This window comes from Cydia pomonella, chromosome 12, assembly GCF_033807575.1.
Source record: "Cydia pomonella isolate Wapato2018A chromosome 12, ilCydPomo1, whole genome shotgun sequence".
NCBI classification, from domain to species: Eukaryota; Metazoa; Arthropoda; class Insecta; order Lepidoptera; family Tortricidae; genus Cydia; species Cydia pomonella.
This window is the reverse complement of record NC_084714.1, coordinates 21,192,213-21,336,391: the sequence shown is the minus strand read 5'-3', so window position 1 is coordinate 21,336,391 and position 144,179 is coordinate 21,192,213. Positions and strand designations below refer to the sequence as shown.

General features: G+C 37.0%; 4 protein-coding genes and 1 long non-coding RNA gene across 5 annotated transcripts; 1 reads left to right on the top strand and 4 right to left on the bottom strand.

Annotated features, from left to right (window-relative positions):
- Positions 1-25,421: 25,421 nt before the first annotated feature.
- On the bottom strand, positions 25,422-26,230 carry LOC133523841 (uncharacterized). Its single transcript, XM_061859589.1, has 2 exons — positions 25,678-26,230; positions 25,422-25,539 (listed from the first exon to the last, which is right to left on the bottom strand). Exon 1 carries the CDS (start codon positions 26,211-26,213, stop codon positions 25,821-25,823), a length of 393 nt encoding a protein of 130 aa, XP_061715573.1. The 5' UTR covers positions 26,214-26,230; the 3' UTR covers positions 25,422-25,539; positions 25,678-25,820.
- Positions 26,231-63,669: 37,439 nt separating this feature from the next.
- LOC133523840 (uncharacterized) lies at positions 63,670-129,078 on the bottom strand. Its single transcript, XR_009800288.1, has 2 exons — positions 128,542-129,078; positions 63,670-64,770 (listed from the first exon to the last, which is right to left on the bottom strand). It is a non-coding gene; the product is annotated as an uncharacterized LOC133523840 (long non-coding RNA).
- LOC133523839 (keratin, type II cytoskeletal 1-like) lies at positions 67,099-70,086 on the bottom strand. The gene is made up of 2 exons (XM_061859588.1): positions 68,348-70,086; positions 67,099-68,115 (listed from the first exon to the last, which is right to left on the bottom strand). The coding sequence occupies exons 1-2, from the start codon at positions 69,302-69,304 to the stop codon at positions 68,110-68,112; spliced, it is 963 nt and encodes a 320-aa protein (XP_061715572.1). The 5' UTR covers positions 69,305-70,086; the 3' UTR covers positions 67,099-68,109.
- On the top strand, positions 87,155-106,760 carry LOC133523838 (prolactin-releasing peptide receptor-like). The gene is made up of 2 exons (XM_061859587.1): positions 87,155-89,214; positions 101,991-106,760. The coding sequence occupies exon 1, from the start codon at positions 87,827-87,829 to the stop codon at positions 89,210-89,212; it is 1,386 nt and encodes a 461-aa protein (XP_061715571.1). The 5' UTR covers positions 87,155-87,826; the 3' UTR covers positions 89,213-89,214; positions 101,991-106,760.
- Positions 129,079-137,167: 8,089 nt separating the features above from the next.
- Positions 137,168-140,433, bottom strand: LOC133523837 (piggyBac transposable element-derived protein 4-like). Its single transcript, XM_061859586.1, has 2 exons — positions 138,036-140,433; positions 137,168-137,456 (listed from the first exon to the last, which is right to left on the bottom strand). Exons 1-2 carry the CDS (start codon positions 140,407-140,409, stop codon positions 137,251-137,253), a joined length of 2,580 nt encoding a protein of 859 aa, XP_061715570.1. The 5' UTR covers positions 140,410-140,433; the 3' UTR covers positions 137,168-137,250.
- Positions 140,434-144,179: the final 3,746 nt, after the last annotated feature.

Below are 144,179 nucleotides of genomic sequence, written 5' to 3'. Positions count from 1 at the left end.
AGTTTGTAGATTTTCACGACACATTTTGGACCAAATCCACAATCGGGTTCCCCAACCATTGCCTATCAAAGCCTTCTGGCTTTGTTACATTTTCGTATAACAATATTTATATTCAATTTACATAAACTATTCCAACCCGTAACCCAGAGCACGATTCTAATTTTCTAATTTGTTACGGTTTTGGTCTAAATTTGATACGACCCTAAGGTATAATAATACGATACGAAGTCAACGTCGTGCGTCAGATGTGCGCCAATCATAAAAACGATCGTCAAAGTCGTGTCGAAACTAGATTGTTAAATTTAGAATCAGCGCTCCCAATCTTGTATATTTCGAATACTATATCAATGATATTGTTAAATTACAATTTGGTATGTAATAACATACACAAGACTTGATTGTATCAATTTGAGACCGATTGCTCTATTTACGCAGGGATATAATGTTTGGATTCGTTAAGGCATATTGTTCCTTTATAATCCATGGTTAGCCCAGTAAAATACGGTTTCGTATAACATAAAATTATAATAGACTATATTTATTTATTTCGTTGTAACTACAATATTTTTAGATAATGAATGCAATAATCATACAAACTTTCTATCCGGAAGTCGGTTTATAGACCATTAAACAAATAAATATTACAGGGACATTCTTACACAAATTGACTAAGTCCCACGGTAAGCCAAGAAGGCTTGTGTTGTGGGTACTCAGACAACGATATATATAAATACAAATAATTAAAAACATAGAAAACATCCATGACTTAGGAACAACATCTGTGCTCATCACACAAATAAATGCCCTTAGCGGAATTCGAACCCAGGACCATCGGCTTCATAAGCCGGGTCACTACCCACTAGGCCAGACCGGTCGTCAACTATTGCTTGCACAAAAAGAGCCGATTTTTGTTTATTCAAACAATAGTAAATGTTTTTAGACCATATTAACGACATCTTAATCCGTAAGTAAAATTGAGAACAATATGGTTAGTAAATATTATTTTCCCAGTATTATAAAATAAACAAAGTTTATGGAGGGGATGGTGGATGTCCTATGTTGCTAGAAACAAATAACAATAAGTAGATATATGATAATATATGTGTAATAAACTTAGAATACTGTTAGGGAAATTTGACCACCTTCAAAATGTAATCAGAAAAAAAAACGTTGTTGTTTATCACGCGCTAGTAAAATCATCAATAACCTACGGTCTAAATGTGTACGGGAGGACGTTTCTTACATATTATATTAGCAAGGTTAAATCGCTACAAATAAGGTTTTTAAAAACCTTGTATGTAAAAAATAAAAGAATGTATAAAAAGGACTACGGTCAGATATATAGAAAGTGTGGGGTCCTCTCTGTACAAGAAAAGTTTAGCTATCTTATGGCCGTGGTACAATATGGGTGCAACGACCATAAAATACCTAGACGGCTAAACAATAGGTCATTGAGAGCTGACAGGCGACCACAGTATCTCGAACTAGAAAGCTGTAATTACTACGGGGAAAGAACACAACACTATATAATTCCCCGAATTTATAATAACGTACAATTTACGTATTTACGTAAGCAGCTTTTAAAAGAAAATTCAAAATCGAGATGTTGGAAACATAGTTAATGATTAGTCCGAATCAAACTTGTAATAAGATAGCAATATTAATATAAATATATACATACTTATATAAATTTTAAAATATTTCGAACATAAATGCATGATTTCCCTTTTTTCTACTAACAATAGAACAGATAATTCATAACGTAAACATTTACCTTAATATTAAGTGATATTTGAGCGCAGCGCGCCAACAACTGGTTACTCCAGTTTGGCACATTTATTGTACGTGTAATTGTTTTCAAAAATAAATTAATACCTAGAAATAAGATGCTCATTCAAGTTTCCCTTTACTCAACAATATTTGTAATATGTGTTTAATATTTATGCCCATAACACCACGATATTTTGTTAGATTAGGTACATAATTACTGTAATATGTATTCTATAAACTGGACGAAGAGACGAAGGTAAACTGAAAGGGATAAGTTTGCTTTAGAACAAATATGTGTTTTTCCTGATTTTTGTTTTTTTTTTGTACAATTTATAATGTGTTTTACTTACTAATAGATATTTCTTCCCATTCAGCTAGTATGAGCCGACAGTAAAATGACTGGAGTACGTTTCGAAATTGTAGGGAAAGATATTGCCGGTTAATGACCAAATAGGTCTGAGATTATATAGGTAGGTTCAAATCCTGACCGATAGTTGATTGCCATTGAAGGAAAATATCGTGAGGAAGGATATGTATTACCTACTATCGTGAAGAAAATTAAAGTATTATGCGTAGACCCTAATTCGCATTAGGATAACGTGGGGATTCGTACTCGTAAAGACCCGGGAAAAATCATATATGTAATACGTATTTGGACTTATACACCGTGTTTTTGTTTAATTCCGTTAACTTCGGGGTATGGGTAAGTAACTTTAAGGAAACTAAATAGCATAGTTCATTTAAAAAGAAAAGATTTTTGTAAATACTAAATTATTGTTTCATATGGCGTTGTTGTAGCACGGGAATTATATTTAACACAACCAAACAATTGAAAACTGTGACATATCAATGTCATTTCGAACATCGATCGTCCGAGATAGGACCTAAATTTTGTAGCAAATGTATAAACTCATACTTTACACTTATCAATATATAAACAGGCCCTAAGGCAAGTGCACAAGCTCATAAAAAGCTCATTAGATAAAACAAATGAACACATTATCTCCGAAATGGAGTTACTCCTAATTAGAATAAGGTGTCTTTAAGAAATATGCTTAATTTAAGCTCAAAAATGCACCCTTGAAATTAACCGAAATAAAACAAAACACGGTGTATAATGAAAATAAGTCACGAAAGTATTATATACAAACTAATTTCGGTTTACTAATACTTTCAGTGACAAGCAACAGGAACGGCATTCAAACTATATACACCCGTCTTTGCTAAGTTATCATTCATCTATTACAGCACTTATCGCTTGCACCAAAAAACGGAAACGCAAGTTGCATGGGGAATGATTACAAGAAAGATATTTTTTTAAATCAAAACAATAAGAAATAAAAGTTGTACACTACCGGTGTACAGCGGTCAAAAATTTTACAATAACAAAATCTTATATAACCCTCCTGAATCGTACCAGGCTTAAAGGTCCCCATTATTTCCCGCTGCCTGTCCCCCCTGAATTGCAATGGAGACCTGATAACTAGATACGATCCAGAGCAGGGATCGCAGCCCAGATGAAAATTGAAATCAATTTGTATGTTCGAATCTGCCATCACAAGTGCAAATACGTTGTCTACGTAGCAAGCCGTGTTGTAAGCATCTGTAAAAATATTTATTCATCCAACTGTATACAAAAATAACTACATATTCATGCTTTTCTTAACCATTTAACATCTATTCATGCAAACCTGTGACAACTGTATTTTAATTAATTCCAAAGGCTGTTTTGAGAGGGCTTGAGCAGGCTTCGCTTCAGTCTGTATTCAGCAAGCGGGCGAAACGCACGGCTCCTTGGCTAAAGTTTTTCGAACGAATATCAAACCTGAAAAATATTTTTACGAAAAGAAAAAAAAAAACAAAGTTTGTACATGTTTGAAAAAAATATTTTATGACTTTTTAATTTGCGAATTGTATTTAAAAGTTTTTAAAAAGTGAGATTAGTTGAAAAGGTTACGAGTTTTCAAAAGTTAACTGTAAGCAAGAAAGGATTTTTAAGTGTGTTTTTTGTTGTGTATAAACTTTTCGAGTTTTTTTGTTTTAGTGTTTTTATCATCGTGAATTAATAAAGGTAAGTTTTGTTTTAGATAACGTAAGTTAATTAAATATAGTTTATTAAATTTACATTATCGTTCACTACGTGTAGTAATATTATTAAGTTGGAAAAAATACGCCAAATTTATTAAATAATTCATACTTACTTGACAATGTTACAAATAGTTATATTTAAGGTTTTTTAAGTACTCAAATTTTAATATAAACTCAATCCTTTTAAAGAATACCTTTAAATACTTAGTTTTTGTCTCAAAAAACGGCACAATTTAATTTAATATAATTTACGGAAGTGTGCCTAGTCGTAGGATAAACCGCTATCACACAGCTCGTAATCTGATATAGATCCAGGGCAGTACTTTAGCTGTCAGTGAGAGACGAGTGGTCACTATCTAATGTTTGCTATCGTAACTATATTGCTTGTTTGCATTGGCAAAAAAATTCAACGCGGGTTTGTAACAAAAAAAATTTTTTTTTTTTTTTTTTAGTATATGTAAAACCAACAGCGCTATATAATATATATCTAGAACTTCCAATAGAATTACAGAGCCAATTACAGGTTCTCAGGTTTTAATTTTGAAAACGAGTTGATAACCGTTCTTTCCACCAGGATCCCTTATCCTGCTCCCTCAGAGGTGGTGAACTCGGGAGTTATTTTATTACAGAGAACCGAGTTATTTTGTTGTACGATAGGTATTGATTTGCAAAAAGAATTTGTGTCTCGTATTAACAAGAAAATATATCCAAATAATTCAAACGATTCGAAAGCCTCTCAGGAAAATAAGCTAAAGGAAGCTATTGAGAAAAAGTGGCAAAAATTGCAAATGGCAGAAATCGCAACTTATTGCTGCAGTGATGAAGCATATTTACATATGTTTACTTAAGGGGATCCTGATGAATGCATAGGTTTTTTAATGTGCTTCTGTTTTGTTCTATCGGTGAAATATATTTTTTTTTTTAAATAAATATTTAGTATTACTAAGTAGTTTTCGACTGAGCGAGTATTTGTCCAATTTAAAACGATTTTTTACTTAAATATTTAAAATACCAATCGGTAACAGTGACGCGGATGCATTTAAAAATTGTACGACATTACATAAAGTACAGTCGTATAAGATTAAATTTTTTGGTGTCGATGTAATCAGAATAATGATACTTTTTGTCCCTTAAATTTAGAGTTTCATGAACCTCCACCAAAAACCGCTCCCATGCAATCGCAGTAACGCTCATATTAAAACGACAAGCGACAATCATGAATCTTGTAGTGAACATTAAAGTAACATATATCTATGGCTTTGTTTTTAAATTTTAATTTTATTAAGTGCAAAATATGTTAATTTTAAGTGCAAAATGTGTTAATTTTAAGTGCAAAATGTGTTAATTTTAAGTGCAAAATGTGTTAATTTTTTTTTTTCATAAATATATTAAGTATTCAGGGTTGGCAACTGTATACGGAACATAATTTCTGCTAAATGTATACCTCTAGCATCAGCTTGTGTTATTAAGAGAACGTTGTTTGCTGAGTGACAGTGATTGGAACCCTAATTCCCCAAATGTTCAGCCCCTGACTTATTTCTGTGGGACTATCTAAAATTACGTATTTATGCGCACAAGCTGATGAAATGTAAACAGTTAAAACTGACCATCCGAGTGATCCGAGTGTGGAGGTGATTAAGATTGTGTAGTTCACATGTTTCCACACTATTTATAACTACGAAGCAATATTTCAAGGTAACGCCGACAGGTACCGCGAAATGTATTGATTACTGTTAATTACGTAAACCCATCAAATTTTATGACTCATTAATTACACGAGTAAATAAGTGGGTCTGAGGGCTGTAAAGCTAGCGAACCCCCATGGATCCGACACTTAAAAACATTTCCGAACAGTGCAAGAGAAAAAAAGAAGGAATGTGAAAAAAGTCCACGTAATTATCGGTTATTATTCATCTTGTAGAAGAGGGCAGACACACGAAAGTATTATGATTGCTCATCCTGAAACAGAAATGCTTACTTAATCAATAATACTTAGTGTCCAAACTGTCTAAAAAAAGTATCTGGCAAAAATTTCATTTCTGATACCCGCTTATATCGCTGACTTTATTTTTCCTTCCGCTGGCAACTAATACTCATATATATAAAGAGGGTCACGGATAGCATGAACGTACGTACTTGACATGCACATTTTGCAAACAGGTTTATGTTCATACGTAGATACTGGAGGTACAATGGTTAAGCCGCAGCGAGACATACCTTTGATGATTGTCGTTAACTATTAATGTAATTAAACATATATCATTTACAACTATACAAATGTAAAATAAAATAAAAAACCGGCCAAGAGCATGTCGGGCCACGCTCAGTGTAGGGTTCCGTAGTTACTCTTCCGTCACAATAAGCTAAACTGGAGCTTATAGTATAGTAAATTGTTAACCAAGGGATGAAACGGTACCTTTCACGCGAGTTAAACAACTAGGCAAATTTGCATAATCAGTACTACCTAATGAAAGTCTTTTTACTATGAAGGGGAAACTTTTTGCGATAAGTCAAAAACAGCTAAACTGATCATGTCCGCTATAGTTTTCATTTAATGTCTTTTTTAAGCTCTACTTCCACAATTTTTTCATATTTTTGGACCTATGGTTCAAAAGTTAGAGGGGGGGGGGGGACACATGTTTTTTTTCTTTCGGAGCGATTATCTCCGAATATTATATTCACTTTATCAAAAAATGTTTGTTGAAGACCCCTATTAATTTTGAAAGACCTTCCAACGATACCCCACACTGTAGGGTTGAAGCAAAAAAAAAATCACCCCCATTTTACGTGTAGGGGAGGTACCCTCAAAAAAATTAAATTTTTAGATTTTATTGTACGACTTTGTCGGCTTTATTGATTTATATATCCATGCCGAATTTCAGCTTTCTAGCACTAACGACCACGGAGCAAAGCCTCGGACAGACAGACAGACAGACGGACATGGCGAAACTATAAGGGTTCCTAGTTGACTACGGAACCCTAAAAAGAGTAACTGAGTGGCTTAATAGTATTTTATGCAACCGTTGTTTAAGAGAGGTCAAAAAAGGTGAGTGGCGTGAGTAACAATTTGAGGCGAAGCCGAAAATTGTTAATAAAGACGCCACGAGTATTTTTTTACCGCTACTTTTGATGCTGACTGTACATATCAACAACTAAGTACACAGACACAGACAGTAATTAAAAATAAGCCATCAAAACAGAAACAGTACACTTGAGAATTCTATGAGCACGTTGTTAAACTACGGTGCAAACTATTTTATTATTTAATTAGGTGAAACTATTTGCTGTTCACGGCTTGCTCCTAATAACGGGTTGTCACGAATATAGGCACTAACGATAATCTAGAATTTACAAAGTGTACTGCCATCTCTTCCAACTCAGAGGGTAAACTAGGCCTTATTAGGATTAGTCCGTTTTCCTTCACCGAAAAGCGATCGGTATATATCAAACCTACCTTTAAACATAGGTATGTGCATTTCCACTCTAGATAAACGCGATTTCCAAAAACCTAGGATTAACTGATTACATATGATATTCGTATTAACAACAAGAATGTATCGAGCTATGCCAAGTTTAGGGTTCTGTAGTCGGCACTATTTAAATAAGGTGCTTTTTGGTAACTTGGAAAGCGGGGCAATTTTGGAAGAGTAATAGAGCTGCAGCTGACATTCAAACTTCACTTTAAAAGGGAAGAATAGCTTTGCGATCCTAGTGAAATAACGGTATTTTTTCTATGAAATTCTATTTCGGAAGAAATCGTTTCCCACTAACTAAATCTCATCAAATCACTTTAATTGTGATGTCGATCGCTTCAGCCTTATATATTCTAGGTCTATAAGTTTCGCTTTTTTTTTTAATAAAAGGAATATTTTTCAAATTTTGAGAAAAAATAAAACCTGGGTCAATAACATACTAAAAAATCACGGAGAATGAAAAATATTTAGAAGTGGGAAAACGTTTTCCCTTTTTTATGAACGATCACGTGGTATACTACTACCCTCTTAAGTCTTAAAATGATTTTAAGACCTGATCCAACTTTTCATTTTACATTTTTAAATTTTATTTTACATTCTTTCAGTGTGATTAATATTATAATATTCCAATTTCTTGTTGGCTACGGAACCCCAAAAATAATACAAATACACATATCGCAGGCATACCATAAAGCTTATGTCAGCCTTATCTTATCTTGAATGTCATTTAGGACAGATGATGTCAATTACCTTATAAATCCCACACAGGATCGTATAGTAAGATAAGAGCTGGTGTGAGATTTGCAATGAACAGGCAAAATTCTCAAAAATCCGAGCCAGAGCTCGCGAATAAATCTATTCTGAGTCACAACTTTACTCATGATTTCATAGTAAGTATTAATAAAATATGCATACGTATAAAAGGAATGCATCTATACGTACCTGTGACCGGCCGCCCCGCAGGACGCCCCGACTGGTTGCTCCGAGTTGCCAACTGGCTAAGTCGAGACGGTCTACGGCCTGAATCGAAGAATGATTAAGAAAGATCTTTATCGATAACTAAACGACATGTCAAAATTGACGTTTATTTCGATTCCGCTGTGATCCCAGTAAGATCTATCTACGATATTTCTAACGTCAAAGTGATATTGGTTGCCCGAATCGAGCTGTTTCTGTCAATTATACGACATACAAACGATATCTAAATGAGAACTTATCTAAACCAGAACTTATCGTTATCGTATCTCATTCTTCGAATCGAGCCGTTAGTGTAATTGGATCAAAACTCTATAATTCATTCCCGTCTACACTAAAGGGCTCGAAAACTTAATTACAAAAAAAACTTAAATGATTGCTTATTGAACACGCATGCTACTCAATTGATGTGTATAACCTTAATCAAAGAACATTGACCCAACCCTGTGTGAAACGAAATATTATTACTGTTTTCTATTATTGATTTGTTTTATTGGATCCATAGTTATTACTTGTAAAGTTGTATTTTATTTTGACTTGTACAATGTACAGTCAACCAATTTGAATCCTAGGCCACTATAGAACCTTGTCGCTTTAACTACTCTATACCTACATGACATGTATCACTCAATAAGCACTGTCGTAGAAGTCATTATCTCATTATTGACATGGTTCTATAGTGGCCTAGGAATCAAATTGGTTGACCGTACTTTCACTTTGATAATAAAAATCTGTATTCTGTAATTAACTTTTTCTACTCCAGCACTCTTATTTGTCCATTAAATGACTGCCAGTGAGGTCAAAATCAACTTCATAAGTCAGAAGCGCTGCACGCGGGGCCCCGGCGGCGGGGACCGGCGCCCCTGCTATAGGATCCTAACAGCAGTGTTCTTCAGAATATTCATACAATCTTATGAAACTCTTTTTCTTTTTCAAGGCAAACATGTACATATAAATATTTTATTTATATTTTTAGGTATTTGCCGCTGTCTTAGAAAAAAATATTGTGTGCAACGGTACAATTGGTACTTAAAATTCTAGGGCTTGTTTATTAACTCCGGCCCTTGAATTTTAAGAGCCCTGTTTATGTACCTGTTGCAAAAAATACTATTTCGAATACTGAATATGACGTTTATAGGTAATGAATATCTCCTTCACTCTATTATGTTCAAGTTGCTGCAACGTTAGCGTAGACGGACTTTAATATTGTTTTTTTGTTTAAAACTGTTTCGTCCTATCAAAGATCAAACAAACGTAGTTTCGTGCGCAGTATCTATTCTGTAAATAGGTTTTAGCATTTTATTACCTGTTAAAGTAAGTTAAGACTTGTTTACAAAATATAGCGTCGGCTAGTCACATACCTCATAACTACATTTTTTTTAAATATGTTTTGACACTTTTACTTATTGATAGCACTATTCTGAACGCATCTAATGGCAAAACTCTTAATACAAAAAAACCGTTTACATTTAAATGCAAAATAGAAAACCTTGCAACTATTGACCGCCATTTTATTAAACTAAAATTTCGTATCTCCCCCCGGACAGTCCCTAGAGTTGGCGATGGCGTTTGGACATACATACGAGGTTAGCTTCTCATTGTTATTTCACTGGCAGTATACCTAACATTTTAAACTCCCAACCGAGTGGTTTAATTACTATTACAGAAAGATTAGTATAGAAGAGGATAAGAATTTAGAAGATATTCCAAGATAAAAGAGATCAAAAATAATAAAAAACGATCGGGAAAATAATAAACAAAAAGAATTGCGGGAAAAGGCGGCAGGCCGTGACAAAGGCGAGGAGAATGATGAGTTATGAGGCAACATGTTTGCAAAAATAGGTGGAGAAAACTTGAAAAAACAGATAAAATTATAAAGAAGCATTGGTACGCTAATAGTTTTTTTATACTGCGCCGGTGGCAAACAAGCATACGGCCCGCCTACGGTAAGCAGTCTCCGTAACCTATGAACGCCTGCGACTCCAAACGTGTTACATGCGCGTTGCCGACCCTAACACTCCGCATCCTCGTTGAGCTAAGGCAACTTTACTCACCGGGAGGAACACAACACTATGAGCAGGGTCTAGTGTTATTTCGCTGCTGTTTTCTGTATAAGGTGGTGGTACTTCCCCAGTTGGGCTCTGCTCTAGATCTGGAACGACATCCGCTGTGCTGTGACTTACTCGTACCACACAAAGCGAGATGACATTCATAGTACCCATACCTATCTTTAGAAGTAGTTTAATCTAATTGTGACAGAATCGGTTGGTCATGGTTGGACATTGCATGACGTGAGTACCAAAGAGGCAGACTACAAATGAAAAAAGTCTTTGGTTTAATTGCACCTAAATATCATATTTTGTTTTGGCTCAGTGTTGGTATATCTTGTTTTTATGCGACCTTGACGATTGCTTACGCTGATTGGTGCTCGCGAAATGCAATCGGAGTCATGTCCGAGCTAAACGAAAACTTGTTTTTAATCTACATTGCCTCCCGTTCCCTTCTGATTGTTCATCTCCCAGGCCAATTGGAACGTACACTAACATCGTAATGATATTTGAATCACGTTATTTAGTTATCATACGTCTCACTCGCGCCAATACACGTACGGATAAATATAATGTAGGATTCTTTGATATCATTCTGATATCAGTGTACTTTAGGAATTGCCTGTTGATGTATATCTTATACCTTTAAACGAGCAATTCTTGTATATATATATATGTATATATATTTCCGGGATCTCGGAAACGGCTCTAACGATTTTGCTGAAATTTGGTATATGGGGGTTTTTGGGGGTAAATAATCGATCTAGATTAGTCTTATGTTTGGGAAAACGCGTGTTTCCGAGTTTTCATGCGTTTTTCTTTCGACGCAGAATATGGTCGCTAATTTCGTGTTACCGGCCACTGTCCGTCTGGTCCAACGGGTTAAGATGCGGACTGCTAAACGAGTGTTACGGGTTCGAATCTCGCCCGGTGATTAACTTTTTTTTTATATGTTCAAGTTTATATATAAGTAATTTTTTAATTTTTATTGTTTTAGACAAGTTTAATTTAGTAAAAAAATGTAGTTAAGATTATTGTACGACATACACCACCATATTACAATAAATAGTTATAACCGAGCAAAGCTCGGTCGCCCAGGTACTGAATCTAATCAGAGTAACAAAGACGAATATATACTAACCTTTACAGTTCATAGGCCCCTCACAGCTACAATGAATACCGGGCTTTATACGTACGATAGCGAATAAGCCCCTAATCTCACGATACGTTATCAGCTCGTTGGGATTTAGACGTATTTGGCACTGACGGTTTATTGGATATGCATAACCATATCAACAGGTAAGGCGACTTTTGATATGGGTGATCTTTTTTTATATAAAGAAAACAGGAAAATACATAGATACACTTTGAAAATAGAAAGTCAGATAGAAAGACAAAAGGCGAAAGCTCTAGAAGATGTTTGCAACTTGAGCGATGTAAAGCGCGTAGCTAATTCTAATAAATATAATAATGACTATGGAGGATAGAGGAATGATGATGATCATGATGATGATAATGATCGATAGAAACTATCATGTCGTCAGAGTTAGTGCAATACCGCGTAACTAGCAAATGCAGTAAGGCCTTGTACATTGTTTGAATTTCGAACTCTTTCGACTTAGTTGTTCGTTGCGTGTTTGCCCTATCCCCGACGATGTGTCCCTTCTTGGACCCCAAACTATGTCTTAAATTTCATCTAAATCATTTCAGCGTGATGAAGCAACAGACAGACAAACAGGCAGTTACTTTCTCAGTGGTATTATTGTTACAAGGGAATAAGTCTTATACGTAGTTGATGATTTGTTCTTTTTCCTTTTTCTAAGTATACAAGGATCCAAGATGTTATGGAACAAACGTAGGTAAGGCTCTTTGACTACGCCAAAACGTAGAATGATACAGATTCTTTGTAGGTTTTTATATAGGATTGGTAACTTGCTGAATAAATTGGTCAGCCGCCATTAGAAATGCTACTAACTAGGTTTGGAGGCATCGATTTTGGAGCTGATGAGCTGAGGAATTAAGGATGACTAGACCGGGCAGGGTACGGTCCGGAGCCTATCAGCGCTTCATTTTCTAAGGAAAGCATCACGTGATCACCGGTCATCTGTCATAGAAAAATAAGCGACGGAAGCTCCGGACCCTCCGGACTCCCTTCCGGATTTCCCTTGTAGGACAGCCGACCATTTAATTTCATTGTATGATAACGCCCACTGTTTCAAAGAAATCCCACCTTTCAAACTTCACAAACAGAAGGGAAGTTAAAGTTTCTAAATAAATCTTAGGCAGTTATTTAAGTTTCCGGAAACATTTTCCTGGAAAAACTTTTGACAGGTGATCTAGGTTACGCGTGCTGTGGAAACTAATCGTAGCCTTCCTTATAAGTGAAATATTGAGTGATAACTAATTTAATTTGACCTCCTTATACCTATCATTTATACGTAACCGGAGACCATAATTATTCTGGTTTTTGTACTAATTGACAACCAAAAGACTAAGTTTGTTTTCGGAAATAGGGGAACTTAGCTTGTTAATACTTTATAATTAAAATTGTCTATGAACTCATTTTAAAAGGTCATCTATTTTGGAACATTTAAGAATTTACGACTATAAACTTTTGCCCTAGACAGTTGCCGGCCGCGTAGCAAGTACTCGTAAGCCGCAAAAAAACTGATTTCCAAGTGACCGGTTTAAGGTCCAAAACACAATGACACGATGCGATATCGTGTCACGTTGTGACGTCGTGTTTTAGCACGATGTGACGTCGTGTCACCTTGTAACGTCGTCTATAACGTAAACTATTTTAATTATTTTCTGTATATCTTTCTCTCGTTTCGACTTCCTTCTTAAATAGCATCGCAAAAAGAACACGTCTGTTTCTTATCTCTTGATTAACTGCGATATTTTTGTACGATTTAACCCCATGGTAGTAACGCGCCGTAATTTATACTACGACACGATATCGTGTCGTGAATCAATCATTGCACATCCTAGATATCCACGTCACGACGTCGTAACGTGACACCTGCATCCAAACGTCACACAATTTTTCGTCACACTTTACAACATTTTTTCTAACAAACTGTTACTAAATATGTTTAACAAGCATGACATTTGTATTTTTGTATATAGAACAGGAGCCGTACATAAAACATTTTAGAACATTAAGCATTTTAGAAGCAGGTAAAGTATTATGCTCTTATTTTCTAACAAAAATACTAAAACTCTTGGTTGCTGGAGCCGAATAAGAAATTAAGAACAAGAAAAAGTTAAACAACCCATCTACTTCAGTCACACGTACGCAGGACTATCTGTCTTGCCCTTAATTAATGGATGTTAATGGAAGATAATGGAAAAGATAGCTTTTCCTTTTATACCCCGAGTGAATGAGTATACCGACTCGCCTCCGCGCTCAAATTCTTCTGCCAAGAACTCGTTAAACACTTGAATTTAAAAGAATCCTTTCATAGTTACTTCTAAATTTTATTTGAAATTTGTTGCGGATTTCAAGGTCCTTCTTAATGCTCGTATTTTATTTACAACACAGCATAACTTAAAATGTGTTCACTTATACATTATAACTTAATAAACCTCTATTTTTGTCTAAAATATCTAAGAATGTTGAAATGCAAAATATCAAAGGCATTTCAAACTTGACAGACTATTATGAGTAACGCAGTAAAGGTATTTGTACTACTATACAAAGTGAACGAATCAACTAAGACTTAAATTAATTCTCGGAAAATCTGTATATATACGTGAAACCTTCCAATAGGCAAATTCGAGGTAATGACAATAATACACTTTGGTACAAATACACTTATTTTATTCACTTCAATATCAAACAATATTTTTTTAAACTCAACTGTACAAGTCTAAAGTTAAACAAGAACTGTTCGTTCCGAGCTGGACCCTTGCCTTTTATAACGTCAAGTAGCACCCCAACTGGTTGTACCTGAGTTATATGTACCCTCAATACTAACCGGTGGTAGAATAATAATCATATTGGAATAGAGGGTAGGCGTGTTGTTACATATGTCAAAACAAAATGTATGTTCACTACGTTTATTGACATCGGGCTAAGTACGGTAGCATTTTTTCGCCTGTCACCATGCCTGTCTCACTCTAACAAAGTATGTAAGTGCAAAAGTGACCGGCATAGTGATATGTGAAAAAAATGCAACCATGCTGCTACCGCAGATATTATATAAGGGGCGGGGCGGTGCGCCGGACCATACAATTGCGCATATATGTAGTAGAGGAGTGTCCTCGGAGACGATATGCTGGAAGAGTTGAAGACCTCTATGAGCTTACAGCGGGTGGCAGGGATTGGCTATTAAACTTAGATATAGATTTATGATTTAAGAACTATAATGCAAAATGCCTATAATTCCTCGAGGAGCTGGGCTGGCAGGACTAGCCTACCCACGACTGACTGACTGACTACTACATGTCACGCAAAACAGGCGCCAGTCGTCGAGTTGCGGAAAATCACCCGTATACAATAAAATACAATACAATACAATACAATACAATACAATACAATACAATACAATACAATACAATACAATACAATACAATACAATACCATACAATACAATACAATACAATACAATACAATACAATACAATACAATACAATACAATACAATACAATACAATACAATACAATACAATTCAATACAATGCCTATAACGAAGATAAAGCTAGGATGCTTATGGCAAATGTGTCAAAAGTGACGTTTTTGGTTGAATAAATGTTCTTTATCAAGGATTGTCGCATTAAAATCAGGGTAAAACCTTAAGAGGATATATTAGGCGAGCCCAAACTCAGATTTTAGAGTTTTAGGTTAGGACGTTAGAATGGCTCCTAAAATTAGTGCGATAAGCACAACGGTACCACAGGCAAAAAATCCTGCGTAAAAATCTCAGAAATCGAGGTTTCGTTCTCGACTTTTTCCTCCGCGATAATAACTTAACCAATCGTAACGAAATTTTGGGAACGGAATAAGAGAGAAATTATCGATGTCTGACCGTTCCGATTTTTGCGTTTATTGTTGCCGATTTCGTATGCTAGGCGTCTGTTTACGGCGAATTTATTTGACCGGTTTTAGCTGTTTGAAGTATCCTAGTCCTTATAAAACCAAGAATAAAGAAAGCTAAACGTACGGACACAGATACAGGTAATAATGGACTAATATAAAAAAGAAAAAAAAACATCTTAGGCCAAAATCCAAAGCGGAAAGTGTCGAGAACGTTGGTATGGAGAAATTACCACGATTAATGTATCCTCTTAAACATTTTCAGTAACACAAATGGTCGACATTATTTTAAAGTAGTTAATAAGTTTAAGTAGATACAATCTTGTTTCATGTGAAACTTGCTTGGTTATTTAATGTACTTAATTAACAATTTAGACTCGTAAGCAGATTACACCACCTAGTGTGGGCGAAGGGTCTTACTTAAGTATTAATTAAGGGCTTATTAATTATGTTCAAAGAAAATAAGACCTGTATATTATGTAAATAAAATGAATACGAACATATTTATCAACAGATTATTTTTTGGTACATATTTCTTATGTGTCTGCAATAATAGTTGTTTATGTGACTGCTACATAATGAAAGGCATTAAAATACGAGTGTGAGTTTAAGAATCGAACGTAGTGAGGTTCTTAAAAGGACAACACGAGTGTTTTAATGTACATAGGTACTGTTTTATAGTGTTTGTAGACACGTATTATAAAATATGTTTGTTATCCGTTGGTTTGTCTGTCAAGACATGTCTCGAGAATGCGTGGAGGTATCGAGTTGAAATTAAAACCATATACCTACCGTTAAATCTACAGTCCAACATAAAAATGATACTAGTTTATTATTCAAGTAGGCATATTACAATGCGCTTATGAACGTCAAATAAAGCTACACCGGCTCTAACCCTACACCTCTGACCCGAGAAGATTTAAATCCCCCCTCAATTGGAAGAGGGTATCCCAATATGGACCGGCAAGAAACTCGGCGGGACACATCTTTTCAAAACATTACATCTTATAATTAACATGCATTAAGTAAGAAAAAAAAATACAATTTAGATTACTATAGAAATCATGCAATTACATACAGTAGCTACTTTTCTTTATAGAAATTTGTTAAAAATATATATATATGTGGTCCTTCATGCCGCAAAAACGCATATTTCGACACTCACAAGGAAATCAAAATTTTAGGCTACTTTCCCTTGACCTAAAACTATGAAATTTGGAAAGTAATAAATCGTCTTATACTTCAAGAACAGGGAAAATTGAATTTGTCACTCCCGATTTATATGAAAACGACACCAAACTTGGCTTGGTATTTCACTAATCAAGATAATTGAGAGCCCTAAAATAAACTTTCAAGTGAGGATATCTCGAAAACTATTCAAGATATTGAAAAACTTGACTGAATTAAACTTGTAGCTAATTAATAAGGTTTCGTTTTTTGTAAGTAGTCATGTGGCTAAGACTCATAGTTTCCAAGATTCATGTATAAGTGGAAAACCGAAAAATGAGACCTTGAAACCCCTTCTCCCCTCGGCTCAAGGGCTATGGCCGGGGACTTTGGATATGTTTTATTTCTTTTTTTTAATAATATTGGACATTAATACTAAAATTTACTAAGCCCCACAGTTAGCTCAAGACGGCTTGTGTTGTGGGTACTTAGACAACGATATAAGATAAGATAAGATAATCATTTATTTCATTTCAATCTTAGTTGGTAAATACACAGTGGTCGAGTCCTCCTATTAGGTATGAAGTACCTGTGTGTGTGTGTGTGTGTGTGTGTGTGTGTGTGTGTGTGTATATATAATATTTGTTTATATATTTACTTAAATAAGGTAGAAGTACTAGTGCTCGACGCTGCACTAGTCACCGACATGGGCACTTTATTTCATGGAAATATAGATTAAATTTGAACAACGAAGATTTTTCTGTATTCGATCTTAATCCTTATCACTTTGACATAAAGTGCATGTCGAGTACTAGTGCAGCGTCGAGCACTAGTACTTCTACCTTACATAGAAAGCACCCAAGACTCAGGAACAAATATCCATGCTCATCACACAAATAAATGCCCTTACCAGGATTTGAACCCGGAACCATCGGCTTCATAGGCAGGGTCAATACCCATTTATTTTCTTTCATATAGAAAATGTGGTATCGTACGAATACGTATCTGCTTCATAATTGTTATTTTGAAGAAAACACACAAAAAGGCATTTAACCATATAAATATAGTTTTACTACAATATCGACACTGTTATAAAAAAATAATACAAGCTTTTGGCAAAATATCAAGAATTTTCGTATCGGTACTAAAATTGTTTTCACTATTTCAGTAAACAAAAAATGTTATATTTCAGAGGAAACGGTTTGATTTACTTGGACATGAAAAATAAATTTCATGTCAGTACAATGTGTTTCAGTTTATTTAATCGTCTATCAGATAAGATACCTTTTATCAACAAATATTCTAATTCTAGATGCAGTTTTTCCGGTTTTCCGTCAAGTTTCACTGGCTATCCTGATATATACACCGTGGGCCCATATAACCCGACAGATTTAAATGACGTAATCTTGACCGCATTTAAATACTAAATTTAACAATGTAGGTAATCATTCAAAAACGAACGATAATCTTTTGAAACGATGAGAAAAGGACCTGTGCGCGTAGACAAGATGTCAATCGTTAACGCTCCGTAGCGAACGAAACGCAACAGTCTCTGTCGCAGTAATATAGAAGAGTGATCGGTGATCCCGTGATATTTTCTATAGAAAACTGATATATTGGACGTCCCGGCCCAAATTCGCGTAAACTTACGTTTATTATATGGCCTGACGTTTCGAACGTGGCATTACGTTCGTGGTCACAGCCAAACTGGCGAGGAATTGTATCAACATCTTTTTTTTTATACTACGTCGGTGGCAAACAAGCATACGGCCCGCCTGGTAAGCAGTCTCCGTAGCCTATGTATGCCTGCAACTCCAAAGAGTTACATGCGCATTGCCGACCCTTAACCCCCCCCCTTGAGCTCTGGCAACCTTAGTCACCGTTGGGCTCTGCTCTAGATCTGGAATGACATCCACTGGCTGTGCCACCACACAAAGCGAAATGACATTCACAATGCCCATACCTCTCATTTGGACGTAGTTTAAGGACGTACCCGGGTCCATCTTGGTCTTTGGGTCGGGTACATCTTGTTGAATTATGAATGAAAATCGTGTTGGTTTAAATCAATACCTCCATACTATACAAAAAAAAAAACTGTAGTCGGATTACAATTTATTATATACTAGTCACTTTTGTTCCTTTTGTACTTTTTGACACCGTGTTAAGTAACAATACAATACAATACAAATCCTCTTTATTTATTATTATTATTATTTATTTGATACACTAGCAGGTCTTGGAGCTGATGCGTGTATATCGCAGCACATGTGTTTATTTAGCACTTTTTAATGTTCTAAAATGTGTATTTAGTCTATTTTTGAAAGAGTTCACTGACGGTGCACTAACAACAGTTTCTGCACAACCTCTGAAAAAATGTACATGGAAACACATAAAAAACATGAAGTTAGAGGTAAACAATAGTAAAATATACAATAAAATATCTATATTTAAAATGTTTCTCTCTAGTTACAAATTGTTCATCCGACATTCAGTTGAAATTGAGGACGCGCCATAAAAATCAGCGGGACGTAAAACGCGTGCACTTAGCCGTATGGATGATACACTTGACCCATATTGACGTTCAGGGTTTTTTCCCATTACCCACGTATGATATTTATAAGAGCACAGCGAAGTTCTCTGAATTGTATCACGGACATACTTAAGCGCAACCAGGTATACTTATTTATCCCATCTCACGAATCAGATCAGATGACCGTAATAAAGCATTCAAAATGCAGAAGCGCGCCATAAGAATAATAACACGCAAACCTTATGACCACCCCGCGAAAGACTTGTTCAAGGAGTCAAAAATACTTACGCTGCCGGCAGTTTACATCTTGAATGCATGTAAGTACGCTCGAGCCAACTTACACAACTACGACACGACTCACGCACATAGCAGGAGCACTCGCAGACGTAATCTTATAATAATTCCAAGAAGTAGACTCGCTAAATCTCGTAAGTCCCTCGGCGTCATGGGGGCCAAATTATACAACTCGATACCATTAGAAATATCGGAAGTACAGAGCGATAAATTGTTTGCAAACAAACTAAAAATATTATTAACCAATTTAGCATGTTATAATATCGAGAAATTCGTCGATAACGGTTGCCGACCCAGAACAAACACTTTAAATGAAACCTAATTAAATATTAGATTATAATAATTGCAAAATATTGTAATGTAATTATCTTTATAATATGCTATAATATTGAAGTGTAATTAGTTAGTTGACGTGTAAAATGTACTATTTTATAAATAAAGAAATGAATGAATGAAAGATCTTGCCAAGCTGAATGCATTCAGATTTTTCAAAATAAATATTCAAAATACATGGAATGGAAACGCTTGTTATAGGCCCGAACAGCGTGGTATGGGAATAAAAGTACAATAAATCTTAATTTAAAAATAATTGTGACACGATGTTATTTATCCGGAAAGAGGCCATAGGGAGTGGGCGGACAGAATAAGACCTAAATTGTAATTAAGAAAATGAATAGCCAATCAGAGTAATGGCGAAGGAAAATAAATCAATTTCAAGGCAATATACAGTATTGCGCAGATATTTTAGGGTTCAGTAAAGCCGACCACTGACTAATAGTCCGCCGGACAATATCGGTCGGTCAGTTGTTCGGAATTGACAAATTTTTGTTCTGACAGGCCGATATCGTCCGGCGGCCAGTTAGTCAGTAAACAGCTTAACACTCAGGGTGAATACACCACAAACTGTACACTTAAACGATTTGCGCACTTGTACGAAAATCGTTTAAGTGTATATGTGTGCACGATATATCTGCATACGCATCAATGTGTGTATAAGAGGCCAGTTTAAACTTACAGTAGACATCAAAGTGACGTAATTTTGTTCTCATTCGGCGTGCGTCTGGCTCGTGCTAAATTATGTACGGAAAAGTCCGAGCAAAATGAACGCGCGAATAATAATTGAATTCGGTTTCGGATTCAGCATGATTCGGCATAATAATGATACCTATTTTAGCCAAAGGTTTGGCTTTGACCATAAAACTGGCCGCGCCAAAACTGTATTATCAGTAGCGTCCGGCCAAAGTCTCGCTTTCGGCAGGTTTAGGCACAAAAATCCTGTTTCGGCCGAAAGATTTCGGTTTTGCCGAAAAATTCGGTACCGATAAGGCCGCCTGTTGTTTACCTCTGTATTCATGTCTTATATGTGTTTCCATGTATATTTATTCTGAAGTTGTGTAATAAAGATGATTTGTATTGTATTGTATATTCCACTTGACTATTTATTTATTTTAGTATTTAATTATTTTGCAAACATATAGCACACAATACAGTAAGGTAAAAGACATAGAACATTAAGCCAAAACAGTTTCCACTTATAGCTTATTCATAATTCCTTTACTCCGACGAAATAATACAATTCTATGGTACCTATTTTAAATGTAAAAGTTAAATTTAACAGTAACATTCAGTGACTGAGATATTCCACTAACATAACTAGCACGATACAAGAAGCCGCTCCTCATGTCATGACATATCGATATTGTCGATATCGTAATTTAAGTAATTATCATCATAAACCGTTGTTGTTATCGCTCGTATGATCGGCTTTATCATGTATTACATGAAAACAACGCCGTGTATTGTCTGGCTTATCCTCCTAAAGCCCAGCTATAGAACCGAAAAATCCAAAATTTGCTACTGAAATTTGAATCTATCGAGTAGCAAATAGAGTTGGTTTTGTTTCGCTTGAAAACTTAACGTAACAAAACAAATGCAACTCTGTTCCAATTGAATATTTAACCTTTTGAACGCCACGCCTATCCACGCTTAATCGTGAACCTTGTCGGTACGCTGTAGCCGCGCGTCATATGACGTCTTCGGCGGTCAAAAGGTAAAATTTCATCGAAATAAATAAGTAAAGATACTTTTTCAGTTCTATAGGCAACGCACTTACAAAGCCTCTGGTGTTGCGGGTGTCCATGCTTGCACCAATGTCAGTACGAGGGCAGATGTATTGTGAGTTAGTTGCTATATATTATAGACATGTCAGACTCGTGGTAAGGGTACTGATCGGATGGAGAAGTTTGTACAATGTAGGTACATACGTAGATTCGTAGATATTATCAAGTGTAGTGCTCGTGCATTAATCTCCTAGCTTAACGATCTAGGGAGCATTACTAGGCGGAAATTCGTAATACAGGGTGGTGCCTGGGTGGATCTGACGTCAGAATTTCAATCCGTACGTAATCTTGACTCGTATATACCAATTAGTTTTTTGGAAATGATGTAAAGAATAGCATTAGATATTTATTTACCACTAGCTTTTCGGTGAAGGAAAATAACATAGTGTTTTATAAGATTTTCTAAAACTCCACTGATTCAGCTGTCCGTAAACTTAGCGGGAACTTAACTTGTTTTTTTTTTAAAGAACTAAAAAAATAGAATGAGCCTCATTTTACGTTTTAATTTGAATATCTCTAACTCTACCGCCAAATACAACGATGGTTTTAATTATCATAGAATATCTGGGACATTGTTTTTTTACTATCTATTACTTTTTAGCAGGCATTTTTAATAGGAAACTTGTATTGTATTGTATTGTAGTTCGGGCGATTTTCCGCAACTCGACGACTGGCGCCTATTTTGCGTGACAAGGGGGGGTGGAGGGTTGGCTACTCTTGCCAGCCCAACTCCTCGAGGAATCCTATCAAACCTTTGATGTTGAGTAGGACCTCAGGGAGGTCTCTCGGGGATCCGAGATGTTTTGCCCTGTATGGGGCCACTCCGCTGCATTCCAGCACCACGTGAGAGGCTGTTTCTTCTGTCTCCATGCATCCTCGGCATAAGGGACTGTCTGTGACACCTGTTATGAAAAGATGTTTGTTAAATAGTCCATGACCTGTTATGACACTGGTTACCATACTCAGTCGGACCTTCCCTAGTTGAAGGAGCGCCCTTGTGAGCTTTCCGTTGATGCCAGGCATGGCTTCTTTTGCCTGTCTGCATCCAGTCTGATTCAGCCAGTGTTCTGTGTGTAGTTTCCCTGTACGTGCCAGCAGCATTGAGCGTACCTTGCTAAACGGTATCGGAAGAATCGGTTCCGGACCAATCGCCCCCGCACCCGATCCTTGCCTGGCAAGCTCGTCCGCAGCATCGTTACCCCGGGATCCACTGTGTCCCTTGATCCATTGTAAAGTGATCTTATTATTATTATGACATACCTCCATTAGTCGTTCGTGGCATTCGTGTATAAGTTTGGATGTAATTATATGGCTATTTAGAGCCATTAAGACTGCTCTACTGTCGGAGAGTATGCGGATGGAGGATCCTACTACCTTCCTTGCAATGATGGCAGCCGCCGCGTTTAAGATGCCCATGCACTCAGCTTGGAATACCGAGTTATGGGCTCCTAGCGGTGTGGTGATTGACATGTTCAGGTCTTCTGAGAAGGTTCCGGAGCCCGACCCGCTGTCTGTTTTGGACCCATCAGTGAAGATTCTCAGCTCCCGGAGATTGAGTCCTTCGTGGTTGTCGTCCTCATATAACTGTATTTTGTACCTTTTGTCAAAGATAGCTTGTTTGTGAATCCGATCCGTGCCCGACCTAAGCACTGGAAATTCGTCATATACCTTTTCCAGGCATGTTGTGTGGAGAGCTCCTATGCTGTTAGACCATATATTAAGGGTTCGCAACCTTACCGCTGAGAGACTGGCCTCTTGCTGTATGTGTAGGTGCAGCGGTGGAAGGTTTAACATGACCTCCATGGCTGCAGTTGGAGTGGACCTCGTGCAGCCAGTGGTGGCCGCGCATGCGAGCCTTTGGAGTCTTTGTAGCTTGTCTCGTACGTTGCCTATGTTTGTTCTTGGCTACCAAACCAGGGCACCGTAACAGAGTAGGGGGCGGATTATCGTCTTATAGAGCCAAAGGGTGATTTTCGGGTTCAGTCCCCACCTCTTACCAATCATCCTTCTGCACTGCCAAAAGACAACTCCCGCCTTGTCTATACGTTTGTTGATGTGATTGTTCCAATTGAGTTTACTGTCGAGAGTTAGTCCTAAGTACTTAACTTCATCGGTCAGCTGCAGCTCGGTTTGGAAAAGTGTTGGTCTGGTAAAGTTGCCAAGCGCCCTTTTATTGGTGAACATTACCATTTCTGTTTTGGTGGGGTTAACTGATAGGTCAAATTCTCTGCACCAGCGTTCTACGATCCGGAGAGCTGACTGGGTGAGGTCGCATACTGTACTGGCAAATTTACCTGATATCAATATTGCCAGATCGTCAGCGTAGCCTATTGTGTAGAAGTGTTCCTCGTTCAGTTTGGTTATAAGGTTGTTAGCTACCAGGTTCCACAGCAGAGGCGACAGGACTCCCCCTTGAGGACATCCTCTCACCGCTGCTACGGCCTGCGGTTGACCTGCATACCTTATAATCCTCTTGTTTAACATGTTCATGATCCACTTTGTTAGTCCGGGTTCCGCGCCATGGCTTTCCAAGGCATTCCCTATACTGGTAAAGTGGGTCTTGTCAAAAGCGCCCTCGATGTCAATGAAAGTGCCGAGGCACAGTTCTTTGTCGTGGATGGCTCTCTCAATGCGGCTTACAACCATGTGTAGGGCTGACTCTGTGGATTTACCTGAGCTGTACGCGTGCTGGTTGTTGTGCATCGGTATGTTCTTTAGCGTTCGATCCCTCAGATCCCTGTCGCACAGTTTTTCCAGAGTTTTCAGCAGGAATGATGTGAGACTGATGGGCCTGAAGGATTTAGCAGCCGTGTAGTCATTCTTACCTGGTTTTGGTATGAAAATCACGTTGACATCCCTCCATCTCCTGGGCACGTACCCCCAGGCTAGGCAGGCTACCATGATATCGGTTAGAGTTTCCTGGATGAGTCCTAGACTCCACTGTAGGAGAGCAGGGAAGATCCCATCCGGACCAGCCGCCTTGAAGGGATGGAAGCTGTCTATGGCCCACCTGAGTTTCTCAGCGGTGACGATTCTATGCGCCATTTGCCAGTTGTTGTCTGTTGTGCTGTATTCCTCGTCCTGCTGATTTACATCAGCGAGGCTTACGCATCCCGGAAAGTGGGTTACCAGGAGAAGGCGTTGAGTCTCTGCAGGGGAAGATGTGTATGTGCCATCGGGCTTCCGCAGTGAGCCCAGTTGTGATGTGGGCTTGTGCGCTAGAGTTTTCCTTACCCGGTTGGCCTGGTCTAATGTTTCGATGCTGCTGCAGAAGTTCCTCCACGATAAGGATCTCCAGTACCGCAGTCTTTTTTTGTACCTGGCCTTGGCTTCATAGTAGTTGTCCCAGTCCACTTCGGCCATTGTGTTCATGGCCCTGTTGAAGAGTCTCCTGGTTTTCCGCCGGAGTCTCTCCAGTTCTGGGCCCCACCACTGGTGACCCGTTATGGCAGTCCTTGCCGGTGGGTTTAAGGGGCACGCCTTGTGGTAGCTGTCTACGAGGGCATCAGTTAAGATGTTTACCTGCTGTTCTATTTGAGTTGGTTCCCGAAGGTCATCCCTCGGAGGAAGCAGATCGAGGCTTTCGCCTAGGATCTTCCTAAAAGCGGCTCGATCAGTTTTCCTGGGATTCCTACGGGCGATTGGTGTGTCACTAGATGCTAGTAGATTGAAGCGAATCCATCTATGGTCTGAACAGGAGGCCTCCTGAGAGACGTGCCATCCCATAACTAGTTCGCTGACCTCCTCCGAAGCCAGAGTCAGGTCAATAATCGTTTTGCATCGTTTGTTTACAAATGTTGGTTCAGCGCCCACATTTAGAATGTTTAGATTTGTAGTCACAAGATATTCAACAAGTGTCTTACCTCTGTTATTACTGGTCTCCATTCCCCACAGCTGGTGGTGTGCGTTGGAGTCGGCCCCGATGATAATCGCGAGACCTGCTCTCTCGCAGTGGCTGACCAGTCGTTGTACTTCAGCAGGCGGCGGCTCGTCCTCTCCGGGCATGTACGCCGAGGCGAGGACTAGGTCGCGACATCCTGTTGGCAGTGGAACTTGTAGTTTAATCGCACACAGATCTCTGGAACAGAATTCAGTGAGCGGTTGTGCAATAATATTGTTAGTGGTTAGGATGCATGCCCTAGGGACGGCATGTACCGTGGAGTAATAGAGCTTACCTTTCGTGTCAGAGAGCCCGCGTATATGTCCGCTGCCCGTCCAAGGTTCTTGTAGGAGGGCAACGGCTGTTGGCAGACCTACCAGACAGCGTCTCAGTTGGGCCGTAGCGGCCACGCTGTGCTGGAGGTTTGCTTGTAGGACACTAATCTGTGTCCATGTTGTCGGTGGTAGGGGGGCCATCCTGCATCTCCCCTCCCTCCTTCAACATGTCGGCCAGCCCCGACTCTATCCAGGCCGACAAGTCCTCGCACTCGGATGATGTCCCGGCTGGTCCCTCACCAGTGCCAAGGAGTTCATCCTCCGAGAGTTCAGGTATCGTCGGCTTGGATAACGACGGGGGGGCAGCTTTCTCCCCAGAGGCAGACTTGCTCTGCTTGGGGGTGCCCTCGGCCTGTTGGCTAGGGACCTGTGCACCCGTTACCCTTAGGGTGGAGCCCTGCAGGGTGGGAGGCTGGTCCACGTATTTGCCTCCTGGACCCCTGAACTTCAGGTAGACGTTGCCCACCCCACAGTTCAGGGATCTTCCCCTTTCCATAAAGGCAGGGACGAGGTCTTCTGAGATTGTGAAGGCGACAAACCACCCCTGGTCTTGCCGCAGTATCTCAATGATGGACCAGGTACCGACCTTGGCCCATTCATTCTGGTACTTTAGTCCGTCAGCTGCCTGCCGGACGTCTTCCCAGGACGAGTTGTCGACGTTTGGTATAAGGAGCCCGCACCTAACTCTCCTTGCCATTTCCGACTGGCGAACAGCCGTTAGGGAGATGTTTGGCAAGGTTAGGGCCTGCGCGCACCGCTGAGACCAGGCGGCCGAGTATTCGTCTTCTGCGAAGACCCTCAGCTGCCCCTCAGCGAAGATAGGCTTGCCCTTGAATTTAGGTGGCGTGGCTCCCACGATGTGCTTCCTTGCCTCCTCCACGATTGCTTGGTGAAACCCGCGGAGGATGGCATTTGATTGGTCAGCGGTGATCTTACCCGACTTCGCGTCAGTGATAACGATCGTCAGGTCTGACGCCGCTGCTTGTGCATACGACACGCCCGGTTGACCAGGGCTCACCAGCCTCTGCTTTTTGTGTTCTCCTTGCGGGGAGAAGGACTCGTCCCGCGTCTTTTTAGCAGCGGCTCGTGCGGCCTTGCCGGGCCGTTTAGGTGGACCTGCAGCCGAACTCACAGGGGTACTGGCCGACGTTCCAGCCTTAGGGGGTAGGATGGAACCTTTCCCCTTAGGCGGAGGTTTGCCAGCAGCCACCTGCTTGTTCGGCGCCGGTTTGGGTGCTGGCTTCTGGGAAGCCTGTGCCCCCTCCCCGATTGCAGGGTTTTGTGTGGTGACCAGCTGCTGCTCTCGTGCAAGACGGCCTGCTCGCCGCTGGTTCTTATTCTTTTTCTTCTTCTTCTTAGCCTCTCCTCCTTGACGTTTAACAGGGGGGGGAGGATTAGAAGTCGAAGACTTCACGGGTCCGGCGGGGCGAGGCATCCCACTGTTAGTGGGGCGCTTCTTGGACCTTCGGTCCACTTCCTGCCAGTCCCGGAAGGTGTCTAGGCCAGTCTGCTCGCCAGATGAACTGGGTTGCGGACAAGCCAAGTTGTTGGTAAATAGGAAACTTAAAATGAAGATGTAGTTAAAATATCCGATTCTCATGGTTTCTGGATCGTTTTGAGAGCCTAAAGTCCATTTGGTAACAAAATGCTATGAATTGGCACAGGTACTAGCTTTTACGCGATTCACAATATTCATCTCACATCTGGCTAGCAAACTCAAACGGAAACTAGGTCTTATATTATTCTCTCAATATTTTCCTTTCATTTTCCTTCATAATGGGTACAGTGACTAAATATCAAATTATTGTATAAAGATGCTCAATATTTCTAATTCCGCGCAACTTTGCTTGACAGAGAAACTGCGCATTGAATAGTTGCCTTATCATTTCCATTTTTTGTATTTCCCTATATTATAAGCAAATAAGTAAGGTATGGCGGCTCTGGTATCTTGCTCTAACTGTGGGACTTAGTCTGTGTAATAATGTCCTATTTTTAGACAAATCGCCCTAGTCTCACAGTAAGCTCAATAAGTGTAAGACCTGAGTGGACACTCTAGTTGGGCGTGCAGCGGGGCAAGGCGTGCGGCGTACATGTTAAACAAATGCAAACGTATAGGAGCGGCCTTAGTGGACGCTGCTCACATCACTTGTGAGTCCGACGCCACGCTGCACGCCCCGCCAAACGCTCCGCTTCGAGCGTCCACTCAGGCCTAAGGCTTGTGTTGTACACATACACGCTTTGTTCTGTATATGTAGCTATAACACGTAAAGTACATATAATCATTTGAGAGCGCGCGATTTGCGAACAATTTATCATTAGTTTAGCGATTTTTTTATGAATTAATTTTTTCAAATTGCTAATACAGAATTGGCTTACTGTGTTGAGTGCTCAAGGGACTTAAGTCGAACTCAGAAATTTTCCGAGCTGAATATACTTAATAAGACTTGTCATCTGTCAGGCGTCAAGTGTCAAATAATACTCGGGTCTCCGGAGACGAGGCACTGCCGTATTCGTATACCCGCATAAATAAAAATCAATAAAGTTCCGTCTTCATTGGCTGACACTTTAAGGAATCGATTTTCCTTCACAACTTCGCTTTTCATCTGTTTTTAACTCTGTAGCCTAGTCGGTACTCACACTGCCAACGTAAGTAGGTATTTTTGTTTCACTTAAGAGCCTGTCTTTATGGTATCTAGGCTTTACTATCAAGATAATGGGTGACAAGATGCGTCGTAATAACGCAGAACGGATGATATTGGAAGTGGACAAGTTCCCAAAATTACATTAAAATTAAAATCGTATTTTTTTTAAACCACGTCGGTGCCAAACAACCATACTAATTAAAATGAAAAGAAAACGTGCTAGTCAACCAGTGCTAACCCGTCATACTTACTTGCGTATTTTTACATGTAATGAATGTTCCCACCCTCCCACCGCATATATAACCCACCACCAAAAGTACATAACTCGAAACGTGTTTCGCCTTGAGATGCTGGAGATGTCGACGGTCTGACGTCCGACAATTCGTCCGAGTTATCGGACGTCGTTGTCACGTTCTTTAAAGTTCGAATCGGGACGTTACGAGACAAATCTGGAAAATTAAGGGCCATTCGCCCCAAGCACACTTTAGCGTCACTCAGCATCACATGGCGATGAACGATGAAATTTCTCGTACATAGAATAATATATAGCGAACGCTTTAACGATGACAAACGCTTTAGTGCAACCGACCCTAAGTACCTAACAACATATTTTACCCCTAATACACATTTATGAAGACAGATGCAATAAATAGAGCTGTAAATGTACCTTTTTTCGCTCTTAAGGTGTCGCCGGTTAAAAAAAGCTATTTAGCTACAAAGATTGATTACATCTCGGGGATACAAATGGGTGCTTTATCCAGAATAATATAAAGTGGGGTTTTAATGGCTTAAGTACGTACCTGAGGAAAGGTTAAAATTACACTATGTGTTTTTTCTTAGCAATATTTTGTGTCTTATCTTATAAAGTCTTAAGTAATAAATAGGCTTGAAATTGGGGATAATGAATAAAAAAATACAAAGAATGAATTAATTTATAATCATTACCAAGACAACAGTCAATGTCATATCAAAACCAGTTTAAAATCATAAAAAATCGTCTCTCGTTATAAATAAGTAATTTTATTTCATTATTGTTGTTAACATCGTAAATAGCCAAGACATGTTTAAATTAACCAAATAATATGTTTCTTTTTTCAGACATAAAAGGAGTTTCAAGACAACTGAATCAATAAGGGTAAGTTGTTTTATAAAATATTCAGTTAACAAAACAAAACCTAAAGCGGCATTCTGATTTTGAAATATGCAAAGTTTAGATATATGATAAGATTCTATTGCTTGTGCATTTTGGCGCGTGACAGATTCATTGCAATATTCGCAATCAACTATAACAATAATATATCAAAAGTAAACTTTAACAAGATCAGTAGACCGCGCAAGAATATTATAATGTTAGGTTCAAAGAACTTTATTTTACATAATATATCACATATTTACTTTAATGATATTTTTATATACAATTAAAGGTCAGGTTGGATAAAAGAAAGATTAGTTTATTTTGCTCGGGTCAAGAGAAACCATACAAAGAAAATCCTTCTACGTAAATCAGGGATCGGAAACGGTTTTTTGGAAAAACTTTGAAATAAACATATATTTCGGTTTATTTTATACTCTAAATATAGGACTCAGTTGTGTTTTTAGATAACGACTTCGTATTATTAGATTGCCCAATTAGAAAGGGAATAATTAACAAAGAACGAAAAAATACCGTTTTCTTTCCCATACAAAAAATACCGGTTTCCGATCCCTGACGTGAATATTTTTAAGATCATGTTATATTTGCATTACCTAGGTTTATTTTGAATACTATCATTTAATTCAGTTTTTAATATTTTTAAGTATGTATCTCTAACTGTTAATTTTCCCTGCAAGTGTCCCTCTTGTCCCATAGTTGTTCTTACCCCACCTAACCTTGTAATGTTTTAATCGGTGCGTGGACACTTAACTAAATACGAGTACGTAACTAAATACTGTACATACATATCATAACTAAAACTAAATGTAACTATAAAAACAAAACTTATGAACCAAATTCCGCTGTCATTAAAATTATTGATCTACATGTAAAAAGAGGTGTCAAATTTATTTAACACTACCAATTAAGGAAGCAAAATATAGCCCAATTTGCATTTATATCAAGTTCTGAACTATTTGATTATGATCACAATGAAAGTCGAAGCCAATTAAGGTTGTTTCCGTTACTCACTTTGGCATAATAATTTAAATTCTTACTGGCGTTCTACACTTTTTTAGTCTATTTTACTAACGATTAAAAATATTTACACTATGTCGGTGGCAAACAAGCATACGGCGCCCCTGATGGTAAGCAGTTTCCGTAGCCTATCTGCAACTCCTTAAAAGTTAAAGAAGGAGGCATTTAGCTTCTAAACGATTTTAGGTACAAACAACAAATATGGTGAACAAATATTTTTATTTATTATATAATTATGTTAATTTGCATTTTTTAAGTAGAAAATTACACTACATTTTATAAATTATAAACTGAAATACATGTCATAGTTATACTAAAGAAGACGTGATCAAGCCCTCCAGTGCCCAGTGGTGGCCCGATAGCCTAGAAGTCTAGGATGCCTAACCAAGTCCTATCCTAACCACCGTTTAAAGATTCGCCTGTATTGAATTCACACTGTGTAGTTAACTTGCCTATGAATAGGTACTTTTTTACAATTTACAACCAACTATTTGTTACGTTTTCCATGAAACGATACTACAGTTTTACATTATGTAAACCTAAGCGAAGTAAACACTTGTACTTTAGGCAACACGCTTAAGTTACAGTAGGTGACTTAGAAGTGGATGTTGGTATGCAGGAAGTAGTCACTTGCACGCGAAGCAAGTGCATTAGGGTACTTTATTAATGTAGGTACCTTTGTAGTCTCATATACAAAAATGTTGAAAAGTGCACAAAAACATGGGGAGGAATTTATTGCATGACATTTTCTGCAAAAAGAGAAAAAAGATCGTCAGCTTTGGCACCAAACACTCATTTTGATGAGCGTCGTATCCACAAGTTACCTATATGTTTCAGAGTGTACAAACAAAAAACGAAATTGGAATGGCGTACCAAGTTACCAACAGTATGCGAACCAAGAATAGACCTAGTAGGTTGCTTTATAAGTCATGTCTTCATAGATCTGACAATACAAATGTATTCGACTTCGATAATAATTTAGCTTCGATTTATCAGCAGCAACGTTTGACAAAGTTTGCCTTATTGGAGAATGATTTAAATGCTTTTACTTTGAATGGCAGCTGTCTCAACCAAATGTGCAATTTGTGCAAAGCTCGAAAATATCTTTACAATTTATTACGAGACCATTATTATTAGAATAATATCATCTGACAGACGTTTATGAATAACGTATATTATTTAGTAAAAATTATATTTATTTTTTGTTAGGGTAAGCAAGTACCCTATAACAATGCCTCTGCTATCCTTTCGTCTATCCGTCTGTCAGCGCCAAGCGAATTGTAGTTGTATTTCATGAACCATGACGGATGGACGTTTACCCATTCAAACGTCCATCCATCCAAGTTTCATATTCTAACATACAGTTGGTTGGCTTTATTAAATTTACACGAGCTACTAAATTGCTATAAAGACATAGCAATTTTGTAAATGTCCATAAAGTACCTTCCTACCTATTTACGTACCTATTGAAGAAGGAAGAAATAAGAAGTACTGGAACTTAAAACTCAGGACGAATAAATAAATATTACCTTAATATTATGGTGAAATCTTACAAAAATAGTCCTAGTCCCACTAAGTAAGTAAGCTCAATAAGGCTTGTGTTGTGGGTACTATAAGACATACACATTATAAAATAACTTTGACATTCTTCTGCGTACTTTGACAAAACAGTGCCCGCTTTAGGCTCCTCTCCCCTGCAAGAATATTAAGATTCAATTTCGGAGATGGAAACCGACAAAAACCTCTTAATCCAAGTTTTTGTATAGGCTGAAAGCCAGAACTTGTTTCCTCTTAAGTACACGTATTATGGTGGCCGATTCTGCTTATCAATTTGATATGGTTTTTTTTTAATACGACGTTGAGTATTTTCACCAGAACGCGTATTGTGATTGTAATTTCTTCAAACAGGAACATCATTTTTGACTCTGATTGATTGTAATAATTATTTTATATCATAATTGTATTTCTTTATAAAAAAATAATTTAGTAAAATAAAATAAAAAATGAATGTCAGATTGCAGAGCATTGACCTTGTGATCTAATAGTCGTGAATTATTCTAAACTCAGCCTTTCGTATGCCTTTTCCCGTATACGTCCCAAACAATTTGGACTGTAATTTACAATTTCAAGGTTATTAATACAGTAACAATATTTGACTGTAAAGGTAGAGTCTTGGTGAGTCCATATAAAATTGTTACTATATTAATTACCCATTTCTCACAAACAAAGCAATAAAGATTATGATTATGACAATCGCATATGAAGGGTTAATAGTATCGTTCGCAGTCCGTTTCTGCTTGATGCAAAAAATAACAATCGTTGATAAAAAAAACTCCAATCGAAAGTTTACCGATGTGCACGATTGTCACCTCGGCTACACCCGCAAAAATATTATAATAATTCGTCCTTAATGAACAGCTATCATATCTATCTTGTGTTGTGAAATGGCACGTCAAATCTCACTAGATTAAGGTTGTTACTATGCTCATAATGCTACTTAACGTATTACTCAATTTTTAGTGTACCTATTTAGTTTAAGATTATTTTAGAGCGCACTGCCAACGAACTGTTTCACAGTTTGGCGAAAACTTAGATTAAGGTACTTAAAATATTGTATTATTTTTGTTAAATAAAAAAAAAGTCGTATCAAAATCTCTTTCGCACTAATTGGTCTCAAGAATCAGAATTGGCCTCAAGGGCAAGTTATTCTTCGCAAGTACCTTGCGTGTTTTGAAAACTTGAAATCGTTGTTAAAACTTTCACGTAGCTCTTAAGTATAACCGGTAATTATGGCTGTTTTCTACGCATAATTTATGGAACTTATTCTTGATTAAATTTTCTCTTTTTTATACCACGTCGGTGGCAAACAAGCATGCGGCCCGCCTGATGCTAAGCAGTGACCATAGCCTATAGACGACTGCAATCACAGAGGTGTTACATGCGCGTTGCTCACCCACTTTAAGCAAAGATTCTATATGAGTTAATTTTATTTTATAAGATATTTCATGTCAGTTTTGTCAGTATATTATTTATGTCATTTTGTAGATTTTGGTCATTCTGACAGGACGTCAAAATCGAAATATCGTCCGCGAAAAGTACACATAGGTCATCCAGATTCCTAGGAAGATTGTTTATATATATTAAAAATAATAAGCATCCGATGCAGGATCCTTGGGGAATGCTGGACTGATTGAGTGGCCGATTTAATATTATCGATCATTCCAGTTTGGTAGTCTAGGTGTTGTATCTCGACGTATTGTTTACGATTCTCTAAATACGAAGTGAACCATTTATGCGCTGTACCTCTTGTACCTATTTCGTGTAGCTTGTCTAGGAGAATTTGGTAGTTAACAATTTAGTTGCAGTTACCACAAAGTATATCGCACCATATAGCCACCTAGTTTAGGTGACAAACTTGGGTGCATGATTTCCTAAGTATATACACCTCTTCTATTATTTACGAGTATAACACTTCTACTGAATAATATTTTAAACAGTGTACACAATTTAATATGAAGACAAGAAAAGGCACATGTTATTTATTGACAATAACAATATACATAATGGATATATACAGATGATTACTATAACTAGCTTATATCTAAAATAGGCCCTTGAGGCATTGTACCAAGGATGCTCGCGGCATTTCCTCGTTGTATCGCAATATTGATACGTTGTGCGAGGAAGCCGCCAGCTCTTCGGTCACCAGAAAAGGCTAGTTTTATTTCTAGAGCACAAAGAGAAAAGGTTTTTGTTTCTTGTCTGGTATATTTTTTTAATAAATATTATAGGGACATTCTTACAAAAAATTACTAAGTCCCACGGTAAACTCAAGAACACAAACCGTGTTCTGGGTACTCAGACAACGATATACGAGTATATAATATATACAAATACTTAAATACATAGAAAACATCCATGACTCAGGGACAAATATCTGTGCTCATCACACTTAAATCAAGCACGAAATCAATCAAAAAAATCACACGGGAACTAGACTGCATTTTCGAGGGCAAACTTGAACCAAAGACTTAAAAATGTATTGTGGGCTTAATATAAGTAAATCACGAAAACATGTCTAATTTTTATTTATTTGTATATCGTTATCCTGCGGCTGTAGCGCGGTCGCATTTTTATCACTTGTCACTATGCCTGTCACGTTCTAACAAGTATGTACGTGCGAAAGTGATAGGCATAGTGACAAGTGATAAAAATGCAAGCGTGCTACAGCCGCTGCAAACCATAATGACGAGCAAAATTTTAAAATAAGTGTTTTTTCAGAGTACTTGCGATATAAGGAAAAAACTCGCGATGGCTATATCTTCCGTCGCTATTTTCGCGCGGCTATTATTTTATTGTTTCATTTTAATTTCTTGGCTTTATGCCCTATATACTTATTAGAAAGTGACAGGTGATGTACACGTGTAGCTAAACGGCCTTCTGAGCCCCTAGTGTAAATTTATTCGACTTCGACACGTGACGTACGCGTTTGCGTTAAGTCTCATTTAGTATGGGATTTAGACACAGCGCGCCAAGCGGAACGTTTTGGAAACTCAAAACCCCATACTAAATGACACGCAAACGCGTACGTCACGTTTCGTTATCGAAAAAATTTACACTAGGGGTACTGGTTTCGTAATAACTATTATTATATACAAAATTGTCATAACTGCATGGTTTCTAAAGTAATCTAAATTGTATTTTTTCTTATTTAATGCATGTTAATTATAAGATGAAATGTGTTGAAAAGATTTGTCCCCCCGGGTTTCTTGCCGGTCCACATTGGGATACCCTCCTTCAGTTGAGGGGGCATTTAAATCTTCTCGGGTCAGCGGTGTAGGGTTAGAGCCGATGTAGCTTTATTTAACGTTTATATACGCATTGTAATATGCCTACTTGAATAATAAAATATCTTTATCTTCATAACATTTTGAAGATATTCGCTTATTATTCCGCCTATTCACACAGCGATAAAAATCATTCTCACATTTTTTATTCGCAGTGAAAATAAAATGTATTATTCACCGTGATAGGTAAATAAATCAAAGGAATCTCGCAGATCGGTGAAAAATACGGAGAAAGTTTTTAATACAAATGTTTTATTTTTATTTCACACGACCTATTGTGGTGTGCGCGGCCTACTGTGGTGTGTGGGTTACGATTTCCCACGAGTATACTTCACACGTCGATGATTCCTATGACAATACCTACAAGTCGTTTTCGGATAGGCTTAATTTATAAAATAATTGCAGAAATATGTTTTACCGTATTTTATTACTTCAATGTTACATTTTCAAATAAATTAATGTGCTATGAACATTTTACACGACAAGTTTTTTTATACTACGTCGTTGGCAAACAAGCATACAGCCTGCGTGATGGTATGCAGTTACCGTAGCCTATGGACGTCTGGATAAAACCAAATACACAACATTCAATTTATTGCCCGATGTCACATGCGGAAATTAAGTGAAAGTCGTCTGTGAGATGCGCGCCAATAACAAAGACATAAATCGTAACATTTTTTTTATTCTACATCGGTGACAAACAAACGTACGGACCGCCTGATGGTAAGCGGTCACCGTATGGACGCAACTCCAGAGGTGTTACATGCCCGTTGCCGACCCTAACACCCCGCACCCTCGTTGAGCTCTGGCAAATTTACTCACCGGCAGGAACACAACACTATGAGTAGGGTCTAGTGTTATTTGGCTGCGGTTTTCTGTAAGGTGGAGGTACTTCCCCAGCTGGGCTCTACTCTACTCGTAGATGTGGAAATTGTGGAATGACATCCGCTGTGCTGTCCCTACCCTACTAAGCGAGATGACATTCACAGTGGCCATACCTCTCATTTGGAGTAGTCTCTTGGACATACCCGGGTCCAATACTCATAAATAAATAAATAAATATTATAGGACATTATTACACAAATTGACTAAGTCCCACAGTAAGCTCAATAAGGCTTGTGTTGTAGGTACCTAGACAACGATATATATAATATATTATAATTATAAATACTTAAATACATAGAAACACCCATGACTCAGAAACAAATATCCGTGTTCATCACACAAATATATGCTCTTACCAGGATTTGAACCCGGGACCATCAGCTTCATAGGCAGGGTCACTACCCACTAGGCCAGACCGGTCGTCAAATTGAACTTTCATAGGAATCATTATTGGACGCACGAATGTTTAATAATATGCTTGCCTTGCCCATTCATCGCTAATAACGACACGTTGTCGTTTTGCCTCTACAAAGAATTTTCGCTACATACCGGGAAACTCACGTTATCGGCTACGACGTAGCGCTAAGACTGTAGCTCAGTGGTGAATATGTTAAAGAAATCAAATTACAAATTAAATAATTAAATATACAATACTCTCGCAACCTGCGTAAAAATTTGCAAAGATATATTAAATATCTTTTACCCTCAGAATTAGACTTCATGAATAATCCTGTAAGACTTCGAGATCTTTTGTTCGTTTAAATAGTTTTAATTTTAATGTACAAATGTTTCATTAGATAAGACTCAGGTTATCTTAACTGAAAATTACTTTGAAGGCATTGTTTTGTAAATGAAAGCTTTTTTTAATTACAATCACGTTTAATGAGCTTACTTGTTTGTTGAAATATTAACAATAACATAACTACTCCCTTAAAACATCCACCATCGGTCTAAGTACTTATAGTCTGTATCTTTAGGCATTTAAAAAATGGTAAACAAACAATTTGTACATTTTCGGGTAGTTTTAATATTTATTGGTTAACCAACCAAATACAAAACCGCCTGGATCTGACTGAACGACCTGACTTTAAACCTACATTATTTGATCATGTAATGTTTTCATCTACCCTCAGCTGCCTTAAGGAGCCATTTGAGGGTAGATTTTGTTTACCTTTTTTTAAATACCTAAAGATACCGACTATAGTTATTTAAGCCTTTCACAAAGCTTTCAATTCCTAAAGCTTATTGTGAATGCAAACCCCATGGCGCAGTACAAAGTATTCGCAATCTAGCTTGAGAGCTTTTCCTTGCAGCGATTTTAAACGCTTCTTAGAATTTTATTGTCTCTTAACGTAATTTTTTATGAGGCAAAGACGTCTGCAAGCAAAACATGTTTTTTTAATTATAGGAAAAATGAAAAAAGCTTGCCTAAGGTGTGTAATAAAACACCGGACAAGTGTGAGTCGGACTCGCACACCGAGGGTTCCGTACTTTTTAGTATTTGTTGTTATAGCGGCAACAGAAATACATCATCTGTGAAAATTTCAACTGTCTAGCTATCACGGTTCATGAGATAAAACCTGGTGACAGACGGACGGACGGACGGACAGCGGAGTCTCAGTAATAGGGTCCCGTTTTGGTACGGAACCCTAAAAAGGAAGTAATGGAAAATAAAACCGGTTTCAATCTCTACATATAAAACCCTTTTATTACCTTTTTTATATTATTAAACGTAATATATTCAATTAAACTGTCTACTTTCCTCTAACTTTTCTTCGTAAATTGTATTTTTACGAAATAGAAACTCAATCATTGCCGTAACTTTTTATTTAAAAAAGCATCTTTAGGAATTGAGCCTTCTTAAAATTTAAACATCGTATTTCATTTCATAATAAAGCGTAGGTAACATTACTGCAACTTATTATTTAACGTCTTATAAATACTATGGAACATATTGAAATGAACTGTGTTTTATTTAAATATATATACTATATACAATGTGAAATATAACACAAACAATGATATAATACAATTAAAGTTTACAAAATAAGTTAGGGAAAGTGTCATGCGCTGACGAAGAAATCTTTAAACGCGTTTTATCACAATTCTCGTTTTTAGACTTGTTCCCGTTTACCACTAAGCGAGCGAAATGTGTAAACAGGTCCTAAAGCAAGTGTAAGCGCTCTTAAGGACCTTATCTGAAAATTTATTTCATTCATTTCATATTTCATAAAGTTATTTAGAATATCTATGTCTTTGCTAGTTAAATTAATTTAAGCACAGGAATGGACTCTTGAAATTAACGGAGTTTAAAAATGACACGGTGTAGAAATCAAATTCGCGGGTTTATTAGGATTCCGTACCCAAAGAGTAAAACGCCGGGACCCTATTACTAAGACTCCGCTGTCTGTCCGTCCATTTGTCCGTCTGGCACAGGCAGTAGACAATTGAAATTTTCACAGATGATATATTTCTGTTGCCGCTATAACAACAAATACTAAAAAACAGACATACATCAAACATGTTTTTTTTTGCCGTTTTTATAGATAATGGCACGGAACCTTTCGCGAACGAGTCCGACCCGCACTTGGTCGGTTTTTTTTTTAAGTAAACCAAGGTTAAGAAAATAACAGTACAAAGTAACTCGATTTTATTGTTATTGAGTGTAGCTTCTGCCTTATACCCTTCAAATACCCGAACCTTTCGAAATTCCTCTGGAGATGCAGGCTTACATAGGCTACGGAGACTGCTTACCATCAGGCGGGCCGTATGCTTGTTTGCCACCGACGTAGTATAAAAAAAAAAAATCTTGAATAAATCTAGTTTGCATCTATATAAGTTTTCTTAGTAGATATAGTCCCAAGGCTTATTTTAAAGTATACGAAGCACTATACCATTAGGTATACTTAATTACCAATCATCTAAAATATTATAACAGTTAAATAATCAGTACCTGGGCGACCGAGCGTTGCTCGGTTATAACTATTTATTGTAATATGGTGGTGTATAGGTGATAATCTTAACTACATTTTTTTACTAAATTAAACTTGAACATATAAAAAATAAAAAGTTAGTCACCGGGCGAGATTCGAACCCGTAACACTCGTTTAGCAGTCCGCGTCTTAACCCGCTGGACCAGACGGGCAGTGGCCGGCAATACGAAATTAGCGACCATATTCTGCGTCGAAAGAAAAACGCATGAAAACTCGAAAACACGCGTTTTCCCAAACATAAGATTATCTAGATAGATTGTATACCCCCAAAAACCCCCATATACCAAATTTCAGCGAAATCGTTAGAGCCGTTTCCGAGATCACAGAAATATATATATATATATACAAGAATTGCTCGTTTAAAGGTATAAGATAAAAGATTATGCATTATATGTAGCAAAATTGCATCTGATTATTGCTTTTCTATACACTGCATATGCATGAAATCCATCAATTCTATTAGAAGCGGTGAGTGAACCTGTTCATATAAGTACTCAAAGAGGCGTAAAATTGAATTGAGTAGTATGAAATTACATGAAGTATGCGAGAGGGCAGCGCTTTTAAAATATGCAATATGTATTTTTAAAGTCTTCCAAGATACTCTATTAAACTACCTATATAATACAATACAAATCCTCTTATTGCACAACCTCTGAAAAAATGTACATGGAAACACATATAATACATGAAGATAGAGGTAAACAACAGGCGGCCTTATCGCTACAGAGCGATCTCTTCCAGACAACCTTTAGGTAGTGGAGAAATGAAACTTAAATTAACTAATTAGGAGGTGCAAAAAACTAAATAGTATAGTAGTATGGAATTGAAATTTGATCCCATCCAGAATTTTAAAGAGTAGCCAGTTGGATTTTATAATTTAGGTATATGAATTTTAATTTTTTTTTGCCCGGGGTGTAGCTTTTTTAGCGATATGACGGCCTGTTTGTACATTGTTACAATATTTTTATTTTATTTTCTATATTTACAGCTCTCTTATAAAATATGGTTTCTGCAACGTTTAATGTTTTCCTTTATGAAAGGCAAACTTTGCAGGTATCGCGGGTCCTGCATAGAAGTTTCACCCTTGTTTCTGTTAAAGGTTAAAGTCTGTTTTAGTACCTATTCAACCTGCAATAAACGGGAAACTTTGTGGGACTTATAGTACTTCAGAATGTTACCAGTAAGTACATAAATAAACAGTTACAACACAACTTGTAACCTACATCTTAGAATAAACGTACTGAAATAAGATATCAACGTGACTCGGTTTTCATTTTCATTGCATTTCACGCGCACCTATAAGTGTGAGCGAGATGCCTAATGACACAACTCCTGGGGGCCCACCGCAAAAACCAAAATTAGCAAATTGCGGGGATCTTTCTCTTTTACACTCTTCTTCTTCTTAACCCTTTTCAATCTTTGAGATGGCCTACTTCTTAAATTTTTGCCATTCTGGTCTATTTTGCCCTCTATGTACCCATTTCGATCCAGCTGTTCTCTTGATATCGTCATACCAACGCATTTTCGGCTTCCCTGCTGGGCGCGACTCTCCCTAAGGTCTTACACTCACTAAGACGTAATTAGAGTGACAGAGAAAAATATAGCCCTGTTTGGATTTCAAGAGTACCAATCAGCATTAGCGGCTCTCCCTATTTGGTCGTATCAAAGAAGGTTATAAAATAATGCAGAATCGGCCTCCTTCTCTGGTGCTAATACTTCTACAGAGAGTATCACTGAGCCGTGACCCTTTTGTCCTGCTGCAACGCACGCAGTATGTAGGTAGGTACATTTATTTTATTTTATTGTTTATTAATTATTCCTATTTTATTGTCTCAATTTTCTTTTGTGCCATTTTTATTTTGTTCCTGTAATAATTTGTGTTCTTTGTGATGATTTAATCTTTATATTGTGCGTTTTTGCAGCTGCCAAATAAATGATTTATCTATCTATACAATACAATACAAATACTCTTTATTGCACACCTCAATCCAGAACAGTACCATGAATACAGAAACTCAATAAGTCGTAAACAAAACAACCTACACTTGACATACTAACTATACTACCCGTTCGTTTTAAGCTGGCCGTTACCTCTTCCCCCGTTTCTTCTCTTCCCGCTTCCCCGCACCCCTCCGATACAAGCTCAAAAATAATCAAAAATTCTTCTTCTTTATTTGCCATACCTTAACGGACGTCGGCGACCACCTTTGCCATCTCTCTTCTGCTCTTGGCCATTCTTGCCAGTATGGCTGCGTTATTCACATTCGTCCATTTCTTAATATTGTCAAACCAGATGAACCTCCTTCTTCCCCTTCCCCTCTTGCCATCAATTTTTAAGGAAAATATCTTATTTTGGACATATATACAGAAATGACAAATATAATATACTGCAACTAATATTGGAAGGAAAAATCAAAAAATTAAACGTTAATAAATAAAGAATGAAATCATTTTTAGTAAACAGTATTAATAAGTACCTGTGATGTTATCATGTAACGGTCGCTGGCCAACTTTAAATGAACGGCTAGTACGAATACGTGCATATAGTCAAACCAAGTTGGCAGCTATTATTATAGCCAAGACGGTGCACGGGTTATTTTAAACGTCAAACTTCTATGAAATTATGACGTTTACTTAAAACTTGCACAGTCTGGGCTATCAAAACCGCTTCCAACTTATCTTTCTTTGACTCTACTTGACTTATATCGGTGTTTATAAGCGTTAAAATTTAAGGTAAGGTATTCGGAGGTCACCTACAGCTACAATACTGTTACGATGCTATGGCCTTCACACGGGCTTTAACTCTGTCAGTAAAATTTCCTAGATCAAATGATCGGATCGGACGTTTGAATCGTGACATTACTGAAGCAAACGTCACAGCTTTTATGAAAGAATTTGACAGTGACAGTGGCCGCGTCAATGTCGCCAAAATAATGCAGCTACGGTTGACATCTGACTTTCACCTTTATTGTGATAGGCGTAAAAGTTCACAAGAGATCTATGTAAAAAGGAAGTGCCTACTTAACGCCAAAGACGTGCCAGTCAATCGCAAATTTTCCCAAAAGAATAACGCCTTAACTATATACAAGCGGTGTTAACATCAGATATATCTATACAGTATAAGCCTTATTAACAATCAAATAAGGTACAAAAGAGTGTACAAATTTTCGATGCCGAGCGTCACGAAAATTTCTTTTTCCATATTGCGGTGTAAATTATATTCCAGTTGAGCTGCCAACATCACTATATTTGCGCGTGGAAAAATAATTTTGGCGGTTACACGTGCCTTTTGTGACCTCTCTTCGCAAAAAATGATTTTCAGTTCGGATTTTCGGTGAAATAATATTGGAAATTTAATTTCGCATCGCTAGAATTCGCAATAATTTCCCATTCCCGTACTTAAGTGATGACTGGCAGTAATCAGAATTACAAGAATATTACGCGTATTAGGGCATTACGGACCCAATTGGATCCGGAAATTGCGAGTACATCAGTACAATGGAAATTACACATCTGAGATAGATAGATAAAACGTTTATTTGAATGCTGCAGAAACACAATATGCAAATAAATTACAAACATACATACACTTTCACATAATATATAGATCACATTTTCTCATTCCCTGGTGCTACTTTTATCTCATTAACCTGTCCATACATAAATTCTATAATATCAGTTCCTATGTATACGTCTTCGAAAGTAATTATGTCTGTTTGTCTGTCACACTTAAACAGCTATACCGATTAAGATGAAATTTGGTATGGAGATAGATTGAGGCCCTAGAAAGGATATAGGGTAGTTTTTTTTTCAATCATCATCATCATTTATTCCTCGCAGACAAATTCGCGGGCAGAAACTAACAATGTATAAGAACTTGCTCAAAAGTAAATTTCTATCAATTTATAAATATTTTTAACCTACTCTGTATTTGTCAGGTTTTGATAAATTTGATTTTTACTTTAACTTTAAATCTTTACCAATAAATATTTAAAACACTCTTAAAATTTAATGATGCTTTTGATTAATAATTAAAACACAAAATATTACTTTGCTAATCCGCGAAAAAGTAACGTGCTACTTATTGCTAGTCAATCAGTGCTAACCCGTTATACTTGCTTGCGTATTTTTACATGCCAATAATGTTCCCACCCTCCCACCGCAAAAATAAATACGCAAATAAATATAACAATCCACCACCGAAAGTACAAAACTCGACACGTGTTTTGCCTCTTTACGAGGCATCCTCAGGAGATGAGGAAAAGTCCGACGACTGAAAAAGAAATACAAATATATATATATAATATGAAATATTAAAAGAAGATTGAAAATAATATATACCTACAAAAATCACCTGTCAATAAAAATTTATATAAATGCATTAAGATGAAATTCGGATGTCACTTTTGCGACGAAAATGACATTTATAATTGAAGAAAAATCACTTTTGGCACTCCAGAATAAATCCATATCATTTTTCTTTTTTTAAATTTATATATTACAATTAGAACTTATATATAATACATATTTATTCCCACTAGACTAGGTATGTTTATTGGAGAGACGCGCTCAGTTCTTTATACAATTGAACAACTTAACCTATTGAATTTATTATTAGATATTAGCATGCTCTCATACGAGTACATTAAGATAAATCGGGGAGACACTCTTTAAGCCTATTTTTATTAGGGATTTACTTAATTTAGGACTGTGTCGTAGTAAGCTAACTTTATTCAGTATTTGTGGCACCTTATACTTTGAGGTTCTTTTTCCGTACCTAATAATTGTTCATTTTTGGTTGTACATACTAGCTAATTACCTAATATTAAAATCAGCATCGGAATCACTACTGACGGGCGTTCTTAGGACGACCGACTGGTAGCCGTCCGGTGGGTCGGCCCAGGACAGGAGGCCTACCGCGAACCACGTTCGACTTGTTGCCTCTCTGTCGCACGTTGTCGTTGTAAATTCGTACGTAAGCGTGATAGGGAGGTAACACGTCAAACGTGGTTCGCGGTAGGCCCTCAGGTATCACTGGGAAGACAGTGTGGCAGAGGATCTTCTTCAGCTTGGCGTCAGTAACTGGCAGGAAGTTGGGATCGGGCAGGCACACTCTCGTTTTCGAGGCCAAGATAATTTTTGGATCGCTGTGCCAAAATAGTTACGAGTAAAATTACGCATCTAGTTTTTAAAGATGTTTAACCCTCCATCTGCTCAGCAAAATGTTTTCAGAGTCGTTATTATGAACTTAAGCAAAGAGGACAACTAACGTTTCCCGGTAATGACGTAACTTGACGCCATTTCGCGCTGAAAGGCGTGACGTGTTTTCTTAATTGCTAAAATTTCACGCAGACCGAGAATTCCCGTCGGCTGAGCGAGTGACAAAACAGGGTAAACCAGTGTAACTTGTAGTAGGTATTGTTATTGGTTATATCCCCCCTCCCCCCCCCCCTGACCGTTTTCGGCCACGGCGACTGCTTTAACTCCTTTGTTGGCGTTCATGCGCTTCTCGTGTGGCTGACGTAGCCAATCTTGTTGGCATCAACATAGTTATAACTGATCACCGCTGGTGGTCGGGCTTTCAGCTCATCCCTCTTGTCGTCCAGTTCTGTTCGACGACGGGATTCAAAACTATCTGTTCGTTTCCTAATCAAAGATCTCCACCCAGGGTGGTTGACAGCCTGCTTCTCCCACTGTAGGGGCTCAATGTCGCAGTTTTTCATGTGGCGTTTAAGCACTTCCTTGTACCTGAGGAGTGGGTGGAATCGAAGTCTAGGTACCTCATGTGACGACAGTTACGTTGGAGCGGCCACGTTTCAAGAATGGTGGTGGGTCGAGTGGCTAAGCGCGTCTTTTATTCCGAGTTGGAGGAAGGCAAGCGAAAGCAAGGTGTTATTGGTTATTGAAACAACGAAATATTGAATGTGTTTTTATTCGTAAAGCGCTATCTCACTCTTCTTCTTTTTACATATGTCTATCCTTATTACTCTAGTGGTGTTATTACATATCGAATGAGATTATTATAGTTCGACCTAAATATCAACTTATAAAAACTTGGGTACAATCTTAACACAGATCAACCTAGCCCCAAACTAAACAAAGCTCGTGCTATGGGACTAGGCGACAATATCCATATTTAAATAGAAAAATACATACTTGTGTACATAGAAAACACCCACGACAGAATTATCCATGCTCATCACGGATATATCATGCTGGTTATAACGAAATTTGTATACTTTTAAAGTTGCTTACAATTAAGAAACATATAAAATTATTTTTATAAAATATCTTGATTTAGGTATTAAGTAGTCACACAATTTTAAATAGACTATTAACTGAAGTACAGTCAGCTGGAGAGGTAGGTGACCCCCCTGCATAGACTGATTGTATGCAGGCGGGGTCACCTCTCTCTGCAGCTGACTATACATGGCATATTCTATCACTTTTTTCTTTAGCATATGAAATCTATTTCAGTTTATGCTTTTTAATTTTAAATACATTAATCTTCTGTAAAATCTCTTCTTAAATAGGAATAAAAATGTTTGCAATAAAAATACACTTCTTCACATCAATTTATTATGGTTTTGATAAATTAAATATTACGAAAGCGACAAATTTAATTCGTAACGTATTATTCAGTGAACGTGTAAATTTTCGTCCTCAATTTTTCGACAATTATAGAACTCAGCGCCTTTTAAGTCACACATTAAATTCCATTGGGTAATAGTAGGCAGGCAGTGTCAATCATTGGGTAGTTTGATCCTAGAATTGCTCACCAGAGCACACGCCCGTGCTCGCCAAGCGACCGAGCGACACGCCCGTGCTCGCCAAGCGACCGAGCGACACGCCTAATTTTCATAAATAAACGAACACAATTTGGTTTTTAATTAGCGTTTGTATTTTTATTCAGTACTTTTTGATTTGGCTTCGACATTAATAAAAAAATAATTATAACTTAATGACGTCTTTCTGTTTACCTCCTTAACAACATTTGTTTAAATATTCGGAGCGTATAAAATAACGCTGTTCCTGTATCGATTCTAAAAAGCTTTGTCGTTTTTCATTCGATGTTCGTATTATGAGGTAAAGCCGGGATCATATTTTTTTGTGGACATAATACACCTGTGTAACTTTTATTCACAATATTTAATGAATTCTAAATTTTGGTCGTTTAAAATTCAGGCAGGTATAAAAAAATATTTTGAATAATTTAGCAACGTGGAGATATTTGAGCGATTCATTATTAGAACAAAATAATTTCAATAACAACTTTACCAAAAGTATTTTGTATGAAACCTTTTAGCGAAAAGTACAAAGGTTATTCGATATATACAGAGTGGTGACGTACGCGAGAAAGTTTTGAGAGGGTTAACACATACTTACTGGTAATATATAATGTATCCCAGTTTTTGCCCTTTGATCTATTGTACCGGACGGTGGTTTCACGATACCCAATCTCCCTTATAGTTTACACAACCGCCAAAAGTTTCTAAAACAATAGCATCTTTCCGCGGGCTATTTCTATTCCGTTTGATGTGTGTTTACACAGATCCTATTGCTTTCGGAATACCGGGACCGGACCAACTTTTAATGAAAAAACAAACAAGTTATTTTGGGAAAAAACGCTAGATTTTATGATCTATCGGGAGCATATAGGTCGAGTCATCGATACAATAGAGTGCTATCATAGACGTAAAGGACCGGCCTTACGGGTAATAAGAATGGGGCCAGCGGTGTTACGCACAAAAATCCGAGCCAATCGTGCAGTCTAACGCCACAACGCGAATGGTCGATGAGTTCGAAATGTTCGAATCACGCACGCGATTGTTCGCACGTTAGACTGCACGATTGGCTCGAATTCTCATATATCCTATAAGAATATATGTCAATGCGTGGTACAAAAATACGTTGAAAAACAATTATTTTCTTAGTATAAATTACATTTAATTTGGAGATGTAAAGGGTCCAATGTCAGAGAAAACACTAATTATAAAGAATTTTTAATAGATTATGTGCATGTTAATAACCACTCACATGATTCCGATTTTAACGAAAGGTGCCCTGAATTGCTCTGCCATTTCGCAGATACGACGGCACAGTGTCGTGATATCTTCAAAAATCGATATCTTTGCTTCTGCTTAAGCATTTGGAATAATTCTTTCGGTTTTATAATGGTAAAGAAACAAAGAAATTTATTTTCTTACTTTAGCTATTTGCTGTTATATTAAAAATAATTATTAAAAATTCACGAAGTTTACCCAAAGGAATAATTTCCGATTATAGTAGAAAACTATTTTTAATAAAAAATCTAAATCGATAACATATCTTTTTTTTTGTATTCAATTTAAAGAAGGCTTAATAAGCTTTTAATTGATACTAAAAACCTTGATAGCTCAGCTATAAAATTGCAGAGTAAAACTGATTCAAATTCTGATAAGGAACTTTCGAATTGCTCCACCTGGCGTGTAACTATGTGCTATGTTCGTGATTTTTTTGTGGCTAATTTAGACACTGAAGTACAAAAATATAGTAAAAAACCGTTTAAGACACTAATTACCTTGAAATAAAATACATAATTTATGTAATTATCACAATGATAGTGGCTTTATAACTTAAAATAACAAAAGAGTATTTACATACCTACTAAACTTAGGTGTTTTTAAAACGGCCGATCACCAACAACCGAACTAACTTATAACTACACTAACACGTATAATATATACACCATAACATACACTTTACAACAAATTAAGCACAATAAGCAAATAGTAACTATTAACACATGAAATTATACTGATTACAAACGTAAATAAACAAACAAACTGACCTGCGCCATGTCAAAAACAAAGATGGCTACCTATTTAGGTCGGAGACACAACAGTCGCGCGGTGCAGATGTTCAACAGAAATAGGAACTTTTAACACATTCACTGCCAGACGAAAAACGGCAAGCTACCCCAGGATCCGGGCAATATAGCAAAGAAATATTAGTAAATAGAAATTATAAGTAAGGAGTAACAAACACCCCAAAACGCGTATGCAACGTCTAGTGTACCACATGCCTTACGATGTACAGAAATGCTTTAAGCAACCAGAGTTGCTGTGTTTGTACTTACAATTTTCCGTCACATGGTTTGTTCGCTAATCCTGGATAATACACAGTGAATTAATGCATTTTATTGTTTATTAATGTAATTTAATAATCGAACTATTTAATGACTATAGGTTGCTCAAGATATATTTGGTAATCATAGATATCTAGGGCATTAAAATAGGAAACACGCCAAAAATCTACAGAGTTATTGGTTTGAAGTGAGATATTATGGTCATAAATATTAAGTAGGTCTAAAATATAGTTTTAATCTAATAGACCAATAAACGCGGAGTAATTTAATATATAATACTAACAGAAATATGTAAATTTGAATACTTACGGCATTTTAAAACACGCAGCAACTTTTAACACACGCACTTTTCCGAACAACTTGCAAAGTGACATAGATAAAAAATACTGTGGTTATGTCTATGTGGTTGAAATTTTTTTTAAATATTGTCACGTTGGTATTCTGTGTTTTAATAATTGTTTACACCATATCTGTGCAGCCCTTCACAGATAAGAAATAAAAAACCGCATACACTCCGTTCGCAACTCGAGTTGCGACGATCATTTTAGAGGTGCGAAATGTTGAAACCTTAGTTGCTGGAATCATGTGAGTGGATAATTTCATGTATCGTCGTTGTAATATTTTATGTGGTATTTCACGTGGTAAGAAAAATGCCAACTTTGATTCTAGCAGGAAACGAAAAGCCCATTCCGAATAGGTGATATGAACATTATGTTACATTATGAGCCGTGTTTCTTGCCGGTCCCATATTGGGATACCCTCCTACAATTTAGGAGGGATTAAATTTTTTTAACCCGGGTACGTCCTTAAACTACGTCCAAAAGAGAGATATAGGCATTGTGAATGTCATCTCGCTTTGTGTGGTAGGGCACAGCACAGCGGATGTCATACCAGATCTAGAGCAGAGCCCAACTGGGGAAGTACCTCCACCTTATAGAAAACCTAAGTGTTGTGTTGCTGCCGGTGAGTAAGGTTGCCAGAGCTCAACGTGGGAGGGGGGGGGGGGGGGGGGGGGGGGGGGGGGGGGGGTAGGGCCGGCAATGCGCATGTAACTGCTCTGGAATCGCAGGCGTACATAGGCTACGGAGACTGCTTACCATAAAACGGGCAGTATGCTTGTTTGCCACCGACGTAGTATTAAAAAAAAACTTTTCGGGTCAGAGGTGTAGGGTTAGAACCGGCGTAGCTTTATTTGACGTTCGTAAGCGTATTGTAATATGCCTACTTGAAAAATAAACTATCTTTATATCTATCATGGTTAGTAATTCGTAACTGGCAATGAGCATCTTTGGAGCTTATTGTCGTATAATTTAAAAAATGCCATTTTTTAATTTTACAATATTAGAACAAATCTGTGGCCCTAGTGAAAAAGGGTACACGTCTCTAGCAGTTTAGGTGTATAAGCGGCCCTATTCGAAGAATGAAATACGGAAAAGATAAGATAACGATAAGCTCTGGTTTAGATAAGATCTCAATTAGATATCGTTTGTATGTCGTATAATTGACAGAAGCAGCACGATTCGGGCAACCAATGTCACTTTGACGTTAGAAATATCTTATTGAGATCACAGAGGAATCGAAATAAACGTCAATTTTGACATATCGTTTAGTTACCGATCTTTTCAATCTCTTTCCAAGATCTTAAGCATCTCTTAATCATTCTTCGAATCGGGCCCATAGGCATAAGTGTTACGTGGAACTTACACCCCTTTACACCTGCGCTGCCAGAGACTTGTACCCTTTTTCACTAGGGCCACAGAAATGTAAGCACGTGAAAAATTTTTTTTTTCAAATAAATATGATTGTGTTCACTTTTTATTTGCTCGCATAATATTATTATCTTGTAAATCGTACAATACACACGCGAAATGTAAACTCACAACTTCTTTTACGCTCGTGTATATTACACGTGTATGTCTTTATAAAACACTACTATTTGCTCGTGTTTTATAGTTTCGTTCGTGGAATCCAAATAACAATTCCAGCTCGAAATAACTCGGTATTTTTCGTTACCTGACGGCCCAACCGGTCGATATCTAATAGATTTCGACATTATCTACAACGGTTGCCAAAACAACTATGAATCATATTTTATTATGGCTACTCGTGCGTTATGCGATAGTCATATTGACTACTATAAAAATATGTTTTTATAGGACTTCTCCATTTGAAAGCTAGCAAGAACACGTGAAAGGGAAATATGAACATATAAAATAAAACTATAAATTGACCAAATTTTATCGAATTCCAATGCCAAATCAAATAAATATAAAAATTGTCCAAGAGCATGTTTTTATACATTTGACGACCGGTTTGGCCTAGTGGGTAGTGACGTTGCCTACGAAGCTGATGGTCCCGGGTTCAAATCCTGGTAAGGGCATTTATTTGTGTGATGAGCATGGATATTTGTTCCTGAGTCATGGGTGTTTTCTATGTATTTAAGTATTTATAAATATTTATATATTATATATATCGTTTTCTAAGTACCCTCAACACAAGCCTTATTGAGCTTACTGTGGGACTTAGTCAATTTGTGTAATAATGTCCTATAATATTTATTGATTTATATTTATTTATTTATATTTATTTATACATTATTTAGTTTCGATTGGCACTTTATGCTATGAACCCCCCCAGGTTAGATATACTAAATAGAGCTGTATACATTTCGTTGGTGGCCTTCGACTGGTTGCGCCGCCGTGGTGTCCATATACGGTGGTCATTCTTATCTTACCTTTCAGAACTAGATGATTCCCTATAAAGTGTGACCTATTAGGTTTTGCATTACATACACAGTTATCTAAGTGCACAATTGCAGAGCTATCAGTGAACCAATAATATAAACTAATATCATTATTGCCAGCGAAAAAGCTGCAATAGAACTTATCGAAGTTTTATCGGTAATAAAAAGATAAGTTAAACTGAAATCTAAGTGCTTTTAGGAGGCCGACGGTAATTCGTGCTTTTAGGTACTGTCCTTACTAATACTATAAATAAATATAAAATAAAATAAATAAATAATATGGGAAAATCTTACACAAATCAAGATAGTCTCACATTAAGCTCAATAAGGCGTGTGTTGTGGGTGATATATCATATACACGGTGTTACATGAGGAAACCGAAAGATTTTGACAGTGTATTACTGGTCACATTTAGAGACTAAAATGTCATATAAACTTTTCTGGATTTCGCCTAGTTTCAGAGATAATACCAAAGTAAAAAAATTTTTTTTTGGCGAAATTCAATGAAACTCATTTAACATTTTTTCCTTCTTTTGGCCTCAAAAGTACGTGGTTAAAATCTTTCGGGTTCCTCGTGAGCACCGTGTTTATATATATACATACAGTATGGAACGCAGTATGCTTGGTATATCTCTCTGCGATGGAATCCGAAACAAGATCAGGCGACGGACCAAAGTAGTAGACATCGCTACTCTGAAATAGGTCTGGGCCGGGCATGTTTGTCACAGAGATTGGGAGCTGGAGCAGGCGTGTGTTAGAGTGGAGGACTCGTTCAACAAGACCAGATCACAAACCTCCAACTAGATGAGGGATGATAAGATTGCGGGCCCAATCTGAAGGAGAGAAGCTGCAAATCGAGGTGCTTGGAGAAGATTTGGAGAGGCATATGCCCAACAGTGGGCGCATACTCGCTAAGGAAGAGCAAGAAGAGATCAATTTGTAGATTACATATCCGGAACAATTCATATTTCGCAACTCATATACGTACCTATGAGTGTGTGTTATACGGAACATTGTCTCGTTTAAGGTAATATACGGATCTTCTCGATAAAAATTAGTGACGAATTTGAACGTTTTAAACGCGACAGTAATGCGACAACTACAGTTTCTATTTGTCGAGGAAATTGACAGTGACATCTTCCATTTCCCGTTTGTCCCACGAGTCCGAATGGAATCTTTTTGCCGGCTATACACACTTGTAGAGACTCCTAGACAGGTCGAGAACGAGTGTGTACATGCTGCTCCTTTCTCGTCTTGCTCTTACTCGTCTTATCTCGACCTTCTCCGATTGGGTTGGTTTCTTGCCAATTCTCAACGATATGCTCTCCACGAGTGTGTACAGCCGCCATTACATATAGAACTTGGTCTCATTTAATAAACACGCGTTGTAAATTGAGAAACTTCCCAAGCCATGAATTGACTAAGTTCGGAACATGGGTGATTGTCACAGAAATACTGAAGTCGTGAGCGTGTATGGAAACTTCAGAGCGGCTTGACATAATCATAATTAATAAGATATTCAATGAACTCGTGCGTGACTTAATTTCAACTTGAAAGATAAGTTACATAACGGGTAAGAAAGTCGTTATTTGTATACATATTTAGAGTATTTATTTTCTTTTACATTTTATTTCTTAGTGTGTCATATCCGATATTCGATACCTATTGAATCGGACAAATCCAATGCTTTTGAGGCAGTAAGTTGGAAAAGAAAACAATGGACTTTTGGCGTCGCTAGCTGGCGCGGGTACAGGGAGCGAGGGCACGCGCGCGGTTGCCATTCAATTTTTTTTTTTTTAATCTGCAAAAAGGCCTCGAGGGCACTGAAGCAAGTAACTATATGATAGTCACATGAAAAATACATAACAACATTTATAAATACAACAGCCAATACCTGGGTAAACAATACATTATAATAATCTTAAAAAAAAACTACAATACAACAGAGATGTATAGTCTTTATCTTATACCTTTAAACGAGCAATTCTTGTATATATATAAGGTCACAGCTCATTAGAGCCACCCCGCACCCGACCCTCACCGCCTCGCCTCGAGCGGTTAGTATTCTTCGTATGGATTTCTATGGGCATGCGCTCACTACATCAACTTATCCGGTGGTGGTACGAAGTTATCCGGTGGTGGTACGAAGTTGATGTAGTGAGCGCATGCCCATAGAAATCCATACGAAGAATACTAACCGCTCGAGGCGAGGCGGTGAGGGTCGGGTGCGGGGTGGCTCTAATGAGCTGTGACCTATATATATATATATTTCCGGGATCTCGAAAACGGCTCTAACGATTTCTCAGAAATTTGGTATATGGGGGTTTTTGGGGGTATACAATCGATCTAGATTAGTCTTATGTTTGGGAAAACGCGTGTTTTCGAGTTTTCGTGCGTTTTTCTTTCGACGCAGAATATGGTCGCTAATTTCGTGTCGCCGGCCACTGTCCGTCTGGTCCAGCGGGTTAAGACGCGGACTGCTAAACGAGTGTTACGGGTCCGAATCTCGCCCGGTGACTAACTTTTGTTTTTTTTTTATATGTTCAAGTTTATATATAATTTTTTAATTTTTATTGTTTTAGACAAGTTTAATTTAGTAAAAAATGTAGTTAAGATTATCACCTATACACCACCATATTACAATAAATAGTTATAACCGAGCTAAGCTCGGTCGCCCAGGTACTGGTTATAAATACATTAAATCTGGAGATGTAAAATGCCCTCAATGTCAGACTACTAATACTAATAAGACTTAGAGGTGTAAAGTCTCTCCAAGTGTCAAAATGAAATTTATACTAAATAAATAAATCGCGACTCATAAACTAATTCTACAGAATGCATAACTAGTATGTATCCAACAATTCAAGTATATTATCCAATATTACAGAGACGTATAGTCTCCACGGTTAAAACATTAATCCCCCCTTTAAAAATATACATCAAAAAACTTGGTGGTTCCACTTCTTAAATATATCCTTGGCTCTTAAGGACCAATCCTACCAAAGGAAATCTTTTGTTCACGCAACGCCGTATTTTATGAGCTGCACCTTTGACTATTTGATGTCATGGGGCCTACTGTGAAAACAAAATTCGCAATTTGCGGGGATCTTTTTCTTTTACTCTCACTAAGACGTAATTAGAGTAACAGAGAAAAATATCCGCAATTGACGAACTTCTATTTTCGCGGTTATAGCCCAGGTACACGTTCGAATTGGCCTGTCAGTTTCGTAGAATCAGTTATTATCAAGCTTCAGGAAATACTCGTTCAACTACCGGATGTTGTGAAACTTGCCTTGCGTGATTTATGAAGTTCATGTTTATGTAATGTCTGTTATACTCTCATTATATTTACAAATGTAAGCAAATAATAGTACATTACTATAGAGGCCGCGAAACGGAGGGTTCGCGAGGCCGGATAGGGATACGAGGCCGGATAGGGATACGAGGCCGGCAACCCCGCTTGTCGCCGAGATTTGTATAGTGCTTTATGCAATAGTGCAAAAATCCGTTTAAAGTAAAAACGCGGTTTAACTAAATTATTTATAACTGGGATATTTTTTAGTCATGTCATAACTTCATAAGTAGTTTACGCAATGGCCATTATGCGAGTTTTATTATTTCACATTAATAAAATAAAATATAATAATAATAAAATGCTTTATTGCACACTACAAAAAAAAATGGTACAAAATATGTAAAGGTATAAATATGTAGGTAACAACAGGCGGACTTATCGCTAAACAGCGATCTCTTCCAGACAACCTTCAGATAGAGAAATGGCGAACATAATCAAGGTAACGGGTGGTGCAAAAATAAAATAAAATACATATACTACAAATATTTAATATATATAGGTATACTACATTTATTACTATATATAAACAATATATAAATAACAAATAAATATATAAATAAATGACAAAGGAAAAGCCATACAAATAACGAAGAATTTCAAAATAAACAACTACATTTATGAAAGAGACAAGTAATGTTCTTTTAATCGGTTTTTAAAAATAGAGAGCGATTTAGCACGTTTGATGTCAACGGGCAGAGCATTCCACAGCCGGACAGCGCGAAAACTGAAAGAGTTAATGTAAAATTTCGAAGAGGAAGGAGGGGGAACTAGTAACAGATTTTGAGAGCATCTGATAGAGGAAAGAAATTTAAACCGAGTTTTAAGATAACAAGGAGTATTGGGGTGAAACAGAGTGGCATACAGGAGGGAGAGAATATGTGCGTTGCGACGGAAACGAATAGGTAGCCACTTAAGCTTTGAACGAAAGCTTGAAATATGATCAAATTTGCGCAATCCAAAAATAAATCTAATGCAAACATTTTGAAGTCGATCGAGTTTGTTCAATTGCTCTTCAGTAAGGTCTAAATAGCAGATATCTGCATAATCTAAAATAGGCAGAAGGAGAGACTGAGCAAGCGCAATTTTAGCAAAATATAAATAAAAAAGCCTTTTATTCTAAGCATAAATAAGTTACAAATTCATGATATTGTCAATAATTTAAAATTAGGTTGTAGTTTATAGGTTTACGTTGTTATTTTGTGCATTAGACCCCTTCTAGGTGAAGGCCTCCTCCATCGACTTCCACTTATCTCTATCCATAGCTATATGGAGCCAGTTTGGTCCAGCTGTTTTTTTTAATATCCTCGTCCCATCTTGTATATACAAGATGATTTCACATAAAATACTTTAATTTACGAGTACATTGTGATTTTATTCATACATCATTTATTCGCTTGGATTCTTATCAAAATGCGAGATCAACTACAGGATTTTGTCACACTGGGGTTTATTGAAATCATGTTTATGCAATGTTCACCCACAGCCCGATTCGAGCTTTAAGATACATCAAAGATTAGGTCTAGATACGATATGGATCAGATATGTCAGTGTCAAAACAAAAGTGACGTTTCTTCAAACAAAACCGTCACTTTTGCACTCCAAACAAAACAAAATTGATGCCATATCGTATCGTAGAGTCAAAAGAAAAGTGACGTTTTCAGACAAAAACGTCACGTTTGACACTGACATATCCGATCCATATCGTATCTAGTCCTAATATTTGACGTATCTTAAAATTCGAATCGGGCCTTTACTCGTAATATTGCAATGTTTATCAAACAAAGGAGTTTTATTATCCGTTTGGCGTTTTAATTATGGTCCATTAAAATCTTGCATGGACGGATCATTAGCACAGCATAGGGGAGACCGAGGTGAGTTGGAATAACGCACTGGACTATTATTACTACCTAAAGAACCGGCATAGAGAACCAGCATTTTGCACCATGAGTTGTTGTCGGCCGACAATAAACTATGGATGCGGAGCGTGAATCTCGCGACCTTAAACGCGTAAGCGCCATGAATTTCACGGCGGTTATGACGTTTTGGTCGCGTGGTACAGGTTGAGCTGAGATTGCTACAATTTCATTGTTTGGTACGGTTTCTCTATAGTAATAATAACTCAACGAATCAACATAAATTTTTCGCTATCTTCGAACGTCTAGAGGCAAGGAAACATATTGAGGAGATCGCGGACGGTAGGGCGCGGCTAAACATTGTTTTTTACAGTTTAAGTCTCAAAATAGTAGTAGTCTCGACTTGTGTCTATTTCCAAATCAACTCTTTACAATCCTGCACCAAACTAACTATTTCTGTCTAGCCCAATGGTTGACTGGTAGAGAATGCCTCAAGGCGTTAAGTCCGCCATTTGTACTCTTTTTGTAAATTTGTGCAATAAAGTTTAAAAAAACAAACAAAACTTACATTGTTTCAATTTATCTCTGCTTCAACTCACCTCGGTCTCCCTAATTTACCGAAGCGTTAGCGAAGATCTCCGTTTTAACTCGGGCATTTTACTTTCGCGTGTCCGGATAATTTTCTCTACAGAACGCAATATATTATCTTAACTGATTCTCGTGAAATTATGTGACCAGATTCTATGATTAAATGGAACTTTTTTGTCCATCCAGGTTTTACTTAAGCACCAATACGGCACGATTCGATGAATGATTAAGACACGTTTAAGATCTTGGAAAGAACTATACGACATGTCAAAATTGACGTTTATTTCGATTCCGCTGTGATCCCAATAAGATCTGTCCACGTTTCTAACATCAAATTGACATTGGTTGCCCGAATCGAGCTGCTTCTGTCAATTATACGACATACAAACGATGTATGAATGAGAACTTATCTAAACCAGAACTTATCGTTATCGTGCTTCATTCTTTGAATGGGGCCGATTATAGCGCTTAAACCATTGTGAGTTCACTGAGATAACGAATTAATGAACTAAATGTTTTCACTTTTTACATTCTCTAAGCTTAACGCGGGATCTACAGCTCACAGTGAGCTACTCCTTACTTAAGTACTTAGTTATCCTTATTTAAATACATATACCTACCCAAAAACTGTTCACGACCATTATTCATTATTTAAATAATAGAAAAAACAGTACCTTTAGTATATGACCCAAATGATGAAATACACGAATGATGTAATCTACGCAAATGAAGGCAATCAATCAACTGCCTTCAAAACTTATTGATGGGCTGAATTGGTCCGCGACACGAATTTGTACTGAACAAATACGATTGGATTTCCACGCTCGTGTATAGCCTCCTAAGTTCCGACGTCCTTTTAAAAGGATAAAATTTAAAGAAGGTTCCAAATCCAAAACTGCAAAAATGACTAGCGATAAAAAAAATTTTTTGGGACGTGTATACTCGCGGCGTGCGCGCAGGTAGGCCCCGGCAGTTTCTGGGGTATAATAGATAGCAGGTTTATTAGAAATATTTTAATCTGACGGGATGTAGAATCGATTGACATCTTCCAAAAAAAATAATGCTATATAATCGAATAATGACTGTGAGCTTGATTCTGATTTTCTTTTCAAATCGAGAGTGAATAGATATCTCATAGGTTAGCATCCTAGACCGCATCGACACTTGCCAACAGGTAAAAATGTGGTCAAATAAAAATGTAATATAACATGTTTTCGCACATCTCTCATCATCATCATCATCTCATGTTGCCACGCTCATATTTGACGGGTACTCATCCTAAATGTAATTATTGTTTATTAAATAACCTACCTCCTATACACACGTAAAAGTATCTGTGATCCCACGCCTACGTTAATCGTATAATCCATTCATTATTTCATTAAAATGCCTATCGAAAATACACTTAATCAGCTTTACATCACAGTCTAAATTACGAAAAACTCGGTTAACGTTCGTGTAAACAGTGATGTTAATCCAATAGCAAGGAAGGTTTGGCCTCAATCAATTTAAACGAATTGTTTATTTTTTATGATAGGAAAATGGCGTATAAGCGCACGGTCCGCTTGCCGGTAAGAGGCTATGGATGTTTGTAGCTTCACTCGACGCAGACGTTTTAACTGCGGAGTCTACAGGTTATTTAAACATAGCCCAAACTGACTGTTCACCGTCTTGGTAAACGAGATACTATCTGAATAGACATCTGTATAAAGCTGACACCATAAACCATAGTGCTCCTATGCGACTATGCGCAAACGATGCACATCCCTGGTGCGCCAGATGCGGACCAGCCCCAACCCCATCCTGTGTTTGATAGCGGACAGATTCGACTGTCCGTATATGATACCCTGCTACGAAATATTTCCAGCGTTGTACAGTGTGGGCAAATAGGAAGTATACTAACAACAGGCAAATATGAGCCCTTTTCATCGCAATTTTCAGCATATTTTTGCACATTTTCGGCGTTTTCTTAGTAGATTTGTGTCGAATGGTCAGTTTTAACTGTTTATAATTATTTCATCAGCTTGTTAGAATAGACACGTAATTTTAAATAGCCTCACAGAAATAAGTCAGGAGCTGCAAAATTGCACTGTCACTGTTTCTCGAAATAAATCGAGAAAATGACGTATTTTAAATAAAACATTTGAGAAAAAAATGCTTGCTCTTTGACAAAAATTATCTTCCGTATACAACTGCCGACCCTGAATAATATGTTTATGATTTTTTTTTTTCTAGCATTTTGCACTTAATATAGTTAAAATCTATATAAATAGTTATAGAATAGTTAAGTAGGTACTAATATCAGTTACGTAAGTCTACTAACAACATCCGTCTTTTGCTAGCTTAGATCGAGAATTCGAGACATCCTGATTGGCCATCAAAGTATAAAAAATTTAGTTGTTTTTTTTTTCTCTATTACAACAGTCAAAACGATTAGCGACTACGACGTCAGGTTCATCCTTTTTTTATCAATCAATTTTGTGCTAACCATGCACGATGGATGTATATATATATACCGGTATACCCTATATTTTACCGGTAAATTCTATATTTTATCGTACTTCGGGTTTTTACAGTAACACATACACAAATTGCAAGTTAAATAAAGGCTTGTTAAAAGAGTGAAGTTCATGATCCCGAGTCCAACGTCAAATAAGAGGAGAAAATACAGACAAATCTCTCGTAAGCTGAAATACTGTGGGTTGCCAATTAACAATGATTGATGTATTTCAAACAGAAAGTTTTGTTTGTTTTCATCACACTTGCTCGAAAAAGATTTTTTTTTTATACTACGACCGCCAAAAACTCTGCACCCTTGAGCTCTGGCAACCTTACTCACCGGCACCAAAATTTTACACTGGTAGTAACTGGCACTAAACACTGAGACAGTTTTAAAAAAACGTTGATGGCCTGGCGCTCTTAGTGCGATTGCAATCCGGAGGTCGCGGATTCAAACCCCGGCTCGTACCAATGTGTTTTTCGAAACTTATGTAAGAAATATTATTTGAGTCGGTTATCGGTGAAGGAAAACGTGAGTAAACCGGACTAATCCCAATAATGCCTATAGGTTAGGGTTAGAATGTCAGATGGCAGGCGCTTTCGTAAAAACTAGTGTCTACGCTAATTCTCGGGATCAGTTGCCAAGCGGACCTCAGGCTCCTTGGGTACACTGCTAAATTTTTATCATACTCATACTATAAAGATGATAATTCATTCAAAATAATAGTTCATGAACTAACAAAATGAGAAAAAACTTTTAAAAGTCTCCAATACTTTTTTGAGACCCTCAAAATCTCTGCGGATTACATTGGACGGATTTGCAAGTAAAATTGAGTGTAAGGATTCACCCAAAATCTTGAGCTGATGCCCGTGGGAAAATTCATCCCAAATCACATGTGAGATTGAAATCAAATGAGCAAAGTTACTTATGTAAGGTCTTACGATTTTAGTTAAAATAATCGAGTGAACTATTGTTTCTGTGAAGTTTTTACTTGCATACTAGGACGTGTGGAAGGTCAGAATGGCCGTGTCGCGGATAGACTTTAAGTATCGATGAATGTTAAGTATTTAAAATAGTCTGTGCTTGAGTGTGTTTGGCTGCGATTCAGTGAGTGAGTGATTGAGTGAGTGAGTTTTGTTTGAATGACCCGAATAGCTGCGTTAATGGTTTGGTTCCTACAGAGACATGTCAAACGCTGTATTTCTATGGGTTCCTAGCTGATTCTAATGACAGAACGAAAAGAGCAGGGCCTACCGCGAAAATCGAAGTTCGTCAATTGCGGGCATTTTTCTCTGTCACTCTAATTACGTCTTAGAAAGATCCCCGCAATTTGCGAATTTGCGGTTTTGAGTGGACCCATCAGTCAGAATTTAATTGAAATCACAGCCAATCTCACTACTCGAATTTAAACTGTTGTGAGACATACTAATATTAAAATAATTCTACGGATTACACCCACGTGTTTTTAGTCACTCGCGCGACATCCCAACTCGTGTGTAATCCGTAGAATTATTTCAATCTCACTACATTCCTCAGAAATTATATTAAGTATTTTGATTCGTTTTAATTATGCCGTTCGTCGGCTATCATTAATCTACGTTATCGTCTATGAGGAGTCGGCCAACTATTTTGTAACAGCGATACTGGTGGGCCATATGTCTTTGATTTAAGGTCTAAAAATTGACAGTTGACAGCATGAAGAATGGTTGACTAAACAAAGCAAGGTCCGGAACAATTTCATAGACAAGACCCTTTTCAAAGTGCCAACACTGAAAATGTCAACAATCCCGTTTATGTACGAATTTAATCGCGACGTCTTTTGTGTTTGTGAAGTGCCCCTTAGCGTTTCGTTTTCGTTTTATTTGTGCTTTAAATTAAGGCATCTTAATGACGCTGATTGTTCTGTTCGTGTTATTTCTGACTTTTATACGGAATCTTGTTTTGGAAATCCTAAAAATGTGTTTGGATTTTCAATGTTCTTAAGGGGAGTTTATTTGTACGTTTGAACGTTCTAATGAACACATTTTTGATTTATTTTATTGATGATGAAAGCTTCAAAAAGGTTCTATACTGTTTTCTGACAGCCAGAGACAGCATAAAAATCTATGATTTCTATGGGACCAACCCTGAAATCGCGATCTAAATTTGGCAGTTTCATACAGTTTTTGGACCCGGGTATGTCCTTAAACTACGTCCAAAAGAGAGGTATGGGCATTTGTGAATGTCATCTCGCCTTGTGTGGTAGGGCACAGCACAGCGGATGTCATTCCAGATCTAGAGCAGAGCCCAACTGGGGAAGTACCTCCACCTTACAGAAAACCGCAGCCAAATAACACTAGACCCTACTCATAGTGTTGTGTTCCTGTCGGTGAGTAAGGTTGCCAGAGCTCAACGAGGGGGATGGGGTTAGGGTCGGCAACACGCATGTAACTCCTCTGGAGTTGCAGACGTACATAGGCTACGGAGACTGCTTACCATCAGGCAGGCCGTATGTTTGCCACCGACGTAGTATAAAAAAACATTTTGCTGGTCTGATGTTGAGCTGTCCTTTGGGGAGTCGAATTCTTTTTCGCGATTTCGGGGTTGGCCCCATAGTAAAAGTTGCGCATGCGCAGTATGACCTATTCGTAAACGTTAACGGGTTTAAGTAATTGATTTACGTTGTATACTCACCTAGTTTTAGTCCCTCGCGGACATTTTCGGAGAACTAGGTCTCCTTCCTCAAGCACTAAGAGTGCAAGCAGCCTTCCGGGTTCGTTGAATTGCTTTACGTTCAGTTACGTACCTTCTGTATATATGTATTAGTTAAATTATTGATCTTGTTTCCATTTCCCCGACTTTGAAATCGTCTATCCAAGAAATATGAAGACCTTTCTTTTCCATATCGTGAAGGATGGAACTCTTTAAAAACCTCAAGTAAAGGTTTGCACTCACTTTACCACTTTTCTTTATATAAAATTAATTTTGTATTAAGTAATATCTGCAAACGATACCATAATGCTTATAAATAAAGTACTCTACGGTCGTACGTATGCGAATACTCAGTCTGGCGGGGATGGTATCTAAGTCTCGGTAGACCTACCCGAAGATGAAGGATATGGTGGAAAGATCTGGTCACGCTCGACATAGTAAGTTTTTCCAATTTCCCTTTATTTATAAGCATTGTTTACTAAATATGACGCGAGATGGCGCTGTACCGGGAGCGGCGATTTCTACATCGCGCTATTGAAATGTTTATAGGGATTGTATATAAGGGTTTGAGATATATTATTTATATTTTAGCATTATTCTATTTGAGACTCTTCGTTTATTTTCATAGTCAATCTTCCAAAAGTAACGAGTGCCCTTTTTGAACGAGTTAGGTAGGAGTATATACATTAAGCTACCGTGCTGAGTAGGCAAAGCGATGGGCTGGTACCCCAAGTCACGAGTTCGAGACAGTAACTTTTTCTTTATTTCCAAGCATTTTCTTTAGGTAACCTAATAAAGAAATGTGGTCTACTTCAGTAGACTACCTAAATATAATATATAATCACTCAAATCAACGTTTAAAGAAAATTACTTACAAATATGTGACGCGTCATCAAATATTATAACATGATAACATGTTGTCGAAAACATCAACTGCGTGTTTACTTAATAGTATAAAGGCACGTGAATAAATACGATGTGTTTTTCGTACACCAAAAGCTCGACATCAAATAAACCTAAGGTGTTTATTTTCCAAGTTTACTTATGACTAACCTCTATCTACAATGTTTCCCTTTTAGCAGCCGTCAACCCCCGCTTTTACAATTATAATAATATTATAATAGCCTATAGTACATTCGCGTTGAGAATGCAGTAAAATCATCTTTGTACGCTTACGTCACGCACATACCAAAGGTTTATGAGGGCGATCCATCTAGATTTTATTGTTGGTAAGATTCGCTTGTAGTGTTTTCAAATAAGAATATTTATAACATAATATTGATTGGTGTGTGTGAAGTCCCCAGTCTGCAGTAGGCTAACGTGGCTGCCCAGAGCGCGTAGACAAGATGCCATTCGTTAAGAGGCTGTCAACACCCAATGTCCTTGAAATTGATGTTACTTAAACAGTTTTTTTAAGAAAGACTATTGGTTTTAGTCAAGAAAGAAAAATATATGTTCATATTAATTATATTTCAAAGACCGTGGTTGTACTCGATACACGATTGAACGAAATCGGCTCGATAGAAAATAATTGCAAAGATTGGTCTTAAAATCACAATTAAACGGTTTTATGTCTTTATTGTTTTGACTTATGGGTCTGCAATTAATATCACAATTTCAAAACATTTATATCTAAACCGTGGTTGAGTAAAATATTACACTAATAATCCACTTTTTTATTTAAATATTTTTCTTATTATTCCCTTGCCCAGGCCCAGTAACATGCGACAGTGCTATCTCATTTACTCCGATACAAATAGACAGTGTGCGCGCTTTAGGTATTGACAGCCTCTTAACGCTTCGTAGCGAACGAAACGCAACTGTCTCTGTCGCACTAATATGGAAGAGTGATAGAGAGAGATAGCTACGATACGCTACGGAGCCCGTTGACCTCTTGCAACCTTACTCACCGTCAGAAACACAACACTATGGGTACTTCTCCAGTTGGGCTCTGCTCTACATCTGGAATGACATCCGCCCTACCACACAAAGCGAGATGGCATTCACAAGTCCGGGTCTGTGTTGATATTTAGGTAATAGATACCTTGTTTCTAAAATACACAGTCGGTGTCCCAAATTCTCGACTTGTAAAACCTAAAAGCAATTAATATTCTCGAAATTTAATGAAGTGCTGTTACCAACTTCGGAGCAGGATTATTTGTTCAGTAACATAAAGTTTAAAGCGAAACAAGATAGGAAAAGGCGAGTTTATTTGTAAAACCAGAAGTTACCCGTTTTGGATTTTATTTTATTTTACTTTATTAGGTATAAGGTCAGCCGGGACAATTGCAACTGTGGGGTAATTGCAACTATGGGACAGTTGCAACTATGGAGCAAATGCACTCTTAAGAGGCTGTCAACACCCAATGTCCTTGAAATTGATGTTACTTAAACAGTTTTTTAAGAAAGACTATTTGTTTTAGTCAAGTAAGAAAAATATATGTTCATATTAATTATATTTCAAAGACCGTGGTTGTACTCGATACATGATTGAACGAAATCGGCTCGATAGAAAATAATTGCAAAGATTGGTCTTAAAATCACAATTAGACGGTTTTATGTCTTTATTGTTTAGACTTATGGGTCTGCAATTAAAATCACAATTTCAAAACATTTATATCTAAACCGTGGTTGAGTAAAATATTACACTAATAATCCACTTTTTTTTATTTAAATATTTTTCTTATTATATCCTTGCCCAGGCCCAGTAACATGCGGCAGTGCTATCTCATTTACTCCGATACAAATAGACAGTGTGCGCGCTTTAGGTATTGACAGCCTCTTAAGAAGTGAGTAATAATGAGAATGATAATGACTGATGAAAGTATGTCATGAATAGAAGAAGCTAGCTCATTACTTCTTGTATTTTTAGAGTCAATTTGCCACATTGGCCCCATGATTGTAATAGCCCCGTAACGAAATATGTTATGGGGCGCAGGTTTTTCTTCTAAATTAAAGATGTTTTTATACACGACACTTGTTTTATTAATAATAATCTTATTTAATTGTACAAAGCGCATTTGCGTTAATCAAGTCATGGTGGAAGGGGAAAGAAAATCGTACAGATAAAAATGTCATTATGACATCTGTCATCGAGGGATGTTTGAGTTGCCTTTTTAACACTCTTCCTCAACGCAATCATTCCTCGATATGAGACCAAGTTTGTTTACAAGTTTCACAAAAATAGTTTTACCTAAAGGTTTGGTAAAAACATCTGCTAGCTGATCTTTAGTACTAATGTATTCTATTTTGACAATATTTTGTTCAACCTTTTGCTTAATATAGTTATACTTCACATCAATATGCTTTAATCTTTTCTGGTCTGTATTTTTAATAGCTTTAATTGTGCTTTGATTGTCCTCATAAATTGTTACATTACTAATTTTTATATTTAAATCAGCTAATAGTTTCAACATAAAAGAAGCTTCCATAATCGCTTCACACAGAGCTACAAATTCAGCCTCTGTTGTACTTAGTGTAACTGTAGTCTGCTTCCTTGATCTCCAGACTACACTATTATTAAATACTTTAAAAAAATATCCAGATGTTGATTTCCTGTCATCAGTTCTAGCAAAATCAGCATCTGCATATCCTACGAAAGGTACACTTGATTCATCTTTAGTATATAGTAAAGAAAAATTTACAGTTTTTCTAACATATCTCAGTAATCGTTTCAAAGCACGCCATAACCCTGCATTGGGCTTAGATTGAAATCTACTTAGATAATACACCGAAGCTGCTAAATCTGGCCTAGAGCCAACAGTTGCATACATAAGTGATCCTATTAATGATCTACATTTATGTTCATATGTCATATCAACAGTTTCATTTTCATCAAATCTAAAGTTAATGTCCATTGGTGTATCACAACCCTTACAATTTTCCATATTGAATTTTTTCAGTACACTTTGTAAATATTTAGATTGGTCTATTGAGATGCCTTCGGAATGTTTTTTAATAGATATACCTAAATACATTAAATTATCATTTCCCATGTCTTTCATTCGGAATTTAGTTTTCAAAAAGTTTTTTACTGACTCTACATCTTTTAAGTTATCGCTGAGGATCAATAAATCATCTACATATAAAAGTAAGTATATGTTTCCCTTAGTAAATAAGCAATAGTCATTATCTGATCTTTTAAACCCATATGAAATAATTGTCTCATTAAATTTTTCATACCAATATTTTGGTGACTTTTTCAAACCGTATAAAGATTTTTTAAGCTTTAATACATATCCATCCTGTATATTCATTCCCTCTGGAGGTTTAAGATACACATCCTCATCTATTCTTCCATATAAAAACGCTCCTTTCACATCCATCTGATGAATATGGTAATCTCTCCTGGCAGCAACTGATAACAATGTCCGAAGTGTCTGTAGTCTTAAAACCGGTGAATATACATCTTCAAATTTCTCTTGCTGTTGGTAACCGCGAACTACTAGTCTTGCTTTACAGATCATATTATTTCCTGTATCCTTTCTTGTAAACACCCATTTTGCATCTAACAATTTTTCATTTCGTCTTGGTACTATCTCAAAAGTTTCACTTTCCTCCAATACTTTCAGTTCTTCAATTACGGCCTTTTCCCAGTCACTTTTGTCTTCTCTTTCTTGAATATCATTATATGTCATTGGCACATCTTCATGGTAACTGCTAAGTAGAGCAAACAATGCTTCATCATTATTTTCTTCTAAATCAAGTACATAATCTTCTTGCCATTTTGGTTTTTGAATTTTTCTTTTCTCTCTTCCTCTTTGATTGCTTCTCTCTTCTTTTTCTGGTTTATTTTCTTGTATATTATTTGATGTTTCTGTATTTGAAAATTCTTCCTCCTTATTTTCTGCCAATTCTATTTTCAAATCCTCATTTTCCTGTGCCGTTTTGTCTTCTGTCTCTTCCAAGGTATCATAATCCGGAATGCTAATTGTTTTGTCCGATTTTATAGCTCTCTCATCAAAAACTACATTTCTAGCTGTCACTGTTGTTTGTTTTTCTTCATCAAAAAGTTTATACCCTCCTATGTTGTATCCAATCATAATCATCTTCTTACTTTTGTTGTCAAGTTTCCTTCTCAGTTCTTTTGGCACATGATTATAAGCAGCACATCCAAAAACTCTCAAGTTTGATACATCAGGTTTGCGTCCTTCCCATAGCTCACATGGTGTTTTCTCTCTTCCTGAAACTGGACTTCTATTTGTTACATATGTTGCGAACAAGATTGCTTCACCCCAAAATTCTTTCTTCATGCCAGAGTCTATTAGACTAGTCCTTGCTTTGTCCATAAGGGTATTATTCATTTTCTCTGCGACTCCATTCATTTCAGGATTGTATGGTACTGTATGCTGCATGACAATTCCATTCCTATTACAAAACTCCCTAAATTCATCTGAAAGATATTCACGGCCATTATCGATTCTCAGCTTCAACAAATTTGAATTAAAATGTTTTGTTACTGTATTATAATATGTTTCAAACTTTTTGAAAACTTCAGATTTATTTCTTATTAAGAACACCATCGTAAAGTGAGTATAATCGTCTATGAATGTTACAAAATATTTGTTACCGTCCCAAGTCACAGGTGTTATAGGTCCGCAGACATCAGAATGTAATAATTCTAAAGGTTTCTTAGCTCTAGTCCCTAATTTATTAAACGGCTGTCTACGACTTTTCCCTAAAATACATGCTTCACATAAACTGTCACTTACAAATTTATTTTTTAATTCAGATAAACCATCTACCAGATTTTTACGTACAAGTAAATCTAAATTTTGTGAGCCTAAGTGACAATAACGTCTGTGCCATAAATTTGTATCTACTGTATTTGTTAACTGGCACGAATTTACATTTATTTTGCATTCAACTGTGTATAGTGTTCCCTCTTTATTTCCAATCATGATTAAATAATTATGTTTATATACTCGTACCTTTCCATTAGCAAATTCAATCCTCAACCCGACACTTTCCATTTTAGACACTGATAATAAATTTTTTCTTACATCTGGAACATAATACACATTTTTTATTATACATTTGTTTTCAGTTTTGCCCACTTTGAACACTACTTCTATATTTCCTATTCCACAAGCTTCTAAAGTTATACTATTTTTAGCAACTGCAATTTTTCTTGGCACTTTCAATTCAATATATTGAGTGAAATGGTCTAGAGAGTATACTAAATGATCTGAGCACCCTGAATCTACATAAAATTTTAAATCTGGTTCACCACTTACATTTCCACAGAAGAATGCCGTCTTTTCATCATTATCTTCAACATAGTTGGTACTCCGTCCTTGGCTCGATCCTCTACTTCTCACTTGGCTGCCACGACCACGTCCTTGGTTAAATCCTGTTCCTCTGTATGATCCATTCTGTCCACGTCCTTGATAAAAGCCTCTTCCTTGGTTCCATCCACCTCGTCCATGTCCTTGATTAAATCCATATCCTTGGCTCCATCCACCGCGTCCATGTCCTTGATTAAATCCATATCCATGGCTCCATTCGCCTCGTCCATATCCTTGATTAAATCCATATCCATGACTTTGTCTGCATTGAAACTTTTTATGGCCAGGCTTACCACATGTAAAGCAATTGAAAGCATTTGACTGTACTTGACTTGCCTGATATTCATTAAATTTTTTCTGTTTCTCCTCCTCAGCCAATAATCTATCCTTCACTGTGTTTAGTTTCAAATCCCCAATGGTTTCCAAAGCTGTAACTATTGATTCATAAGATTTGGGCATTGATAAAAGTACATAATTAATTTTTTCTTCCTCTGACAGTTCTGATCCGGCTTCTTCCAGTTGTGTGCATATTTCCTGTATTTTTGTAAAGTATTCTTTTAACGATGTTGTATCTTTATATTTTATGTCACTTAGTTGTCTTCTTAAAAACAATTTACTTCTTATTCCTTTTTCTTTAAAACATTCTTCTAAATTTTTGAACATCGCGTATGCTGTCTCCTCTCTTACATATTCTAAATGACTGTCCGCCACAGCGGCAATCAAGATGGCTTGCGCTCGCGCTTCCATTTTCTCGTTATCTTTATTTTCAGCATATTTCACAGTTTGTATCGCCTCCAGGCACAAATTTTCCTTCAAAATACTTTTAATTCTAAAAGACCAATTGTTAAAGCCGTCACCACTAAATTGTTGAATATTATATCGATTATTTAAGTTATCTTTCGCCATCTTGTGTTCTTCTTTTGTACTGACGCCGTATTTTAGTTCCCCTTTTCTTACGCAATAACGATATCTGGGCCCATAACTAACGAAATATGTTATGGGGCGCAGGTTTTTCTTCTAAATTAAAGATGTTTTTATACACGACACTTGTTTTATTAATAATAATCTTATTTAATTGTACAAAGCGCATTTGCGTTAATCAAGTCATGGTGGAAGGGGAAAGAAAATCGTACAGATAAAAATGTCATTATGACATCTGTCATCGAGGGATGTTTGAGTTGCCTTTTTAACACCCTGGGTGACCTTACTAAACAGATATCGTACAATATTGTGAGAAACATACAATGGCATGTTATGGCTTAAAAACTAGCACGAGATCCAAAACAAGTGTACACAACATGCTACAGTGCAAAATATCAAATTTAATAACTATATAATCATTAATCGTCATTTTCTTTGATACTTTTGGGGCTAGTTTTTTTTTATGTAATAGGCAGCAAACGAGCAGACGAACCGCCTGATGGGAAGCAGTCATCGTCGCCCATGGACATAAGCAACATCACAGGAGCCTTGAGAACCCTAAAATAAATATCCGCTTCTTGGAGAATCCTATGTCGTAACGCAAAGGAAACACATTAGGAGGTAACTCATTCCACATTCTGGACGTTCTAGGAAGAAACTAGCGAGATGCCTGCTTAGTTTTGGTCAACGAACCAAGATTGATTATTTATTGTTCTCAAATATTTATTTCTTTGCTAGTAAAAATTCGTGGAAATAGGCAGGCAATTCTAATTCCTGGATGGTTTTATTGACTGCATACATATAGCGACTTGTATTGCTAATAAATACGCAGAAATACAACCGAATAGGTAACCAATATCAGATACCGTCAGCCGAGTTGAATAGAAATGGCTGTAAAATGTGATTTAGTAGTAGTAAAACACTTTATTGTACAAAAAGGAAAGGACACACATCATTAGTTTGTACTAATGATGGGTGTCCTTTCCTTTTTGTACAATAAAGTGTTTTACTGATTACCCAATTTTTAGGAAAAGGATAAGTTCATCTTTGTAGGTGAACTTATCCTTTTCAGGTATCTCTTCCAGTTAACTTTGAGTAATTGATTTACCTGACAATTACTTCATAACTACCCACAGAAATGGAATCATAGAAAATGTACTATTATTTTCTATCGAATGACACAATTTATGTTGGTATTTTTTAAGAAATTGTGTAAAAAATCACGTTTTATGTTTTAACTCTATTCACCCCAGCCATCCGTATTCACCCCGGTTGATCGTACCAACTTAAAAGTTCAATGTACTGGCACGTGAAATTTGGCTTAAGCCAGTTATTGTATCGGCAGAGAACGGATGTATCGGTAACACTTTTCTCTATTATAGAGTCTTGTGATACCCTCACTTTGTTTTTGCATTTTTATGATTTGCTTAATATGTACCTTTTAGTTGAGCCATCGATCTATTGTGGAATACGTACTTTAACCTATTGAACGCCAAGAACACCAAAAGACGTCCTTACTAGTCATGCCCACAGCGCCAAGGACACCTATAGGTATGGAGTGTGGAATTAAGAGGAGTGACAACTCTTATGGTAGAACTGTTGCAAAAGTGTCCAGCTGTCAGCTATAAATAATAGTTCCAAATCTTTCCAGAGTAGCGCTAGAGTAGCTAAGAACCTAGGCGCTATTGACGGAGTGAAGTGCGCTGTCTATGATTTGATTTTTTTGTTCAAGTACTCTAGGTATTGTAGCGCCACCTATTTAAGGTTTTTTGATGACACTTTTTGGTACATGGAGATTTATTTCCTTACCTCCACCTTCCGTACCTATAGGTGTTATGATGCTGTCAAAGTAACCTTTACACTTTCGAGAAAGGTTACATTAGCTCCCTTGCGCCCGGGAGCTTGGGGTTTGAGTGATGTTTGTGTTTATGACATAAAGCGTTCAAAGGGTTAAATTGAAACCTAATTTTTTACACTTCAAATACATCAAAAAAGTCCATTTATTAAAGACATAATTATTATTTATCAAAGACCGGTCTGCCCTAGTGGGTAGTAACCCTGCCTATGAAGCCGAAGGTCCCGGGTTCAAATCCTGGTAAGGGCATTTATTCGTGTGATGAGCATGGATATTTGTTCCTGAGTCATGGGTGTTTTCTATGTATTTAAGTATTTATAAATATTTATATATTATATATATCGTTGTCTAAGTACCCTCAACAAAAGCCTTATTGGACTTACAGTGGGACTTAGTCAATTTGTGTAATAATGTCCTATAATATTTTATTTTTTATTTTTATTTAACCTCATATCAAGATCCACGACTCCCATAGAAAAGACTGAAGGGGAAAGCCAATTTTCATTGATTATTTAGGTTTTATAGTAAAAAAAAAGTATTCTTTTACATTACTCGTAGAAAAATATTGTATACACATAGACCAGTCATCTGTGTGTACATAATAGTGATATAATCAAGCTTTTCAATCTCGTACTTTACTTAGGCAACTCAGCAAGCTTCGTTGCCTAAACACAGTACTCTATTGAAAAGCTCTTTATTGTATCACGATTGTTTATAATACGAATTCAAAACGAATTTAATTATCAGACTCTAGTAACTCTGTTAAATGCTCAAGTTCTTCTAACATTACTCCTAGTAAAGGGCAATGCATTTTTTTTATGGTAGAGGAGGCAAACGAGCAGACGGATCACCTGATGGTAAGCGATTACCGCCGCCCATAGACACCTGCAACAGCACTTTAAGATGGGAGTACGCTCTTTTCTTGAAGGTTTGAAGGTCGTATCGGTCCGGAAATACCGCAGGCGACAGTTCATTCCACAGTTTAGCTGTGCGAGGCAGAAAGTTCCTGGAAAAACGCACAGATGAGGACTGCCAACCATCTAAGTGGTGAGGATAGAAATGCATATCGGATAACAGACTTAAGGGGCCCACTTCGTCAGTTATTGCCAAAAGCTGACAATCGCAAATAACTTACAGGCCGATATCGTCCGGCGAACTGGTAATCAGTACCCTTTAGTACTAAAGATCACGGGGCAAAGCCACGAGCAGACAGACAAACGGACAAAGAAACTATAAGGGTAGTTAACTACGGAACCCTAAAAATTGGGTAATCATTTGCAGGCATACCGGCTTGATAAAAAAATAATGTTTACATACACATTCAGGATATTAACTCCAAGGAGCGAAGAGGGAAAATCAACAACTATGTCGTGTATGTGACACGATTCTTATTTATCTGCCAATCATGTAATTTCCTGCTTAAGAGGAAAGTAAACCGCGCGCGCCTGCTTCTTCATACATACATAGTCCTCATTTTCCATTAACACTATACACCGTGTTTTTATTGAATTTCGTTAACTTCGGGGTATCTGTAAGTACGTTTAAGGAAACTAAATGGCATAGTTAATTTACAAAAAAAATATTTTTTTTTGTTTTTTTTTTTACTATTTTTATTTTTATAAAAAGTAGGTAACTAAATGTTGCATATAGCGTTGTTGTAACACGGGCATTACATTTAACTCAACCAAACAATTGAAAACTGTGACATATCAATGTCATTTCGAACGTCGATCGTCCGAGATAGTACTTACGTTTAGTAGCAAATGTATGAACTCGCACTAATCAATAAGTAAACAGGCCCTAAGGCAACTGTACACGCTCGTAAGGGCCTTATAAGATAAAAATTAATGATTGATTATCTCCGAAATGGAGTTAATTAGAATATCGGTGTCTTTGAGAAAGTTACTTAATTTAAGCTAAGGAATGCACCCTCGAAATTAACGCAAATCAAAAAAAACACGGTGTATAAATTATTTTATGTTGAACATAGATATGTACCTACAGGAATTTAAGGGTTTGTCAGTTTTGTATTTGGACGACGGCACCCTAGGAGGAAACATAGACACTGTACTTTCTGACCTTTCGACCCTCAAAACAAAATTTGAATCCATTGGCCTAGATCTAAATTATAACAAATGTGAACTTTATATTCACGATACATCCATTAACCACTTAGATATTACCAATAAATTTAATCTCTTAGCACCAAATATAAAACCTGTTACAAAAGAGACTCTTAGCCTCCTAGGGACACCAATTTTTGATGATTCTTTTCCTGACTTTATTAACAATATCATAGCTAATTTCGAAAATTGCGCCGATCGTCTACTAGAAATTAGCCCCCATTCGGCCTTTTTTATCCTTAAATTCTGTCTTTTCGTGTCAAAATTAACATACATGCTTCGGTGTAGCCCCTTCTGGAAACATCCAAATTTACTGACGCCTATCGACTCCTTAGTTCAAACCCACTTGGAAATTATATTAAATTTAAAGCTCACCGAACAATCTTGGCTCCAAGCATCCCTGCCCGTCCGATACGGCGGGCTCGGAGTGCGCAAAATTTCGAGTGTTTCGCTACCCGCATTTCTATCGTCTGTCCACAGCTCTGCTGGCCTCGTAGGAAAAATCATAAGGGCTCCGCCCACAAACTACGAGATCTCAGGCTTGGATGACGCTAGAAATGCCTGGCTGTCTGCCTGCCCGGGGCAAAACATTCCACACAACCCATGTTCACAAAGGGGGTGGGACGATGTTGTAAACAAATTAACATATACCTCCCTCCTAAATAGCAGCGCAGGAGCTGAGCGAGCCCGGCTGTTGGCTGTCGGCTGCAGAGAGGCAGGCCACTGGCTGAATGCCTACCCATCGCCCAATATTGGTACCCACCTAGACTCCGAAACACTCCGATTGGCAATGGGGCTACGCTTAGGGGCCCCAATCTGCGCACCGCACAAATGCTCCTGTGGCTTTGAGGTGGACCAACTGGGACGCCACGGACTTGCTTGCCAACGTAGCGCGGGTCGCCTTTCGCGCCACGCTGCACTTAACGACATAATCCGTCGGTCACTTACCACCGTCAACGTTCCGGCTATACTGGAGCCTGCCGGTATTGCCAGAGACGATGGCAAGAGACCAGACGGGATGTCTTTGATTCCGTGGAGGATGGGACGTGTGCTCGTGTGGGACGCAACTTGTGTTGACACTCTGGCACCTTCCCACCTCCACGGTACTACACACAAAGCCGGCGCGGCGGCGGAAGCGGCAGAGGCCCTCAAAAAGCGCAAATACGGGAGTCTCGACACCAACTACAACTTTGTTGCATTTGGAGTCGAGACTCTTGGTCCGTGGGGCCCCGCAGCGCAGGGCCTATACCGGCAATTGGCGAAACGGCTGGTGGATGGGACCGGGGATAAGAGAGCTGGCTGCTTCCTCGCCCAACGCTTGAGCATAGCGATCCAGCGAGGAAATGCTGCCAGCATCCTCGGTACCTTGCCACGGGGGCCCATTTTAGATTTAGATTTTTAGTTTTATATAGTAGTTTTAGTTTAGTTAATTGTCTTACTTATATTTTTTTTTATTAACTTGTCAATAAATGAATTTACTTATATGTAACATTAATCGATATAGAGATATGTAGAATGTTTATATTTATTGTTTCATGATTGGGGCCGATGTGAGGTCGTGACCAATATACAGAATATAATTAATAAACATAAACATTTTTTTTTTGCTCGTAATGACGACGTTTGCTCTGACTCTAGCCGTTTAAAATATGGTTACACAATTTTCAATCGTGGCTGAATTCCGAATAGGTCTTTGATGCCTAACGCAGCGGCTTACGTGAGCGAACAACTCGCAAACGCGAAGCGGCGCGGCGCGGCGGCCCACGGCATTCGCGTTTGCAACGAGATCGGCCAGTAGGACACTTCAATAGGTATCAAAGGATTGATTCACCCGCGCCGCGCCGCTTCGCATTCGCGAGTTATTTGCTCACGTAAGCTGCTGCGTAACCTGTCAAATATGACAATATGGCGGACGAAAGTTTGAAATGTCACTGTATTTAATAATCATTTCGCTTACAATTTCGTTTCCCCACAAGTGTCATGATAAACATTGTGTGTCCCACGGGTAGTACAAGAATAACGAACTCGTGTTAAAATTAACACTTGTTCGTAAATTTTTGTTTAACACAATACGGAGCGTAAACAATTGGCATCTTGTCTATGTATGTATGTATATACTTTATTGTACATAGAAATAAAAACACGAAAAACACAGTTACAGAGTAAATTAAATACAACAAAGGCGAACTTATCCCTGTATGGGATCTCTTCCAGTCAACGTTCCCACTACTTGGTTCGCTCACATTCAAGACAGGAAATGAACTAGTAAACAGCTTTAATTGATCATAAACCTATTTTTGTAATGGCGTACTCGGTGTTACCGTTAATGGCTGGTCGGGTTTCGTAATGGGGTGATTTTAATCTATCTTAAAGTAGAAATGTTTTTATTTAAAACCAAAGGAGAATCCGCTCCTCCATATAAACGTAGTTCCCTTTTTCTTCTGGATAGTGACATGAAGGAAACTATTTTCACGCAATTCTAAGGGCCGGTACAGACGGACTGCAACTCGATTGCAACTTGTATGGGAACTGCATGACGACTGCACTCCAACTGCAACGTCGACGTGCAGTTCCCATACAAGTTGCAGTCGAGTTGCAGTCCGTCTGTACCGGTCCTAAGACGATTAGCACACTGGATTCGATTCGCACGTCGCGAGCGGGATTCGCACGAGCGGGATGTCGCTATAATACGGGCATAGCGTCGTCTCGCTCAAACGTCGGAGCGATGTATGAATCGGATCCAGTCTGTTAAGCGTCTATACCCCTTCGTGTGCTAAATTTAGTTCTAGGTCAATGGGATATACCCTATAAATTTTGATTCTCCTGAGACTGTCGTATTATACGTTTTCTTACTCTAACTGAGAAGATTGACTTTTTTACAGCTACAAGGGACTGCAGATTTAGATATACTTAGGTATATGATTTTAATTTCAACTCGATACCTCCACGCGTTCTCGAGATAAAGGGTCTTGACAGACAGATAAACGGACGGGCAACAAAGTGATCCTATAAGGATTCCATTTTTTCCTTTTCAGGTACGGAACCCTAAAAATAAACAGCAATTTTTTTTTTTTTTATTTACTTACTTTTCATTCTAAGGCAGCATAAAGTCTTCATTTTTTAAAGTTAAATCGTTGAATAAGTATCAAATTTATAAAAACCCTATTTTGTTACGAAAAAGAAAACGTAGTAATTTATTTGATAGTAAATAAATAAATATTATGTAACATTCTTACACAGATTGACTAAGTCCCACGGTAAGCTAAATAAGGCTTGTGTTTTGGGTACTCAGACAACGATATACATAATATACAAATACTTAAATACATATAAAATACCTATGACGACCGATCTGGCCTAGTGGATAGTGACCCTGCCTATGAAGCCGATGGTCCCGTATTCAAATCTAAGTCATGGGTGTTTTCTATGTATTTAAGCATTTATAAATATTTATAATATACATATCGTTGTCTAAGTACCCTCAATACAAGCCTTATTGAGCTTACTGTGGGACTTAATCAATTTGTGTAATAATGTCCCATAATATTTATTATTACCTATTTATTATGACTCAGGAACAAATAAATGTCCTCAACACACAAATACATGCCCTTTCCGGGATTTGAACCCAGGACAATGGGCCACTAGGCCAGACCGGTCATGAATGCACAATTCAATGGTAAATTTGATGCTACATACATTTTTATAGTACTCAAACAATAAATTCATCAAGTATTAAGTTAAACGTAGCTTAATAATTCTAGCCAATCGCGTGTCAGCATAGATAAACGTCCATTCCTCGTAATGGCTTCTGACCAATCAATGGAGACAGTCACGTAACCCTCGGAAGAATCGATGACCATGAGGTCAATTTGAACTTAACACGATGTAATTTTGTTATCATTTACTCTTGCGTCTCGCTCGCGCCAATACATGAACAAGTACGAACATAATTCACACGCGAATGAAAACAAATTTATACGATTATCATTTTGATATAGGTAAAAAACTTAAGTAAGTCACCTGTTGTATGTAGTTGTGACGTGTTCTAATAGACAATACATGTTTAAAAGACACACACAAACAAAACAAATGTCTATTCGAACACGTCACAACTACATACAACATAAGTAAATATTCGAATTGGTCTTCATCCATTTTAAATGGAGACGTCATCTTTGAATGACAGGTTTTGACTTGCGTCAATACTGTTTTAGTCAATGTTATTTCAAGCCTCCTTATATTTCGTCACATTCATGATGACGTGCAGCTTCGTCAAATATAACCTTTGATAACATGATATTATTGAATCAAGGCACGCGTCATCGTGACTGACACTTTTTTTTTATGCTACGTCGGTGGCAAATAGGCATACGGCCCGCCTGATGGTAAGCAGCCTCCGCAGCCTATGTACGCCTGCAACTCCAGAGGAGTTACATGCGCGTTGCCGACCCTAAACCCCACTCCTCGTTGAGCTCTGGCAACCTTACTCACCGGCAAGAACACATCACTATGAGTAGGGGCTAGTGTTATTTGGCTGCGGTTTTCTGTAAGGTGGAGGTACTTCCCCAGTTGGGCTCTGCTGTAGATCTGGAATAACATCCGCTGTGCTGTGCCCTACCACACAAAGCGAGATGACATTCACAATGCCCATACCTCTCTTTTGGACGTAGTTTAAGGACGTACCCGGGTCCATATATGACACTGTCTATATATGATTGATATTACTAATGGAAACATTTGTATGTTTGCGTTACGCTTAAAAGGTAAAGGTCGGCAGGTGAGTTGAGGTGATTACACACACAGCTACGTAGAGTAGTAGGGGAGACCTGGGAGAGTTGAAACAAATTTAACTTTTTTGTTCATAACTCTGTTATTTATTAGGTATTATTCTTTATTTAACCTTTATTTTTTTACATATGGACAGTAACAGTGTTACTGTATTTTAATAATTTATCGTTTTACGAAGTTTCGAATTCCTACCTTAAAATTAAATTTGGACCCTCATTTCATCCTCTTAGGGGATGAATTTTGAAAAACCCCTTCTTAGTGGATACTAACGTTATAAAAAATACCTATTTGAAAAAATTCAGCTCTCTAGGTCCAACGGTTTGGCCTGGGCGTTGATTTAAGTGAGTCAGTCAGTCAGGACTTCTACGTTTATATAGAATATTGTTATATTGCTGAGAATAACTTGATTTGTGTTTCATATTCCCTCTCATTGTGTACAATCCTGCCCTAACTGCAAGTTTCTATTTGACCCAATGGTTGACTGCTAGAGAATGCCTTAAGGCATTAAGTCCGCCATTTGTAAATTTTTATATCGTGCAATATAGTTAAAAAAAAAGAAAAAAAATGACTAACTATTTACCATTCAGAATAGATACAGCATATTTGACGGTCGAGGAAATTAATTCTTTAGCAGTTTACAGTTCACTTTACATTGGACAGTTCTTAGCTTAAGTAGGTAAAACGCGGTGAGTTAAAACAGTTTCAATCTATTTCCCCCTTTATATTCCCGACGTTGTACTTTCCCGATATTGTACTTTTAATTAAAAAAAAAAACATGAAATTTACTTAAAACCGTTGATAGGTCCAAATAAATGATAAAAAACACCTAGACCACCAGGAAAATTTACCATTTCTTTCTTTGTGGTCATAATTCTAGCATCTATAGTTGGCGAGATATCAACTCACCTCGGTCTCCCCTAATTGCAAAGATAGAAATAGATATTTTAGATAGTAACTATTTGCAAGATTAAGTAGGTGATTTTGTTCCAAGAAATAAATGAATAATAAATTTCCTACGACAATCATACCTTCGCAGATCCTAGTCCCACAGTAAGCTCAATAAGGCTTGCGCTGTGGGTACTAGACAAGGCTCGGTACCGGTTTTAAAAATACCGGTAAATACCGGTTTATTTTGGTTTTACTCCGAACTTAGATAAGAACGCAAACGTTTTGAGAACTTTAGTTAGTTTAGTTTATTCGAAGTGTGTTTACGCACATGGAAAGAAACCGGTTTTATTGTTCTAAACCGGTTAATCTGACAAGAGACTAATAAATATTTTTATCCATAACTCAGGTCTATTGTGCTATTTAGGAGCTTTTTTATGACGTCACCAAAGGAATCCAAAACCATTGTCAGCTTTTCAATAAAAACACATACGCAGCTTTCTTTCTTTACTTTTTGCTGACACTTCCACAGATCATTTGGCTACTAGATGACTCATGTTTACACCAAACCTTGACACTCCGTATTTGAGAGAAACAACCTGGGAATTTTCTTTCTAGTTAATAATATAATGTTTTTATATTGTTGATAATTTCAACAAACGTTTGTTATTGTTTATCAAAGCTAAAAGATAATATTTTGAATATTACGTTTTGTTTTAGTTAAAAATGATTTGTTTTAATATTATTTTGTACGATATTCTACAAATAAAATAAAAAAAAATTGTGTAAAAGACGTGTTAGTAAAAAAATCCTACAAATAGTTTGGCGACGTATTTTTGCTCTAGTAGGTAGTCTGTGGGCACGTCGGAACACATTGTCAGGTTCAGTTCTTTATTGGATTTTCCGCATTTTTTACATGTCGCAAATCCTTTGTAATAAAGCTAAATGCCTTCTGACAGATATATACGAAGAGCTAGTCCTGATTTAGCTATTATACACCGTGTTTATTCCGTTAATTTCAAGGGTGCATTTCTGAGCTTAAATTAAGTAACTTTCTCAAAGACACCAGTATTCTAATTAACTCCATTTCGAAGATAATCAATAATTTATTTTTATCTTATAAGGCCCTTACAAGCGTATACACTTACCTTAGGGCCTGTTTGCATATTGATTTGTGTTTAGTACGAGTGTATACATTTGCTACTAAACGTAAGTACTATCTCGGACGATCGATGTTCGAAATGACATTGATATGTCACAGTTTTCAATTGTTTGGTTAAATTAAATGATTACATTTATATATAGCATATATTTTTCATTTTGCAGATTAACTATGCCACTTAATTTTCTTAAACGTACTTAACCATATCCCGGAGTTAACGGAATTAAATAAAAACACGGTGTATAATAAGGCTTGGTCACTTTTTATCTAATATTAGACATCTATTTTCAGTTTATAGTTCCACGTCTTCTTAGTTCAAATGAGATATAAAGTTTTATAATTTTTAACCCTGGCTTACTACTCTGTACTGGGTAACAATGATGAGATTATGCTACGCCATATTCCAGTAATACAATATAGAAAGTGTAGAAGTGTGCTTATATTAATTGTTTTGATATAAGCCTAAACATGAATACATATTCAATGGCATGAATTAGAAACAAGATATTGTACGCCAAATCTAATACGGTTTATTCTATTCGCAACTCGAGAAGTAAATGGAGATAACCACAGATTCCGAAATAACATTATCACTGGAATGATAAATGAATTTTCCTGAAAGAAAATTACATAATTGTTAGGCTTAATTCTGTGAAAAGATCCGTACCACGAGTTAGCGCCTGCGTAAATCGATCGCTGTCCATCTCACTCGCACTGGTGGATTGGTGCGATAGACAGGGAACGCGATTGAGTTCACGCAGACACTAATCAAATGCCAACTCGTGGTTGGAACAACGGCTGTCCAGTTCAATTATAATTTTCATCAATGTTAGAATAAATAACTTTATCTAAAATTTGGAGGTTTATTTTCATTCCTAAGGTTTTTACAATTTCCTATTTTCTAAGGTTATTACAATCAATATCATCCATTAGCAGATTATTTAAGCTACGAAATCCTCGGTCCAAATACTTTCTTTATAGTTAATAATAAAATATTAATCCTAAGTTTATGTATGTCTAGAATTTGTATTTGATTATAGTGTAAATTTATCCGATAGAGATTTAGAAACAGCGCGTGAAGCGGGACGTATAGAAACTCAAAATCCCATACAAAATGATACTTAACGCAAACGCGTACGTCACGTTTCACTATCGAATAAATTTACACTAGGGGTACTGAATTCCTTGAGACCTACTTATTAAAATCATATTAGTTGGAGAGGGAACCTGTAGGCCCCTTTCAATGTATGAAAAACGTTTTCTCCCGTGTGAGACTTTTCTATCTTTTTAGATAGAAATGAGATTTTTTATTTTGTAGGTATAATATAATAATGTATATTTTATTTTATCTTGATTTTGTCAAGATTTAAATATAAATTGTTGTTAACCACAAAGTTAAGGAGGTATTTTATGCATACTCATTGCCCTCTTTAAAAAAACAACAACACTGTAATTTTATTGTAAATAAATATAAATATTATACGATATTATTACACAAATTGACTAAGTCCCACAGTAAGTTCAATAACGCTTGTATAGGTAGATCTTTATGAATACTTAAATAAATAGGAAACACCCATGACTCAGCATCAAATATTCGTGGTCATCACACAACAAAATGCCCTTACCAGGATTTGAACCCGGGACATTAGCTTCATAGGTAGGGTCACTATTACCCACTAGGCCAGACCGGTCGTCATTGTATGATTGTATGACTGATGATTAAGTGGTGATTATTTTTATTTCTTTATTCTAGAAAGCGAATTATTGTCATAATCAAAAAAAATAACGAATAAAGTAAAGACGAAAATATAAGGAATAAAGAATAATACGTAATATTGAAGTAGGAACGAGCATATTCCTTACGAACAACACCTTCAAACATTAGACAGATTTCTAAAGCAATAGGAAATAAACAGTCAACTACGAATCTCTGTGATACTCGAAACTATACCATATTTACGACGCCTTAAGATACAATTTAGAAACACAGATAAGAACAGAATTGGTCTATTTGGAAAGACATTCCTCATTTGGCACTGAAAGGCTACATCGCGTTAATGTTCATTTTTACGACTAGTGTTGGCTAAGACTCGAGTCTTTTGAGTCCGAACTTTAAGACTCGACTCACAGGACAGTGCACGTTACACCTGCCATCTAATAGTATTTTGTGCAACAGCTACATAATGGGTTTTTAAAATTCAAGTGCCGTAGTTACAAAACGGAATAGGAATTTGAGATTCTTAAAGACATGCCTGAGAATTTTAAGACCTAATTAGTAGGTACCATTGAACAAAATGTGTTTTCAAACACAGCAGTAAACATCTAAAATTATAAATAAAATCAAAGTAGGTAAATTCCTACACCTAAATCAATTTGGTTTGTACATTTTTGGCCAGAAATTAGCAGTTAAGAACAAGTTAGCAATTTAGAAAGACGAAGTTATTGTATGAATATTCATTAGATGGTTTTCCAATACATCAAAATAGTTATTCAATTCTAAATTAAATTTTTGTTTGTGCACTATGAGTGTATCTTTGTCATGTCTCCTTATTTTAGTTTTTAAAATCAGTTGCTTGCGATAAATCGACTTGTTGAAAATTAATATGGCACGGAGTGGTCGATGATCGGAGCTCAATTTTATATTGTTTATTGTTTGGATGTTTTTGACAATTTGGTTATTGGATGCAATTACATAGTCTATTTCATTTCTAGTGCGGGAATTCGGCGATAACTAGGTCCACCTTCGGTGAAGTTTTTTGAAAAAATAACTATTGGAAATTTGCATGTTTCTTCCAAAGGCAAACTGGATGAGACGAGAGCCCCTCTCGTTTCGGTCTCCAAGACCATGAGGCCCGACTGTTTTGGTGTCATCCAGTGGTTGCCTTTTCCCTATCTTAGCGTTGAAGTCGCCAAGAATCAGGTTGTACGTAGCACGGTGCTCATCGCTAGCTTTATTTAATAGGTCATAGAACTCTTCAACTTTTTCGTCCGGGTGGGTTGTTGTCGGTGCATAAGTTTGAATTAAGGTTAAATTCTGTTTTTCTGTGAGTTGAAATTTTAAAACCTTTAAAGAAAATTTTTTTAAAGAAGATAACGTAGATAGTCAGATATAATTAACAGTATTAGAAAGAAAAGAAAGAAAGGAAGTATTAGAAAGGCCAGCAATAAAATAAAAGCAACCAAAAACAAACATAAAAAACTAACCGAAAAAACAATCAAACTTATAGATGAGAGACAGTCTTTACACTTCGAAACGAATAGTCCAGAATATAGAGCAAAAGATAAAATGGTAAAACGTAGCATCCGTGCAGATATCAGACACCATAATACAAAACTGGTAGAAATAGCCCTAACAAAAAACAAATCGCTCAAGGCCGCAAAAAAAGGTGCATCACAGGGGCAAAGCTGGGTAACTAGCTTGAGAGACAGCAGAGGAACTAAGCAGGGAGACAGGAATGTAATTTTGAATATTGCTACCGAATATTATAAGGCTCTTTACTCTGATCCCCTCCGAACTCAAGATCCACCAATCGAAGACGTTAGTTTCAGCACCATCCCACCAATTACAGAGCACGATGTGCACCTGGCACTTAAAAAAATGAAGTACAGTAGAAGCGCGGGTGAGGATAGCGTCACAACTGAAACATTGCGAGTTGGGGAGCCATCATTAATTCCACACATTTGTAAATTATTTATCAAAATTATAGAAACTCAATCTTTTCCAAAAAATATGTGCCACTCAAACATAATCCTGTTGCATAAGAAGGGCGACAAGGCTGATATAGGTAATTATCGCCCCATTAGCCTTGTCTCCCATCTTTACAAAATATTTATAAAAATAATGGAAAGCCGCATTTCGGGCCAGCTGGATCTGCACCAACCACCCGAACAAGCGGGATTCCGCCCCGGCTTGTCTACCACCGACCACCTGCACACGTTAAACCAAGTTATCGAAAAATGCTACGAACATAACCTCCCCCTCTACTTAGCGTTCGTAGATTATACAAAAGCGTTCGACAGCATATCGCACCATGCCATCTTCACAGCTCTGCGTCACCAAGAAATAGACCCCAAGTACATCGAACTTCTAAGCACAATATACAAACACAGTACAGCCGCCATAAAATTACAGTCTTCTGGCCCGTCCTTCGAAGTACAAAGGGGAGTGAAACAAGGAGATCCGCTATCGCCGAAACTTTTCACCAGCACATTGGAACATGTCTTCCGAAAGCTTGCGCCGCGCTGGGAAGACAAGGGGCTGGTTGTCGGCGAGAAAAGGTTAACCAACCTTCGCTTCGCCGATGATATAGTCCTGTTTTCCTCAACAGCATCCGAGCTACATCATATGCTAGAAGACCTTAGCAACGCAAGCCTCGAGGTCGGACTGAAGATGAACATGTCAAAGACCAAAGTCATGTCTAACGGCACAAAACGTAAGATTGAGGTAAACGGAGAGCACATTGCATATGTCCATGAATACCTTTATTTGGGCCAAATAGTCTCTTTCCAGGCGCGACAAGAAAAAGAGGTCGACAGACGGACCGAGAACGCATGGAAGAGCTATTGGTCTATGAAAAACCTCATGAAGGGAGACCTACCTCTGTCACTCAAACGTAGGCTCATGGACATGTGCATACTTCCAGTCCTCACTTACGGTGCTCAGACTTGGTCTTTGACAGAAGCTCAGAAGTCCAAACTCGGGGTTTGCCAGAGAGCCATGGAGCGCAGCATATTAGGTGTTAAACTAAGGGATCGCATCCGGAACACCACGCTGCGCTCTAAAACTCAGATTATAGATGTAGCTCGAAAAGTGGCCAAGTTAAAGTGGGACTGGGCTGGGCATGTCTGCCGCATGCCGAATGACTTGTGGGCCAAGATAACCACGGATTGGGTGCCCCACGAGTCAAACCGGGGATCTGGCAGACCTCGTCGGCGATGGCGGGATAACTTAGACTCCTTTTTGAGGGACTGGTCGGTCGTTGCTCAAAACCGGGATGAGTGGAAGAAGAGGGGGGAGGCCTTTGCCCAGCAGTGGGACACAATGGGCTCGTTATAATAAATAATATAATAATAATAATAAATAATGTGGCCAGAGTGGAGTCGTTAGAGCTATAAGCTTCAGGGGTGGAAGTGAAAAATTGCATAAGACGCGAGTTGGCACAGTGGCTGCTCGCAGCCACTGGGTAGAAAGCGGCGTACACCTCTCGACACCCCTGAGCCGCTCACACCGGTGTTGCCCTTGAGCCATCCTAGATGTCGCTTTTTGTGGGGGCCCATCTTGTGGGGGCGAGTCACCGTCGGCCGGAAATAAAATTGAATACCGTTTTATTAGGCAGGCGTCCGGTTTTTTATCCCATAGCCCAGTATTTAGTCCATCGCTTTCACCCAATAGCCCAGTTCATTTTAGATTCCATCAACCCTGAAATAGTCCTTACACCCTGGCGGGTGCTGCCTCTGCGTGCGTCCCATGACACGGGCAAGGGCAACATCCGCTAGGTGTACCCCTTACATTTCATTAAAGTGTCAAAAGGGCCTCTACGTGTTGGCTTCGGCTCCGCGCACGCCTCCCAAAGGTCCGGAACACCATTGTTCCGTGATGGGAAAGACATACAATAAATAATAATATAATAATAATAATTCATTAGATGACGAAAATGAATAGTTGGTGTCATCCAAGATAACGCGCAGATTTGTCAAATCTAACCTTTGATAACATGGCATTACGAGTACAGGCAGGCGTCTTCGCGTATGACGCCATCTACATAGGTATGGGCACGAGAGTTGATGTCACGCACACAACAACAAACTCATATAATGACAGCGAGTTTTTGAAATGAGTATTATTATTTCGTATCGATTGCAAGTTAAATCGCCAACTGCAAGATGGACGAAAAAATTTCTTCTCTTTAATTTTTTATTTACTTCATATTGTGCGCTTCAGTGACATTCACTGATTCATTCATTCAATACTGTTTTGAGATTAGTAGGTACTCTGTGTCATCATCATCATATGTTTAAGAATTAGACTCTTGTCGGTGGAGCGAATTCCATGTGTGTCGGTCCTCTGCCTTCCCCTTGACAGCCCGATACGACACGACGCTGAGTCTCTCCTTTATTTGATCTATGTAAGTTCTCCTTGGTCTCCCCCTCCGACTCCTTGCCTCGAATCTCCATTCAATTATACTCTGTTGTAATTTGACTCTGTGTAGCTGGGTGAATAATCATTCACCTCAACTTTCCTCCTCAACCTATACATAAACCGTCTAAATAGGGCTTTAGACTCGAAAGACTCGAGTTCATTCATACCAACCCTATTTACGACCGCCATAACGGTTGCCATGGCTACCGCCCACCTGTAACCTCTTCTCATTTTACCAATAAAAACCTTTATTTAGTCCTTTTGTCGCGATACTCCTGGACGAATTATTTTAGCCCGTGTAAAGGTGACATTTGGAAGGTGATAAAATGTGTTCTAAGGAGCCTACCGCGAACATCGAAGTTCACAAATTTCAAGCTCTTATTATTTTTCTCCAATAAAGGCGTAATTAGATTCACAGAGATAGTTTACTCAAAATATACAAAAAAAGCCTGAGTGGTAGCGTGACAGCAACGAAATAGAATGTTAAGCCGATCACTGACTAACAGGCCGCCGGACGATATCGGCCTGTCAGTTCGAACAAAAATTTTACAGTTCCGAACGGCGGACTATTAGTCAGTGGTCGGCTTTAGACTCTACTCTGGCCACGCTAACTTTGCACAAACTTGGCAGTAGCTATACATATAAGACTGCACGTATATGAGAATAACAGCGCCCTCTTGAGAATGATTATATATTTCTGGTCGGGTTTTTACAGTCACGGAATCAATCTCCATACTTGAAGTAGCACTTGGCATGAAATCAGCCTGGTCCGACTGTACATTATTTCCTTTTTTTTTCTATTTCGCCGCCTCATTAGTAATGATCATGACAGTAATGAGTCATTACTGTCATGATCTGAACTGAACGTCGAATTAACAATGTATTTTATTCACTCAAAACTTGATAATTATTAAGCTTATAATTTTTTTGTTAAGTATAATATAAATAAGTTTTTTTTTTTTTCAAATTTTGCTTAAAATTCATTGTAAAAATGTGTTTTTGATAATCATTACAATACCTAACGATATACCTACATGATTGACACATTCTTCTATCATTGGCTTCGTAACGACACTTTAATTGCTTAAGCGATAAATACTTTAAAAACAAGACTCAATTCCTGGAAAATTAATTGTATATGACACATTGCAGTCCACTAACAATAAGGTACTTTATGTTCTGACAGTATTTTAAGATGACAATAATACATGTACTGGAACAGAGACGAGCAATATGACGTCTACCTTAATGAATTTGAAGTAAGAAACATATTCTTAACGAGTGTCAGAAGCGCAAAAAAATAAAAACATTTTTTTTCTATTTCGCGTAGTTACATTCATTGCACGTGTCCAATAAAATGTCTTTACAAAAATATCGTTAAATAGCGACCTCGACCTCAATTTTACAGGCTATCGAAGTACAATTTTATTGACTCCCAGTTGGCACTTTACGACGGTACTCGTAATTCAACTAACAATTTATCACCCTTTCCTTTCTTTGCAGATGGATTGGCAGCAGTTTCCCCGAGCGTCCGCCACGATGACGTAAAATGCTGGCCCTCTTCAACGCCACCATCCAAGATGACGTCATCTCCACCATTGACCCGAAAAATGCCACCAGTATGAACGCCTCTCACGTCCCAGGAGTCTTAATTCTCACAAAAACTCTCACCGGCGATGTGTTCAACGTCATAGATGAACCTAAAGTCAACAAAACAACTGATCTCATAGACTTTATAGTGGTCCAAGTAGCTTTCTGCATCCTCTATGCTATCATCTTCATTTTAGGCGTATTTGGAAATGTTTTAGTATGCTTCGTCGTGTTCAGAAACCGAGCTATGCAGACGGTCACCAATCTCTTCATAACCAACCTGGCATTGTCTGATATACTGCTATGCATTTTTGCGGTGCCTCTAACGCCAATGTACACTTTCCTTGGACGGTGGGTTTTTGGAAGATTACTCTGCCATCTTATGCCATATGCTCAAGGGACAAGCGTCTATATTTCCACGCTGACACTCACCTCAATAGCAATTGATAGATTCTTTGTCATCATATATCCTTTCCATCCACGAATGAAGCTAAATACTTGTATTTTCATCATAGTTTTCATATGGATCTTCTCCTTAGTGGTCACATGCCCATATGGCCTTTTCATGGGTATACAAATAACGAATAACAAGACTTACTGTGAAGAAAGCTGGCCCGCTGACAGATCTAGAAAAATCTTCGGAGTGTTTACAAGCGTGCTGCAGTTTGTCATACCATTTTTAGTCATAGCCATATGTTATACATGCGTTAGTATAAGATTAAATGACCGAGCCAGGTCCAAACCCGGTGCTAAAAACACCAAGAGAGAAGAAGCTGATAGAGATAGAAAAAAGAGAACTAACAGAATGCTCATTTCCATGGTAGCTATTTTTGGTATTTCCTGGCTTCCTATAAATGTAATCAATATATTCAATGACTTTTACGCGGCGATGACAGAGTGGAACTATTATTATATGTCGTTCTTCCTTGCTCACTCAATGGCGATGGCTTCGACGTGCTATAATCCATTTCTGTACGCTTGGCTGAACGAAAACTTTAGAAAAGAGTTCAAGCAAGTCTTACCTTTCTTTGAATCTACTGGAGGAGTCAGAAACAGTTACCATTCAGGTCGTATGCCTACGCATAAGTCGGATAAAATTTGCAATGGCAACGATACCATTCAGGAGACCTTACTCGCTTCTTCATTCAATAGAGGACCATCATTAAAACATCGCATGTTGGAAGGGAATGGTAGAAAGGACGGGGTCGAAATAGAAAATATTATACTAGAGGATAAACCAATCTCTGCTTCGTACAACACAAAGAACGAAAATGTTAATCTACAGTTAATAGATGAAGAGTCGCAGCTGAGTGAGCCTAGGGATGGCAAATCTGTTGTACTTTAAATGTGAGTATCTAACTATCTAAACACTGATTTAAACTTTCATGATTTTTACACATTATTAAATTATAGAAACGGGACTCAATCGCGTATTGAGTTTTAAATTTACCACCGACGTTTCGAGGTCAGTGTTGTCAATACGCGATTAAATCCCATTTCTATAATCTAATTATCTAGATTTTAACATTTGAATAAATCAATAAATACTACGCAGTGCAATAAAAATAGTGGCAATCCGTCTAAGATATTCAGTATCCTGTACTGATTAGGAAAAGAAGAAGGAAAAAATTGTATGGTGATTTTTTTTTGGCTTTTGTATGGAGAGTTGCCTGACTTAGATAAACTGTCCCATAGAAAAACCAATTCGCATCAAAATGTTTTCTTCTTATTTTTTCTAATCAAAATACACTACCAAATATGCCTATTTTTTTGTTACACCTTTGATATTGATTTGTATCTCCTTGGATTTCACGGGCCTATAAATCCCGGTCTTTTGATAGGCTTGCGTGGGGATAATATATCCAATACGTAGTGGATCCTTTAAGAGCTTTAATGTCATGTAGAACGCCAGCTGGAACCATTAATTTGTATAATATTTGTCTCTTTCAAACAGTCCGTGACATTAAACTTGTCTTAGCGCGAAATGTATACTCGAAGATAAGAAGATGTACTTGTAAATAATTTTGCTCTCTATTAGCGAATACTACGACAGTATTACTTATATGCATTAAATGTTAATGAACTTCTATTTGACTAATGCTTAAAATTATCCCAATTAGTTCAGCGTTTTTCGGTACAATTTTAAAGACAATTCGTTACTGACTTACTAAATTCAAATTAACTAAAACGTTATACAACGTGGTGTTACACCAGCCAGTAGGGTGGGTACACGTTGTATAGGTCATAAGTGAGCAACTTTTACTATGGGACAAACCCGGATATCGTGAAAAAAAATTGAATCTCTGGTACATTTTGGCTGGCTGATGATATCTTGTTTGGGAGAGTCAATTTATTTATCGCGATTTCGGGGTTAGTCTCATCGTAAAAGTTGCTCAGTGTGATCTATACAACGTGTACCCACCTTACTTTCAGTGGCTGGTGTAACACGATGTATACCTATTAAAGTACCGTTGTGTCCTTTAGTCCCTAGATAACTGTTAATGCCATTTTTAAGGCAACATTTGGATTCTGACTGCAACAGCTTTACTGTTGCAAAGTTACTGCTCCGATGTTATCAACTTGATAAAATAAGTAACAGATTTAACGCAAGGAATCAATAAAACTGACAGTGACGTCGCCCGCTTCAATGCTCCAGCAGTAATGGCTCCTCTACATGATGGCCCAGCGTAGGCCAGTCCTAGGGACGCATTTATGCGTTAGAGGGAGCAAGTGATATTGCTATCTCATTTCACCGCATAGCTGCGTCCCTTGGACTGGCCTACGCTGGGCCATCGTGTAGAGGAGCCCTTACGTTAACACCCAACGTCCTTGAAATTAATTAAGCAGTTTTTTAAGAAAAACTATTTGTTTTAGTAAAGCGAACAGTTAATATCCATTATATTTCAAAGACCGTAGTCGTACTCGATGCGTTATTGATAGAAAAATCGGCTCGATAGAAAATAATTGCAAATTTGGTTTTAAAATCACCATTAAACAGTTCTACGTCTTTATTTTTATGACTCATGGGAGTCATGGGCCTGCAATTCAAATTTCAAAACATTTATTTTTATACCGCTAACGAGAACTTATTGCACAAAGAATTCACATTTTTTTTATTTCAATAGTTTTCTTATTATTCCCTTGCCGACGATACAGTGTGCCCATTTTAGGTATTGACAGCCTCTTAAAGCTATTGCAATCAATCACAATCCGAATGTAACTTTAAGAAGTACAGATAATTCAAGAATGCACAGGAAAGCCATCTAGTATATGAATATTTCGTAAGTGCGAAAGAGGCAGACTATAGATGAAGTGATCACTTTTAAATTGAGCTTCATAGCAGCCGCTAATGGATGCTTGAATGTACCAAAGCATAATGTTAGCGGAATAGCTGTATTCAGGAGAAACCTTGGGTGGTTATATCTTAAAATATACCTAGTATACGTAATAAGATAATAACATATTATTTCTCAATTCAATTCTTATAATCAGTCCGATTTTGGGCGCACTTTTGTTATAGGACGGGCAATCTATTAGATTGTGCAACAGTAACACTACTTAAGTGTTACTGTCTTGTTACGTGACTATTAATATTGCATTGGCAACACTTTGCTAGCCAACGTCATAGTGAACGAATGGCTACGTCACAACCGATCGGTTAAGGTTCACAGTTGACACTTCGAAACGAGACGTCTTCGCGTAAGATTGGCGACTCTTTGAATATGTAAGTAATAGTTGAATATTTCGACAAATAAATATTTGCCCCGTTACTTCTTGTTTAAAACTAGCTTTACCTTTAAAATATCGTATCACATTGGGGCAGTCGCCGTCCAAATGTAACCTTGAAATCCTGATAATATCTCCAGTGTTATCAGCAAATTAAATCGTTAATTAAACTTTATAAACTACCCTCAAAACTTGATAATAACATAAGTTTCCGGCAGATTTATTGGTATAGTTTCTGAAACTGAGGACAAGTACCATCAGGAACTAATTGGTACAAAGTCAATATATTATTTATTCAAATAGGCCTAGCAACAATCATATTTAAGCTGTCAAGTTTTACAAATATAATTTGAATCTAAATATCAAAGCAATTTATTATGTAATTATAGTGTATTAAAGAGATGTCAAACTTAATAATAACAATTTCATAAAGGATCGTCAAACACTAAAATTGTATAAAAAATGTCTAGAATCTTAGAATAAAATCTAAATGTCAATGAATACGGGAGAACCTTGGAGGAACTCCTTTCAAATAAAAAAATAATTAAGTACCCAAATTGAACAACGGGTGTTGGAGTAATCGGTAAACGTACATAAAAAAGTAGCCACAACCGAATACAGAATCTCCTCCTCCTATGGAATTGAAGTCGGTTAAAAAAACAGGTGAAGTGCTGTGCTGTTTTGTTTTGTAGTCGGAAGTACTTTGATCTGCACAGGAGCCCGATTTTTTAATGGGTTTCGATACGACGTTGAAGACTGCTTCTGATGATTGGGCATGCAAAATAATGTAAAAGTCGTGCGGGAGATGCGTGATGCGTGCCAATCATCACAACGATCGTCAAAGTATCAAATCCAGTTTTTAACCATAACAAATTGTTAAATTAGAATCGACCTCCAGAACACTAACAGCTAAACATCTCCAAACACCAACACACACCAGAGGTTGCCAGAGCTTAACGGGGGGTGGGGGGGTTTAGGGTCGGCAACGCGCATGTAACTCCCCTGGAGTTACAGGCGTACATAGGCTACGGAGATTGCTTACCATCAGGCGAGCCGTATGCTTGTTTGCCACCGTCGTAGTATAGCATAGTATAAAAAAAACACACACACACAAATTCAATAGCCTGAAAGGATAGTCAAGTAAATATACTTTTTTATACGGACCGCCTGATGGTAAGATGGTAAGTCTCCGTAGCCTATGTACGCCTGCAACTCCAGAGGAGTTACATGCGCGTTGCCGACCCTAACACTCCGCACCCTTGAGCTCTAGCAACCTTACTCACCGGCAGGAACACAACACTATGAGTAGGGTCTAGTGTTAATTGGCTGCGGTTTTCTGTAAGGTGGCGGTACTTCCCCAGTTGGGCTCTGCTCTAGATCTGGAATGACATCCGCTGTGCTGTGCCCTACCACACAAAGCGAGGTGACATTAACAGTGCCCACACCTCTCTTATATATAAGCGTAGTACCTAAAACTAAAACATTGTTGAACTGTTGGTTCAGGTGTGCTGCTAAGCGCTACTTTCTAGTCAAGATTTAGACATCTATTGTCTCATTTCCAAGCAGTGGCGTGAAAAAAAATATTCTCATCACCAACTTTACTTTCACCTACATAGGTACTTCTGTTGTCTTTAGGATAATTTAGAGCAATTGAGTCAAATCTTATTTCTCGAAAACTCCCATAGTTAAACAAAGACGACGGGACGGTAAACAGCTTGGAAAAGTTTCAAATATTTACTATCAGGCATTGGGGAAATTTGGTAACTAGTGATGTTACCAAATTTCCCCAACTGTAACTGTAAGGCGCGCCGCTAAGTCCTTGTACAGCTGGCAAGCGCTTGGCCCCCACGGCCCCAGCGTTTCGACCCAAATTCCTCAAAAATATAACTACTGTCGAGACTGGCATATTTGCGTGGTTTGAGGTTAATTCCAATTCAGCATTTTTTTTGTAAATATTTCCACTAATTATCTCCCGAAACGAACCAGACACGCAGATCAAAAATTAAGGAATAAGTACGACGACAGCTTTGATATACTAACTGATTGTACAGAAAGGAATAGGTTTATTAGAAAACACAATCCCCCTGATGAACGCACCACTGGACGGTCGGGTTTTTAAAACACGAGTCCAAAAATATTTGATCAAATAATACGATTTATTCCCTAGTCACATCACTATTGATGACAAAAATAGCGTTGATTTTTGTGGAAAGTAATTGCGGGATTGAATTGGGAACTGGAGACTTTCTGGCCTCGGGCTTGGCTTTAGATAACCTCCAATAGACTCCGGTTATACAGTTGTGTACAAAATATGACATTTTATTTTGTCCAATAGTTTTAGACATATTTTCCAGTTTTTGGTCACAAAATCTAAAAAATAGTAAATGCTAAGTAACTAATATGATTCTTTTTTTCGGATTTGTAGCAAATTTCCAGGAGTAGGTACTGTTGTGTAGTATCATGTACATTTGATCGAAATCAACTTTTCCACATTTTAATAAGATGCTATTTTTAGGACAGTTTTGCTCATAACGGTAAAAATAAGAATCTGGAAGGAAGGAGGAAACAGTCGAGTACGTTTGTATGGAGAAATGACCACTCTTGTTGCCTCTTTCGGACAGATAGGTGCTATTATGTTGAAGAGGTTCGCCGATATACTGCTCAAGTGAATGATTAAAAAATATTTGTTTAGCTTATTTGCGTATCCCACTGCTAGGCAAAGGCCTCTTCCCTTGATTTCCATGATTGTTTAGTGCTTACTCGAGGCAGTTGTTAAGGAAGATGTCCATGTCATTCCGCCATCAACCTCTAAGCCTGCCCTGCCCGCGCAGCCCTGCTTGCAGGCCAATTCAAACGTATAATGATATTATAATGATGTCATTTATATAACGTGCATTTCGTTCGTACTTGTCGGTACAAGTATAGCTGCGAGCGAGATGTTTGAATTGTCACGCCTGCTAAGCTACTGGTCGCTTTCACCGCGGCCCCGAAACCTGGTCCCGCTCAAACGATATCACCAGGGTTCGTGGGGTTTGGTAAGGTAACGATCGGTAGCGAAGAGCTGGCCTACACCAGCAGCACACACCGTCCCCCACACGACGGCCAATTGACCTCCCCATCGATCGGTGGGGAGCAACCCGCCACAACCGCTACAGCCGAAAGGCGCAAGCGGCCACTCATACCTCGCGTGAGGGAGGTATCGAATGATATCCATCATCAGTTTGAATTGGCCTTTTATGTGATGGGCACTTGTTTTCATGTTCCGTCTAGGAGAAGTGATCTATGCATCTGGCTGATTACGTTATGGCTATGATTGATTTATATTACACCGAAATTGGACACCATGGATCTGACGTAGGTATATTGTACCGGCTTACCGTAAAATATGGAGATAAAGGATGACTTATATATGTTACTTCGGTCAAGTGCGGTCACATTGACCTACTAGGTCTGAACTTAAGCTAAATAAGGCTTGCCAATTAGTGGGTCTAAGCTAAGAGGACGAAGACAGACGAACCTATAATCGATGAATAAATAAGTTGAAATTATCGACATTAAAACGAACAGAAGCAAATATCCGCGTACCTGACACAAACACTTTAGACAAACCATTCATTGTCTGTATCAGATGCGTAAGTTTAAGAAAAATTGTGAGCTTTGGACCAGAAAGTAAGTAAATATTCTTTATTGCACTACAAAAAAAAAACATATTTACAATGTAAATAAAGGTAGTAACAGGCGATCTCTTCCAGTCAAGTTCACCTTAGAGTAGCAAAGAGCTTATCGCGAACACCGAAGCTTGCTAATTGCAGGAATCTTTCTATTTTACTCCAAATAAGCCATAGTTAGAGTGATAGAGAAAGATGTTTGCAATTTGCGAACTGCGATGGTCGCGGTAGGCCCTCTGGGCATAAAGAACAAAAAGTTACCAGTTATTCATTTATGAGCCCGTAACGATTTTAGACCAAAAATGTAAAATTGATAGATTTAGTCGTTGAAATTGTACACCTTTTGTTACGTAATATCTAAATAACAAGTATTGTAACGTGTAAGTACAACATATCCGATAATTAATGAAACAGACAGTAATTTCAAACCTTTTTTTTTTTTTTTTTTTTGCCCTACCCACTAAACCCACTCCGGCGTTTCACCCTCTTTGCCGTTAATGAGGGCGCACTGGGATCGATGATGACATTCACCACGGCGCCCTCCGGCAGCCCCAGCTTAACGCCAGGGCACCCTCACAATGGAGGGGGGGATCAGAAACGCGTGATCCCCCGCCCCCCGACGACGTCTGTGCAATGCGGGTCCAGTGCCCGCTGGCCCTAAGGCTCGAGGCGAGCATGCGCTCTCTGCCTTTGGCCCTGCCGCCTGCGACGGAGAGGAATCGCGTCAGCAGACGTTTCTCGCTCCCTCTCCGCCTTCTCCTTCTGCGACATGACTTCTTCGCAGAAGGAGGCCACCGCTTCCCAATTCCTCTCGCTACCCAGCATCGCCGCTATTATGCTGTGTAGCGAGAGGTCTATAACCCCCGTCGCCGCCCTAAGGGCCGCTCTTTCCACGGCCCAAGTAATGTCAAACCTGCTTACTGTATTACCACTAATTGTATTTTTTTCCTCTGAAGACTAGTAAATAGAATTTAAGTATGGCTCATGATTTCATTTTCTTTATGCTGTTAGTATGTATGTTAACATTATGTACTTAATAATGAACCTCCAGGTCTATGATCCTTAAGTATGTTAAGTACTCTACATTGTACTTCAAATCCATTTGTGTAAGTGATCGTTTGTGTTCTAAATAAATTAAATTTAAAAAAAAAAACATAACCCTAACAATAATCTCGTAAACAAAAGCTTTGACTTGGAGCTAAGGTTTCAACTATTTTCTTTTCTGAATTCACTCATTAAAAATAATTATTCTTGTGTAAAATTCTGTTTATTTGTTATTATTTTTTTGATAATTGGCTTGGCACAAAATTAATTTACAAAGAGCCGAAAGAAAGGGCTAGACAAAGATCTTTTCTACCTGAAAAATCTATAATACTACTTAAAATATAGAATAATACCTAATAAGTTTTTGGCAAAAAAAAAGAAGCTTTTATCTCTGACTGTACTTTTCTTTTCTAAGGCAACTTATACTCATCGAACCAATTCTAAAAAACCCAAACAGTTACGCAGCGGCTTACGTCAGCGAATAACTCGCGAGCGCGAAGCAGCGCGGCGCAGCGCGGGTGAATTCAATCCTTTGATACCTATGGAAGTGTCCTAGTTAGAGAGAAGAGTTATTCGCTTACATAAGCTGCTGCGTTAGGTTGCGTTGTTTTATCACCGAGTTCCTATGGCCATCTCCTGTCTTCATCATCAAATCAGTTCGATGGTACCATAGTATTGCATTGTCACCCGACATACAAAATTTTCAGCTTCATCGGAAACCGGGAAGTGCGTCAAATTTAACTTGCAGAATTTAACCCGTACAAACATAAAATAAGGAAAAAGGGAAGACAGGAGGGTCGTAGGAAAAAAAAAGTAAATAAATCTACAAGTGCAATACTAACCTCCCTCTAAAACCCAATACTCAATACCCTCATTGGATAGTGGGGGAATTTAAATCTTCTCGGGCAGCTTACACGCGACATAAATGTCCATTGTACACATATATTAATTGTTTATATATACAGGGTGATTCATGAGACGTGAGCAGGACTAAGCCTACACAATCAGTAAATGTTAATGAACCGTTCATCATCATATTTAAGTAAAACAATCTCGCTTTATTTCTGTTATTTAACTTTTGGGAAGGACAAATTTGATAATCTACAATCATGGACACCCTACAACACTTAATTAAGAAAGATAAAACCTCTTTAACCGCTATGACAGCAGTTTGATTATGAAGAAAACAAAATGTCACACTTGAGTGAGATACGATTTTTCAAAAGTAACCAGACTCCGATGACAATCAATTTGTCACTTGTTATGGATAAAACAAATAGGGTGACCATACATGGCGTAAATAAATTATAACATTTTTTTTTAACAGTAAAAAAATAAAAGAACGTTAATCTCACAAATACTGGTACGAAACAGTTGCTTATAACTTACTGAATGCTCAAGCTTGATCCTGCTCACGTCTCCTGAATCACCCTGTATATATATATATATATGCCTATATGTTCTTGTGAATAAACTTTCATTCATTCATTCATTCTACTTGAAACATAAACTTACTATCTTTTCACTTCTCATACTCGTACAATTGACATTTAAGTCGCGTGTAAGCGGCATAAAATTGGCAACAGGTGCGCCCCCGACCGGCCTGAGTACGATTTTCTTTATTCTTAAAAAATACAGCAAAATAAACTAAAATATTGTTTTTTTTTTTTAATTTCCTCGCAATAGAAGGTCACACCAGGGGGGGAGGGGTTTGCAATATTATGGGGTTATGGGACTTATGGGTATTGAATTTCCTAGCAATCGAAGGTCACACCAGGGGGAAGAGGGGTTTGCAATATTATGAGGTTATGGGTATTTAATTTCCTCGCAATCGAAGGTCACACCAGGGGCGGGGGAGGCGTTTGCAATATTATGGGGTTATGGGTATTTAATTTGCTCGCAATCGAAGAGAAAAGCAGACTCAGAGTGTATAACTCAGGCATAAGTCAATTTTTATACTTGACTATATTAGTACTCGCGGCGCTCGGATCAATAAATTGCCTCGGATAAAAATGGATCGCTTTATGTCCTCGTTGTACAATCTGCTACGAAAACTAAACGGCCAATACATAAAACTCGTAAAATTCTAGATGTTATTAAATAAGTGCCTGTTTAGGCTACGGTAAAGTCGATATGAAGGGTTATGCAAGTATGTGTGGTTGTATAGTTCGTTCTTCCTACTCTCGCATACCAACCGTAATAGTAGATTGTTAACCAAGGGATGTGATAGGCACCCGCTCGAATGCAGACAGAAAATGGTGCATTTCACCCCAGTTAATTACTCTACTTTTCCTTTTTTCGTGTTTTTAAGTGTTTCCTTTTCACCCCGTTGTTGTATCTAACCACGCCCTATGGCTGGCGTTTCTACTCACCTCATATTATTATGCGTGTCCTCTGAAGGGGGTCAGACGTCACGTCATCATGTAAAATTGTTTATATTTTTTTGCAAAAAATGCTTAATTGAAGAGATGGTTGGTCATATTATTATTTAGGTGCTACAGAAATTATATTATCTAGTTATCGAACTTAGGCTAAGTATGTATATATCACAATATTTATTGCTTAAAATAATTTCTTACCTCGGCGAGGAATCATGTGAAAGTTAAAAAAAAATAACTTTTAGGCAATTTTATATCTTATTTTGGTATTAATGTAGAGTATAAATAGGCTTCTATTTATGTATTCCAAAAACTCTAATTATAGAGATGCAAGTTTTAAAAAAAAACAACTTGAAAAAAAAACACAATTTCTCTATTCACCCCTCGATTTCTAGTGACCCCGTTTTACGGTATGTAATTGCTCTAAGATCAAAGACGGACTATCAAAAGCATCTTATACGTTGACTGGTTAGGAATCTGTCCCTACAACAAGGAATCTAATAACGCCTTCATATTGATGAGATTTTGGTCAAGTCAACTACTAAGATAACAGGAAGTGGTTCTAATTTAACAATTTGTTATGATTTTCACCTGGTTTTGATACGATATTAAGGTTTGTTAAAGCTGTTAGCTGTAGCCGGAAGTTAAAGTGACGTCACTTTAACTTCCGGCAGTAATGAGTCTTTGGAACGAAAATCATTTTTATTCGCGTAATTTTCTTTCCTAATAAAATTATTATATATTATCTACAGAAATATATGGTCATAAAATAACACAAAAAAAAATACTTAAAAAAAAAAAAAAACTTAAGTCTAGTCAAAAAGACCCCCCCGAGTTGTCCCCGGCGCAAAGGTTAACTTTCCTAATTAGTTTAGTGTTATAAAATTACTAACATTTCTTTTATTAAAAATATTTTAATACCAATAATATTCATTAGTATTGCCGATTTCGTTGAAAATCAAATTGTCAAAAATTTTACGTCACACCAGGTGGGGAGGGGTTTGCAATATTATGGGGTTATTGGTCAAAACTCAAAACCCTAGTATATTCGTGTGACGTAATGAATGGATGACCCCTTATTGGCGTTCATCCTACGCCCACGTGATTAATCATCAACGTCGTATCAAAAAAAGATCGAAATCGTAACAAGTTATTACATCCGAATCGGGATTCAGGGAATATCCCGCACATTTGGCAGTTAGCCAAATAGTTATCTATTTCTATTCATTTATTTCAATATCGCTTACTATCCAAAATGAAAAGATAGCTTTAATATTTCTTATCTACATAAGAATTATCAGATATCAAAGAAGAAAAATATATTGCACGCCGCGCGAAATTGCTACAGAATTGCTGTATAACTCAATTACTCTCAAAATATATTTCTGTCATAAAATATTTTCGTGTGAATATCATGTTATTTGCTCTTGGTTAAAACGTGTTAAAATTCAATTTACAGATACAATTTTGCGTTCGCCAACTCTTCAGGCCTTGTTAAACAAATATAATATAATAATTCAGCCTATATACGTCCTACTGCTGGGCACAGGCCTCCTCTCATGCGCGAGAGGGCTCGGGCTATAGTCCCCACGCTAGCCCAATGCGGATTGGGGACTTCACATACACCTTTGAATTTCTTCCCAGACGCATGCAGGTTTCCTCACGATGTTTTCCTTCACCGAAAAGCTAGTGGTAAATATCAAATGATATTTCGTACATAAGTTCCGAAAAACTCATTGGTACGAGCCAGGATTTGAACCCGCGACCTCCGGATTGAAAGTCGGACGTCATATCCACTCGGCCACCACCGCTTCTTCGCAATTGTTAAACAATGAAATTAAAAAATGCGGCGCTTGCTTGCTTGCTTCCTAAATCTCGCGCTCATCCCAATACTACGCGTGACAGAAGGGGTGAGATAATTAATATGATTTAGGTATATATTTAACTATATAGGCACTTAGGTATTTATAAATAAAACGTCAGAGCTTTTGGGTGGTCAAATACAAACTGGTTTATTCATCGAGCTGTAAGTAGAGTGAACCTGTTTGTTTACATTATGGGGTCGTGACGTCACACAACCACAGGGCGGCTATCACGCGCATAGTGAATTTGCTTTTGCACTAGGCGGCAAAACGGGTTTACCGTTTAAAATAAAGAACTAGGAATTAATCCAAAAATCACAAATACAGTTTTGAAGTGTGTGCTTACACTAATCTACATAGAACATTTAGAGATTTGAATTGGTCCCGTTTGCCTGTACAATGAAAATGTTGATTTAAAAAGAGCATCTTTGATACGGTTTTTTCTACTATAGAAGTTAACCAATCGTGTAACGGCAACTACAGAAATGAAGTAGATGCCATGAACAACCAGTTTAGCACTCAATACTTTCCTGAGTGATGTATTGCCGATATAAATCAAGATATCTGACGCCATAATTTACAATGCTTTTTCTAAACCATACCTGAAATATGACTACCTTTGTATCCTGTCTGTGGAAACCTGTAATTGGCTTCTCTGATACATTATCTATGTTAACCTAGTTTTAGTTTACTTAAGCTGTTGTTTTTCCGAATAAAATAAAATACTACAGCATAGCTTACGACTCGCGAATGCGGCGCGGAACAGCGGCCCAACGGTATTCGGAGATTGCCCACGTAGGACACTTCCATAGGTATCAAAAGATTGAATTCACCCGCGCCGCGCCGCGCCACGCCGCTTCGCGTTCGTGAGTTATTCGCTCAGGTAAGACACTGCCCTAGAATGCCCATAACTAGATTTTGTTTCAAGCTCCCTGAGGTTACAGTCTCTCTATCTTATATAGCAGGATGGGAGTTTTTATTCAAATTGTTCTACTCCATTTTTAGGATTCCGTACCTCGAAAGGAAAAAACAGAACCCTTATAGGATCACTGTTGTCCGTCCGTCCGTCTGTCTGTCTGTCAAGACCCTTTTTCTCAGGAACGCGTGGAGGTATCAAGCTGGAATTCATATCAAATACTCAGGTCTACTGTCCCTTGGAGCTGTGAAAAGATCAAACTTCTAAGCCAACGCAATCAAAAGATACAGCCGTTTTCGACACTTGCAAGGGAATCAAAACCTACAGGGTACTTTCTGTGAACTCAAGAATCTTAAAATTTGATACGAAGCAACGTCTTATAGCACAGATAAAGGAAAAACCTTACATTTTTAGTTACACCATATAATAATATATACCTACAGGTTGGTGCGGAACCCTCGGTGCGCGAGTCCGATTCGAACTTGACCAGTGTTTCCTTATTATTAATCTTTTATTTTTCTTGTTTCAGGAACTGATCACAACGAGCATTCAAACTTTCTTAAATTACATCGACTTATGTTGTTAAAATGTACGTAATTTATTAAATTCTACATATAACTTAAGTGATACAAGACGTCATTTAACTTTTTTGGTATGGAAATGTGTATTGTGATATATGAAAGTAAGTAGGTACCTATAAAATTAGACATAAACAATGTTTACTTATTAATTAAATATAAAATTAGCATTACTATAAAATGATATAGGTATGTAGTCGTCGTATAGAATAGATAAAAATGTTTGTAGCTGTATAATTCCATATTCAAAATGTTTCGTGTATGACTTAGATTATAATAGTAATAATGGAATGAATGGAAAATATATTAAGCGGGTATGTTGAGCTTAGGCATTATCACATGGCACCCACAAAAAATCTCTTTGAATTATTGTGTCATTCGTTATTTTGTCAAGATTTATTAATTCTTTTTCCTACTCCTCTACTGTTATCTGTCATTTATGCATTCATTAACACGAATATAAGAACATACATAAAAGGTTTCAAGAAAAGTCTATATTGTCTATTCCTGATAACAGCACTTGTGCTTTTATACGCTATAACGTTACTGCGATTAATGGCTACCAACCTAACAAAACCAAAACGAATACAGTTTTAAACTAAGTGCATTGATGCCAACTTACAAAATATTCATTTGGTTGCATAGTAAAAATAATTACTTCATAAGTCAGAAACACGCATGTGACACCCGTAATATAGCAACACCCATAGACTACGAAGACCGATTAGCGTTGCTTGTTAGTCTCCGTAGGCTACGGTGGCCAAAGTTGAGAAAAAACTGTCCAAAAAATTAATTTAGCAAGTAGCAAGTACTATTGCATAAAATACTATTAAAAAGCTAAAGCTTAACCGTACGTACGTTGTTTCGAATAATCTTAATACATTCACTGCCAACGTTTTCGTAGCGCTACACGCGTAGCCGATTCTAGCGTTTCCCGCTTTGTAAAGGAAAGCGACTACGAACAGAGCGCCCGCCAAGCGGGTTCCCGGCACTCAATGTGTTAAGGGTCATACGAACAGCCGCCGCCTACAAACATGAAATTTGATAACAACCTTCAAGTAACATAATACTTATGTCTGATACTAATTTTAATACAATAAAAATTGTAATAAATTGTACAGTCAGCATCAAAAGAAGCGGATGAAACAACGCGCCAAAAGTATCTGATATTCCGGATAACTTTTCCAAATGTAGATAATTTTCTAAAATTCGCGTTCAAAAATATATCTTTTACAGTCTAAGTTGTTCTATATTAACAACACAACAACAACAACACTTTTTGTTAAGCTGTTACAGAATGGTAGATACTTATGAAGCGTTATTTGATCCGCTACTTTTCATGCTGACTGTACATATGTAAACATGTTTCACTTTCCAGTTTTCAAAGAATTCAATTGGCACACTACTACTACATAATATGTGTGCCAATTGAATTCTTTGTCGGGTGTTAATGTAATATTATGGTACCATCGAGCTGATCTGATGATGGAGACAGAAGGTAGCCATTGTAGCTCTGTGATAAATCAACGCAACCTAATTGTGTTTGGGGTTGTGAGAATTGTGTCGATGAGTATTAGTTGCCTGTGGAAAGAAAAGTACAGTCAATAATAAAAGTTTGTAACAAAAATGTATTTATCTCGAACTTGCTATAAAATGATGACATGACTTACGTCAAATTAGGTCCGGAAATACTACATATCAGGTGCGATGAATGAAGATGATATGTAAAGGAATTTCATACTGCCTTACACACCTAGGACTGTAAAGCAACTTTCTTTTGTTTTTTAACGTCAAATTGTGACACAACGTCTTGGCATTCAACTATCAACAAATATAGGTACGGTACGGTGATTTGTTGTGCATATTCGTTGCTAAGCAACGGCGGTGGCGCATCGCGCAGGCGCGCGGACCGCGCGTAAAGTTGTACACCGCTGGTAGAGTGGCGAGCCGAGTAGGTCGCCACAAAACAAATTGACTACATTTTTGTTTCAATTGCAAGTTTGAGAAAAGCTCTATACAAATCTCGGCGAGAAACGGAGTTGCCGGCCGCGTATCTCTATCCGGCTTCGCTACGCTCAGCCGTCTATATCTACTTGGCCTGCAACCCTACGTTTCCCGGCCTCTATAGTAATGTACTATTGTTACAAAAGCTTATTCTTTGTATCTGTAATCATTTTTAGCAACGAAAACTAGTACAAAGACATACATACATGTCACGTAAAAGTTCATGTTATTTTAGAATGAGAGTAACTTCGTTTTAGGAGCAGCTTTTTGGCGGCAGGTTCAAATGACTCTTAAAGTCAAACCTAAAACCAACTTAAGTTTAAAACAGGCCTTTTTTCTTGTAATTTATAAAGTACTGGTTGAATAAATGGAACTCATTGAAGACACAAAACAAGCCAAAAATGATGTCTTATTTCGTGTGTCTACTTTTCAGATGTTTGATCTTGACAAAAAATATAATAGTTGATTGGTTTTGTAATTTATATTCAAGCTCTGCAATCTCTACTTTAAATAAAAAGATGTAGATTAACGCTTCATAAAAACTAAGAAAACATATTCATTAACAACATGTAATTAGTGAATACAGGATGACTCACGAGAGTCACGGTACAACCGGTCCGTGTTCGGTCTGAGCCGTCCATCACTTTGTTTTCTATAAAAGTCATCTTTATAAACGTAGCCACGGCCCTAAATTGTTGAGCTATTTAGTTCACTTTGCATCGGAAATAATATATCATAGCGTTAGCACATGACAACAAAATTAGCTTGGACCTTTAACCGTAGATAGTCAACAATTAAAGATCGTGACCGTACAGTTTATTCAGCTGTAAAATTACTTACTGTATAAAAATGTAGTTTATTATCACGTTTATTAATACTAGTCAGACTCAGATGTTAATCCTAGATATTGTAAATATTTCCCATAAGCAAGTATCCAGAAGGCCTATTTCACAAATTAATTCATAATTCCTTTATTTATATATTGTGCATTTATTTATATAAATGGCTAGTATTAACGTAACAGTACATTACGATACAAGTGCGAAAAATAGAAAATCCTCAACGAGTGGCGATAAATTAAAACATGTATTCGCACATGTATCGTTCAAAGTTTTAGAGTAAATATGACCCTTTAAAATGTATCGTACTAGTGCGGTAAAGTAGCACCATATGTACCGTAAAATAAATTTATAACGGTTTAATTATTAATGTATTTGATGTGTTTTTAGATTGATGTTTTTAAACGAACGTTTGAGCCCAAATTTCAAACTTAATTACGCAAATTATCTTAAGAGGGACTTTCTCTCAACTGTGCCCGACATCGGAATTGGATTATTAATTGAAAATTAGCTAATTAAAGTTAATGGAATTATTAAATGTACGGCTGTGCTCTGACGGCTGCGGGGTTTCTAGTGAATTAACTACAAATACATATTTTGAATTTTTATATTAAGCTTTTTAGAGTCATCATCAGACCCCGCAACGGATCTGGCAAAACCGTGGCATATGACAGTTTTATTTTAGGGTTGGTGATTATGATGAGCCATTTTCCTTAAACTTAATTTGTAAGATTAATAACATTGAACGAAAACCTTATTGAGCCTCTTCTGATATAGCCTGGTTTAATATGATATCAAAGAAAACATATCTTATGAAATCACGTTTTTCGTTAGGTATTTCTTTCGAATATTAATATGGAATTTTTATTGGTTGAAAATATTGGCGTGTTTCAAAACAAATAAGAAAATATTTTTTGTACTATAATTTATTCGTAGTAATGACAAGCCTGATGTGTCATTTGCCATACATTTGCTAGTTCAGTTGCGGGGTATGGTCATCATACATTTTTGACACGTGTAATTTTCATAGCCGTCTGTAATCAATATTAATCTCTATCTCTCTCTCTCCGAATCTCTCTTTCTCTCTCCATCTCTCTCTTTCTCTCTCACTCTCTCTTTCATATTTGTAATACCATTGGCAATCCGTTATCCTTTGTAGAAGAGGTTCTTCCCCTTTATCAATTTTTCCAGCTGCAATGACCTTAATGTACGCAGTCAGCTAAACTATTAGCTTACAAATGCAGCAAAGAGGCTATGTTAATAATAGTCTTAATGACTACGTCTTTAAACAACTGCAGTTAAAAAATCTTTTTATTCCTCTGCACTCAATTATTATTAGAAACTTTCTTCCTTATTATATATATTTTTTACTTCACATTCACTAACATTAATATTGAATTTGACTGTTTCAAATAAAAATCTAATTTCGTACCTATAATGGAGGCCATAAAGTTAAGAGATAGTTCCCATCTAGGTGTCCATAGGCTACGGTGACTGCTTATCATCAGGCGGGCCGTATGCTTGTTTACCACCGAAGTGGTAATAAAAAATCTAAAAAAAAAATCTTTATATGCATAGAAGAACTTGTAAATATATAAAAATATATGTTTTAATCGGATTTGACAAACCTATGCACGTAAAGAATAAAACGTTTGAAATTTTGTGTTTGTTACAAAACATCAATCAGGTGTGTAACTAGTTGTATTTGTTATGTATAAAATAAAATTTATGCTAAATTGATTGTTATGTGATTTAACGAATATAAATGTACATACATAGTTTTCCAAACATCTTGTAGTAGAAAATAGTTTATTGTATAGTTTATATGTTCGTTGTTGTACAAAAATGATTGATGATTAAATGAAGCTGAATGTTTTGTACATTTATTTTTATTATACCTAAGTTATCGAACGAGCGAGCAAAGCGAAGGGAAGTTGTTACATTTCGAAGCTCTGGCATTTCGATGTTTTTAAGCTGGACTATCAGAGGATAGTTTGATGGACAATAAATTAAGTAAATTGTTTCTAATTTAAATGAAATTGGGTTAACCTGTAGTTGAGGGCATTATATTTTAGACATTAAATTATGAGCAGGCTTGATGGTTATGGATCTAAAAGAAGGCCAAAAAACTATTTGCGAGGGGTCTTGCTATTCTGGTCATCTTATTTGCAAGAACAGTTGAAATTTGAGTCGGGACCATTTCGTGGCTAATATGTGTCATGAAATGTAATATTATACGTTGTAATCTTATGTATAAGTTTCTTTTATTTCCTGTTTTTATCTGTATATTTTTGCCATCAATAAAATATTTCTATAATCTCTATGAATATCAAATGAAAGTGCTCGGTTTACACATTCATAATATTGTTTTTACATTTAGTTTTTATTCAAATACAATCTCTTTAGTTTTAGTTTTTGGCAAACTTCAAGTTCTCAGTTCGGGGCGAACTGCTAGTTACGAGTATTTATCAACAGAATTTCTTACACGCGACAAAAAATGCCAAAAAAATCAATGTGTTGAAGATCAACATATAAAATTTATTGCAGGGAACACCGTCATAAGGCAGGAAATCTCATATCCACTCACATGATTCCAGCAACTAAGGTTTCAACATTTCGCACCTCTAAAATGATCGTCGCAACTCGAGTTGCGAACGGAGTGTATGCGGTTTTTTATTTCTTATCTGTGAAGGGCTGCACAGATATGGTGTAAACAATTATTAAAACACAGAATACCAACGTGACAATATTAAAAAAATGTTTCAACCACATAGACATAACCACAGTATTTTTTATCTATGTCACTTTGCAAGTTGTTCGGAAAAGTGCGTGTGTTAAAAGTTGCTGCGTGTTTTAAAATGCCGTAAGTATTCAAATTTACATATTTCTGTTAGTATTATATATTAAATTACTCCGCGTTTATTGGTCTATTAGATTAAAACTATATTTTAGACCTACTTAATATTGATGACCATAAAATCTCACTTCAAACCAATAACTCTGTAGATTTTTGGCGTGTTTCCTATTTTAATGCCCTAGATTTCTATGATTACCAAATATATCTTGAGCAACCTATAGTCATTAAATAGTTCGATTATTAAATTACATTAATAAACAATAAAATGCATTAAATCACTGTGTATTATCCAGGATTAGCGAACAAACCATGTGACGGAAAATTGTAAGTACAAACACAGCAACTCTGGTTGCTTAAAGAATTTCTGTACATCGTAAGGCATGTGGTACACTAGACGTTGCATACGCGTTTTGGGGTGTTTGTTACTACTTACTTATAATTTCTATTTACTAATATTTCTTTGCTATATTGCCCGGATCCTGGGGTAGCTTGCCGTTTTTCGTCTGGCAGTGAATGTGTTAAAAGTTCCTATTTCTGTTGAACATCTTCACCGCGCGACTGTTGTGTCTCCGACCTAAATAGGTAGCCATCTTTGTTTTTGACATGGCGCTGGTGAGTTTGTTTGTTTATTTACGTTTGTAATCAGTATAATTTCATGTGTTAATAGTGACTATTTGCTTATTGTGCTTAATTTGTTGTAAAGTGTATGTTATGGTGTATATATTATACGTGTTAGTGTAGTTATAAGTTAGTTCGGTTGTTGGTGATCGGCCGTTTTAAAAACACCAAAGTTTAGTAGGTATGTAAATACTCTTTTGTTATTTTAAGTTATAAAGCCACTATCATTGTAATAATTACATAAATTATGTATTTTATTTCAAAGTAATTAGTGTCTTAAACGGTTTTTTACTATATTTTTGTACTTCAGTGTCTAAATTAGCCACAAAAAAATCACGAACATAGCACATAGTTACACGCCAGGTGGAGCAATTCGAAAGTTTAGTTCAGTTTTACTCTGCAATTTTATAGGTGAGCTATCAAGGTTTTTAGTATCAATTAAAAGCTTATTAAGCCTTCTTTAAATTGAATACAAAAAAAGATACATAAAAAAGATAAAGATATAGATTTTTAATAAAAAATAGTTTTCTACTATAACTCGGAAATTATTCCTTTGGGTAAACTTCGTGAATTTTTAATAATTATTTTTATTATAACAGCAAATAGCTAAAGTAAGAAAATAAATTTCTTTGTTTCTTTACCATTATAAAACCGAAAGAATTATTCCAAATGCTTAAGCAGAAGCAAAGTTATCGATTTTTGAAGATATCACGACACTGTGCCGTCGTATCTGCGAAATGGCAGAGCAATTCAGGGTACCTTTCGTTAAAATCGGAATCATGTGAGTGGATATGTGTATACTTACGTCGCCCTGACACAATCAAGGCTGTATTACGATTTCATACCAGTAGCTGTTACGTATGCTACTGTATGCATGTACTTATAATAAGCTGTCATTGCGAAAAAACGTCAGTGCGTATCTGAGCAGCATTTGTTTCACTCGTTCCGTTCCGATAATATCAGTATATATTATATACTTAACAGTAATAGCCATAGAGACCAGGGGCCTTATTCGAGATGCACAACTGTCAAATTTCGCGTCCACATCAAATCAACACTTGATTCTATCGCATGTTGATTGTATCAAGTGTTGATTCTATCAACTGTGGATATTATCATTTGGAACAATCAAAACTCATTCATAGAAAAAATAATCAAACAAAAATCAACTTTGTTTATTACTACTATACAGTTTGTAATGGCTCTGAACTCGAAGTGGTTCGGTTTGATTTGATTGTCACCTGACTGTGGATTGCTAATGTCAAATTTTGACAAGTGTTGATTTTATTGCTAGACGTTTTTGTCCATGGGCTTGGGCACCATCTTGGATTTTTTGACGTACGACAGGGAATACCCTTCCTTTCATACAATATATGACATAGAGTAAGGCGTCTTTTTTTTAAAAACATAACTTTACAGGAATCAGCGACATCTTGTATTCGATAGGATAAGTAATGCGCTATGAACAATGCGGCGGCGAGTAGTGAAACTATACCTGACTACGTCAATCAATTAAAAAGTGACCACACAGTCGATGGTCGATAAAGGCGATTATTAATTGAATTTTAACGACAATAAAGCACTATTGACATGCGATCTTTTTGTTGAACCCACACCTACACGTCGAATAATGCTCGCTCCACATATTCTCCTATGAACGCTTAAATTTGTAAAAAAATTGAATTCTCGAACCAAGTTATAAGTATAGATTTAGAGATAAAGTCCGTTTTTTTAGAGATGGTTCATGAATAACCTTTATTACTATAAAAATAATTCTACATTTGTCAAAAAAATTACTGTTGCGCTAATACATTATGCATAAAGTAGATACAAAGATAGGTACTTTAGTAGCTAGCTCACTTGGTCTATCAACAACTATTTTAATGCTCTTTGTACTCGTATACGCGACCCCCATTGTATGTACAGTTTCCATCAGATATATCGGAACGCATGTATGAGATCTCAAATTATTAAGATAAGACCTACTGTACTGTCTATATTACTTACCAAGACCTAAATACCTATTGTTGATATGTACAGTCAGCATCAAAAGTAGCGGATGAAACAACGCCCCAAAAGTATCTGATATTCCGGGTAACTTTTCCAAATATAGAAAAATTTCTAAAATTCGCGTTATCTTTTACAGTCTTAGTTGTTCTATATTAAAGACATCACTTTTTGTTAAGCTGATACAGAATGGCAGTTACTTATGAAACGTTATTTGATCCGCTACTTTTGATGCTGACTGTACCTACACAAAGATGATTCCTATGTTAAAAGGAGATCAATGACATCATTCTGTTATTCAACTACAGATAAAAAAACAGATCTATTTCAGTTAACACATTTTTTTTTAACGATTTCTTCAATAAAATAAAACATGTGACTATATTTCATTTTCTTCAGTGTAGATTATTTACTGATATTCCAGTTTCCTGTATCAGTTTGATACCAGGAAATATAAAAACTACACCTCTTCAAAAACTTTGCTGGTAATTGGACATCTGTAAGTTTAAATAAAAAACATGATAAAAACACTTAAGTTAATACTTATAAATCAAATATTTGCCCTATATTCTGGTCGCTCGGTAGGGTGCCCAGAAGGCTGGCTGCATTGCCCGGCTGGATAACAATGCTGATCCGCTGAGTGAAATATAGGCCAGCCCTCTGGTCACCAGAAGCCTATATAAGGCGCTCTCATAGAGCCACGCTAGGGCCCCAGAGTTTCAAATTCAAGCCCAAGCGCCACAAATATGTAGTTAAGGGTTTAAATTCTAGATCAAGAACATGGAATACTGTTCGCTAGTAACTAGTAAGGCCATACGTATTAGAAAAAAATAATGATAGGAGACGGCCGTGGTCGTGCTAGGTAGGAACAGCATGCGTGGGCCAGGCAAGCCCTGAAATTATGCACCTATTTTACTATAACTTAGTTCACCTGTGTATATTTACTGTTTCCATGATATTCATTTTTAATATGTCGCCCGTGTAATCGGGCTGTATAATTTGCCTCATATGTTTTAACACAAAATCATAATTTTAATTCAATAATTAATGGTGTTTTACATATTTTTACATATTAATCATGAATGTACCTATTTTGCAAACTTTTCTTGGATATAATAATATTGTTTACTTCAATTGACGTGTTTATTATTTTCGTTACTATGTCAACGTTAATTCTTAAAAAAAATATAATTTTAAGGTTGAGTCCGCAATACAGTTACAGTTTACTTACATAGTGGCATTAGCACAATTGGATTAGGACCAACCTCGAAATCTCTGGAATTGTGTGAAATTTGTTATGTGTTTGGCCCCCTTTTTTATGCACACACCATTTAACATTTGGGGACCTCGAGGAATCGCAGCCATCTTGGAAAATGTGTACCATCCAGGAGAATATCGCGTTTTACTCTAAATCTACGTTCTTTATTCAAACATCGTTTAGGGCAACATTCAAGCTTCTTAAATTCTACACAAAATAGTTCCAGACATCTTTGCGAAAAAAATTGATCTTGCTATAAAAGTACTTGCTGAACCCAGATTTAGCGCTTATACCCTTTCACGGGATATTCTCTTAATAGGAAACTAGGAAGAATAAAAATTCCACTTTTAACTATACATTTGTACATGATCTACTCCAATATTCATATTTTACTTGACTGCAACTTAACCAGAAAGTAGGATTATGGGTATGAGTACTGATTATTCAGTACACTGTAGCTTAGGATACTAGACGGATTTTTTTAAACGACATTATCGGTAGATTCCTCTTGCCATTCACAACCTATTTTTACTTGTTCTATTAAAGAAAAATCAATACAGCCGTCTTGAGAGGACTCCGAATATTAAATCATATTTTTTCTTCTAGCGCCTTAACTATTGAGCGGATTTCAGTACAATAGTCATCAGTAAATCCACAATTAGTATACAAGTGCTATGCAATACAAAGTTACTAAAATTAATGGATGAAAAAAGTTTAGGGCCAAATAATGTTATTGCAAAAACAGATTTTAGGTCTTAAATGGGGTTCAAAAAATAGTGACAGTAATCAAATTCTGGGATCCCTATAACACACTCTCGGAGATCCTAGAAATTGTAGGACACCTACAATTACTTAGCTTCAGGGGCCACTGGGATCAGACGGCATAGGAAAAAGTGTGTGACTTATTTGTTTTTTTTTTCTGTCGCTATGGATTTAATATTGCATATTTTGAAATAAAAGGAAAACCTATAAAACAAGTTTTTCATTATGTCTGTTTCATATGTTATATATAAAATCTTAAAAACGTCAACCCGACTCAACAGTACAAGTAGTACAACTATTTGACTTCTGAGCCATATTTCTTGTAGGTGTCAAATCTGATTAAGTATTGTTTGAACCCCATTAAAGATGTAAAATCTGTTTTTGCAATCACATTATTTGGCCATAAAAAGTTTTCCTCCGTTAATTTTAGTAACTTTGTATTGCATAGAACTCGTGTACTAATTATGAATCTACTGATGTCTCTTTTATTGAAATCCGCTTAATAGTAAAAGAAAAAAATATGATTTAATATTCGGAGTCATCTCAAGACGGTTGGTTAAATTTTTCGGTAAAAAACAAGTGTAAACTGGTTGTGGAGAGTAAAAGGAATCTAACGATACGTCATTTAAAAAAATCCGTACAGTATTCTAAGCTGCAGGGTGTACTGAATCATCAGTACTTAAACCCATAACCCTACTTTCTGGTTAAGTCGCAGTCGAGTAAAATGTTAATATTGGAATAGATCACGTACAAATGTATAGTTAAAAATGGAATTCATATTCCTCCGAGTTTCATTTTAAGAGAATGTCCCCTGGAAGTGTATAAGCGCTAAACATAGATTCCGCAAGTATTTTATATAACAAGGTGTATTTTTCCGCGAAGATATCGAAAACTTTTTTGTGTAGAATTTAATAAGCTTTAATGTTGACTTACACTTTATTTTCTTAAAGAATGTAGATTTAGAGTAAAACGCGAATTTCTCCTGGATGGTTTTCCAAAATGGATTTTCCAAGATGCCTGCGATTCCTCGAGGTCCCCAAATGTTAAATGGTTTGGGCATGAAAAAGGGGCCTTTAATTTATATACATAATAAATTTCATGACTGTTACAGAGATTTCGAGGCTGGTCCTAATCCGATTATGCTACATTGTGCGTCCGCAGCAAATTCGGTTCTCCATACAAATGTAGTTACGCTCTCATTTTAAATCGGCTAGCTATATTGCTCTTTACTTTGTACTTACAATAGGATTTCGTATGTCTATGCCTATAATTAATTTAAAACATAAATGTGAAATGAGAGCCAATTAAGTTCAATATTAAGAATATGTGTCGTTGTTGACTCGCCGACAACGGAATTGAGATCTATATGGGTGCCATGTTCTGTGCTGTGTAGAAAATTCTGAAATTATAAAGGATTTGTCTTGGCTAGTTTTTATGTATAGGCTACGTATCACCGAAACGTCACAAACACCACGAAGGTTCGGCTTGTACGGGCCCTCGTTTTTCCTATATTCTTATATGCTGCGGAGACCTGGACTATCCGAAAAACAGAGGAGAAGAAGATAGACGCCCTAGAAATATGGTGCTGGAGGAAAATGCTGGGGATATCCTGGACCGAGTTTCGGACTAATGTCTCCATCCTTAAAGAACTCCGTATCAAGCAGCGCCTTTCGACTCTCGTAAAGACCCGCATACTCAGTTTTTTCAGTCACGTCTCGAGGAGGAACAACGACTCCATAGAGCGTCTAGTGGTGCAGGGTAGAGCAAACGGAAAAAGACGGAAAAGGCCACATATGCGATGGACTGACCGAATCAAATCTGCCATGAAGGGACCCCTGAACGCATTTGCCAGAATGGCTCCCAACCGCGAAAAATGGCGAGAAATCGTACGGAAGCAACATCTGCGCCTGATGTCAGCAGTTGACCACGACGCTGTGCAAAGAGTACAACGACAAAGAAGAAGAAGACGTATCATATTTGTCTAAAATTTGGTTTGTTGGTACACACACAAGGGATAGTCTCTAGCTAGGTACGAGGTGCCACACTCGTCAGCGCGTTTCGTCTTAAGCCTGAATTTAACAGATTCTGACTCACAGGGGGCTTTGAGCATGCTATTGCGTTCATTTTCAAATTTTGAAAAAAAAAAACTAGCCTAACAACACAATAAATGCTTATTTTTCCGCATTCTTCACTATATCTCCCTGTCTCACTACTATCTGACCTTCTAACCCAGAAGGGAAAATATACCTTATTGGGGCTACTCCATCTTCCTCATGATATTTTACTTTACTGAAAAGCAATCTGTACATGTTACAAGATGCACATTGTTAAGAGCCGGGGTTAGAACCCACGACCATTGGTTTTAAAACGAAGCTTTGTATATAATTTGTATTTTTATAATAAATCTGTTTTCTTTTTGACATTTTGTGGTATTGTATTGCTTTATGTTGTCAGATATTTTTTTAATCCTGGACAATTGTCACTTGCGTCACATGTACGTTTTTATGATAGATCTACATCGACGCAACTGCATGTCATTGTCATGGTTCTTGCGGTTTATTTTTATAACGCTAAGATCGGAATATTCGGAATCAAAGAGCATATAATCAATACGTTTTAAGAGACGGGACTTCCATACTAGCGAGTGGAATCAGTTTGTTTCGCAAATCATTACCAAAATATACGACAAAGAACAGAACCATAGTACCAACATAAGCGATTTAAATAGTGTAGTACGCTACACGCTTGCGATTCTTATCGATATCGATAAAATGGGGAGGATTGAAACATAGGCTCCTGTCTACAAATTTTGTACTCGAAATCAGGTTAGCATCAAGTCCACATTTAAGTTGTATGTTATATAGTGGATAGTTCTTAATTGGACTGCTACCTGTTCGGGCTTAATGTGGACCCGAATTATTTTAATACAGTTTTTAAGTCGTGTTTTTTATTTTATTAAAAGCTTTATTTTCAAAATGATGTGCACATACATGTTTGAATAAATGTAACTTTTCTATGGGAAGATGTATCAGGTCTTCGTTCCCAACAAATTTGACCCACTGCCTGCATCTAAAAACATACAGCCTTGGACAAACATGACTTTATCTACAGTTTATATTCCAAGTGTTTGCTAATGAGATGATCAACTGATTATTGCGCGCTAATATGCATCTATAAATCATGTTTTTCGGCATCTAGTTATCAACAACCCTTTATCAATGCTTTAACTTTTTATGTATTTATATTGTTAATCATGAGAACGGGTCTGGCCTTGTTGGCAGCGACCCTGCCTATGAAGCCGATGGTCCCAGGTTCAAATCCTGGAACGGGCGTTTATTAGTGTGGGACATGGGTGTTTTCTATGTATTTATAAATTAGGTCTATGTAAATATATATATATATATATATCGTTGTCTAAGTACCCACAACACATGCCATGCATACTTTAGTACTAATGTCCTATAATATTTCTTTATTTATCATAGAAACAGAGATTAATTTTCTTACATTTTAGGTTAATATATTAAATAATGACTAGATAAAAAAAAAATGTTAACTAATGACCATTAATGCATAAGTAATAGATAATTTATGCATTATTAATCTTCGACGAATTAATTATGGTCATATTGCATGCACGTTCTCAGGAAATTTCACATATTTAATTTAATTATTTACACTGATATATAAATAAAACTACAATTACCGATAGTTATAGTACATCCCTAGTTCACATAGAAAATAATATAAAATATCTAATTATGTGTTTATAGCCTGCTCGCTGGCATTGTAACAAACTCGCTCTTTACTCTGATCACGGTTGACTATTTTCGATTTTTTCACTAAATAATAAAGAAATTACACGAAATACCCGAAAAAAACATTGAAGCCTTCAAAACAAACAAAACAATTAGACTGACAGTGGACTTGATGTAAACTTGACAGAATAAATAGCACTGACGTTTTCTTTTTCTTCGTTGGCAATGATTTGCGAAACAAATTCCATACAAAACTTTTTTCTTCCTAGTTGCGTCAGCCTGATCGGAATTTGGCAGCTAACTCCATCTTGCGTCCAGTAGAAGAATCAAAATCGTACAGAAAAAAACTACTCTCTGCCTTAGGATCCCCTTTCAAATGTCATAAATCCAAACATGGCAGCCATACCCATCGACAAAAAAGTCTACCGTTGATCTAATTTCATTTGACAGTTAACTAATACGTATTCGACACGCTTATATTTGACAACTAGAATCCTGACTAGAGCTGGGACTGCGTACCAAAAGTACGTCTCTGTTACTCGTACCAAAAGTACGTCTAAAATACCAGTTTTACGAGTATGACCCCCAATAGGCAGTTTACGTATTTGCCGTGCTTAGGCGTCTTACAAATAAGGATTATTTATGCAAATATCGACTTATTATTTCGGTAAGGGTCGGAAATATGGTGACGTTTTGAGTGAAGGCTATGAATCTATTGTCATATTTTTGTTATATATTATTGCATTATTTTTAGATACAACAGACACCCAGACGACCATCTGTTAACAAAATTTTATTTTGCCTAAAGTAACGGTAAGAATGGAGGTACGAGGTGATAAAAGTTTCATATTTGTTTTATTTCAGAAATCAAAGTCCGTACTTTTAAATACTCTACAAGCTAAAAGTAGTCTTTTACAAATAACCTGTTCCAAAAACTATTCCGGTACAACGCCCCGCCTCTAGTGTGGATATTGTTCACTGACAGGTGGTGATAATAGCAATTCGACAAGTCACAATATTTCTCACATCAAATGGAAATCAACACGAAACGTCACTTTTAGCATGTCGAATAAGGGCCCAGAGGCCCTTGGTGCATTGATGACATAAAATTTCTCAGTAAGTTGGGTCAACACCTTCGGTAAAAAAGCGGTGACCCCAGGTCAGGTACATATTTAGTCCAGCATATTTCGTTGGCCATTCAAAGAGGCAACTCCAGCAGCATGCTGGAAACATTTAGCTGGGTACCTGCTGACTCTACTATATACACTTTTTATACCAACAAAAACCTTTTAAGTTAAGATAAGTACGTTTCATTCCAATGTAGAAGAAATTACCTACGAGAAATGCACTGAGAATAATTTCAAAACGACATATTAAGGTTTGATTAAGTTCCCTGGCTATGGTTCCCCTTGTAGATGTAGATGCAATACAGGGAACAGGCGGCACGCTGTCGGTCGCTTATTGCATGTATTCAGCTCAATTCCCAAGCCTTTGTACTCTCATATCCTGTAATAAGCGCACTTTGGACTCGTGTTTAGTCTTCATGCATCCTTTGAAACAGGAAATTTGACTAGGCATGCTTAATTTGCTGCGTTCGGTTCAATTATGTGCCCAAGTGCAGCAGTATACGGTCGAGTTCACAAACATCTATACAAGCCATAGTTCCAAAATATATTTACACGCCTCTAAAATGTGTTTGACCTCGACTGTACAAGTTTAATGATACTCGTATTGAGGTGAGTTGGGACAGTTTATTTAAAAGAAGTTGAAGTCTTCCTTTTTTAGAGCAAGCATACATTCCATGATATTACTATAAACTAAAACCAACTAACTAATTATTGATATGATACGATAAGGGGTGTCACAAAGGCGCAAACGCTTTGGTGGCTCGGTTGTCTAGAGCGAATGGGAGATGATCGGGCGGTGAAAAGAGCGTTTGAGGGAAAACCGACAGCACGCCGCCGGTCGGCCTTAGGTATCGATGGGCGGATGTGGTGTGGTTGAAGATTAGTAAGGAACTGCACAGGACCGGGATCAGTGGCGAGCAGTCGTGTAGGAGGGAGTAAGTAAGTAAGCATACTTTCGGAGCATTGTACCTAAAATGCTTGTCAAATAGATATGAATCTGGACTAATGGATTATTTAACTGTGGGTGTTGGTGGACTATACCTTCTAAAAAGGTCATATGATATACCTAATAATACCAACTTAAGAATATAAGGTACTCTAGCAAACGTACTGAAGATTTGTTTCAGGGCATAAGTTTGGTGTCATTGACTAGAAAAAAAACCACCACACCAGCACGAGCGGCATAGGCAATCTTTATTCGTCAAAAACGAATGAGAAAGTTTAATTTTATCCACAAGACTGGCAAAGTAGTTACATGTAAATTTTATTTGTTTCCTCATGTTGGCTGGTGGAATTCTAGTGACAAGAAGTGGTATCAGGGACAAAGATTTAAACATCATTTGCCCTTTTACAAATTTCACGTCAAAAACATTTTTCTCTGCTTTTACCTACTCAGAATAAGATTTGATGCCCTTAAATGGATCATCAGTGTTTTTGTTACATCCACATTCTATCCTGAATAATATTTTTTTTACAAATTCAGTGAAAGAGTAAGCATCTCAGCTCGTTTGCTATTCTAAGCTTATGATATCCCCTTCAGGGTTTTACGAAACTAAAACTTGTTGGGCATAAACAAAACCGTAAGTCGGCTTAACTTTTCTAATATTGAAGTTTCCATGGAACATATGCCTAAGACGAGCCGTCTACCTATACAGGGTGATTCGTGAGATGTGAGCAGGACTAAGCTAACTTAAGTGCCAATTACCCCGATTTCGGGCCCGAGAAAGACTATTTTTCCGTATCGCTAAATATCAGCACATGCAGCAGCATGGTTAATATGCAAAAATATCAAACATTGAAAATTTTTGACAATTAAAGACAAAGTATTTTTCACCACATCTCTTCTTCCTCGCGTTGTCCCGGCATTTGCCACGGCTCATGGGAGCCTGGGGTCCGCTTGACAACTAATCCCAAGATTTGGCGTAGGCACTAGTTTTTACGAAAGCGACTGCCATCAGACCTTCCAACCCAGAGGATAAACTAGGCCTTGTTGGGATTAGTCCGGTTTCCTCACGATGTTTTCCTTCACCGAAAAGCGACTGGTAAATATCAAATGATATTTCGTACATAAGTTCCGAAAAACTCATTGGTACGAGCCGGGGTTTGAACCCGCGACCTCCGGATTGCAAGTCGCACGCTCTTACCGCTAGGCCACCAGCGCTTATTTATTTTTCACCACATATATAATATAATAATTTTCGGCGCGACGCGATATATGTGCATTCCGCGAGCAGTTATTTCGATTCTGACCGTCCTCCCGCGGACCGGCCCCGGTCCCCGTCGCTGGCTAACCGGTCCGGTGACGTGATGGTGGACGTCATCGCTGTTGCTGTGGAGTTAGTTCGATGCGGCGGCGGGCTTCTCGCCAACACCAGCTGATGAAGGCTCTCTTGGTTGTCGAAAAACTGATGAGAAAATTGCATTTTATCCACATGTAATCAAATGGAAATTTTGAGTTGTTTCCTTATGTTGGCTGGTAGAATTGAGTTTTAAATGATGATTTTGAATAATAAATATTTAATAACATTCATTTTGAATAGATTTGGTTTGATTTTGTGTGGCATTTTACAGTTAGTATTTTCCTTGTGCTGGTGTGTTTCACGAATTTTCATGTAATTTTCACGAATTTTTGATGCCAATAGATTTTGTGTATAGTATTTACCTGGGCTACAACGCTGTTAAAAAGATAGCATTTTGTTATTTTTTTGGGGGCAAAATTGTTGTTTAACCCCTCATGCTATGTTTATACCAAAGCAAACGAAAGATTACAAAATTGTGTGATGTCCAAAATGGAATCTTGAGGGTCTCAAGGTAAGAGGGTTAAACAAACTTTGCTCTCAAGTGAAACACATTTTTATTCACTACACCACCACGAAGAAAATACTAACTCTAAAACATTATTAAATATTTTTAAACTCTCGGCGGGGCCAATTAATAGTAATGGTAGGCTTAAGATTAAAACTTGTTTCGTTTTAATCGATTTAAAAATACAATTTGGTTAAAAAGTATATTTCTTGCAGTGATAAAAATTGCATCAAAATAGGCATAATTGTCAAACAAACTTTTTCCTAAAATAATTATTGCAGAAATATATTATTTTCCTTTCCTCATTTCTCCCCGATTGTGTTGTCCAAGATATTGTAATTCGTAGTCTAAATAAATCATCATCTGGAATTCGGAGAATTTAAATAATTATATTGTATCCACTAAAATAGCGATGCCGTTGCACACAAAAAATCAAATATTATCCCATTTTTTTATTACGTTTAAGATTCTTTATACTCACTAAGAATTTCACAATTCACTTACATGAGAACTTAAAACTACACAAATACATTTATTTTGCATGAAATTAGCGAAAAAACTAAAAACATAGAGGGTATTTAAACACACAGTAAAATAAAATAAAATAAATTTAATAAAGGGAAACCCCTCGGCGGGTTCTCTGTTCGTAGTCGCTTTCCCCTACAAAGCAGGAAAACGCTGGCATCGGCTACGAGCGTAGCGCTACGAAAACGTTAGTAGCGAATGTGTTAACTCTAGCAATTTAAATTAACCTTAATATAGGCTACACACACTCCCACACATACACCTCACGCATACACACGCGCGCGCACACACATACACACACACTCACACATACACACACACACATGTGGCTTCAATTAGTTATTTAGCTCCTTTCTATTTAATAAAATTCAAAGTTCCTGTTACGTTAAATGTAACTTAATTAATTTTTTAGTTAAATTTTTGTTTCTTTTAACCATTGTTTTGTTATTGTTAATTAGCAAACCAGTAAGGAAGAGCGGTATCTCTTGACACAGGTATCTTGTATACTTAAAAAGAGACGCCAACCTGCATATTGTTAAGTTATGAAGTTACTGAATAAATTTTTTTTTTTTTTTTTTTTTTATAGTGAGTGGATTAATTAGCGTTGAAAACAAGCGCTTGCTCGAGTCCTCGTGCAAACGGAACATGATGGATATCACAAACACCATGATTGATGATTGCTATGTGTAAAGCTACTCGTATCCCTAACGCGAGATTTTGATCACACAAACAGGGCCTTAGGCTCGGTTTATGGGTCAAAATTATTTTCCTTGTCCTGTGTTTGTCCAAAAAACATGTGACGGATTGTAGTTTTCTGTATGAGATGATATTTTTTTATTTATTCTCATGTAAATTATAATCTACAACTAGAAATAATAATAATATAATAGCACTCGACTTTTTATTTATTTATTTGATAGAAGAAAAAACATTCTAGTTTTGTGACTCATTTTCACTTACATTTTGTGTGAACCATCACAAATCTGACTCCCGAATTATGTATGAAAACACACACTTTTTTTTTATTTAATCAATAGTCGTCAAGGACTCTTGGTTGAAATAACTCAAAAGTTGGTAGTTTTGCGAATAAAAGTAAATGGTTCACGATCTATTCTTCTATCTAATCTTTTATAACAAGTTACCTGACGATGCTTTAAGATTACCCTTGCCAGCTCTTTTAAGAATTACCTAAAAAAGTCATTGATGTTGAAGGTTTATTACATAGTTGAGGACTAATTGACAGACAAACATGCATGGTCCAAACCAGAAACTGTAATAAAAACAAGTAGCAATTAAAATCATTGTATTACGTGTTGAGTTATAGGTGACACAGTTGAGCTAAGAAAGCACATCAAATATTTTATGGAGGTATTTTATAGCAATCAGTCAGATTTATATAATGTATATTCTCATTTGTTTATTAATTTTAATTTATTTCCCTATTGTAAGAATTCGTTATGTTTTCTGAAAGAAAGGGTATGATTTGATGTACCTACGTATATTTTTTTTTAATCAAACTATAAAGAAAAGTAGCTACTGTATGTAATGGGGATTTAAATCTTCTCGGGTCAGAGGTGTAGGGTTAGAGCTGGTGTAGCTTTATTTGGCGTTCATAAGCGCATTGTAATATGCCTACTTGAATAATAAACTATCATTTTGTAGCCCCAATAGACTTACCATGAGTACAAAATTGCAAGCTGCTTTCTGTTAGGTAATGCGACCCTATTACTGAGACTACGTGGTTTGAATTTTCTATTTATTTCGCCCAATTTCAATCTCTTTTGCTCCTTTTCCGCCTGAATAGGTAAATTAGCTATATAAATATGAAGATAAGAAGTCTTTCAATCAGCTTCTTAAGTCCGTTTTCTATTCGGAACTCAAGTTGGGAAACGTAGCCACGGGGAACAGTATCTGCGATATAAAGATGTTCTGAAGCGCCATCTCAAAGCTTGCGACATCCCATCAGACCATTGGGAGGAGCTTGCGGTTCAGAATGGCGCAATGAGGTAAGAGAAGGTATAGCTACTTTCGAAGAAGCTCGACTTGAACACCTGGACCAAGAGCAGCTTAATTGTACGAGTACGACCGGATATTTAAGGCAAAGGTTGGTTTTGCGAGCCAAAATAGTTTGTTTTAATCCATAGCTTTTTCTGTTACAACTATTAATGTAGAAGCTCACGGTCACGAATTAAAATATTTTTTTATTTGTTCTGTATTTTTTCATTAAGTGAAATGTAAAATTTCTTTTGAGTAAATAAATGATTTTAACCAGAAATACGTGCTCATCAGAAGAATTTGAAAAGGTCGCCGTTGTCGGACACGACATAGACAAAAAATAGGCCCCGTAGCACGCACGGTCGCATTTTTATCATTTGTCACCATGCCTGTCACGTTCTATGTAAGTGCGAAAGTGACGAGCATAGTGACAGGCGATAAAAATGGTACCATGCTGCTACCGCAGGTGTCAGTATTTAATTAGACTTATCAGGTGGTAAAAAAATCTGCTCCACCAAAAACTGTTGTCCTTAAAATAGGGCGGTATTGTTTTAAGTTACAAACTAGAGAATTTGTAAGTACAGAGGTATGAGCATACTTTAGTCCGTTCAATATTAGCAAAGCGATGGCACGAAACGATGCCGCCATACCTTTGGCCTATGATCTATTATATGGCGCCAGTTTTTGATATTTAACAAATTTAACACATATCGGCGAAAGAATAAAGATCGAAGTCAAATGGCGTTCTAAAATCTTTAATCATATATCGAAAGATGGCAGTAAATTTACTGTGGCTACAAAGTTTTCTTTGACAATCTACCTCTATTTCAAATTGTCTTTAATATTAAATAATCTTACACAAATGAATATAGTCCTACAGTTAACTCAAAAAGGTTCGTGTTAAGAATAGAGGCCGATATAATTTATAATAGATATATAAAAAGAAATCATTCATAACTTGGGGACCAAATAATACAAATATTCGTTATACAGAATGATTTAGGAGACGTGAGCAGAACTTACCCTACATACACGTGTTTCATAAGTAGGTAAATGTTAATGGATTGTTGACCATCGTTTTTACTTAATCAAAAACACACCTTCTCATCCTGTTTTTCAACTTTTGGTTACGTAAAAGTTTAGCTCCTTACAATCACGGTCACAACTAATTAATAATAACTCTTCATGACAGCGCAGCGCTTTGAAAATTTATTAATGAAGAAAATAAATGAGATAAAATGTTTCAAAAGTGATCAGACTCACATCACATTCAATTTGACATTACAGCGATGAGTATCGGCATTATAATCGCAGAGTGACCATTGTAAATAATTTTAAACTTTTTCATTCATTATTAAAAAATAATGTTAATTTAAAGTCAAAATTTGGCGAGTAGTCGCACAGGACCGAGACAAGTGGCGCTGTCTTGTGTCGGAGGCCAAATCTCATTTCGGGTCGCTGAGCCAACGGAGTAAGTAAGTAATGTTAGTTTCAGTTATACTTACCAGTAGATATTATAAACACTTGTAACTTACTGAATTCGTAATGTTGATCCTGATCTCGTCTCCTGGATCAACCTGTATACACACTAATTACCTTACCGGGATTCGAACCTGGAACCTCCAGTTTCGTAGGCAGGCTATCAAGTAGGCTAGGAGCTGGGCTCATAAACGTTCACGTTTATAATTCTCAACTTATCAACTCATCAGGCCTCTAAAGGCTTTGAATGTTTTATTCAATATCCGGATGTCAGGAACGTCATTCGCAGATAAGGTTTGCCCAGTTCAGTAAATTAAATTGTAAGTATTACATAATACAGTAGCCTATCTTGAGAAGGTGGACGGTAGACATAATAAATTACATATACCAATGCAATACGCTAAAACTTCCTGCCTCGCACAGCTGAACTATGTAATGAACTAATGAACTCTCACATTCCCAGAGCGATACGAACTTCAATCCTTCTAGAAAAGAGCGTACTATTATATTACCTTGAGTCAAAACTGGACGACCGCCCCGAAACCGCCTTTCCATACAAACGTAGTCCCCATTTTCCTCTCTGGATATCAACACTATTGAACACACTTTGACACGATTTGATATATCTTGACCCTATCTATGCCCTTTCATTTGATTTTATTTCGAATTTAATTATTATAAAAGTTGGGAGCATTTACAAATTTGTATGGAAATTGTTTTACGCTCCTAACTTTTACAGGCTTAGCTATAATACACATCAATATATGTAAACATATTTTAATAATGTTAATATTTAGAGAGAAAAATGAGGACTTCGTTTGTATGGAGAAAAGATCACACACTGAATCTATCATTACGACTTTCTGTGAAAAATGAATTTTATCTGACATAAATTACAGCTCTTAAAAAAGTTGATGGATGTATTGAAAAATGATCGTTAGTGGTTAAAGCATTTTCGCACATATTTTATTAAAATAACGTAAATATTATCTTGCAATTTACGTAATAGAAGAGAAACAATGTAACATGTTCGAATCTGGAGATAGATTACTGTATTCAATCCTTACACTGTGATATTTACGAGTAAATATTATTGATCCTGGCAAGAATAAATTGGACGCGATTTCAAAGGACATTATTTATTGACATAAATGATTGGAAGGCCTCTTGTAGTTAAAGTACAAAACAAACTTCTATTTCAATAGAAAATCTTTTGCCCGTGGATTACTTACTAAAATATTGGTAATCGTAGGTGTGTCATATTATTATTAAAGGGACCAATGCTTGGACACCAGTTTTTCCAAACCGTTATCATGTACTGGGCGCAAAACCTTTTAATTTAGGTTCCGCTCGAAAAACCGTTATTTTTAACAGGTTTTTAAGTGAAGAGTTCTTGCCATATTAACCGATTTAGAACGATAAAAACCGGTTTATTCATATGTCGGTGTCTATGATTTACGTAACATACCACCAGGCCGACGCCGTTGCGTCGCTCGTCGAATAAACCGGTTTTTTAGGTTACAATAAAGTTCTTAAAAACTTCGCGTTCTTATAAAAGTTCGGAGGAAAACCGTAACAAACCAGTATTTACCGGTATTTTAAACGGTTCTGAGCCTTGAGAGAGATTAGATTCTTCAATCGTAGATAATGAGGGTATTCAATGAAAGACGATATTCGACTCACAGCCTTTACTGGACAGGACTGACTACAAATCATAGCACACGTTACATTCCTCAACCTGAGCAAACCAGTACCTAGGTTAGATGCGGGCCATACGCATTTTCGTCCGGGTAATACCCCGTAAATGCGCCATTCGCACTCTTCTCATGCCAATGGCTCATTTACACGATGCAAGAACTCGCATGCGAGTTTCATTACATTGCGGTATTTGATCGGTCGGCCGAATTGGCTGCAACCTCAATAGTCCGCAATGAGTTCATGTGCCGTCTTAATCATCCCTAACAAGCGCATCTCATGCAAAGTTCGTATAAAAAGCACAATCTACAGCAAATTCTTTCAATTCATTAATTCATTCACTCGCTAGATCTGGACGCGTTTTAAGCTTTCAACTACGGGCCTAATTAGCGCAACTACTGCTACGGTATTTTTAAACTAACTGAATTCCGAACGCATTAAACAAGAAAATCTTCGTTAGTAAATTTAAACTTACCATCCGTTTATATAGTTAGGTAGTCATTTACATCTGAGTAAGCGAGTGTCCAAAATTAAACCAAGAGCTTAATGAGTGGTTAAAAAGTGGAATCATGAGTAATGCAAGAGTTTGAAGCCACCAGAGATGATAGAAAGTGAAATTCCTTTGCAGTTTTGAACCGTAGAGGATAAAATGCAACTTTATATATTGACGTCGAAAAATAAAAAGCAGTCTTTCGAAGCAAGTGTGGTGAAAACGATTTTTGTTACAGGTAGCAACCATTAACCTGTGTCAAAAGCGTTCAAGGTTAATCGAGTTTCCTGTGGACATCACATACTAAATAGAGTCCAAAGACTAATTTTCTTCCTGGAGCCTTATAGGCAAGCCTTCTATTTCTTAAAAGCTGTCCGATGAAAGCCTTAATAATTAACTGCAAATGGTAACTGGAAAGATCCTCGTTTTCCCGAACTTTTTTGACCCAAAGAAAGGATGCTTAGCATGAGAAATTTTGTACATCGACCTGTTTCCATCTTTATCCCGAGCGCGTCATAAGTTATTTATTAGATAAACCAATTTACAAGTTATACTTCATTATTATAGAACATTATACATATGTGGTAAAAATATACAAATCAATATAAAATTACCTAGATAAAGACATTAATAATATAAAAATACACATTAATTAACAGCCTTTTCGTATAGGAAACAACGTAATAATGTTAGAAATAGGCAGGGCAATGCAATGTGTTCCTGCTAAGCATATTTTATATACCTATGTCATTTAAAAACCATTAATGGCCCAAATGCCGTATCACACCCACTCAGAACTAGCCCATACACGGCATGGGCGGATCATTCATTTGCATTTTAATTACCTTCGCTGGAAAATCCAGGACTTTTGTCGATATAATTAATCGTTCATTGGCCCGTAGTGGCATATTCAGTGATCCGTACGTAACTTTAAATTAAAACGAAGTTATTTATATTGAAACAATTGTTTGGGTAATCTTCTTTGGCTATTTTAGGGTTTGGGTTCATTTTACACTCGGAAGGTTAACAGTCCTCAACTGTGCATTTTTCCAGAACCTTCTTACCTCGCTAAAGTTGTAGATAATCTGTAGAAAGAACTGTCACCTGCGGTGTTTCCGGACCGATGCGACCTTCAATCCTTCTAGAGCACTCATCTGGTGTTGCATGTGTTCATGGGCGACGGTTATCGCTTACCACCAGCCAATTCGTCTGATCATTTGCCTCCTATGTTATAAAAATATAGAACGAACTTAATGACTATATTTGGAAAAACATCTTCAACCTAAAATTATTTTCATTCTTTCATTAAGTAGAATCGTAATTAATCACTTCTTTGAACGTAGTTTTTGCTGGTCAAACTTTAGTGGGCAATAATGCAGATGCCAATATTTTCCTCCACAGGATATTATTATAATCAAATTAAACGTAGACTGCCAGAAAGAAAGAAAAACGAGTAGAACCAACCAGTGGTAAAGACAACGATAACAATTATACATATTGTAAATACCTACATACATATATAACATCCATAACTTAGGAACATATATCTGTGACAAACACACAGATAAATACTCTTAGCAAGATTCGAAACCAGGACCTCCTGCTATTGGCAGGCTCACTGCCAACTAAGCTAACTCTCTTTTCTTCTCTTCTTCCTCCATTTTTGCCACGGCTCATGGGAGCCTGGGATCCGCTTGACAACTAATCCTCAGAATTGGCGTAGACACTAGTTTCTACCAAAGCGACTGCCATCTGACCTTCCAACCCAGAGAATAAACTAGGCCTTATTGGGATTAGTCTGGTTTCCTCACGATGTTTTACTTCACCGAAAAGCGACTGGTAAGTATCAAATTATATGATATTTCTTCCTAAAATCTCATTGATACGAACCGAGGTTCGAACCCGCGACCTCCGGATTGAAAGTCGCACGCACTTACCGGCCACCAGCGCTTAAATTGCTGCTAGGCTGTTAAGAGGCTGTCAACACCCAATGTCCTTGAAATTGATGTTACTTAAACAGTTTTTTAAGAAAGACTATATTTGTTTTAGTCAAGTAAGAAAAATATATGTTCATATTAATTATATTTCAAAGACCGTGGTTGTACTCGATAGACGATTGAACGAAATCGGCTCGATAGAATATAATTGCAAAGATTGGTCTTAAAATCACAATTAAACGGTTTTATGTCGTTATTGTTTTGACTTATGGGTATGCAATTAAAATCACAATTTCAAAACATTTATATCTAAACCGTGGTTGAGTAAATTATACTAATAATCCACTTTTTTTTATTTAAATATTTTTCTTATTATTCCCTTGCCCAGGCCTAGTAACATGCGACAGTGCTATCTCATTTACTCCGATACAAATAGACAGTGTGCGCGCTTTAGGTATTGACAGCCTCTTAAATTGAAAGACAACACATACTCACTCATTTTGAGTGTCCCATCACTACTTTTTTCAACCATAACCTCATACCGTTTCACTCCCTTTTACTCGTATTCCATAATCACGTAGGCAGATACTTTACTCAACTTGACCTACACAAGGGCCCTACATTGCTCTTCAACTATGCCCTTTGTTCCAGCATTATGCGATACTGTAAGCCTTCAGAATGGCCATGCAAATGAGGTATCGGAAATATTAATCGCTAGGGAAATTTCTATCGGGTCTTGAAGCTCAATTACGTTATTAGATTTGAACTTGATCTTTGTGTTCGTCGAACGGAATTATGTCATTTTCGATGGATAAATCGTTGGGATTGAAGGTTGATTTTATCTTTCTTAGAATATAATTTAGTTTTAGAATGGAAAAATACAAAAAAAAAAAACGGTGTTAAGTGAAGTTTTTGTTTGATGAAACGTATATATAGGGTATACCGAATATTATTGACCACCCTCCAATTACTGGCCACCTTATACTAAATGGCTAAAATAAGAAATATATTTATTTATTTACACAATTCAAGTAAACTACCTTAATAACTATCGTTCTGATGATTAACTTAGATTGTGTGATTATTAAACAGAATCCCTTTTAGTATAAAGTGGCCAGTAATTGGAGGGTGGCCAGTAATAGACGGTTTACATATATTATAGGACATTATTACACAAATTGACTAAGTCCCACAGTAAGCTCAATAAGGCTTGTGTTGTAGGTACCTAGACAACGATATATATAATATACACACATATAATATACGATAGAAAAAAATATATCTAACTGCTGAACCTCCTCACAAAATTTCCAGACAATCGGTTGAGAATTGTGACCTGTAGAGGAGAACATGCGGACATTCAAAAGCAGTTTGCCCAAGTCAAAACGTAGACCCTCGCTTAAACAAAGCTTTATTTCAGATCAAGAGCGATCCATATTTTGTTAGTAACATTTTAGCCTCAACACTATGTTAGTAACCGATATATATTACTACTTAGACCTACCAATATCTACTTCTGTCCAGAACCTAATGAGCTGGCAGTCGAGGTGCACGTCTAACGCCCTCAGCATGCTGTTAGTACTGCCGCGCACACGTCTTAGTCGGTACGTAAAAGTGTGGTCTCGTCGCAACGAGGCCACACTTTTACGTCTAATGGCATAAAAATCGTCCGTTTGCGCCTCGGCGAACATGCCTGACGCACTACAGTACCTCGGCAGCCTTATCAGCATTCTAAAATAGTATTGTATTGGATACGCAACGTGTAGTAGGCCTTTTGTGTAAAACTTGCCCACAGACCGCACGTGTAAATCGTCTGACAATACGCTCTAAAAAATAGCGTCAGCTTTACTTGCGTATTGCAACGTGCGAATCTGCGGGCAAGCAAGTTGCCCCTTATAGACATTGCCTTCCTTTCTCTTTCTATGTCTATATCGTCTCTTAGTTCATTAGTTCAGTTTTGCTTCGGTCAATAACTGACAAAAACAACAAAACGATCATGCAACAAAGTTGTCAACAAAGTAATCACTACGATCAATCAAATAGGTTTACTAATATCGAGTTAGCGTGTTCTTACTTTAGTGTACTAAATTGACAAGTTTATTAAGAGTCACACGAACCTAGCCAAGTTTTACGACCGACCGACCGGAATGACGACCGGTCTGGCCTAGTGGGTAGTGAACCTGCCTATGAAGCCGATGTTCCTGGGTTCGAATCCCGGTAAGGGCATTTGTTTGTGCGATGAGCACATACATTTGTTCCTGAGTCATGGATGTTTTCTATATATTTAAGTATTTGTATATTATATATAACGTTGTCTGAGAACCCACAACACAGGCCTTCTTACCGTGGGACTTAGTACATTTGTGTAAAAATGTCCCCATATTTTTTTTTTACATAAATAAATAGTAATAAAATAAATAAATGTTTGGAAACAAACTTACACAGATTAACCTGGCCTCAAACTAAGCAAAACTTGTACTATGGGCACTAGGCGACGATATACATACGTATAACATAGAAAACCGCCATGACTCAGGAACAAATATCTGTGTTCATCACACAAATAAATGTCCTTACCGGGATTCGGATTTCGAACCCGGGAGCATCGGTTTCATAGGCAGGGTCACAAAATTAATGCCTTTGGAATAGTCTCCCTGTCAAAATTAGACAGTGTCCGAACAGGTTTGCTTTTAAAAAATCCTTAAGTGAGCACTTTGGTGACAGTACTGGAAAATCTTAATGTTTCTGCTTTGTAAGTTCATCTGATTTCATATAATTATGTACCATGTACATGTTTCATATATATGTGCATTTATTTGTGTAATGAGTATGGATATTTGTTCCTGAATCATGGGTCTTTTCTATGTATTTATAAATTTTTCGTGTACAGAAAGACTAGTAGGTAGATTAATCATAAAAATACCTATAAATTATAGGAATATTGACTGCGGCACTTTCCAAATACAATCTGACTGACGTTTCCTCTCAAGATGCCAGCCCTTTTCGGGCTGTCGTCAGAATCAGCCAGGAACCAATCCATTAAAGCAGCTGTTCGGTTGATTCAAATAAAAGTCACTATATCGCAGTCAAACACACTCAAGCATATACTATTCAATACTTGACATTCCATCAAACGCAGCCATCATAAGAAACGGTCTGCGACAAATATTTATATACCTCTATATCGTTGTCTAAGCCTCACAACTCAAGCCTTATTGAGCTTACTGTAGGACTTACTCAATTTGTGTAATAATGTCCTATATTTATTTATTTATTTCCCATCACGTATCAATAGGATGTTTCGGATCTTTAGGAGGCGTGCGCGGTGCCGAAAACAACACGAAAAGGCCCTTTCGATACTTCAATGAAATATATATTTCATTTCATTTATTAATTGCATTCCATGGTACATACAGTTGTTATCTTAAATTAAATTGTCACAACATGGACCCTGAGTAGGGTATAGCAAGTTAACCTTATTAACTTAATACTTAAAATTACCTTACCAAACATATTATTACCTATATAAGGGTTGCACCATGTAGATGCTGTCCTTGCCCGTGTCATGCATGCAGAGACAGCACCCACGAGGGTGTAAAAACTATTAGAAGTTGATGGAATCTAAAATAAACTAGTCTATTGGATGAAAGTGATGGACTAAGTACTGGGCTAGGGGGTATGCATATTTCCGGCAGACGGTGACTCACCCCACAAGATGGGCCCCACAAAAAGCGACATCTAAGATCTAAGATGGCATCACCGTTATGAGAGCTGAGGGTAGAAAGATGTCACTGGACTTTAAACATATAGCCAGCTCTCCACTTACGTTTCCACATCTGCCCTCGAGAACGCAGCTCTTGCGACTCCACTCTGGCCGGCGCGGTTTAGGCAAACTAGAGGCAAAAAATCCTGCCGCAACCACCCTTCGGTGACAAGATTGCGTTATTTTATTTTTCTTATTATCCTCTTCAAAATAAAATTTGAGCTTACTTCTATTTGTTTACGACAAATAAATAAACGAATTTACAATCTTCTGATCAATTGCCTACTGATGTGGGTGTGTAAACGCAAAAATCTGTTTTTGTATTCGTGCAAACATCAACAGACCTTTGAAAATATAAGTAAATGATGAATTAGTGACGTGGAAAATGTTTGTCTATAATAAATATAAATAAATAAATATAAATATTTATAGGACATTTTACACAAATTGACTAAGTCCCACAGTAAGCTCAATAAGGCTTGTGTTGAGGGTACTAAGACAACGATATATATATATAATATAAATACTTAAATACATAGAAAATACCCATGACTCAGGAATAAATATCCATGCTCATCACACGAACAAATGCCCTTACCAGGATTTGAACCCGGGACCATCAGCTTCGTAGGCAGGGTCACTACCCATTAGGCCAAACCGGTCGTCAACAAAATAAATACTACCGCAAACTTGCTCAACCTTACCTACATAGACGAATAAAACAAAACACACAACATTCAATTTATTGCCAGATGTTACATATGGAAATTAAGTGAAAGTCGTCCGTGAGATGCGCGCCATTAACCAAGACGAAAACCGTAACTTTTTTTTTATTCTACATCGGTGACAAACAAACGTACGGACCGCCTGATGGTAAGCGGTCATCGTATGGACGCAACTCCAGAGGTGCTACATGCGCGCTGCCGATCCTAACACCCCGCATCCTTGTTGAGCTCCGGCAACCTTACTTACCGGCAGGAACACAGTACTATTAGGAGGGCCTGATGTTATTTGGCTGCGATTTTCTGTAAGGTACTTCTCCAGGTGAGCTCTTCTTTAGATCTGAAATGACATCCTCTGTGCTGTACCCTAGTGGTAGTCCGAGATGACGTTCACAGTACCCATACCACTACTCTTTTGGACCATGGAGAAATAAGAAGTAATAGAGTGCTCACTCCATACATCACTTTTGGTACCAAAATGCTTATTATTTTCGCAGTCGTATTAGCGAAACTCTCATTAGGTACTGCTACTCGACAATAGATATCGCGGCAAACAAAAAGTCTAATGCTCAACGATTTTCCGCTAATATTATAAACAGAGTAAGCGTAGGAGTTGAAAATAGAGTTCCGGTTACTCTAGTTATAATATTAGCGTAAAATCGTTGAGCATTAGACTTTTTGTTTGCCGCGATATCTACACTGAAAAAAATAGATAGCCGAACTGGTTTTGTAACTTTACTAAATAACTAAACTACGGTTATAATAAAAAACTTTAATAAACTTTGCATAAATTTACAAACTTATTTTGTAGTGTATACCCAGTACCTGAACACTGATAGCCAAACACGGTTTTGTAACATATAACACATAGTTCGCAAGTCCCAATTTTTGTGTAAACAGTAACCAAAATTTTGTTACAGTTATGCAAACATTTCTTTCAGTGTATTGTCGAGTAGGAGTACTGTGAGTTCCGCTACTCGATGCTAGATATCGACTGCGAAAATAATAAGCATTTTGGTACCAAAACTGATGTATGGAGTGAGCACTCTATTACTTCTTATTTCTCTATGTTTGGACGTAGTTTAAGGACATACCCGGCTCCAAAAAATCGTTGAGTCTGAATCAGGTTTTCTCCGTTCAATAAATGGTCAGCGCCATCAATTGGAAAAATGTGATTTTATTCTATTCGTCCATGATTACTTGACATAATTAGGTACTTGTTGGCTTATACGTTTTCATAATTCACTCGGATTACAAACAAACCAATTCACCCCAGATTCATTAAAAAAAATGTGTGACGAAAAATTTTGATGATCCCTCTAATCATATCATATCAATTATTTATTTCGAGATAACAGTGAAATAAATTAATAATATTTCTTTAACGTGCGGTTACATTATGTTGCAAACGCCACGATGTGCCTAATATACTTATTCCTACATAAAATAACTCTTTTTTGGCATATCGCATTTTTTGGCGTTTGCGTTTTGCGTGGACTTGTTTGCGTATTGCGTTGATTATTTTGCAGTAATCCAATTATTTTTTAATTCAAAAGTCGAATACACATCCCAATTAATTAGAAATCGATTTCGTTCATGACTAGCTTCAATTTCATATTCACTGATACGAAGCGTATAATCCGTCGATTGACATTTAAATCTGCCAATTACAAATTAAACATACCTAATTTATAGGTATCGAAACTGTAGATATTTACAGTAGACAGAGTCCATGATATCATGTAAACTTCCAACTACTTACTTAAATTGCTAACAATTTATATATACATCGGGGATCTCAGAAACGGCTCTAACGATTTCGATAAAATATGCTATATCGGGGGCAAAAAATCGATCTAGGTCTTATCTCTGGGAAAACAGGCATTTTTGAATTTTTATGTTTTCCGAGCAAAGCTCGGTCTCCCAGGTACTGACCATAATATTGGATTGCAAAAATATGCTGACTTCAAAATACGGATTGTAACTTCTTTGTAAGATATAACCCATTCTACTTACTCCGTTGGCTCAGCGACCCAGAATAAGACTTGGCCTCCGACACAAAACAGCGCCACTTTTCTCGGTCCTGTACGACTTCTCGCCAATTATTGACTCGAAGTCAATCCTCCACCATGTCGCTCCAGCGATACCTGGGTCGTGGGGAAATAATTGTTCTAGCAATCCATAAATTATTAAGATGCTTGCAAGTTATCGATGCATTTATCTACGTAGTCTAATGCGGGTAACTTAGCCACGATATAAATTATTCTTATCACCCTTTCACCTCGCAAAGTTTGCATACCTACTCAAAAGGTTCTTGATATCCGAAGTTAGAAAGTTATTGCAAGTTGTTGAATGATAAAAAGTTTTTGAGATTGTGGAACGGTACATGCATAATATCCCCAGGATAGCCCTCAGACACGCGTCAACGCGATCTGTTGGCTTTGCCAGCGGGACGCGATGTATCGCGCCTGAACTCCCCGCTGCTCCGTGCCCTCACACAGTTGAATGCTCTCTTGGCATCAGCACCCGAGTGCGACCTGCTTGCGTGGCGAAGGGCGGCTGTGAGAAATGAATACCTGAGATTCTGCGAGGTTATGGGTGCGAGGCCTACATCTGTGAAACTGTAATTATTGATAATAATTTGTAATTGTCTTATTTGTAATTATTTCGACGACCGGTTTGGCCTAGTGGGTAGTGACCCTGCCTACGAAGCTGTTGGTCCCGGGTTCAAATCCTGGTAAGGGCATTTATTCGTGTGATGAGCATGAGTTTTCTATGTAAGTATTTATAAATATCGTTAATTATCGTTAATTATCGTTGTCTAAGTACCCTCAACACAAGCCTTATTGAGCTTACTGTGGGACTTAGTCAATTCGTGTAATAATGTCCTATAATATTTATTTTTTTATTTGTTTGTTTCTGATGGTTATTCGTAATAATGTATATGTACCTGTTTGTTGTATGCTAATTTTAAGTTTCATGGCGCATTGCATACGTCTCTAAAGTTATAGAAACATATTCAATATTTGATTTTATATTTATATATATACATAATACCTATATATTATAGTTATCAGAGTACTGTACTTGTTCTTTATTGTATCTTCTGGCCGAAGGGTGTGGCATAATTGGCTACTTGACAGTTTTTAGTAAACAAAGTCAATCAATCTTGATTTTCCTGAGGATCATATGTATATATAGGACTCATGGCATTTAAGCAACACAAAGGTCAGAAATGAGAGTTAAAGTCTGACGCTCGCACTCGACGATTGAAACGCCTCTAACAAAATGATATTGTATTGTGACGTAACTGGAAGATCAAGAAAATTGCTATTTTGACCCTGAAATATTGCGTTTATGTATATAGTTGTCGTACAACTTCTATTTTAATAAAATGTAAGGAATCGAAGGGTATCATTTTCCTAATCTCAATATCTTTTTAAATTCCACTTTTATATGATGGATGCCTCATTTTCTACCCATTTAGCTAAATTTTATTATAATAATCAACATATTATATCAACTACCCAATCATTGTGGCCAGTTCATGGATTATGATCACATCATAAAATTCCATTTCAAAATTGGTCCCTTCATGATATAGGTTAGATTAAGTTTGAATTTGTCATCATGTAGCCAACTGATCATCTCATGAAATGATTGCCACATCATGAACTAATCAATAAAATCTGGCCATGACAAAGTAACAATATCAAAACTAACAAATATTGAAATCATTTGAACCCCGATAATCTTGAAATCGCTTCATAAACGTAACACACTTTAGAGGCTTCGCATATCAGTAGTTATATAATATATTACATTATTGAATAGTAGTTGTAATATTAATGTGATACTATTAACTTAATTAACCTAATTTATCGAGGGATCGATTATAAAATTAACATGAATATCTAACTCAATGACTGAGCTAATGAGGCTTTTGGAGCTAATGAGGGTTTTTTTATTATATCATAAAGTATTCATTATCCATTAGCATTTATATAGCGCTGTGTAGAGATTATTGATCTCTTAACCATTATTAAAATCGACAAGTCCACATCCCTTAGAACATGCTAGAAACGTACACATACACATTTATACGCACACATAGCTTGTCCACCACCAAACGGCTTAACACGTTCGCTGCGGAACTAAAACTGACGTTTTTTTATATGGTGCGTTAAATGGCCGATTGGCCTGATACTCAATGTTTACGCCGCGGCGATATGGGGCTCATTGACCTAGTAAGGTATCGACTCATATAAATGACTATAATTATACAAAAATGGAAAAATGTGGACACATCCCTATCAATATCGATAGTCGACGAGTTGGTGGTTACAGTACTTGCTTCGCCCCGGGTTCCTACTATTTACTTGAGAGATATATACAAAAATACATGTAAGGCCTTGTAACCCGATGACGCACTGAATAATAGGTTTATTTTAGGAAGTATTAGTGATGGGAAATAAGTTATCGACATATCCTTTTTATATCATTTATTAAAGAATCAAAAAAAATAGACAGCCAGTATTATTTTTCACATTATATGTGAAAAATTAATTAATTACATGTGAGTTTTATAGAAACATGACAAGCAGTATCCTTTCTTACATTCTACGCAGAAAGATTTTATTTTCTTTACTTTTCTATTTGCTTCTCGGCTGTTGAGTGTACCACGCAGCTTTTGGTAGCAGCCGGCACAAATTCTCCTCTTCTCACCTTTCTTTTCGAAGTTGTGTTTTTTCTTTAAGACTACCTCATTTTGACCATCTGAAAGTAAATAATATATATTATTAATATGGCATTATTTTTTCACTAATAATTCTTGCCTTACCCACCAATTAACTGTAAGGCTTGTTTTGCGGGAACTAGATTTACATTGCGGGATCTATTGCCATACTAATATTATAAATACGAAAGTAACTACCTATCTGTCTGTATGTTATCTCTTTACGCCTAAACCGCTGGACCGATTTTGAAACCTGGGTAGAAGCTAGTTCTGTATATAAATAGATACATAATATTATCATATAACTGCATGAAAATTACTCATGATATTATTAAATAAATATTTCATACAATACTAATTATGTATATGCACTTATGTCATAGTTGCGTAAGTGCCAATGTAACTAATTGAAATACATTTTAATTTAATCCAATTTGTAAGACCCAACAACTGTTTGAGCGAACATAGAACTATTATTGTTTTGTCAAAATAAAACAGAGCTTGATCTTTATAAAAATTATATATTAAATTAAGAGCAATTTTAATTCGTTACGTTACCCTCATAGTTGCATTTGCCTCGGGTGACCTTAAATGATTGAAATAATAAATAATAGACTTACCTGAGTTAGTATCCGTGATTGGCGTTTTGGTATATGCTGCTATGATCGCTTCGATGAAATCTTTCTTTGAAATTGGAACTGGCTGCCGAATATTGTAAACCACCCAGCTATTGACCAAAGCTGTCCCAAATAGCAATTCAAGCATGACTTTACGAAACCACTTGATTCCTCTCTTTAGGGTTGTGTAGTACGATGACATCTGGTCACTAAAGTCTATACCCTTTTTATTTTCATTGTAGGTCATGATGCACTGTGGTTTTTTAATTGCTTCTCCGGTAGTACGTCTTATCTTACCGGTGTCCTTTATCATCAAATCATGATCCCGACATGTAGAAATCATATTAACTGGTCTCTTATCCACCCATTTTATAATTCGAACCCCATTCTCATTCATTGCACCAGTTATTTGGCCTTTTTTTAGTTTTGATGCTACTATGCGTTTTGGGAGACCTTTCCGATTTGGACGCAAAGTACCACAAAGGAATGTTTTTTTGCGTATAAGCTCCTCTGCAAGATCTATTGAATTGTAGAAATTATCAGTCACTACGGTTCTTCCTTCATTTTCAAGGCCCCTTATTAATCTTAAAACAGTCTCTTTTCCGTGATTTAACTCTCTGCCATTATCACCTTTACCAGTATAAACATTCACGTTGAAAGTATACCCATCCGGCGTACATAATTTGTACAGCTTCACCCCGTATTTATGGGACTTACCTTTTAAATACTGTCGAAATTTTAATCGTCCCCGCCATGGTATCATCGATTCATCGATTACTAAATACTTTCCGGGTATTAAGACCGTGTGAAATCTCTGAAGCAGCATAGAAAACACATCTTTAATTTTAGCAAGTTTATTTCTATCATCAGGGTCCTCTTGACTAAAGTGCCAAAATTTCAAAATTAGCAGAAATCGGTCTCTCTTCATAGCTGAAACCACATACTGATTTCTATAAATACTCTTTCTCGACCAGTAATCATTTATGTGTGGTAGTTTTACTAAACCCATCACCATAATCACGCCCAAAAACTTTTTCATTTCCTCTTGATCTGTAGGAATCCAAGCTCGAACTCGTGATTTGGGCTTAACTTGATTACCTGCTATGAATTTTTGGGCATAATTATTTGTTTCTACGACCATCTTAGCAATAATATCCTTTGTAACAAATAAATTGTAATAATCTTCAGGGGTGACTGCATCATCGGGAATGTTTATCTTACAATTTTCAGTGAATTCTTCGAAATTAGGAATCGTATCATCAATATCTTGCCACTCATCTTCGCCCATAGAATTTGCTACTGGAGGAATTACGTTGGGTTGCATTTCTTCGACATTTTCGGAATCATCTTCACTAACCGAGAAATCGCTTCCGGAAGAAGTGCTACTGGTATCTGATTGAGAACTGATTAGATTTGGGTTAAAATCTTCATCCGTGTCCGAGTGGTCTTCATTGGTAGGTTCTATGTCAACCGATTCCCCTATCTTACGAGCAGTCTTATCAAAATTTGTGGAATAGGCTGGAGAGGCTACATTCACATTATTAGAACTGGTCTCCAAAAACGATTCGTTTTGATAGTTTTCAAAAGATGGTCCTGCTGCTATATTATCAATTGCATCATTATTTAACGGACTACGAACGGTCTTGCGAAGATTTGGGGATTGGGCTGGAGAGGCTGCATTCATGTTATTAGAGCTGGTTTCCAAAAACGATTCGTTTTGTTGGTCTTCAAAAGATGGTCCAGCTAATAATTCATCAATTGCATCTTTGTTTAACGGGCACGGAAGAGATTTTGCACACGATATATCGCTTACGGAACTACACCTGCTTGTCAACGTCGACGCGTTTTTAGTGTCATAGACTGCCGGCGAACGGAAAATGGATTGAGTTTGTGGGTTGTTTCTTGGTAACGTTTCAGCATTTTTTAAAACTTGTAAGGTTTTACCAGTACTAGGGCTCACGTAAATCGACTCTTTGTCACCTTCGTTCAACAGTTGTACTTTCCGGGCTCTAGGGGTATTTTCTAGATCGGTTTGAAATAACGGTTTCAAATGAATAGGAGAAAGTCGGCTGGTGTCAGGCTCTGGCACATTATACTTGCGTTTTTTAGGAGCGGTAATTGTAATTGTGCTCGCTGTTCCTCTACTCACGTAGTTCCGCTGTAGCTCTGGGACAGTTTCCGGTTCCTTACTTGGCCCAGGATTGACGATGTTTATTTCGGATCGATTTTGCTGCGAGTCATTATTTTTTATATTATTTTTGATAAACACTTTTCTCCATCTCGATTTGTCCGCATCAGAATTTTCACTTTCACTGTTTTCATTTTGCTGAAACGATAATTCCAGCATTCTTCTGCACCGTTTATTTGACCGAAGCATAATAAATGATAAAACACCATGAACTATCACAAAAACGTAAACAAACACTTGAATAGTGCACTATCGTATTTACGTCTATTCCCGCTAATGATGTCACAACACTAATCGGAAGTAAACTATTCTATCACCTACAACAGTGCGGGAAGGGGTGGAGAGACCTTGTGATCTATGTCGGGCCTTACGGCCTATTACCCGCAAGGAATCGAAAAAAATATTAATCAGTGCGTTATCAGGCCGAAAAACCTTACCACAGTTTTAATGCTTTATTTAGTAGCCCTTAAAGTCCTAAACTCAAACCTATACTTGTCTCTTTTGTACATATAGAAATTCTCATTATACACCCCCCCGCACCACGGGAAGTTCACCGTTTTTCGCCTCCGCACGGAGTGGGAGTACATGCATAGGGCATTTAAGCCTTATATCGCAGCGAACGTGTTAAGTATTAAATTTTTTACTGAAAACAAACAAAGGGGGCCTTGCGCTTAACGATACTTGAAGTATGCGGAATGGAGCACACGTATATGATCATTTTATAAGTGCGAAAGAGACAGATATCTAATTCAAAAACTTAAATATACTAAAACTAGGTCGGCGGGCTACTAAATACGAAATGTTGCATTTAGGAGACAGACTAGCCTGTAGATTCGTATAAATTCCCCTCATAAATTGATTTTCACATGACTTTAATAGTAACTGTCGACTAAGGGTAGCCCCCACACTAGAAAGAAGAAAGAAAGAAAATACATTTATTTAACGCCACCACACATTACATTTGGAAAAAAAAGAACATACAGAGAAAGAAAAACATGGATGCTAAAATAGGATTCCCACTCAGCATAATGCCGCGGCAATCCGTGGCACTAGTCTTTTGAGCGTCGACATTTTGTCAGCGCTTTGGAAAATGGCGTTCTGCACAGTTGCGCCAACTTTGCGTGGGGTGGCCCTAAATCGTAAATTAACGTGTACGTTCGAATAAATCGACGCCAGTAGGCAGGTAATTCCAACTTGGTAATGAAGTTACTTCTCGTTAACAGTTCACTTCGTGAAATGCAAAATTTGATTTTTGAGCGAGATTTCGCTTATAACATTGTAAGGTCTCTCAAAATATTATTACGTGAGGCTAATCAGAAATATTACGTGATTCGAAGCAAAGGTTTTTTGAATGTGTAATATTATGCGTAAAGTTGAAGAAAAATCACAGATCTCCAATTCATAATTCATTTATTGCATATTAATCATGTAGTACAAAACAGGTATTACATTAGGGTAAGTAGACACATGGTTCCTGTTAGGGCACAGCAAGTATTTCTTTAAAACTACATTAAAATAAAACTAGGAGGTGCAGGCACATAGGTACATAAATTAAAATTAACGCAATTTGATAGGTACTTATGTTAAAGGCATAAGATTAAAGGCTTATAATTGATATTTTATTATTATTTTGGTATATACCTTCTTATTTCTTTTGTCATATAATTACTTATCTGGGTATGATTTTTGATAATTTCCATTAATTTATTGTTATTTGTTTAAATACACTCCCAGAGTACCATTAAAAAATTAGCATTCAGTATATTCAATTCAATTAATCATTATGTAATATTAAAAGCATATTTAATTTAATTTATTGTTATACAATATTTTATTTGGCAAAGATTCAGCATTAATGTACTCTATGGAATAATAATAAAAAATTGAGGAGCAAATTTTTGAACACTTTATGATTTTTATTCTTAAATATAATTAATATATGCAAATGGTAGCTATCACAGATAAACTATTGAATGAGTGTGAAAGAGACAGATTAGAAATGAAAAAAACGTGACCACATTATTTGAGCTGCAGAGATAGGTGACCCCTCCAAAGACGGATTATATGCAGGAGCTCACCTCTCTCTGCACCTGACTGTACCAAAACGTAAGATTGATGGACTGGAAAATATGAAGAGCTGCTTTCAAGAGGTACAGTTGGCAATAAAATCTTGGAATATATACAGTTACAAAAGCAAATATATACATAATTACATAATAACCGGTTGACGACCGGTTTGGCCTAGTGGGCAGTGACTCTGCCTACGAAGCTGATGGTCCCGGGTTCAAATCCTGGTAAGGGCATGTATTCGTGTGATGAGCATGGATATTTGTTCCTGAGTCATGGGTGTTTTCTATGTATTTAAGTATTTATAAATATTTATATATTATATATATCGTTGTCTAAGTACCCTCAACACAAGCCTTATTGAGCTTACTGTGGGACTTGGTCAATTTGTGTAATAATGTTCTATAATATTTATTTATTTATTTATAATACATATTATTTCGGAATTCAATACTTCCAATGACATTTGACATCATTTTGATTTTGGTCGCACCTTTTCGCATGAGTATTAGTATGAATAATAAGCTAGTACTAATATGCAAAAAGAAAAGAATTTCGTATACAGGCATATTGTCAAAGTCAATGTTGTAGTCAACTATAACTGCCATCTTGCGACACAGGACTAAAACTCTTAAAATATCATATGGCTATTTGACCCATGTTCTTTCACAAATATGTGTTAAATATCAAACGGTGTCGCCATCTACTCATCTCATCTATCTACCAAAGGTATTTCGCCATCTATTCGAGCATAATTTTTCTAGATTTTTCGAGGCACTTTTTCTAATACTTTATATATATATCTTATACGTAGTTATATATATATTTGCTATATACACCGCCTGTACAAAGAACGGCACTGGAATTTGTCCATGAACTTTACTGTACCTAGACTTGATTTAGGTTGTTAACGCACGGGTGCCGTTCTGCAGATTTTCCGAGGCACTGGTTGGACATAAAAATTCAGCTTGATAAATAGTCTAAAAATTTTATAACGGTGACTAGAGCTGTACGTATTGTTTTCCAGAAAGTCTGCAAAAATTCTGAAGAAGGAAAATTGCACGATGTGTGATGAATTTTATAACGAAACTTAGTTAAATAGATGGAAAACGAGAATACATTGGACACAAGAAATGAAAATGATAATAATTACATATCAAAGATTATAATAGTTATTTATGATACAATATATGGACATAGTATTTCACTCCGTCCCACCGCCTACAGCTTTATAAAGCGCAGGGGCGTCCACACATGGAATACTGTTTTCAGTACCAGTTCCTCCCTCTGGACAGCATCCAACGAAGAGCGACTCGAGTTTTCGACTGTCAGTGTATTTCGGATCGTCTTGACACATTGACGCTGCGTAGAGATGTGGCCTCGCTCTGCATTTTCTATCGCATGTATAACGGGGCGTGCTCCGAGGAAATGTTCGGATTAATCCCTGCCGCTTCTTTTCACAGTTCCATCCTCGCCACTTAGATGGTTGGCAGTCCACAACTGTGCGTTTCTCCAGGACTTCCACCTCGCACAGCTAAACTGTGGAATGAACTGTCGTCTGCGGTATTTCTGGACCGATACGACCTTCAAACCTTCAAGAAAAGAGCGTACTGCCATCTTAAAGGCCGGCAACGCACTCACAACCCCTCTGGTGTTTCCATGGGCGGCAGTAATCGCTTACCACCAGGGGATCCGTCTGCTCGTTTGCCTCCTCTATCATAAAAAAAGTGCGGAAAGTAGGAAAGTCGCAACGAGTGGTGATAAATTAAAACACGGTTATATGTTGTGTTTTAAATCGACACGAGTTGCGAATTTCCTATTTGCACGTATATCCTACAATGTTTTACAGTACATATGGAACTTTAAAAAATCATAAACCTCAGTATTTTCAA

Excerpts from the sequence above, each read along its gene's own strand:
- LOC133523839 (XM_061859588.1), bottom strand. The coding sequence starts at position 69,304 with ATGGCGAAAGATAACTTAAATAATCGATATAATATTCAACAATTTAGT.
- LOC133523841 (XM_061859589.1), bottom strand. The coding sequence starts at position 26,213 with ATGGAAAGGGGAAGATCCCTGAACTGTGGGGTGGGCAACGTCTACCTG.
- LOC133523837 (XM_061859586.1), bottom strand. The coding sequence starts at position 140,409 with ATGCTTCGGTCAAATAAACGGTGCAGAAGAATGCTGGAATTATCGTTT. Across the intron at positions 137,457-138,035 it reads AATCACGGATACTAACTCAG|ATGGTCAAAATGAGGTAGTC; the intron begins GTAAGTCTATTA and ends ATTTACTTTCAG.
- LOC133523838 (XM_061859587.1), top strand. The coding sequence starts at position 87,827 with ATGCTGGCCCTCTTCAACGCCACCATCCAAGATGACGTCATCTCCACC.